The sequence below is a fragment of the Myotis nattereri genome (genome assembly GCF_964212035.1).
Source record: "Myotis nattereri genome assembly, chromosome: X".
Lineage (NCBI taxonomy): Eukaryota > Metazoa > Chordata > Mammalia > Chiroptera > Vespertilionidae > Myotis > Myotis nattereri.
The window spans coordinates 108,756,255-108,900,433 of record NC_138078.1 but is presented as its reverse complement, the minus strand read 5'-3'; the positions used below and the strand labels follow the sequence as shown (position 1 = coordinate 108,900,433).

General features: G+C 39.8%; 1 protein-coding gene and 1 pseudogene across 2 annotated transcripts; both read right to left on the bottom strand.

Moving 5' to 3' along the window:
• Positions 1 to 31,310: 31,310 nt before the first annotated feature.
• On the bottom strand, positions 31,311 to 135,299 carry WDR44 (WD repeat domain 44). The gene is made up of 20 exons (XM_081081524.1): positions 134,806 to 135,299; positions 100,698 to 100,731; positions 92,999 to 93,064; positions 80,040 to 80,676; positions 79,123 to 79,250; positions 77,894 to 77,989; positions 76,471 to 76,607; positions 74,846 to 74,929; positions 69,063 to 69,169; positions 68,389 to 68,540; positions 65,777 to 65,915; positions 64,425 to 64,489; positions 47,123 to 47,236; positions 42,897 to 43,019; positions 38,602 to 38,793; positions 37,973 to 38,074; positions 37,652 to 37,767; positions 35,328 to 35,455; positions 34,807 to 34,929; positions 31,311 to 32,508 (listed from the first exon to the last, which is right to left on the bottom strand). The coding sequence occupies exons 1-20, from the start codon at positions 134,880 to 134,882 to the stop codon at positions 32,414 to 32,416; spliced, it is 2,715 nt and encodes a 904-aa protein (XP_080937650.1). The 5' UTR covers positions 134,883 to 135,299; the 3' UTR covers positions 31,311 to 32,413.
• LOC308511483 (large ribosomal subunit protein uL30-like) lies at positions 106,309 to 107,048 on the bottom strand (annotated as a pseudogene). Its single transcript has one exon. The product of its transcript is annotated as a large ribosomal subunit protein uL30-like (transcript).
• Positions 135,300 to 144,179: the final 8,880 nt, after the last annotated feature.

The window sequence follows — 144,179 nt, the reverse complement described above, 5'->3', positions numbered from 1 at the left end:
TTAGAAAGGTGAAAAATTGATGCCGAAACCGGTTTGGCTCAGTGGATAGAGCGTCGGCCTGCGGACTGAAGGGTCCCGGGTTCGATTCCGGTCAAGGGCATGTACCTGGGTTGCGGGCATATCCCCAGTGGGGGATGTGCAGGAGGCAGCTGATCGATGTTTCTCTCTCATCGATGTTTCTAGCTCTCTATCTCTCTCCCTTCCTCTGTAAAAAAATCAATAAAATATATTTAAAAAAAAAAAGAAAGGTGAAAAATTGGAAACAATCTAAACCTCTAACATTAAGAGTAAATTATGGCACACCTTGATACCAGGAGAATGTACTATCATTAGACAATATTATTAGAGGAATATTTAAGGACATGGGAAAATGTTAGATTAAAGAGATGAAGTCAAGATAAAAGTGTACATATGTGGTATGATCTCTATTATGTGTTTTTAAAAGGCCAGAAGAAAAGCTGAAATAAAACATGCCAAAAGTGGCCCGGCCAGTGTGGTTCAGTAGTTGAGCATCAACCCATGAACCAAGAAGTCACAGGTTTGATTCCGGGTTTCAGGTTTGATCCTCAGTAGGGGTTTGCAGGAGGGGTTTGATCCTCAGTAGGGGTTGGCTGCCTCAGTAGGGGCAGCCAATCAATGTTTCTCTCTCCCTCTCCCTTTCTCTCTCTCTCAAATCAGTAAGAACATATTTTTAAAAAAATATGCTAAAATGGGGTTGCTCTGGGTCATTAGCTTTTTTCCTCCCTGTCATTTTACCCTTTCTAGTTTGTTACACAATGAATATGAATTACTCTTGTAATCACAAAAAGACACCTCTTCTCTAATATTGTGGATAGCCTACACCCCACCAGGCAGACACATTTCCATTGTGCAAATAAGATTGGGTGATTTCTGTCGCGGTGGGGATTTGAGGCATGGAATTTTAGAGTAACATCCCAAATTAGGATATAGGGGAAGAATAGCCAATCACTTCATTTCATACCAATCACAACAGAGATCCTGGAGAAATTCCCCCAAGACCCTTGAAGTAATATTTCCCTTTTGTTGATTCTGATTGTTTGGTTTTCACTTGCTTAGGAGACCCTCCACTTCCTTCTGACATCCCTTTTAAGAATTCCCTCCTGTATGAAGTGGCAAAGTCTCACCAAGCAGATCTAAACATTATAATCTGGTTAACAGCTTTAGCACAAGGATCAAAAAGTTTGTTTCTCAAAGATAAGTGAGCCTAGGGTAGGATGGATGGAGAAGGGGCCATATGTAAAGAAACAAAGAGCATCTTCCTGGAGTGTCCATTTTACTAGATGATGTGTACTTTTAAATGGTATTTTTATATTACAACCAATTTGGACATATTATGGTATAAAAAGCAATATTTGCATGGATTTTTGAAGGAAAATCTAAGGATTCAGCTTCACTGGTGTGGCTCAGGGTTGGGCGTAGACTTACAAACCAGGAGGTCAAGATTTCATTCCCCATCAGGGCATGTGCCCCCATTGTGGGCTCAATCCCCAGTCGGGGGTGTGCAGGAGGCAGTGGATCAATGATTCTCATCATTGATGTCTCTATCTCTCTCTCCCTCTCCCTTCCTCTCTCAATAAATATATATATTTTTTAAATTTAAGGCTTCAATGGAATGTTATGCTTATAGCATTCATTCGCTTCTGTTTTAGGATATTTCTGTGGAAAAATGCGCTAAGTATAGAAAGGTATATTTTTGCTCCGCTGTAAGGTAGGCAATTGATTACTCCCTGTATCTGAACAATTAGGTTCGTCACAGAACATCTAAATCAGACTACACAAGGAGCCTTCAAGGGGTTAACTGAGAATAAGAATAAGGCCCATTTTATTTAACAACTCAAGATTTATTGAACATGATTAAGTAAATGAGCAGTAATGATTTCTCTTTTCCCCTCAAAGCTTGTGAAAGGAGTTTTTCTCATCTGCCTACTTGGTTTACATCCTGGAGATTTTGTGAAAGACTGGATAATGTGTTATCTCTACACAGCTTTGCTAGATAAATGCCAGAAATCAAGTGTCATCACAGAGCCCTCTCATCAAGGCTTTCAGATGCATTCTGTAATTGCAGAGTCAGACTTAATTCCAGCTTGTAGATTCCACTTCTAGAATCTCTTGAATAAACTTTGTCCTTTTGTAATATTTGTTTTTTCAAATACTAAAGTGACCTCTGTTCTCTGAAATGATTACAAGGTGACTTCTCTGACTTAACTGTGAAACACTCTGAGATTCTACAAAGAAAGGTGGGGCATGCAAAAACTCTAATGGAACATAGAGATCCTTATTTATTTATTTATTTATTTATTCATTCATTCATTATACATGGATTTTGATTTTTTTTAAAATCCTCACCCGAGGATATTTTTCCCATTGATTTTTAGAGAGAGTGGAAGAGAGAGGGAAAGACAGAAATATCAATGTGAGAGAAACACACCGATTGGTTACCTCCTGCACGTGCCCCAACCAGGGCCCAAGCCTGGGAGGAGCCTGCAACCGAGGAGGTACATGCCCTTAACTGGAAACGAATTCGGGACCCTTTGGTCTGCAGGCCAACACTCTATCCACTGAGTCAAACTGGTTGGGGCCAGAGATGCTCATTTATTCATCCATTATTTCAGTGATATTTGTTAAGCATCTACTACTGTTCTAGGCACTGTTCTACCCGCTGGGGGTTCAATTATGAGCCAAACCTGACACCATTTCAGCCCTCAAGGACTCTTACCCAGAGCAAGAGATATGTTTTAGTTAAATAAGCCACAAATGAATGAATAATTATAATCAGAATAGCATAAACAGGTCTTCTCGGCCACCTGTACTCTGCTCTGGTGTATGGACAAGAGTGTCTGTAATGTTGGATTATTATTCTCATCTCTACCTTCTCTGTACAATAGAATTATACATATGCATGCATGCATTGCTGTGCAACTTTGTAGTTCATCCATCTAGTAGAGTAGGTGGAGTATATTTCCCCATTCTATCAACTTTGGGCTTGTTCATGTGAACTGTTTTGAGCAATGATTCCAGTTGGCTAATATTCATGAGCCCAAATGATAGTATATCAATTCTGAACAGAGGCTTTTGTATTTTGTATTTTTTGCTTCCTTCTTATACTCCTGCCTCCCATTAAAAGATGAGTATGCAACAGGTAGCTGCTTCTCTTTGGTGTGGTGCCTAAAGTGAGGAGCAGACCTGAACCCAAGCCTAAAAAGCCAGGCTCCCTGAGCCTTGTAGACCCACAGCCAGCCCACAGAACCACAAGCAACAAGCAAGAAAGATTTGTTGTTGTATCTGAGATCTTGGGGGTTGTTACTGCAACAAAAGTTGACAGTCCATCAGTTTATGAATACTCACTGAGTACCTACTGTGCATGTCAGGCACTGGGTTAGGGGCTGGGATTAAGCAGTTAGCAAAAGCAGACACAGCTCCCGTGAAAATCACAGACTACTGCTTACTTTTGTTTGGCTGGTATGTTTTTCTCATTTTTCTTTTTATTTCCCCCTTAAAGTGGGGCCAGAATGATGTACTAAGAACATGCCTGAGATCTCATTGTTGTTTGGTCTGGTCTTCAGTTTCCATCTCCCACCAATCCCTCAACATTTTTTAGCCTCTTTGGGCCCCTAGAATAGAGATATTACTATCACACTTTCATTTCTAACAACATGGAAAATCTGTCTCTCTTGGGAAAAGAAGGGTTTCCTTGCCAGTGTCCAGGAGTTAAAAAAGATTAGAAACTATCTATATTTTAAAATTGTATCTTGTTATGAAAAAGCTTCCAGTAATTTAGTAGCTTTAAGGAGTTTCACAGATGCAAGCAGAATATCCCTTATGGCCTGGCTGTCTTTTGATCACAAGCCCACAAGGTAGAGGCCTCTCCACCTTTGTTATCTGAGGAGAAGAGATTTGTCACTCCCAAATCTTTGAGAGAACTGATAGGGACTCTGCTTAAAAGTTACAAACTTGTTCAAAAGTCAAGGCAAAGGATATAAATGTGTTATTTATACATCATCTAGTTTAATCCTCTCAACATTTCTAAGGCGTTACTATTCATTAAAAACATTATCCACCCTGGCCAGTGTGTGTCAGTGGTTAGAGCATTGGCCCGAGCACCGAAGGGTCGCAGGTTCAATTCCCAGTCAATGGCACATACCTGGTTGCAGGTTTGGTCCCTGGCCCAGGTCAGGGCGTGTGCAGGAGGCAATCAATCGATATATCTCTCTCACATCGATGCTTCTCTCTCCCCCACCTCCCTCCCTCCCTCTCTCCCTCCCTCCCTCCCTCCCTCCCTCTCTCCCTCTCTAAAAATCAATGGGAAAAAATATCCTCGGGTGAGGATTAACAAAAAACAAAGCAAAACAGAACAACCTTCCCCCGCAAATCCAACATTACTAAGTACCTACTAGGTGCCAGATATTATTCCAGATGCCTGGGAATCTATCATTAAACAAACTAAACAAAGACCTCTGCCCCTGTGGGCAGTCGGGGGAAGACAGAAATTATTAACAATGTTAAATAAATTAGCTAAATAATATTTTAGAATATAATGATTGCTTTGTAAAAAGAGAAAAAGTATGATTATTATCTTCTTTGGAAATAGGGTATTAGTATCAGGCCTGGGTTCAAATTTCAACACTGCCACATAATAACTAGATGATGTTGGGCAAGTTACCGAACTCCTCTGAACCTGTTTCATCTATACAACTAGGATAAAATCTCTCTTCAAGTATTGTGTTGAAGATTGTGATGATGCAGGTAAAATGCTTTCCACAGTGCCTGATCCATGGTAAGTGCTCTGTGATTGTTAACTGCCTCTGCTGTGAAGTCATATATGGTGCCCGTGGTTGTAGAGATCTTAGTGGCCTGGTCAGGATTTGCAACCACATATATTTTTTAAAGCTTTTACATTTAGAAATAAGTTTTTAAAAGTTGGAATAAGAATGGTACAGAGACTACCTATTATTACCCTTATAACTCACTTGCCCACGTGTTCTCTCTCAGCATACATATTCATATTTTTTGGAACCATTTGAGAATAAGTTACATAATTTATGACCCAATACTTCAGTGTATATTTCATAAGAATAGGGGTATTCCTCTCTACATGATTGCAGCACAGTTATCAACTTGAGTAAATTTAATGTTTACATAATTTTATGTAATCTACCATTGTATGCTAATTTTGTCAATTGACCCAATGATGTCCTTTATCACATTATCCCCCTTCCTGTACAGGATCCAGTCTAGGATCAGGTATGCATTTAGTTGTCATGTCTCTTTAATTTCCTTTAATCTGCGAACATTTCCACAGTTTTCCTTTGTCTTTTATGACACTGATATTTTTGAAGAATACAGTTTTCAGCCCCTTTTTTTCATTCAACAGATGGTGTCTTAGTTGCGGTTTGTTTGATGTTTCCTCATGATTAGATTCAAGTGATACATTCTCAGCTGAAATATTACAAAGGTGATGCTGGGTTCTTCTTAGGGTCTCACATTTAGATACTCACTTTGTCTACCTGCATCTCACTGGTTATGTTAATTTGATCACTTCGTCAAGGTGTTGTCCAATGTTTTCACTGTACAGTTGTTTTACTATTTAATTAATAAGCAATGCAAGACCATGCAAATACCTTACTCCTAATCAAAAGTCAATGATTCTTATCTGACCAATATTTAACACGATGGTTGCAAAATGCTGATTTTCCAACTGAAGTACTTCCTTCACCTTCAGCAGTTGCACTCTACTCTCTACTGTAAACAAGATCCCCTCCCGTTGCCTCCATTTTATTTATTTAGTTATTTATCTGTTTATTATTGGTTTGGACTCATGGCTTTTGCTGTACTTCGGTTCTCAATTTGTCACTGATTTGGCCTACTGCCCTTTCAAGCTGGTTCCTGTCCTTGTGACAACCCTTATCCTTATGACATAACCCATCATTTACTTTGAGTACTTGCTTAATTTCTGGCATAATATGTTGTAGGCTCATGTTGTGCCTACCTTGCCTAGCCCTGAAATCAGCCATTTCTCCAAAGAGTTCTGTGCAATAGGATCTTTTGACTCCAGCTTGTGGCTCTTTCTAATAAACCACAGCTGGATCAGCCTGGCAAACACCAAGGCTATGTCTGGGGGATTTTTATGGAAAGGTGCATCTCTGGGGTACAGGATAACTCATGGGGAGTAATGGGAAACGAACTCGATTAGAAAGTTGTCCAGAGAGCGGGAATATTTTGTAGTAAGTAAATGGATATTAGTGAAGTCTCCTGATCAAAATTCTCGATACTATTAGAAATGCCAGTAAAAAGAATGGGAAAGGGGTGGGTTGAAGATTGATTCAGTAAAGATTAAATTTCTTAGCTGGGGATAGACAGTCTGTATATACTTGATCTCCTTATACTAAATAAAAAGAAAATTATGTAAAACACCTCTCATATTTTTTTTGTGTATATAGGAGCACAATAGCTAAGACAAATGAAACTAACAGAAATCTAAATTTTATTTTTGCCATGTAATATCAATTCCTTCCGGCATTTTTTTTTTTTTTTTTTTTTGTGGTCAGGACTGGCTACAAAAAATACAACTATACAACTGTTTTGAGGCTCATCTCCTTTCTCTAGCTACCCTCTAGTGGAGAGAACTGAAATTACTAAGTGTACCAGTTAATAAGCCGATTTTTTTTCAATAGGTGGAGTTACACATATGTTGATATATATACGATTTGATATGTATGCTATTTTGCTGTATTGACAACAAGCTTCAAAACTTCATATGTCAAATTTTCTGAAGGTATTAACATCATAGGTATTTTTACGCTTAAAAATGTCGAATTTCGTGCCACAAAAAGAGCATTTGCAGGAAGTTTTAATTCATTACTTTATCTTGAAGACAAATGCTTCTGAAAGTTATCGTATACTTCCGGAAGCTTATGGTGAACATGCTCCATCTCAAGATACTTGTGAACGCTGGTTTAAACGCTTTAAAAGTGATGATTTCGATGTGAAAGACAAAGAGCATCCAGGTCAACCGAAAAAGTTTGAAGACCAACAATTACAAGCATTATTGGATGAAGATGTGTGACAAACTCAAAAACAACTTGCAAAGGATTAAACATTGCTCAGCAAACAATTTCTGATCATTTACAAGCAAACGGGAAAGATTTTAAAGGAAGGAAAATGGGTGCCACATCAATTGAACGAAAGACAAATGGAAAACTGAAAAGTCATCAGTAAAATGTTGCTTCAACGGCACAAAAGAAAGTCTTTTTTGCATCGAATTGTGACTGGAGATGAAAAGTGGATTTATTTTGAGGATCCCAAACGCATAAAATCACGGGTTGATCCAGGTCAACCATCAACATCGACTGCAAGGACAAATCACTTTGGAAAGAAGACAATGCTCTGCGTTTGGTGGGGTCAGGAAGGTGTGGTGTATTATGAGCTTCTAAAACCAGTTAATGATTAAAAAATAAAAATAAAAAAAAATAAAACCAGGTGAAACTGTTAATACTTATCGCTACCGACAACAAATAATCAATTTGAACCACGCTTTGATCATGAAATAACCAGAATGGGCCAGAAGACACAGCAAGGTAATTTTGCTTCATGATGACACACCATCACACACTTCAAAACCAGTTAAAGACACATTAAAAGATCTTGCCTGGGAAGTATTAACCCACCTGCTGTATTCACCAGACCTTGCTCCTTCAGATGACCACTTGTTCCTATTGATGGCACACGCACTTTCTGAGCAGCACTTCAAAACGTACGAAGAAGTGGAAAATTGGGTCTCTGAATGGTTTGCCTCAAAACAAGAAAAGTTCCATTGGGACAGTATCCACAAATTACCTGAAAGATGGGGGAAATGTGTAGCTAGCGATGGACATTACTTTGAATAAAGCACTTTTGATGTTTCTCTTGAAATTATCGTGTTTTCTTTGGACTACAAAATCCGCATTATTAACCAGTCAATAATTAATCCACACTATTAACTGGTTAATAGTTAATCCGCACCGTTAACCGGTTAATGGTTGATCCGCACTATTAACCGGTTAATGATTAATCTGCACTAGTAACTGGTTAGTGATTAATCCGCATCATTAACCGGTTAATGATTAATCTGCATTATTAAACAGTTGATTAATTCTCATTATTAACCAGTTAATCCCGCATTATTAATCAGTTAATGATTAATCCACATTATTAACCAGTTATTAGTTAATCTGCATTATTAACCATTAATAGTTAATCTGCATTATTAATTGGTTAATGATTAAACCACATTCTTAACTGGTTAATAGTTAATCTGCATTACTAACCAGTTAATAATTAATCCACATTATTAACTAGTTAGTGATTAATTCACATTTTTACCAGGTTAAAAATTAATCCATATTATTAACTAGTTAATGATTAATCCGCATTTTTACCAGGTTAAAAATTAACCCATATTATTAACCAGTTAATGATTAATCCGCATTAACCGTAATAATGCGGATTTTGTAATAAAATAAAACACGATAATTTCAAGAGAAACATCAAAAGTGCCTTATTCAAAGTAATGTCCATCACTAGCTACACATTTCCCCTATCTTTCAGGTAATTTGTGGATACCGTCCCAATTGAACTTTTCTTGTTTTGAGGCAGACCATTCAGAGACCCAATTTTCTACTTCTTAATACGTTTTGAAGTGCTCCTCAGAAAGTGCCTATGCCATAGAACAGAACAAGTGGTGATCTGAAGGAGTAATACAATAAAATGGCATACATTTCAAATCACATATATATCAACACTACAGACCTGGTGCACAAAAATTTGTGCACTCAGTGGGGGGGGGGATCCCTCAGCCCAGTCTGTGCCCTCTCACAGTCTGGGACCCCTCGGGGGATGACCACCTGCTGCCTTAGGCCCGCACCCTGGGGGATTAGGCCTAAGCTGGCAGTCAGACATCCCTCTGGCAGCTTGGGAGCCCTCGGGGGATGTCCACTTGCCAGCAGGGAGCAGGCCTCAGCTGCAGTTGGACATCCTTAGCGCTGCTGAGGAGGTGGGAGAGGCTCCCTCCACCACCACTGTACTGGCAGCCTTCAGCCTGGCTTGTGGCTGAGCAGAGCTCCCCCTGTGGGAGTGCACTGACCACCAGGGGGCAGCTCCTGCATTGAGTATCTTCCCCCTGGTGGTCAGTGACCAGTCATTCCCAGTCTTTCTGCTGATAGGGTCAGTTTGCATATTACCTTTTTACTACATAGGATAGAGGCCTGATGCATGGGTGGGGGTCAGCTGGTTTGCCCTGAAGGGTGTCCCGAATCAGGGTGGGGGTCCCACTAGGGTGCCTGGCCAGCCTGGGTGAGGGGCTGATGTCTGTTTGCAGGCTGGCCACACCCCCCAGACACCCAAGCTCAAACTGGAGGCTGTCTGGAAGGAGGTATCTTGGATTTATTAATCTTCTACAATAGAAAATTTATTGCCTTGAGTGGAGGTCACAGCTGGCTCAGGGCAGGCGGGAAGCTTGGCTTCCTCCATCGCCAGGGCAACCAAGCCTCCTGCTTGCTCCAGCTCTGTGGCTGCTGGCCGCCATCTTGGTTGGGTTAATTTGCATATAGTCGCTCTGATTGGCTGGTGGGTGTGGCTTGAGGCATAGCAGAGGTGCAGTCAATTTGCATCTTTCTCTTTCTTTTTTTAAATTGTTTTATTGCTTAAAGTATTACAAAGAGTATTATATATGTCTCCTTTTTTTCTCTCTGCTTGACCCTCCCCTAACCTCCCATGATGCCCAGTGTCTTGTGTCCATTGGTTATGCTCATATGCATGCATACAAGTCCTTTGGTTGATCTCTTACCCCCCTCCCATCCCCCAACACTCCCCAGGCTTCCTGCTGCAGTTTGACAGTCTGTTTGATGTTGCTCTGCCTCTGTATCTGTTTTGCTCATCAGTTTATAATAGTCTTAATTATCCATAAATGAATGAGATCATGTGGTATTTTTCCTTCATTAACTGGCTTATTTCACTTAGCATAATGTTCTCCAGTTCCATCCATGCAAATGGTAAGAATTCCTTCTTTTTTGAAACAGGGTAGTATTCCATCGTGCAGATGTACCACAGTTTTCTAATCCATTCATCTGCTGATGGGCACTTAGGCTGTTTCCAGATCTTAGCTATGGTGAATTGTGCTGCTATGAACATAGGGGTGCATATATCCTTTCTGATTGGTGTTTCTGGCTTCTTGGGATATATTCCTAGAAGTGAGATCACTGGGTCAAATGGGAGTTCAATTTTTAATTTTTTGAGAAAAGTTCATACTGTCTTTCATAGTGGATGCACCAGTCTGCATTCCCACCAGCAGTGCACAAGTGTTCCTTTTTCTCCCAATCGTCTCTAGCACTTGTCCTTTGTTGATTTGTTGATGATAGCCATTCTGACTGGTGTGAGATGGTACCTCATTGTTGTTTTGATTTTCATCTCTCGGATGATTAGTGACTTTGAGCATGTTTTCATATGTCTCTTGGCTTTCTGAATGTCCTCTTTTGAAAAGTGTCTATTTAGGTCCTTTGCCCATTTTTTGATTGGATGGTTTATCTTCCTTTTGGTAAGTTGTATGAGTCCCTATAAATGCTGGAGATTAAACCCTTATCGGTGATAACATTGGCAAATATGTTCTCCCATGCAGTACGCTTTCTTGTTTTTATGTTGATGGTTTCTTTTGCTGTGCAGAAACTTTTAATTTTGATGTAGTCCCATTTGTTTATTTTCTCTTTAGTTTCCAATGCCCTAGGAGATGTATCAGTGAAGAAATTGCTTCGGCATATGTCTGAGATTTTGTTGCCTTTGGATTCCTCTACTATTTTTATGGTTTCCCATCTTACATTTAAGTCCTTTATCCATTTTGAGTTTATTTTTGTGTATGGTGTAAGTTGGTGGTCTAGTCTTATTTTTTTGCATGTATCTGTCCAATTTTCCCAACACCATTTATTGAAGAGACTGTCTTGACCCCATTGTATGTTCTTGCCTCCTTTGTCAAATATTAATTGAGCATATTGGTTCGGGTCAATTTCTGGGCTCTCTATTCTATTCCATTGATCTATATGTCTGTTCTTGTGCCAGTACCAGGCCGTTTTGAGAACAGTGGCTTTGTAATACAGCTTGATATCTGGTATTGAGATCCCACCTACTTTGTTCTTCTTTCTCAGGATTGCTGCAGCTATTCGGGGTCTTTTTTATTCCAGATGAATTTTTGGAGAGTTCGTTCTAGGTCTGTGAAATATGTCATTGGTATTTTAATGGGAAGTGCGTATAATTTATAGATTGCTTTGGGTAGTATGGACATTTTAATGATGTTGATTCTACCAATCCAAGAACATGGCATCTTCTTCCATCTCTTTATGTCTTCCTCTATCTCTTTTTTCAGCATCCTGTAGTTTTCTGAGTAGAGGTCTTTTTACCTCTTTAGCTAAGTTTATTCCTAAGTATCTTAATTTTTTTTTGGTGCGATGGTAAATGGGATTGTTTTTTTAGTCTTTCTTTCTGTAAGTTCACTATTGGTGTATAGAAATGCCATAGATTTCTTGGCATTAATTTTGTATACTGCTACATTGCCAAATTCATGTATTAAGTCTAGTAGTTTTTTGATGGAGTCTCTAGGGTTTTGTATGTATAATATCATGTCATCTGCAAATAAAGACAGTTTTACTTCTTCTTTTCCAATTTGGATGCCTTTTATTTCTTCTTCTTGTCTAATTGCAATGGCTAATACTTCCAGTACTATGTTGAACAGGAGTGGTGAGAGTGGGAATCCCTGTCTTGTTCCTGATCTTAAGGGGAATGGTTTTAGTTTTTGTCCATTGAGTATGATGTTGGCTGTGGGTTTGTCATATATGGCTTTTATTATGTTGAGGTATGATCCTTCTACTCCCACCTTGCTGAGAGTTTTTTATCAGAAATGGGTGTTGGATTTTGTCAAATGCTTTTTCTGCATCAATTGATATGACCATGTGGTTTTTTTCTTTCAATTTGTTTATGTGATGTATCACATTTATTGATTTGCGGATATTGTACCATCCTTGCATCCTGGGATAAATCCTACTTGGTCATGGTGTATGATCTTTCTGATGTACTGCTGGATCCGATTTACTAAGATTTTGTTGAGGATTTTGGCATCTATGTTCATGAGGGATATTGGCCTGTAATTCTCTTTCATTGTGTTGTCTTTCCCTGATTTTGGTATTAGGGTGATGCTGGCTTCATAGAATGAGTTTGGAAGTGTTCCTTCGTCTTGAATTTTCTGTAGTAGTCTGAGGAGGATAGGTTTTAGTTCTTCCTTGAATGTTTGGTAAAACTCCCCTGTGAAGCCGTCTGGTCCTGGGCTTTTGTTTGCTGGAAGCTTTTTGATGACTGCTTTAATTTCTTCCATAGTTATTGGCCTATTGAAATTTTTAGATTCTTCCTGATTAAGTTTTGGAATGTTGTATTTTTCTAGGAATATGTCCATTTCCTCCAGGTTGTCTAGTTTGTTGGAGTAGAGCTGTCCATAGTATTTTTTAACAATCATTTGTATCTCTGTGGGATCTGTTGTTATTTCACCTCTATCATTTCTGATTTTGTTTATTTTGGTCCTCTCTCTTTGCTTCTTGGTGAGCCTGGCTAGAGGTTCATCAATCTTGTTTATCCTTTCAAAGAACCAGCTCTTGGTTTCATTGATTTTATGTATTGTTTTTCTTTTGGTCTCTATGCCATTTATTTCTGTTCTAATCTTTATTATCTCCTTCCTTCTGCTCACTCTAGGCTTTTCTTGTTGCTCTCTTTCTAATTCTTTGAGATGTAGAGTTAGATGATTTACTACCATTTTTTCTTGTTTTTTGAAGTAGGCCTATAGGGCTATAACCTTCCCTCTCAGGACTGCTTTCATTGTGTCCCATAGGTTTTGGATTGTTGTGTTTTCATTGTCATTAGTTTCCAGGATGTTTTTAATTTCTTCTTTGATCTCATTGGCAACCCAATCAATACTTAATAACATGCTATTCAGCTTCCAAGTGTTTGAGTATTTTGGGTTGTTTTTATTGTAGTTTATTTCTAATATTATGCCATCGTGGTCTGAGAAGATGCTTGGTATGATTTCATTCTTCTTCAATTTGGGGAGACTTTGCTTGTGACCCAATATGTGGTCTATTTTTGAAAATGCCCCATGTGCACTTGAGAAGAACATATATTCCGTGGCTTTGGGGTGAAATGTTCTGAAGATGTCAATTAAGTCCATCTGATCTAGTGAGTCATTTAGGATTGCTGTTTCTTTGCTGATTTTTTTTGTCTAGAGGATTTATCCAGGGATGTCAGTGGTGTATTAAAGTCCCCTACTATGATTGTATTGTTGTCGATCTCTCCCTTGATATCTTCCAGGAGTTTTTTTTTATGTATTTGGGTGTTCCTGCATTGGGTGCATATATGTTTATCAGGGTTATATCCTCTTATTGTATCGATCCCTTTAGTATTATGAAGTGGCCTTCCTTATCTCTTGTTATGGCCTTCACTTTGATGTCCATTTTGTCTGATATAAGTATTGCTACCTCAGCTTTTTTTTCATTTCCACTTGCCTGAAAGACATTTTTCCATCCCTTCACTTTCAGTCTGTGTGAGTCCCTTATTTTGAAGTGGGTCTCTTGTAGACAGCATCTATATGGGTCATGTTTTTTTATCCATTCAGCCACTCGATGTCTTTTGATTGGAGCATTTAGTCCATTTACGTTTAAAGATATTATTGAAAGGTACTTCTTTGTAGCCATTTCTTTTTTTGTGTGGCTGTTTTCTTTCTGAGCTTTTTATTTCTTCTTTTTACACCAGTCCCTTTAGCATTTCTTGCATTGCTGGCTTGGTGGTGATAAACTCCCTTAACCTTTTTTTGTCTGTGAAGCTTCTTATTTCCCCTTCAATTTTGAATGATAGCCTTGCTCGATAGAGTACTCTTGGATTCAGCCCTTTGCTTTGCATCACTTTGTAAATTTCCATCCATTGTTTTCTGGCCTGATGTGTTTCTGTTGAGAAATCATTTGATAATCTAATGGGAGATCCCTTGTATGTAACTTTCCATCTCGCTCTTGCAGCCTTTAAGATTTTCCTTTTGTCCTGAACATTTGCCATGGTAATTATGATGTGTCTTGGTGTGGGTCTTTTTGGGTTCACCTTGTTTGGGACTCTCTGTGCTTGTGTGACTTTTTTGTTCCCCACCTCAGGGAAGTTTTCTGATATTATTTCTTCCAACAAGGTTTTCTAACCCTTGTTCCTCTTTCTGTTATTCTGGCACCCCTATTATTCATATGCTGTTTCGTTTCATGTTGTCCCATAGCTCCCTTAGGCTCTCCTCCTGTCTTTTAATTTTTTTCTCCAATTGCAGTTCAGTTTGGGTGTGTTTTGTTTCCCTGTCTTCTAATTCTCTAATTCGGTCCTCCGCTTCTCCTAGTCTACTGTTGAAACTTTTGATGGTGTTTTTTATTGCAGCTATATCACTCTTCATTTCTTCTTGCTTCTTACATAAGTTATTGATTTTTTTCATCCATTTCTTTTTGATTCTTACATAAGTTGTTGATTTTTTTCATCTGTTTCTTCTTGATTCTTGCATAAGTTGTTGATTTTTTCCTCCATCTGGTTTATGCACTCTAGGACCCTTAATCTGAATTCTTTTTCAGACATGTTGCATGCCACTGTTTCACTTAGCGGCTTTTCTGGCGAGTCCTCCTCTTCTTTCCTTTCGGGGTTTCTTTGTCTACCCATGTTTGATCTCACTGACAGATCTAGATGTTGAGTTGTTCAGGGGCTGCTCCTTGGGTGGCTGTGGCTCTTCGGGCTGCGGTTGCTCCTCGGGCAGTTGTGGTAGCAGTTGCTCCTCAGTTGACAGCAGCTCCTCTGGTGGGTGCTGTTAACAGCCGTTGTGGCTCCTCTGGCTGGTGGAGGGAGGCTTCTCACACAGCTGCTGTTCCTCAGACAGAGGGTGTGATGATCACGAGGCTGCTCTTCCTTGGATGGGGGCGGGCTACACACGCAGCTGCTATTCCTTGAACTGCGGCGGACTGCTCATGTGGCTGCTGTTCCTTGAATGGGGCCTGGCTGCATGCTGCTGTTGTTCCTCTGATGTGGTTGGCTGCTTGTGTGGCTACTGCTCCTTGGACTTGGATAGGTTGATTGCAAGTCTGCTGCTCCTTGGATGGTGGTGGGCTACTTGCGGGGTTGCTGCTCTTTGGACGGGAGTGAGCTGTACACGTCGCTGCTCCTCCTCTCCAGGTGTCTGGTTATGTGGCTTGCTCTCTGGCACTTTAGCCAGACAGGATAAAATTCACCTTAACAAGACATGACTCAAGGAGAACAAAGCATGAATGTACTCATGACATCGATAACCCCAATGTATGTGACAATCTGAGAAAAGAGAATTAGGGGAGAGAAAAGAGAGTACAAATGATATCTAAGAGAGAGAGAGAGAGAGAGAGAGAGAGAGAGAGAGAGAGAGAGAGGAGAGAGAGAACACCACAGAACCAATAGATAAACCAAACAAATATAAACACCAAACACCCAGTAAAGAGGGTGGGGGCAGAGTCTGTAGAGGCTGAGCTGATATACAGGAAATAAGGTTAAGAATTGGATAAATATGGGGAGAACCTCACTTCAGTATAGCGGGGGTAGAAAAGGGATGAGTGGATAAGAAGAGACAGAAAGGGAACAAAATAATATATTTACAAAAAAATTGATTTTAGCCGAAACCGGTTTGGCTCGGTGGATAGAGTGTCGGCCTGCGGACTGAAATGTCCCAGGTTCGATTCCGGTCAAGGGCATGTACCTGGGTTGCGGGCACATCCCCAGTGGGGGATGTGCAGGAGGCGGCTCATCGATGTTTCTCTCTCATCAATGTTTCTGACTCTCTATCTCTCTCCCTTCCTCTCTGTAAAAAATCAATAAAATATATTTAAAAAATATTGATTTTAAAAAATGGTATAAAAATAGAAAATAACAAGTAAAAATAATATAAAGTTGAATGATGAAAAATTAATGTGAAAAGAAGTAGAAAATAAAGCAACAAACAAAAAAGGAGAACAAAGAAAAAAGCAAAAAAAAGAGCAACAAACCAAAAAGGGAAACAATGAAAAAAGCTAATAAAATAATAATAGAAAAATAAAAATGAAAAATTGAAATGTCATTCCTTTGGCTGGCTTAAGATCCCAGTTTTCTGGAGTGTCTGTGATTTTTAAAAAATATATATTTTATTGATTTTTTACAGAGAAGAAGGGAGAGAGATAGAGAGAGTTAGAAACATCGATCAGCTGCCTCCTGCACATCCCCCACTGGGGATGTGCCCACAACCAAGGCACATGCCCTTGACCGGAATCGAACCTGGGACCTTTCAGTCCGCAGGCCGATGCTCCATCCACTGAGCCAAACCGGTTTCGGTGTGTGATTTTTTTTTGCATGTTTATCTTTTATTAGATTAGATATGTGTAATTCAATCTATCAAAAAAAATTCAGATTATTAACTAGTACAACTAGTATACAATGGCCTAAAAACTGATTGCTGAAGGGAAAATAAAAACCAACTACGCTAATTAGGCAGTGAGATCACCAGTTAGAGGTGGAAGGAATTGAACTATTCTTGTGTCCAATATCTTGTTTTGCATATAGGGAAAAAGAAGTCTAGAAAGGGGAAAGCTACTTGCCCAAAGTTAGAAAGCTAATGGCAGAGCCAGAATACATGCTGCTCTTTTGGATGCCGCATCATTTTAAAAAAATATATATTTTATTTGATTTCAGAGAGAGAGGGAGAGGGAAAGATAGAAACATCAAAGATGAGAGAGAATCATTGATCGGCTGCCTCCTGCACACTCACACTGCGGATCAAGCCTGCAACAAGGCATGTACCCTGACTGGGAATCGAACTGTAATCTCCTGGTTCATAGGTTGATGCTCAACCACTGAGCCATGCTGGCAGGGCATGCCCCATCATTTTAAAGATATCCTTGAAAACTTTGCTATTAAAAATAAATTTAGCCCATTTTCATGCAGAAGAATTGATTTAAATTTTGTAATACTTTGTTATCCAATATATATATTTTTCAGAACTTCACTTTTAGAAATGAATGGGGGGCAGTCAGTAGTTATTCCAAAAACCATATATCCCACCCCATTCCCATTTTTTTTAAATAACTGCTTATATTTCATATACCATAAGATTCATACCATAACTTGACAGCTACCCTCATACCTTTTTTATTTTAAATACATTTATTGATTTCCTACAGAGAGGAGGGGAGAGGGATAGAGAGTTAGAAACATTGATGAGAGAGAAACATTGATTGGCTGCCTCCTGCACACTCCCTACTGGGGATGTGTCTGCAACCAAGGTACATGCCCTTGACTGGAATCGAACCTGGGACCCTTGAGGCCGCAGGCCAACGCTCTATCCATTGAGCCAAACCAGTTACGGTCCTCATACCTTTTATTTATTTACTAGAGGCCCGATGCACAAAAATTTATGCACTTGGGGGTGGAGGTCCCTCAGCCCGGCCTGTACCCTCTCACAGTCTGGGACCCCTTGGGGGATGACCACCTGCTGGCTTAGGCCTGCTCCCCGGGGGATTGGGCCTAAGCTGGCAATCAGACATCCCTCTGGCAGCCCGGAAGCCCTAGGGGATGTCCACTTGCCAGTGGAGAGCAGGCCTAAGTTGCAGTCGGATATCCTTAGTGGTGCTGAGGAGGCAGGAGAGGCTCCCACCACCACCACTGTACTGGCAGCCATCAGCGTGGCTTGTGGCTGAGCAGAGCTCCCCGATATGGGAGCACACCGACCACCAGAGGGCAGCTCCTGCACTGAGCATCTGTCCCCTGGTGGTCAGTGTGTGTCATAGTGACCAGTCATTCCCAGCATTCTGCTGTTAGGGTCAGTTTGCATATTACTCTTTTACTATATAGGATAGAGGCCTGGTGCACAGGTGGGGACCAGCTGGTTTGCCCTGAAGGGTGTCCCGGATCAGGGTGGGGGTCCTGCTTGGGTGCCTTGCCAGCCTGGGTAAGGGGCTGATGGCTGTTTGCAGCTGGTCACACCCCCTTCAGGGTGGGGGTCCCCACTAGGGTGCCTGGCCAGCCTGGATGAGGGGCTGAGGCCCGTTTTCAGGCTGGCCACACCCCCTTTAGGGTGGGGGTCCCCACTGGGGTGCCTGGCCAGTCTGGATGAGGGGCTGAGGGCCGTTATCAGGCTGGCTGGTGACTGAAGCTCCCAGCCTCTCCTTTTCTTCTTCTTTTTTTCATTCTGGGATTTATTTACCTTCTATAATTGAAACTTTGTTGCCGTCACTGGAGCTGAGAGCCAGCTCCTACTCGCTCCAGCTCTGAGGCCACGGCCTGCTAAAAGCAGGTATCTGGGGTTTGTTTAGCTTCTATAATTGAAACTTTGTGGCTTTCGGAGCTCAGAGCCAGGTTGCGGCAGGCGGGGAACCTTGGCTTCCTCCATCACTGGAGCAAGCAAGCCTCCTGCTCGCTTCAGCTGCGTGGCTGCCAGCCGCCATCTTGGTTGGGTTAATTTGCATATCACGCTGATTAGCCCATCAGAGGCATAGTGAAGGTACGGTCAATTACCATGTTTGTCTATTATTAGATAGGATTTTTAACCTTCACCCGAGGACACGTTTTTATTGATTTTACAGAGAGAGGAAGGAACAGGGAGAAAGAGAAACATTGATGTGATAGAGAAATATCCATCAGTTGTCTCCTGTATGTGCTCTGACCAGGAATCAAACCCGTAATCTTTTGGTGTACGGGATAATGCTCCATCCAACTGAGCCACCTAGCCAGGGAAAGTGTACTTATCTTTAACTACAGCTGCTCCAACCCAGGATTCTCAAATTTTAGTTCTTAGCAGAATTGCTTGATAAGTTTGTAAATATGCAAATTCCTGGGCCTGACTTCTTTGATTCTGATTCAGGTCTGAGGTGAGGCCCAAGACTGCATTTAAAGCACACCTGCTCCCCTCACCCCATTTGATGCTAGAGCCATGGTAGGCAAACTGCGGCTCGCGAGCCACATGCGGCTCTTTGGCCCCTTGAGTGTGGCTCTTCCTAAGCCTTAGGAGTACCCTAATTAAGTTAATAACAATGTACCTACCTATATAGTTTAACTTTAAAAAATTTGGCTCTCAAAAGAAATTTCAAGCCGAAACCGGTTTGGCTCAGTGGATAGAGCTTTGGCCTGCGGACTGAAAGGTCCCAGGTTCGATTCCGGTCAAGGGTATGTACCTGGGTTGCAGACACTTCCCCAGTGGGGGATGTGCAGGAGGCAGCTGATCGATGTTTCTATCTCATCGATGTTTCTAACTATCTCTCTCCCTTCCTCTCTGTAAAAAATCAATAAAATATATTTTTAAAAAAAGAAAAGAAATTTCAATCATTGTACTGTTGCTATTTGGCTCTGTTGATTAATGAGTTTGCTGACCACTGTGAGGACAGTTTGCCTCTGGCCCGCAGGTATACACACATGCCCAACCACCTGTGGCTTTTTTTTCTTATCTCAGGCTGGAGGGCCGGCCTCTAAATGAGGCTAAAGTAGCTGCCTAACAGGTGCTGGGTGGCCAAACAGATTGCTCATGTGTGAAGATTAGTCCACAGGCCAAAGGAGGGTTGTTTCTTTCAAGAATGGTTGCAGGCCAGGTGTGCTGGTACCAGCTTATAACACCTGTGAGGGTCAATCATTAAATTAGCAAGCTATTTGTTAGTCATAATTAAATTAAAAATGATAATAAAGACAAAGATAAAGTATAATAAAGACAACACCACTTCCTAATTATTTCTCTACATTTTACTATTATTTATGATCTTGAGATGATTTATGTCTGTTGTGGTGGCAATGTTACATAACAGTGTACTACTGTGCGTCTCTTCTCAAGCCCACATCAGATGATGTCATACTGGTAGCTTGAAATTGGCTATGGTGAGAGTATTTACAAGATGAAAATAGCAAATGCTAGAAACTGGGGCTCTCCCTTGGAGAGCTGACTGTTAAACATTTACCAGCACACCCATCTCTGGTTGCTGGGCTTTAGCAAATCCATGGCCTTACTTGTCCGCTTTTGCCCAAATGAGTTAGCTGCTTGAACTTCCATCCCTAGCTCAGGGATTTTAAAACTTTAGGATCCAAAACAATCTACTAGAAAGTTTTTAAAAATCAATTATTGGCTCCTCCCCACCCCTCCCAGAGATTCTGATTCAGTGGAACCTGGGAGTCTGCATGTTTAACAAGCTCCCAGGTGCTTCTGAAGAAGGTGGAACAATCAGACCACAAATAGAGAAGTGCTGTTCCATCAGACTGAAGGGAGAGGACCTTGAAAAGGGAGAAACAAAATGTCCTGTTCTTGACATTAATGTATGAGAGCAGAATGCTTTCATGTAATTGTTTACATTTATAAGCTTAAAATAAATATGTTCCCTAGTGGAGATGCATGAAAGCCTGGCTGAGTGAACCCAGCCTCTACATGGTTTATTCCTTTGATTTACTGAATGTCCATGTGAGAGTAAAAATCAAACAAAGGAAGCCACACAATTTCCAATTTCTCTTCTATTACTCCAACCTTTTTCACATTGTACTGTGCACTACAGCAGACTCAGATTGAGCATTTGTTGAGCACCTCATACTTGCAAGGCCCTGTGATCAGCTGTCATACACATTCTATGGGTCAATCCATAATAATCAACAATGAAGTGAAATGAATCTCTTCTGCCTTCTGTATCTATTTCACTTTCACTCTCGGGGGGGGGGGAGGGGGGGAGGCGGATTTGAAGGCTTTCCACCACCTTCCACTATTGCCACCTGTGTCAATCCCAACTGCTACTGTCTCTGCAGTTTGTCAGCGCTCCTCCTTCCTTACACTTTGGGGTTTGTTCTTGCCACACACACCTTCATTAAGAGCAAGTGTGCCTTTATTTTTTGCTTCCCCCCAGACTCACCTTTTAGAAGACTCCTGATTATGGACTCTGACTTACCAAAGCGAGATTTAATTTAAGTTCTCATTGGCCATTATTTTAATAGTTAAATTTTACTCATATTCAACATTTTTAGAAAATAATTCTGATTTGCACTGCTTTAGTAAACACTTGTTTTGTAAATAATTTAGGTTAGTTTTATGGCTCACTAAAATATGTGAAATTTGCCCTAACCGGTTTGGCTCAGTGGATAGAGTGTCGGCCTGGAGACTGAAAGGTCCCAGGTTCGATTCCGGTCAAGGGCATGGACCTTGGTTGCGGGCACATCCCCAGTAGAAGGTGTGCAGGAGGCAGCTGATCGATGTTTCTCTCTCATCGATGTTTCTAACTCTCTATCCCTCTCCCTTCTTCTCTGAAAAAAATCAATAAAATATATTAAAAAATAAAATATGTGAAATTTGTTTGGGGGTTCAGCAGATTAATACAGTTCATTCTTGCTTTTTGGTTCCCCCTCTGGTCTGGTCCCAGGAGAAGCAAAGTACTACCATCTGCTGCAATATTCCTCCCTACTCTCCACAACTAGGGATGGTGAAAATCTAAGGTCTTTGTTCTCCTAGCAAATTTAAGTTAAGCTTTTGCTCTTCTTATCCAGGTAATGAATAAAAGCACTGTAATGATTTAAATGTTGAGTACCACCTAGAGGAGACAATATTTACTGATCCAGCAGATGAATGTATTTGGGGAAAAAACATTAGGGAAAATGCTTCTCAATATTCTGATTTGGGGAAAGGTCAGTTGAAATTAGAAATTCTAAGGGTGGAACTCAGTCACTGACTGTGCCATTCTGATGCCACCGATCAGAAGTTATAATGTCAGCATGAACATAAAGATATTATCAGGACAAAGCCTGATCTGTCCTGGCAGTTGGGTGAGACAAGTGATAGGCCTGGCCCTATTGGGGTTCCTAGTTGCCATGGGCCCAATATAGTCAGCTTCAGGAGCAGGTGACGTTTCTGAAATGTAGCTTAGGGATGCTCTGACTTGGGACCACTAGTGCCTGCCTCTGGTAGTTTTGGTTATTGTTGGAGTTGGCCTGTGAGTTACCAGTTTATTATCATTAACCTTGAACATACTACAGGTAAGTAACCTTGGCATAACCTTTAACAGTGGTATAGCTAGGAATACCCTACACATAAAAGTGAGGTCTGTGGAGTTTGTTTTGGGGTCTTCCTAGCTCCCATATCTGCTTCTCTTTCTTCCTTAATGGCACCTTCCAACATCTTTCCAGTGCCCTATTTTTAAAAAATATACATTTTTATTGATTTCAGGGAGGAAGGGAGAGGGAGAGGGAGAAACATCAATGATGAGAGAGAATCATTGATTGGCTGCCTCCTGCCCCCCATATTGGGGACTGAGCCTGCAACCTGGGCATGTGCCCTTGACTGAAATTGAACCTGGGACCCTTCAGTTCACAGGCTGATGCTCTATCCACTGAGCCAAACCAGCGAGTTTTCTTTATACTCAACTATTAAAATACTAGAGGCCTGGTGTATGAATTTGTGCATGGATGGGGTCCAGCCAGCCTGCCCCAATGGGGGCCCATCAGGCCAGGCTGACAGGGGAGAGGGGCCACGGGTAGTTGGTCGGCTGGCCCTGCCCCCAATCAGGGTTGGGGGGCCAACTGGGGACTGGGCTGGCTAAGGGGAGGGGCTGTGGCAGGTTGGGGGGGGGGGCAATCAGGGCCCCAATCAGGCCGGTTGGCCGCTGTAGTTCATGTCATAGCAACCAGTTGTTCCGGTCACTTGGCTTTTATATATATACTAGAGGCCCAGTGAACAAAAATTTGTGCACTCGGTGGTGGTGGTGGGGGGGGTCCCTTAGCCCAGCCTGTACCCTCTCGCAGTCTGGGACCCCTCAGGGGATGACCACCTGCTGGCTTAGGCCCGCTCCCCGGGGGATTGGGCCTAAGCTGGCAGTCAGACATCCCTCTGGCAGCCTGAGAGCTCTCGGGGGATGTCCACCTGCCAGCGGGGAGCAGGCCTCAGCTGCAGTCGGACATCCTTAGTGCTGCTGAGGAGGTGGGAGAGGCTCCCACCACTACTGCTGTACTGGCAGCTGGCAGCCTGGCTTGTGGCTGAGCAGAGCTCCCCCCTTGGGAGTGCACTGACCACCAAGGGGCAGCTCCTGCATTGAGCATCTGCCTCTGGTGGTCAGTGTGTGTCATAGTGACCAGTCATTCCCAGTTGTTCTGCTGTTAGGGTCAATTTGCATATTACCCTTTTATAATATAGGAGTGCCTGGCCAGCCTGGGTGAGGGGCTGATGGCTGTTTTCAGGCTGGCCACAGCCCCTTCAGGGTGGGGGTCCCCCCTGGTGTGCCTGGCCAGCCTGGGTGAGGGGCTGATGGCTGTTTTCAGGCTGGCCACAGCCACTTCAGGGTGTAGGGTCCTGCTGGGGTGCCTGGCCAGTCTGGATGAGGGGCTGAAGGCCATTTTCAGGCTGGCTAAGCCGCCCAGCGGGGACCCTCACCCAATGAGGGTGTGGCCAGCTTGGGTGAGGGGCTGATGGCTGTTTGCAGGCTGGCCACGGCCCCCAGCCATCCAAGATCCCAGTGGAGGCTGGCTGGAAGCAGGTATCTGGGATTTATTTCTCTTCTATAATTGAAACTTTGTTGCCATGAGCAGAGGCCACAGCCGGCTCAGGGCAGGCGGGAAGCTTGGCTTCCTCCATCGCCAGGGCAACCAAGCCTCCTGCTTGCTCCAGCTCCATGGCTGCCAGTTGCCATCTTGGTTGGGTTAATTTGTGTATAGTCACTCTGATTGGCTGGTGGGCATGGCTTGGGCTGTAGCGAAGGTACGGTCAATTAGCATCTCTTTTATTAGTGTAGATACTAGAGGCCTGGTGCACAAAATTTGTGCATGGTGGGGGGAGGGGTAGGTCCTTCAGCCTTGCTTGCACCCTCTCACAGTTTGGGACGCTTGCCTGCCAGCCTTCCTGACTGCCCATCACCACTCTGCCTGATCACCCCAACTGCTCACCTGCCTGCCTCATCACCCCTAACTGCTCGCCTACCTGCCTGATCGTCCCTGCCTTGACCCCGCCACCACAGCTTCGTCTGGAAGGATGTCTGGAATGATGTACAGAAGGTTGTTTGGCTATCCGGTCAAATTAGCATATTACACTTTTATTATAGTTGCCTTGCTCCAAGCTGTAAGGACCTGCTTTTCATAGAGATAGAAAAGTTTTAATTTTTACTCTTGATTATGGCAATTAACTAACACAGATGGCCACCAAAAAGGTGACTTACCAAAGGGTGTATAGCAAAAGGTGCTGTTAAGTCCTCTTCTGCGAAAACATGCATGTTGTGCATTGTATCTGCCTGGCTACACAAAAGAAGTAAGTTTCTGTCTGTCTTTGCAATCATATGAGCAAATTGTGTGAGACCCCAGCCCAGTCTGGTTTGGTGCTAACAGGATAATAGAGGTCTTTTTTTTTTTCCTTTGCTTCATTGGTGAAGATTTCCTAGAAGTTGCAGGATATCTTCCTTTTAATTTTTCCTCGACCCTCTGACTTTATGTCTCTCATCTATGCTTTCCCTCCATCCCCCACCCGCAATAGTAACTTGCTCCAGGCTCACTTTGCTCCAGTGTCTCTAGGAGATCACACAATACGTCTGCCACCAGAACTATGATTCCCAGCATTCCTGGTGCTCCCCGTGCTCTAGGCTTCCGCTTCTGGTCCTGGGGCTGCAGAAACCAAAAGGGCTCTCCCACTCTGCTCTATGGCCAGGCTTGGCATCCTGTGCTCTCTGGCCAGCTCTGTGGCTCCAGCCAGCACGGCCACCTTTGTCGTGTTAATTTGCATATTCTCTCCTTATTGGCTGTGGGCGCCACCATCTTTATCATGGAGTGATGGTTAATTTGCATATTATTCTTTTATTAGATAGGATAGATGCCAAGTGATAAGGAAAATGAACCAATACCAGTTTAATTAGTCTTTCCCAAGGTGAAAAACTTTCAAGATTCAAACAAATGAAGCTATGGAAGTATAAAAAAGGAAGAGTTGAAACATCTGGGTGTGGTGGTTGGCCTTATAGACATGTGGGGAAAGGTGAGTGATCCAACTCTGTTACTCAAACCCTTTCTCCTGGGAGTCAATTCTATTGCCAGGAATCTCATCTCTGGAAGTGAGCTCCCAGGGTTGACTTCAACAGAGTTCGCATGACTATGACTTTGCAGGAGACATAAACTACGAGTGTTTTGCAAATCACAAGTCCTCTCTTATATTTGTTGAGTGAATAAATGAACAAGAAATCGAGTAAATCCTTAGCTACAATGCCTCTGAAGAAATGCTGACAAGCATATGGACCATTAGAATTAGAAGGAATCTTAATCTAAATTAAACACTTGATGTTTGCAAAGTGAGTGAAACCTCAGTGCAGCAACAGGACAGAACTGTAAAACTGCTGCAGGATAGTGCTAAGCATCTGAAAGCAAGACAGAAAGCTGCCTACTGAAGAATGTCATTGCTTATTTACTAAATAAGTATGGCTATGTACATTATCAAATTCCAATAGATTTTATTAGAAAGATAAGTTAAGTAAATATAATATTAAAAAGGTAATGTGAGTGGGGGAAAAGGCACTGATTTAAGTAATTATGGAAAAGGATTTTGACTGGAAACTATGACACCAAAGACAGAACAGAAACACTGTACTCTAGTTGGCAAAGTTGTTTCTCAGGTAGGTACCAGTTCAATTCTGAAACTGCTGAATATGTTATGCTGGGATTGAACAAATAAATGGATTATAAGTGGTGGGAATCAGGTTTCTACTATTGGATGTTACTGATAAGCAAGAGGAAGCTAGCATGAACCATGTGTTAATGGCTAGAGTTAGTAGCATTAGTACCTCTAATTTAATATATAATTACATAGAAATATTTACAGGTATGTATATACAGAGATTAATATACAGCCCCGGCTGGTGTTTCTAAGTGGCTAGAGCAGCCGTGGGCAAACTACGGCCCGCAGGCTGGATCCAGCCCGTTTGAAATGAAAACTAAAAAAAAAAAGACCGTACCCTTTTATGTAATGATGTTTACTTTGAATTTATATTAGTTCACACAAACACTCCATCCATGCTTTTGTTCCGGCCCTCCGGTCCAGTTTAAGAACCCATTGTGGCCCTTGAGTCAAAAAGTTTGCCCACCCCTGGTAGGGCATCAGCCTGTGAACTGAAGGGTAGAGGGTACGATTCCTGGTCAAGGTCATGTACTTGGGTTTTGTTTGCTTCCAGGCCCTGGTCTGGGCATGTGCACAGGCAACCAATCAAAGTATCTCTCACATCCATGTTTCTCTCTCTCTCCTACTCCCCCGCTTCCACTTTCTCCCAGTGGAAAAAATGTCCTTGGTGAGGATTAACAAAAACAAAACAAAACAAAACAAAATAGAGATTAAAAAATACACATGGATTTTCTTGCTCTATGAGCTAAGAGAGCCAAGGAGAAATGACACCTCAGTAGCAACAAGTACACCTGGTTTCTAGTACCATTCTCCAATAAAGGAACCAGGGCTAAATGGCAGATTCTAGGGCTGGGGCAGTTGAAGTGACAGAGTAAGGAAGTGCTCAAAAAAAAAATGAGGGCATGTCAAAGGGTTATAAAAGAACTCCCAATGGCTATGGCTGGGACAAGTTGAATAACAAAATAAATGCAGTTTTGGATTTATAACTCCAAGTATAAAATAAATACCCTTAAGTCCATGCTGACATAAATGGTTGAATTTATAAATGAGGGAGAAGAGACTTGTCTTCTGTATAAAACAATCCCAAATAATTTATATAGATACTTGCCCTTAAGGTGGTGGGCCTTAACTCTTCCCCACCTCTTGAGTTTTAGTGATTCACTTCCAAAGAGGAGATTTATGTGAAAGGATAAAAAAAGTTATTTTATAGTGGAGAAACCTGGCAAACACTACCTCAGCCAGGTGATGTCAAGTTGATTATGTATCTTTGATGTGATGTAATGAAAAGTGCAATTCGCCTCTGTGGTCTTCCTCCCAAAAGTCCAGAATCCTGGTCTAATGATGAGAAAAATATCAAACTCAAACTGAGGGACATTCAACACAATAACTGACCAGTAATCCTCGAAACTGTCTAGGTTAGTGGTTGGCAAACTGCGGCTCGTGAGCCACATGCGGCTCTTTTGGCCCCTTGAGTGTGGCTCTTCCACAAAATACCGACTTCTGTGCACGGGCCACGAAGTTTCAATCGCACTGTACATGCGCGCCCGCACTTGGTATTTTGTAGAAGAGCCACACTCAAGGGGCCAAAGAGCAGCATGTGGCTCGCGAGCCGCAGTTTGCTGACCACTGGTCTAGGTCATCAAAAGCATGGAAAATCCGAGAAACCGTCATAGCTGAGAGGAGACATGATGAGCACATGTAATGTCATATCCTGGATGGGATCCCAGAACAGAAAAGACATTAGGTACAAACTAGTGAAATCTGAATAAAGTACGGCATTAGGTAATAGTAATGTACCAATGTTAGTTTCTTGATGTGAAAAAGGTACCACATTAATGTTAAAGGTACCACAATAGGGGGAAGTGGTGCTGGTGATGTGAACACTTTGAAAACTTTTGTGAAAATCTAAAATGATTCTAAAATAAAAAATTTATTTAAATTAAGAAAGCATAATCTGGCCGAAACCGGTTTGGCTCAGTGGATAGAGCGTCGGCCTGTGGACTGAAGGGTCCCGGGTTCGATTCCGGTCAAGGGCATGTACCTGGGTTGCGGGCATATCCCCAGTGGGGGATGTGCAGGAGGCAGCTGATCGATGTTTCTCTCTCATCGATGTTTCTAACTTGCTATCTCTCTCCCTTCCTCTCTGTAAAAAATCAATAAAATATATTAAAAAAAAAACTAAGGGAAAAATTAAAGCTTTTTTTTAAAAAAAGAAAGCATAATCTGTAATACTTTCAACAATAAAGATACATTTTAAAAAAGAAAGCATAATGTGCTTACATGCAATATGGGATCCTGGATTGGATCTTAGAACTGAAAAAGGACACTAGTGGAAAAACTGGTGCAATCTGAATAAAGTCTGGAGTTTACTTAGTAGTAATGTACTAGTGTTGGTTTCTTAGTTTGACGAATGTACCATGGTAATGTAAGATATTAACATTAGTGAAAACTGGGTAAAGAGTATGTGGTAATTCTGCATTGTCTTCGCAATTTTTCTGTAAATCTAGTTATTTCAAAATTAAGAAATTTATCTTTATTGTTGAAAGTATTACAACATTGACCCCTTATATCCCGCCCCCACCACCCACCACCCACCCCAGCCTTTCCTCTGAGATTCCGCAGTCTGTTCCATGTTTCAATGTCTCTGGATCTATTTTGTTCATCCGTTTATTTTGTTCTTTAGATTCCACGTAAGTGAGATCATGTGATACTTGTCTTTCTTTGACTGGCTTATTTCACTTAGCATAATGCTCTCCAGGTTTATTTTTAAACATGTAATGGAAGGTAGCTGGATGTACAAGCTGCTTGGACCACCCTAGATAACCTACATGATGGCATTTGATTTGTTTGGGACTCTGTAGTGGCTCTCTCCCCTCATCTTAATCCAACCCCCCATACCTGTTGTATTGATCTGAATGTATTTCATTTGCATGAATCTACACGAGAACAGTGGCTGTGGTTAACAGGGGTTGTCTGGGTTCCCCAGGAGATTAGATTACTCAAATTTAGAGGACAAAATGAAATTTTTCAAGCTTCAGAAATGAAGGGAACAGAGTGCAGTTGGGGAGAAAGAGTCTGTTAAACAAGAGCTCAAAACAGAAGACAGTAAGGATTTTGGAGGAAATAAGACAATGGTTTTAGGCTGGGAGGAGGGCAGGAGACAAGGGGAAATGTTGACAGGGTGGGTGCTCCATTTTCTCTGCCTTACTTATTGCTTACTCATGAACTTTTACCCATATTACCCTTGCTACTTGTAATATTAGATGAACGAAGATTGGATTTAGAATCAAGTGGCTGCCATGAGTTACTAGGAAGGGTAGAGCAGATAGGGGTTAGGGGCAAGAAGGGGCATTTCTAAAGGCCATAGCCACAAGACAGTTCCAAGCTCTCTTATTTCTGTGGCCATCTTCTCCACCAGACTGTAAGCCGCTTCTGGGATAAGGATGTGGCCTTATTCTTCTCTAGTCCCAGCAGTGCTCTGTACATAGTAGGTGTTCAATAAACATCTGCTTAATAAATAAGACAGGATGCTAGAAACCAGTGAAGTTGGAAATGTTTTTCCTTTGAAAACTTACGGGGAAATAGTAAATCCCCAAAATGTCTTTAACTTGAATCCCCACAATAATGAAGGTACTTAAAACTATTCTGATAATTTGATTTTTTCACATCAGTGGGAGAGATCTGGCCTCTCTCAAAAATGGAATTTTGGGGGTGGATATATTAATGTTTAACATATATTTCAAAGAATAAAAAAGTCACTGCCCAGCTGTATAATTTGAGGACCAGAGAAAATGGTATGCAAAATTATGCTGAGTCATTCATACTTCATTTCCAATTGAGGTAAATAAGACAAGAAAAAAACACACCATGATTCTTCACAGAAATTTTAATGAAAATTGGTTTTAAACTTTTTCATCTAGCACAGTGGTTGTCAGCTTTTTACACAAGTCAACGATAAAATTTTAACCAAAGGAGAAATTGGAAAATAAGGTAATATGGTTATTTTTTTCAAAAGCTAGGTTTATTCACTTTAATAAATGATTTTCTTGCTCTAAGATGGTAAGATTGTACTTGACTTTTTATTAGTACTAAAATGTTCTCTCTTTTTTGAAGAAGTGAAAGTAGATGGTGGCAGTTTAGAAACTGTTGAGCTGGCAAAAAATTCAGTGCCCTGTGTCAATCCCTAAAATGCTATTTGTTCATGAAATCCCAATATCTAGAAAGTGCTTACACACACAGACACACACACACACACACACAGACACACACACACCATCTAGTAGGGGACTCAGGGATTCAGAAGAGGCAGTTAAAAATGTATGTTTGTTGAGTACTACAGCCATTGTGTAGGCACTAAACTTTATACATACACAATTTCTCAGTAAATCTTTACAATTTCAGTTAGGTATTCTCATACTACAGTTAAGGAAATGGAAATTAATATAGGATAAATAGCTTGCCCAAGGAATGTGCTAATAGAGGGAATCAAATCAAGTTTATCTGATTCTAGAATCTGCACTCCTTTCTAGAATACCACATCATTTATTAGAGTGAGTCTCTAATATTCATTTTTGGGAAGAATATTGTTCAGTTTTTCTTTGTATACATCTTGATGCTACCTTTCAACTTCACTTTCTGACTTGTAACTTTGTAGTGCATTTATATAGTGATGACAAACACTTTAAGACTCAACTTAAAAGTGTCAGTATTATTCTCTTAAGCTGGCATCCCAATTATTTTTTGCCTTTTTCTTCAAGAAACCACATAAAACCTATCTGGAAATAGTCATCTGGCAACACCCCAGTTATCTGCAGTTGAAATGACCAGCACCACAGTAGACTACAAGTCCTCCTCAGGAAGAAGTCAGTGAAAGTTGAGCTGCCTCAAAGACCTATAGACATCAAGTTCTTTGAAACTCTAGACCAGTGGTTCTCAACCTTCCTAATGCCGCGACCCTTTAATACAGTTCCTCATGTTGTGGTGACCCCCAACCATAAAATTATTTTCATTGGTACTTCATAACTGTAATTTTGCTACTGTTATGAATTATAATGTAAATATTTGATATGCAGGATGTATTTTCATTGTTACAAATTGAACATAATTAAAGCATAGTGATTAATCACAAAAACAACATGTAATTATATATGTATTTTCTGATGGTCTTAGGCGACCCCTGTGAAAGAGTTGTTCAACCCCCAAAGGGGTCGCGACCCACAGGTTGAGAACCGCTGCTCTAGACCAATCCAGACCATGAGACCAAAAAAAAAAAAAAAAAAGACTGGTCAGAAAGTCAATGGCATTACTACTCTATCTGTTGGGTAAAATACAGAAGAGTGAGCAGACAGAGATGAGAACAGGGGAGTAAGGAGAGCAGAGAGGAGGGGGAAAGAGAGTACAGCATTGATAAGAGGAAGAAATCAGCACAGGGGTAAAACCTAGGCAAACAATATTCAATTTGTAACTAGAAAATCCAGACCACTCCAAGACCATGCTGATTAACAAGGATATGATCATGGCTCTCCAGCTTCTTGCTTACATACTGAAAACAAATGTAGTAAAAACATTTAAGCATACAGATAAACTCAGCAATGTTCATTTTAGAACCAGAATTAAATTTTCTTTTTTTCTCAGAGGTATGTAGCTAATGCACTATAATTTAGGGGTTTAAAATCTGGCCTTCTGCTTGCTAAAAATAAAATTATAAAACAAGACTTTGTCTTGCATTTCTCAAATTATCAATGTCATCTGAAAATAAAGTCACATTTTTAGCAGGTGTTGGTGACCAACTTTTAATAAACTACTTAATTTTCAGAAACATATGCTAATCATCAATGACATGATCAGGGTACCATTGCCCTAGATGTTATTTCATTGGTACATTATATCAATATTTACAAAGGCTTTCAAGTTCAATAACACAAAACAAAACAGCTTAGTTTTTAAAACTACAATGTTTTAAAAAAATGTAAACAGTTCAATTTTACATTATTGTAAAAAAGAAGACTCACTCCTTAATGCGGCTTAATTTTTTTTAAGTGAGCAAAGCCTGGTGCTCATGGATAAAGAATGAAAAAAAATCTTTACATAGAAACATTGTGCTCCAGTGTGGCAAAAAAATTATATATATATACATACAAAGAAAAGAATCGTTAAGTCCACAATTTAGACCACAAACAAAATCTTGTCTCCAAATTGAGAAATTTATAAAAACCATTTACACATGGTTGTTGACCTACTGAAAACCTATATAACATTTTTAAAACAATAACTCAGTCAAAAGATACCACTTTTCTTAAAAATGAAATTTTGTGCAAAAGAAATTGTTTAAGCTAGAAATAAGACTCCTTTCCCAGTAAGAGGCCAAGAGTCATTGAAATAATTTAACTTTGTTAAGATTTAGTGCATGTAACCAAAAGGCACACACATGGGATTAATATATTAATATATTTTCATGCAAAAACCTGTGCATGTTCACAATTATATAACAAAAACACAAATATAACAAATGTAAAGCCTAATATTTGGCAATGTTATTCTAGCCACATTCCTTTCTAGTCTATCAGTCCAGGGTTTACTAGATCATTAACACTGCCTCTCAAAAAATATATTATATTTGAACATCTTCCCACAAAAATTAAAAAAAGGATGTTAGCCTAAAACACTATAATTTTTTTCAATTCTGATACATATAGAAAGTTACTGATGTATTTATTTAAATGGCATTTCAAATTAAGATACATTTTTCCTTTTGTTAATAAATACTTTGATTGCTCCAGTGAAGTCAGCAGAGAGAAGAACTTCTGTATTATCTGTCTTCATAATACCTTAAAAACATAAAAAAATATTTTTAGTTGATTTAAAAGGATTATTAAGTCTGCTGTTAACAACTGTCACATGCCCATGACCTTTGGGGTAGAAGATCCTCTCTCTGCCTCTTCTATCTCTTTCCTGGCTCAATCTTGTAATCCTTTCTTCCTCCTGTGCCTCTCCTCTCTGAGGTTCACTTCCACTTACCTGGTCTTTCCCTGACTTGTAGATTACAGTCCCTTGGGACCTGGAGGCCTGTATTTACTCCCAGGTAGCCTAGGCCTCTAAGTTGTCTAATGTGTCATTTTGTGGCAGGAGACTAGAGTGCTGGCTGGGCAAGCCTATTGCTAACAGGGTTCTCTAATGAGGCCAATGGCAAGGTTTATTACACAGAACACACTGCCATGAAATGAAGTACATATGATCGATTTGTGAATGCTGACAGTGCCTTTTCCCTTTACAGTCCACACTGAAGAGCTATGTAACTAGCAATGGTGAATGGGAAAAATGCTTACCTCTTGTACTACCTGTTATATTTAACAAAATTCAGTGTAAACTACTTCTATTATGCATAGACAACATTTGTGGATTTAAGGACTGAATAGTAAGGAAGAAAATAATACAAACTTTAACTGGAAAGCTGTGTACAGGATGAGTTATACAAAATGGTTTCACTTAGATTTGCTAAGAACATATCCTAAGCCTTTGAACATTCCTTCCTATCCTCGAGGCATATCTCAAAGTAGTGCTATGCAGCAGGAGCAGCAGCAAAGGACTTAGGGATATGAGAAAGGCTAGAGAAAAAAATAATTCATCATATATGATAATAATGAAGATGATAATGGTAATGCTGACTACATGCCAGGCTTTTGGTAGGCACTTTATATATGTTATTTTCAACTCTTATCACAACTTTGTAAACTGGGTATTTTCACCATTTTACACATGAGGAAAATTGAAGCTTACATTGCCAATTATATTGGGAATAAAGAGAGAGCAATCAGATATAATTTATCATATCATATCCTGGGTTTAAGAATTTATTCTTAGAATATACATTTATAGGTAAAAAACCAAACACAAATCTAACCATGATCCATTAAAAGTTGTGTCTCTTTATAAAGAAGTTCAAAGAATAGTACTTTTCATTTTTCTTCAAATTGTTTTAAAAGCTAGAATTTTCTGGGAAATGTGTAGGGGACAAGTATAGATTGTTAAAAGATAACTGGGGGAAAAGAAAAGGAAAAAAACCCCCAATGACTTAAGTTAGATTTAGAAAAAAATAAAATGAAAAGAAGTATTTCCAAACAGGCACTTAGTAAAGGTTTAATAATTCTGTCATTTTATTTTTAGATCCTGTAATTTAAAAAAGTGCTAAACTGAAGTTCAGCTTTGCTATCAAAATTTTTCTTAACAGACAGAAAAAATAGCATATTTAGTATAGTGTGCAGGGCAAATAACACCATAGGGGAAATAACTTTTAAGCATTCCAATACTTTTAGAAGCACCTTTTGTACACTGTATTGCTGTGGCTTTACAACTTTCTAAAAGGCCTGGTTGTAGTCTCTAAAGTGAGAAAACACATTTACTGAACTCTTCTGCAAGTGATTTTAATCATACAAACTTGTTTTCATTAACAACTGGCCCAAATTTACATGGTTTTATACTCTTAAGGACCATTTTTTACATAATTGGCACTCAGTATTACATGGTGGCTTCTTTTCACTTCCTAATCTGAGCATTTTATAGAGCTAGAATTAGTACTTGTTCTGAAAGCATATGCTACAAATGGCAAGAAATTACAGGCTTGTAAATAGCTACCTAAGAGAAACTATAAATTAGTGGCAAGTAGAAAAAAGCACTGCTTTCATTTTGGTTTAATTCATTTATTCAGCAAATGTTTATTAAGCAGCTACTATATACAGGCAAGCACTGTGTTAGGCACTGGTACTACAACAAATAAGACATAAGACATATAAACTCTGTCCTCACAGAAATTAGTCTAGTAGAAGAAAACATAATAAAATTTGTATTTATATGTTTTTGTTTACGTTTCTCCAAGGAAAATAGCTGCCCACAGAAGAAATTAAGAACTTTCAAATTTTTCATTTTTAATTCCCAAGTGAATTTAAAAAGAAGTAAAACTTGCAAGAACTATGTTACTGAAATGTTCAGAAATCGGTATCTTACAATCATGTTGTAAACAAAAATATTCTTCACAGTTATGAAAACCTCACAATACCCAATATTAGGTCAATTAGGTTACAAAATGCTGACTAGATAAAAAGTAGAACAAATACAATATGAGTACCTACCAGAGGGTATAGTATCTAAAACTTCAGCATCTTCACTTTCTGACTTTTCAGATTGCACATCCAAAGACAACATCAAACTTGGGTTAGGGGCAAAGATGGCTGATGTAACAACTGCATTATGTGCTGGGGAGAAAAATTTACTTCAGGATAACTAATAAATCCAATTCTAAACATCAAGACAGAGAGTAAAATATGCAAAAATACAATAGTGTATGTTACATGCAAATATCTTTTAAAACTAACATATAAGTAACTATGAACTATTTAAAACCCAAATATATTTTCTAAAGAAAATACCATATACAAGTTCTGAGATCCCATGCTTCTCAAATTTTACACAAGTATAAGTTCTTCCTTGGCATGGAAATATCCAACAAAGCCAAACACAAAGCAAAAGCACATATATCAGCCCCTTTGAAATAATGTCTATACAAATTTGCTTCTAGTACATTGTACTTTAAATTTATTCATTTTAACTTTATTCACTTATAAAAGACACATAAGAGTAGGCATTTACTTACCTTTAATACCTTCCCAAAAGTCATTACGATCTCTCCTGACTGAAGTAAACTTGCTTAGGTCATGGTAAGTACTCCAGATATAAACATATTTATCTTCTGAGCCACTAACGAGGTAACTAAAATCATGGCTAAAATTTGGAGAAGAAAAACAAACACCTCAGTAATTTTTTTAGGTCTCCCTCTATCAGAACTTCCTACTTTAAAACACATAAGAAAACACCCAGAAGAATTTTGTTGAACTATAGACTCCTATTCTCACTCTAGAGGTGATGACAGTGTAGGTTTGATATGGGGGCCAGAAGCATTAGTATTTTCATCAAAGCTCTAGGTTACTGTGCTACTGGCTAACCCACACTAGGAGGAAAGCCTCAAGAGATGAAAGAGAACCAGAGTATTTTACCAATTAACTTACTGGGTAATTACAATAGTCCCCCTTTTCCACAGAGGATATATTCCAAGACCGTCTGTGGTTGCCTGAAACAACACATAGTACCAAACCCTATATATCCTATGTTTTTCCTATACATATGGTCATGCACCAAATAACAATGCTTTGGTCAATGATGGGCCTCATATACCATGGTGGCCCTTTAGATTATAATGGAGTGGAAGATTTCCTATCACCTAGTGACATCATAGCTATTGCAGTGCCTTCATGCAATACATTACTCATGTGTTTGTGATGTTAGTATAGAGAAACCAACTGTCCTGCCAGACATATAAAAGTATAGCACATACAACTATGTAGAGTTCCTAATACTTGATAGTGATGATAAACAACATCACTGAGTTATTATTTACTATACTATACATTATAACATAATTTTAGAGTGTACTCTTTCTATTTAAAATAAAAAGTTTGCTGTGAAACAGTATGCCATTTTACACTGGTAGCAGCTTCTTATATCTTGAGTTTATGGAGTTTCTTGATTGCATCATTTTCTTGTGGGCTTGATTTAATATCAAGTTTTATAAATTTAGTGCAGCCTAAGTGTGCAGTGTTTGTAAAGTCTACAGTAATGTCCTAGGCCTTCACATTCACTTACAACTCACTCACTGACTTACCCAGAGCAACTTTCAGTCCTGCAAGCTCCATTCATGGTAAGTGCCTATATAGGTATAGCATTTTTTAATCTTTTATACCATATTTTTACTGTACCATTTCTATGTTTAGATACACAAATACTTACCACTGTGTTATAATTGCTTACATTCCAGTATAGTAACATGCTGTAAAGGTTTGTGACCCAGGGGCAATAGGTTATACCATATGGCCTAGTTGTGTAGTGGCTATATCATCTAGGTTTGCGTAAGTGAACTCAACGATGTTCCACAAGAAAATTGTCTAACAACGCATTTCTTAGAATGTATCCCTATTGTTAAGCAGTGCATGACTACAGATACCTATGATAAAGTTTAGTTTATAAATTAGGCATAGTAAAAGATAAACAACAATAGTAAAACAGAACAATTATAACAACGTACTGTAATAAGTTATGTGAATGTGATCTCTCTCTCTCTCTCTCTCTCTCTCTCTCTCTCTCTCTCTCTCGAAATGTTATTGTGTATACACAGCATGGATATGCTGAGCAAAGAAATGATTCATGTTTTTGGTGGGAAGGCACACGATTTTATCATGTTACCCTCAATGATTCACTATTTAAAACTTATTATTTCTGTAACTTTTAATATTTTTGGATCATGGTTCACCATGGGTACCTGAAACTGCAGAAAGCAAAACCATGGATAAAGGGGGGACTACTGTAGCTGGTAATTACAGAAGAAATAAGAACTTCTAAGAAAAGGAATAAAGGAAAGAGGGTTAAAAAGAGGCAGGTAATTCAAGAGAGCTTCCAGAGCCCTAAGAGTTCAAATGATAATGATATGTAAAGGTATAAATATAGAACACTGTATTTCTGGCTGTTAAAAGCTTTATTAGCTTCTGTACCTAAAAGGATCAAGATCATGAGTGGGGTGGGTGGTAAACTACCTCTAAAAAAACCCTCACATAAAAGTACAAAAGCACAAATTCTAGAGCTGGGAGTCTTCTAATTCTGGCTCTGCACTGACTAGTGCCAACTTTAGGCAAATTACTTAATTTACTGGGTTTTGGTTTCTTCGTCTGCAGATTAGGGGCAATTCTAACTCTAAATACCATGCAGGTGGATTGTAAGTATTGTATGGGGACAGCATGAGATACCAGTTATAAAAGTGCAAAGAAACTAAAAACATAATATAGACATAAGGCCTAGTAGATCAATGGAAAACGGGAATGCGGGAGAAATATTCTGATCTCTTTTGGGAATTTCTCATTGCCAATTTACCTGAAACTTGCTTTGATCTGGCTGCTGCTGTTGACATAACCCTTATACTTCATGGAAAGTGACAAATCTCTAAGATCATATAGTCTGATTCTGGAGTCATTTGAGGTTACCAGTATCTAAAAATAAATCAAGGGAAAAGTTAAATATATAATCTTTTAATCTAAGTTAAGCTATAATTTATAAAAAGGGTATATACACATACACAACTAGAAAAAGCAGTATCCCACAAGAAAGGGAATATATTCGTAGCCAAGATATTAAGAACTAACTTTCAGGAACCTATACATAGTATGGAGAGAGATGGTTTTGAATACTTAGTACCTTATTTTCTCCTGGTAAAGGCTCAATGCCGGTAATTTTTCTTCCAACCTTGTTGCGTCCTCTAGTAGATCGTACATGTATTTGTGTGTGGTATTTCAAATGCTAAAAAGAAATCACATATTTAAAAGATCAGAAATAGAAGGAACCTCAAAGGTCATCTGAAAACTCACAGACATGGTAATATGTGCCCCAATCCTATATAATAAAACCCTAATATGCAAATCGAGTGAATGGTCACTATGATGCACACTGACCACCAGGGGGCTGATGGTCAACGCAGGAGCTGCCCCTTGGTGGTCAGTGCGCTCCCACAGAAGCCAGGCTCACAGCTGGCGAGCACAGTGGTGGTGGCAAGAGCCTCTCCTGCCTCCATGGCAGTGCTAAGGACCTCTGGGGGGATGTCTGCCTGCTGGCTTAGGCCCAGGGAGACGTCCCAGACTGTGAGAGGGCAAGGGCTGGGCTGAAAGACTCCCCTCACCCCCACCCCCAATGCACAAATGTTGTGTACCAGGCCTCTAGTTTACAGATAAGGCAGTTAAAGTGCAGAGGGGATACAACAACTTATTCAAAACCACAAAAGTGTTTTACTAATTATTCAATTACATAATTTATAGAAGATAGTCATTTACCTCTGTATCATAGAAAATGCACCTGCCATCATATGTCCCAATCACTGCATATTTGCCATTCTGACAGAAATTTGCAGCTGTGATCAATTTTGTTTGACCATCTACTTCATTCCACAAAGCCACTTTTTTGTCAGGTATGTTCCAAAGGCGGAGCTTTCCATCCAATGAACCACTCAGAAAATACCTGTCATCCTAAAAATGTGACAAAATTTTAGAAAGCTTCATTCTACCACATCAAGAAAACTCATTAAATCATTTCATTAACTCTATTAGAAACGTTTAAAATATGTAGATCTCATTTTAAAAGTATTATTCAAGTACACATTACTTTATTCACTAAAAATCACAACAATTAGGCCCGGCTGGCATGGCTCAGTGATTGAGCATCAACCTATGGACCAGGAGGTTGTGGTTTGATTCCCAGTTGGGGCACATGCCTAGGTTGTGGGCTTGACCCCCAGTGTGGGATGTGCAGGAGGCAGTTAATCAATGATTCTCTCTCATCATTGATGTTTCTCTCTCTTTCCCTCTTCCTTCCTCTCTGAAATCAATAAGAATATATTAAAAAAAACAATGAGAAAACACAGTATTTTCCTGGACAGTGTGGCTCAGTTGGTTGGAGCAACACCAAAAGGTTGCAGGTTTGATTCCTTGTTGAGGTGTGTAGGGGAGGTAACCGATCAATGTTTCTCTCTCACATTGATGTTTCTCTCTCTCTCTCTCTATCTCTCTCTGTCTCTCTCTCTCTCTCAAGAAAAAAAAGGAAGAAAAAAGAAAACACAGTATTTCATTTTAGAGCAGTGGTTCTCAACCTTGGCTGCACATTAGAATCACCTGGGAATCTTTTTTAAAATCCTGATGTCTGGGCCTCATCTGGAAATTCTGTTTCTTTGTTATGGGGTGGGGCCACAACATTAGTAACAAAGAAACAGAATTTCCGGAGGATGAGGCCCAGACATCAGGATTTTAAAAAGATTCCCAGGTGATTCTAATGTGCAGCCAAGGCTGAGAACCACTGTTTTAGAGAAATGACATTGTGATCACTTTATCATATCCTTAAACTGCTTTTCTCAAAGTATGGATATTCATAGATAATATGTTGAAATGTATAGTGTGTAGGAGAAGGGTTCTATGATGAAATTTGAAAAACTCCGGGTTACAGAAAATTAAACAAGATTCTTAGTTCCCAAAAGGGGATAAAGTAGATAGCATTTTCCAGCTTATTTAACCATGGACTTTTTTGTGGAGAGTTGGTATAGGGTCAGGATAGGAACATTTAGCAGGGCTATTACCTTCAAGAAACAAGCTTTGGGAAAAACCATCCTATAATGATACATTTGTCCATAGCCTTCTCTGGGACACATGTTAACAATTGGACAAAAGAGTAATGCCAGTTAGCCCACAGAACCAGCAAATTTTTGGTGCTCTGACACCATGTCACCAGCGAATCACTTCACTAATCAAATTTTCAATCAAATTCTCAGTTTTAAACCAGGGGTTCTCAATTGGGGGCAATATGGCCCCATAGGGAACATATAGCAGTGTCTTAAAACATTCTTTAAACATATTTTTTATTGATTCCAGAGAGAGAGAGAGGAAGGGGGACGAAGAGGGGAAGGGACATAGAGAAACATCAATCAGTGCCTCCTTCACGCACCCTGAGAGGGGATTAAGTCCACAAACGGTGCACATGCCCTAACTGGGAATTGAGCCAGTGACCCTTCAGTGCATGGGATGACACTCAATCCACTGAGCCATACCGACCAGGGTTGAAGACACTTTTGATGGTCACAACTTAGGGGTGGGTGGGTGGGGTGCTACTGACATCTAGTTGGTAGAGGCCAGCAATGCTGCTAAACATCCTAGAATGCACAAAATAGCCTTCCCTCCATCTAAAACAAAGAATTATCCAGCTCAAAATGTAAACAGTGCCAAGGTTGAAAAATCCTGCTCTAAAATAAAACCAGGCATATTATTAAGCTGGCCTAATTTTTGGTAACATAAGAATTAAAGATAGCCCTAGCCTATGTGTGGTTCAGTTGGTTGGAGGGTCATCATGTACACCAAAAGGTGGCAGGTTCAGGTCCTGGTCAGGGCACCGGGTGGGAGGCAACCAATCAATCTTTCTCTCTTACATCTATGTTTCTCTCTCTCTCTCTCTCCCTCCTTCCTCCTTCCTTCCCTCCCTCCCTCCCTCTCTCTAAAATCAGATAAAACAATTGGGATGCCAAAACAAAAAAACAGATTCTCTTCTCCCCTCAAGATGATTCTTCTTACCCAACTCTGAAGCCTGTCAAGGATAATCTACACAGGTTGGTTATTTTATGGCTATGGTATAATAGGCTTGACTCAATGTCTACCAGTAGAAAAGCTTGGCCTTACAATTCAGAATTTTATTTACATCCATCCATCCATCCATCCATCCATCCGTATATATGTGCATATGTACCTCCATTTTGCTATTTCTTTTACAACTCCACTATCTTCCTTCCAGATAACATTTAATAGAGTTATACTTCCTAAGAAAATGTCAATATCACCCCATTCTTCCCTAGAGTCTCCTAAAAACTCTTTAGGTCAGTAGACTTTTTAGAAATAGGGCTTTTCAGTTTCTAAAATAAAAGAAATAAAAGTATAGAAAAATTACTGATTAAAGAGAAACCTTAATAATAATGTACTACATAGATAAGTTCTCTCTTTCCGCTGATACATTATAGTTAGAGGTACAGGAAAGGATTTTGCTCACAGTTGCTGAGAGGGGTAAATCCATCCTTTTATTGTACTATTGGGTGACAGGTGAGGGTGTTATTCGAAAGAAGCCTCAACACGCTTGATGGTTATAACTGATAAGGTATTTACATAGATTTAACATTTTTAATTTTCAAAAGTTCTTAACTAAGTCTTTTAAAGGTTCAGAATTACTACTGCCTATGTTATAAGCTTGCCCAGGGAGGGAAATTATATTGAGGGAAACAAAAATAGTCACTCTTCTCTCTTAATCTGGGGAAAAAGAGGAAGAAATGTGAATATAATTGAAACATTGCATTAAAAAGACAACAGTGTGATCCTGGAAGGTGTGGCTCAGTTGGTTAGAGCATCGTCCTGAGCACCAAAGGGTTGTGGGTTTGATTCTTGGTCAGGGCACATAGACGGGTTGTGGGTTTGATCCATGGTGGGGGTGTGTATGAAATGCAACAGACTGATGTTTCTTTCTCTCCCTCTCCCTTCCTCTCTCTCTAGAATCAAGAAAAAACATATCCTTAGGTGAGGATTAGAAAAAAGAAAGGCAACAGAGTGGTGATGGCCAGAGGGAGGGAGGGCTGGTTGGGCAAAAGGGGGGGAATGAGGGACATCTGTAATAATGTCAACAATAAAAATACAGTAAAAAACGACAAAGGATGCTTAACATCCTATATAATAAAAGCCTAATATGCTAAATGTCCAGTTGTCCGTTCAACCAATCAAAGCGTAATATGCTAATGATATGCTAAGGCCACTCAACTACTTGCTATGACGTGCACTGACCACTAGGGGGCAGATGCTCCGACTGGTAGGTTAGCTTGCTGCTGGGGTCCGGCTGATAGGGACTGAGTGAGACTGGCTGGACAAGCCCTGGAGCCCTCCCGTGGTCCCTCCCCGGCTGGCCAACTTCCCGTCCCTCCCTGGCCCCGATTGTGCACTGGTGGGGTCCCTTGGCCTCGCTTGCGCCCTCTCACAATCTGGGACCCCTCGGGGGATGTCAGAGAGCCGGTTTTGGCCCGATCCCACAGGCCAGGCTGAGGGACCCCACTGGTGCACAAATTCATGCCCCGGGCCTCTAGTATAGAGATAAGGACATGATTGAAAATTTAATCATACATCAACAAAGGAGAGGGAAAGTAATCATACATCAACTAGGGTCAGCTTAAGGACTCCATCTTTTTCACCTAGCTAGTGAAGCAGAATCAACATGTGACTTCCTTATGCTTATAGAATACAAAGAACTAAAACTAATTTAGTTTTATGTATGTGATGGCTCTATCCTATATGGGTAATCTGCAATTCCATGTTAGTAGACTTTTCTCCTTTAGTTGAAATCATATGAATTACTTTCTTTCCAGAGGAAAGATAGTAAAGGATTTTCTACATTGAAAATGATGCCAATTAAATTACTACTACAACCACACAAGACTGGCTAATACATTATTTGATTGATCAGTCAAGCAGATTGACTAATACACTAATTACCCTCCAGAGAAGCCTGGTTCCCTCACCTTCCTTATAGTATAACAAAACATGTATAAAGAATTACTTACTCTTGGATGAAAAGCTATGGCAGTAACAAAATCTATATGCTGAAAACAGCAAAGGCATTCTCTTCTGGAAATGTGCCATAACCTGACTGTTTTATCCATCGAAGAAGAGAGCAGAAAGTAGTTCTACGGAAAAATTGCCATTGATTATTTTATCACCATATGAGAAAAACTACGTATACAATAAAAATGAACTTTTAGTTTTTATGTATCACAATAGTTTTTTTAGTATTGTTATATACAGCATCAGAAATAACAAAAGATTATCTAATTCATTTGGGAGATCCCATTTTTTGGAAATTATATTTCTTAGATTCTAAGACTTTTTCACATTACGTATTCTGGAATTATATTGGAACTTAGCTATGAATATAAGGCATTTACTCATTTAATTGTCACTTCAGTTCAGTTACTTTCACATTGACAATACAGATGAATTTTAACTCACATGGATTCCCTGTCATTTAAAATGCCTTAAAAATATTACCCTATAATGCAGCATGAAATGAAAAGTTATTGTGTACCTGTCACACTGTAGGCAAGAAAATTAGAGAACAGAAATTGTCAAATGTTTCAGAATAGATCACAGAATTTTCAAAGCTAGAAGAGGCTAACATAATTGATTTAGGCATTGTGAAGGCCCATCATCCAGGAACCAAACATCTATCTGTCAAAGGCTTCCAGCTATCAGAGCTCATTAATTTCTAAACACAATCTATTTAAGAGGAAATCAACAAGTCACACTGAATGTGAAAACCCCACTGAGATCCTAATATTCTTTGGTATGCATAAATGTGCTAAACAAATTGAAATAATGATGACAGTTAATGAGTACTTACAATGTGCTAAACATTGTTCTTAGCACTATAATGCAACCCTACAAAGTAGTTATTATTCTCTTTTACAAATGAGAACACTGAGGCAAAGAGGTTAAATAATTTGTATACACAACATGTCAGTGGCAGAGTGGGTAGTCTGGCTCTAGGTCTGGGCTCTGACCACTACACTATTCGGTAGAGTGCTTGAGTAGAACACATGTTATGGAAAACAACCAGATGCTTTGTCACTTATTTAAAGCAATGAAATAATCTTACATCTTTAAATGTAGAAAGAGTAAGCATAAATATTGATTTGGATATGTAAATGTATTGATACATATATGCTATTTGGGCTAGTTTATAAGGTATACATTTTATGTGGTTTACCTAGTTTCATATAGACGGTGTATATTGACATTAAAAAACAGAATTTTGCAAAAGAAAAAAAAAAAACCTTTAAAAATATATATAAAAAACAGAAAACAATAGAAAAAACCCCAGAATTTTGAAAGATTTATAATAATTTTAAAACATATAATAACAGTCCCAGCTGGTGTGGTTCAGTTGGCTGGGCATTGTCCCATGCACTGAAAGGTTGCTGGTACCATTCCTAGTCAGGGCACATGACTGGGATGTGGGCTCCATCCCTGGTGGAGGGCAGGCAGGAGGCAGTGGATTGATGTTTTGTTCTCACATCCATTTCTTTCTCTCTTTCTTTCTCTCTCTCTCTCAAATCAACTTAAAAAGTCTTAAAAAATCTAATAACAATTATTTTTATTTTCAATATCTACTTAGTTCCAGGAAAGTTTTGAAGAGTATGTGCAGTTTAAATTATATTTCCTGTTAATAACAACTATATAAAAACTGAACTTATTAGCCCTAGCTGGTTTTCTCAGTGGTTAGCATCAGCCCGAGGACTGAAGGATCTTGGGTTCGATTCTGGTCAAGGGCACATACTGAGGTTGCAGGCTTGATCCCCGGCTCTGTTTGGGGTATGTGCAGGAGGCAACCCAACTGATGTCTCTTTCTCACATTGATGTTTCTCTCTGTCTCTCTCCTCCCTTCTACTCTCTCTAAAAATCAATGGGAAAAATATCCCAGGGCGAGGATCAACAACAACAAAACAATAAAAGCAAAAACAAAACAACAAAAAAACGATGGTCTGTTGTTCACTAAAACTAACTTTATTCGCCCTAGCTGGTTTGGCTTAGTGGTTAGAACATCAGCCTGGGGACTGAAGAGTCCCAGGTTCGATTCTAGTCAAGGGCATACGATTGGGTTTCGAGCTTGATCCCCAGCAGGGGGTGTGCAGGAGGCAGCTGATGAATGATTCTCTCTCATCATTGATGTTTCTCTCTCTCCCTCCCCCTTCCTCTCTGAAATCAATAAAAATGTATTTTTTTTAAAAGATTGACCCTTTAAAAAAAAAACACTAACTTTAGTCAATGCTTGCAATAGTCCATTGCTTGAAGTATATGAAAACATGAAGATAACCCTAGAAGTGAAGATGCTGAAGACATGTTAAGATTAGCTCTAATATGCCAAGAGATTTCTGTTCAATAAATACTTACTGAATAAGTAAAGTTAAATAATTTTATTAAACTAAGTATAGTTTTGGGAGTAAAAGAAATTAGATTCAAATCTAAGTTCTAACCACAACTAATTTTGTGATCTTGGATAGGCCAGAGGCCCAGTCTTCTAATCTACAAAATGAACTACTGTCTACCTCACAGTTACACTAATAAGGTGCCAAGACCGGTTTGGCTCAGTGGATAGAGCGTCGGCCTGCGGACTGAAGGGTCCCAGGTTCGATTCCGGTCAAGGGCATGTACCTTGGTTGCGGGCACATCCCCAGTGGGGAGTGTGCAGGAGGTGGCTGGTCGATGTTTCTCTCTCATTGATGTTTCTAACTCTCTATCTCTCTCCTTTCCTCTCTGTAAAAACTCAATAAAATATATTTAAAAAAAAAAGAACTAATAAGGTAATTCTTGTTACCTAGTACAAAATAAGTCTTCAAAAAAAGAAAACTCGCTGTAAACACCAATTATGCTAGATACTGAAGAAAAACAATAGTAAAATAAGATCTGGTTCCTACTCTTGAGGGACTTAGAATCTAGTTAAGTGAAAAAGAAAGTTTACTCGCCTCCCCCAACAATTGTGTGAGCCAGTTCCTTAAAATAAACCTCCTTATGTATGCACGTGCTCTTGGTTGTATTACTCTGGAGAACCCTGACTGATACAGTGGTCAGTGCGGAACTAATATCTTCCAGTTAGTGTGACATTTCAGAAAAAATATTTGTTTGCTTTAATGAAGTAAAATGAGTGCAAGATTCCCAGTTATGTGCTTTGTATTTTTTGCTCCAGATGAATATGATTATCAGATTAAGAACATTTTAAATTTCCATCTTCTGACAACTCGGTCAGATTTCACACAGGGTAGGAAAGGAGTACAAAGACACAATTAGGGCCCAGTTTAAAACCAGACGACAAGGTGAGGCCCAACCTTGTTCCAGGAGGTTAGAGAAAGACATTACAACTGATGGGTTATGAAAAGCATCCAGACATCTAAACAAGTATGACAGGGACAGCAATTCATAAATGGTGTGTTTCGAAGCTGGAGCTCAGAGAAAACCTGACTAGCCAATATATATTACTAATATCTGTGTGGGACATGAGGTTCTCTTGACATATTTAAAATATATAGGCATCAATGGTATCCCTCGCAGCATTTTGTTAACTCAGTTGACTTTTCTTAATTTAAGGCTTTTAAATATTATTCCCCCTGAATTCTTAATGTATTTTCGATTCTGATTACTGACAAATTCAATACAGATTAAATCAAAGGTACCATGCAAAACTCAAAGACTGTTTCCTGCTTCAAAGAACTTAAATCAAATTTAAAATCTCCCTTTAAATTTTCACAAAACTGCAAAAATATTTGATAAGTGGCAAAACAGAACTTCTACTTCTGGAATAATTTTGTTCTAAGGGGGAAAATCACATAATTAAGATGTATCATTGATTCATAGAATATAATTGTTAAGCCTAAATTAATAATTTCACAAATGTAGTATATTAGCCCCAAAGCAGGCTTGATTAGATAGATCAGACTTCACCTTTATAATTGAAGTCATATCCATTTTGCTGAGGATACTTTGCAAAATTATAAGAGGAAAAAGATACAGTATATAAACAGATCCAAACAGAAGTTGTCAAGTAATATAAACATTTTCTTATGAGCCTAATGTGACATCTTTTTTAACTTTAATTAATTTGTACATAGAGCCCATAAAATATATATGAACATTTAAATACTTGATAGTGTGACAATCATAGAAATAAAGCATTTGTTTTTATCCTATAGTCATAGTTACACAGAATTAACATACAATCCAAATAAAAATTTCCTACTTTAGACCATGAAAGATCAAGGAGATCAGCAGTATGTCCTTTATATTTGCAAAATGGCCGTTGTCGAAATGGTGCATTTTTATCATCAGTGTCTTCATCAGTTCCACTGCATACCTATTTAGACAAAGACAAATGTTAAAACTAGCAAAAGGAAAGCTTCCCACTCTTCCCACTCTGTCTGTTCTCTCATCATTTTGTATGATGCTTGATTGAAATCTTGATCCAGCAAAAGCAAACCACCATTTATGCTGAATCTGTTATTTATCACCTCTTTACCTCCTTGACCTAACAAATAACAAACCAGGATCATTAACTGAAGAACATCATGCTATCATAATCTTTTCCCTCCCTAACAGAGTCCGTACTTTGTCCTTTTCTGAGCATCTGTTACTACATGGGAGGTAGGAGCCAGCACCAGAGGGTGATCATGATCAGTCTAAGGTAATCAAGACAAACTCATTCCCTTTCCCAGTGATGACTGGTTTAGGAATGGGCACATGCTACAATTTTCATCCTTAGACATAAGGGAAAGTTTTTTGTGGGAGGGAGTAGGAGGGGGCTCTAAAATGATTTCCTCATTCTTAAAAAGGGCATATTAAGAGGGACCTTCCTTTTCCCTGCCTCCAAACATTGTTGTTTGCATAGGACACCTGAGACTGTAGTAACCATTAGAAGACTATGAGGGAAACCAACCAGAGAGAACAGATAAAGAATAGCAAAGCAGGAAAATGGAAGGGCCCTGTGACCCTGATGATACTACTGAGCTGCTGAATTAGCCACCCCTGGAACTGCCTTACCTCCAGACTTGCTTCCTCATTGTTTAAGCCATTTTCAGTTGGATTTCTGTTATTTGAAGTCAAAAGCATCCTGACAGAGGTAGGTGAATAATAATGCCATTCTTTTGTGCAGTGAATTTAGTTTACAACATGCTTTTGTATTCATTATCTGATGAATCCTAACAAGTCTAAGAGTTGGGTATTAAAATTTTGAAGATAGAGAGATTGAGATAAAAAAAAATCAAGGCTCAAAGAGGTTAAAATAACATATTAAAGGTAACATGGCCACATGCAAACAGCAGAACCAAAGCAGAAATATAAGTGATTTAACATCAAGTTCAGAGGTTGTTCCTTAAATGTTTTAAAGCAGCACTCGCCAACCGGGTGGTCCGCAGACCACTGGTGGCCCGCGAGGTCTGAAAGGCTGGCGACCACTGTTTTAGAGGATGTTAGCATGAGCAAAAAATATGGAGTGTTAGCTAAGCCTTGAATATTTAGGAAAGGATAGGTAGGATGATGAGGATAGAGAAAAAAAATATATGGAGATATAGTAGGAGATTAGGGTAGAAAGGTACTTTGAGACCAGATCATAAAGGGCCTTAAATTTGTGACTTAGAAGGTCAGGCATTCTTTTTTTTAATTTTTAAAAATTAATTAGAGAGGGGGGAGGGAGGGAGGAAGGGGAAGGGAGAAGGGGAGAGGGGGAGAGAGGGAGAGGGGGAGGGGGGGAAGAGAGGGAGAGAGAGAGAGAGAGAGAGAGAGAGAGAGAGAGAGAGAGAGAGATCGAGATCGAGATCTATTTGTTATTCCACCCATTCAACATTCATTGGTGTATTCTTGCATGTGCCTACAACCTTGGCATATCAGGATGATGCTCTAACCAACTGAGCTACCTGGCTAGGGTAAAAGTTTAGACATTCTAATGCAGTGATGGTGAACCTTTTGAGCTCGGTGTGTCAGCATTTTTAAAAACCCTAACTTAACTCTGGTGCCGTGTCACATATAGAAATTTTTTGATATTTGCAACCATAGTAAAACAAAGACTTATATTTTTGATATTTATTTTATATATTTAAATGCCATTTAACAAAGAAAAATCAACCAAAAAAATGAGTTTGCGTGTCACCTCTGACACGTGTGTCATAGGTTCGCCATCACTGTTCTAATGCAATGGAGAGCAGACACAAGGTTCTGGAAATAAAAACTAACATGTTCTGACTGGTGCTATCAAAAGAGAATGCTACTGTGTAAAAGATCATTTGAAGAAAGAAAATGGAGGCAAGAAGAGCAGTCAGTAAGTTTAAGTAAGAATAATGAGGGCTTGAACTAGGACAGTGGGCATGGGGATAGATTAAAAACTACCGGTATTATTTGTCTAGAACTTTACAGTTAATAAAAAATCTTCAGCACTAGCTGGTTTCCCTCAGTGGCTAGAGCATCAGCCTGTGGACTGAAGGGTCCCGGGTTCGATTCCAGTCAAGGGCACATGCCCTGGTTGCAGGCTCGATCCCCAGTAGGGGGGATGCAGGAGGCAGCCAATCAATGATTCTCTCTCACCATTGATGTTTCTCTCTCTCTCTCCCTCTCCCTTCCTCTCTGAAATCAATAAAAATATATTTTTTAAAATCTTCACATCCACTGTGGAGATAGACCAGCAACAAAAATGTCTGACCTTTTGCCAAATACTACTAATCCTAGAAAACTACAGCTACTTCTCCTAATTTTGCTGCTAGCCCAGGGAGCACTGCTGGAAGACATAAAACTAAACAGGCTTGCTTAATTACATCAAATTCAGCCTTTGCTTTAATAATAATTTACATTTCATTAACTCCTTAACATATTTCCTCTAGCAGTGATTCCAGATACTTTTTTTCCTCCTTAAATATCCATTTTTCTCCCAATAGCAGCGGTTCTCAACCTGTGGGTCGCGACCCCTTTGGGGGTTGAACGACTCTTTCACAGGGGTCGCCTAAGACCATCGGAAAACACATATATAATTACATATTGTTTTTGTGATTAATCACTATGTTTTAATTATGTTCAATTTGTAACAATGAAAATACATCCTGCATATCAGATATTTACATTATGATTCATAACAGTAGTAAAATTACAGTTATGAAGTAGCAACGAAAATAATTTTATGGTTGGGGGTCACCACAACATGAGGAACTGTATTAAAGGGTTGCGGCATTAGGAAGGTTGAGAACCACTGCCCTATACTCTACCTTTTTTTCAAGATACTTAATGTTTTTCAGATTATAAATACATGCTCAGTATAGACAATTCAGAAAAAAAAGCCAGAAAGTAGGAAAATTAAAACCACCTATGATCTGCTAACATTTTGATATTTTCAGTCTTCCTTTTTACTATACATGAGTGTTTTCTGTATTCCACTCTTTCAAAACATGTATTAGCTGCATATGAATGCACCATAACTTAATCGTTCTCCAATATGTTGGTCATTCAGATATTTCCTTTTTTTTTTTACTAATATAAACAGCAATTCACTGAATAATCTGGAACATGAATCTTTATCTCTCTTTGATTAAAAAAAACCCCTAATATACATGGTCAAAAGGTTTAAACTGGAGACTTTTATTTATAGTATCTTCTGTTGTTTGTTTTAATAAAAGCAGGTAAGCTTAAATTTTTAGAAATATAGAAGTATAATGTATCAAATAAAAGTGACTGAAAACCCTACCACCTAGAGATAACTGCGAGTAATAATTTAGTGAGTTTCCTTTAAGCTTTTTAATCTATACTCATAGATATTTTAGCCAAAATTGGGGTATTATTGTATCCAATTTTTCATTCTGCTTTTTTCATTTTACATTTTAACTAGAATGTTTTTAATATCATTACATAGACGGACAACCAAGATGGCAGCCTAGGTAAACACCTGAACTTGCTGCTGCGCACAACCACATTAAAACTACAACTAAAAGACAAAACGAATATCATCCAGAACCATGGGAAGGCTGGCTGAGTGGAAATTCTATAACTAGAAGGAAAGAGAAAAGCGCATTCAGTCCGGTAGGAGGTGCAGAGGTGTGGAAGTGCAGAGGTACAGAGGCACGCGAAAGGGGCTGGCAGCTGGGTACGCTGTTGTCTTGGGGACCCAGACTCATATGGGAAGAAACTGGACTGTCTGGTATCGGGCCGGAACGTGAGGGCAGCTTTCTCACAGAGGTGCTTGCAGTGGTCATTGTTCCTGCAAGGGGCTGCGGGACACAGAGACCTGAGGTCTTCTCCAGGGCAGGGCTGACTGGCAGCCATTGCTGTTTGCTTTGGTGATTCCGAGGCCCCGCCCCCCCAAATTACAACTCCACCTAAGCTGTGTGCAGAGGCTTTTGCATACGAATGGCCAGGCCTTTCTCCGCCTAAAAACCTGTCAAACTGCAGCTGGGTCAGAGAACCCCAGAGTGTCCAAAAGAAGGCCTAAGGCTCTCAGCAGCAGCAGCCGGCCTTGCTTCACAGCTGTGCCTCATCTGGGCACCTCCAAACCCCAAACAAAGAGGAGGAATCTGCAGATCTCTCTGTAGCTCCTACTGGGTGGTCTCAGGCAGTGGCTGACCTTGCACCTCCTTGGAGATCCAAGAGCCAGTGTACCCAGTGGTCAGAGTGAGACCATCCAGATTACATCTCTTCACATCCGTAAGAGACACACTCAGGGGGCAGACTCAGTGAGCGACAAAACCCCACTGAAGCCAAGTCCTGCTCCATAAGGGTGTCTCCAGCACAGAAGTTCTCCCATTGTAGAGACAACTGGTACAGCCAACTGGTCTGGAGGTCAATTCCTCTCAGTGATACAAACAGCAATCAAGGCTTAACTACAACAAGACTGTGCACACAACCCAGAAAAGGGTGCACCAAGAGTGTCCACCTCAGGTAATTAGGGAGGCTGAGTCACTGGGCCCTATAGGACACCTAGCACAGAAAGCCACTCTATCAACATAGGGAAGCAGCCAAAATGTGGAGACAAAGAAACAGGTCACAAATGAAAGAAATGGAGGAAAGCAAATGACTGGATAGAGTTCAAAACCACAGTTATAAGGTTACTCAAGAATCTTCTAGAAACCTCCGAGAAATTCAGTGAGACCCTCAAGGATATGAAAAAGGACCAATTATAAATTAAGCATACACTGACTGAAATAAAGAATAATATACAGAGATCCAACAGCAGACTAGAGGATCGCAAGAATCAAGTCAAAGATTTGAAATACGAAGAAGCAAAATACACCCAACTGAAAAAGCAAAAGGAAAATGGAACACAAAAATATGAAGATAGTGCAAGGAGCCTCTGGGACAAGTTCAAGTGTACCAACATCCGAATTATAGGGGTACCAGAAGAAGAGAGAGAGCAAGATATTGAAAACCTATTTGAAGAAATAATGACAAAAAACTTCCCCGACCTGGTGAACGAAATAGACCTACAAGTCCAGGAAGTGCAGAGAACCCCAAACAAAAGGAATCCAAAGAGGACCACACCAAGACACATCATAATTAAAATGCCAAGAGCAAAAGACAAAGAGAGAATCTTAAAAGCAGCAAGAGAAAGACAGTCAGTTACCTACAAGGGAATACCCATATGACTGTCAGCTGATTTCTCAACAGAAACTATGCAGGCCAGAAGAGAGTGGCAAGAAATATTCAAAGTGATGAATACCAAGAACCTATAACCAAGATTAGTCTACCCAGCAAAGCTATCATTATAATTGAAGGTCAGATAAAGAGCTTCACAGACAAGAAAAAGCTAAAGGAGTTCATCACCACCAAACCAGTATTATATGAAATGCTGAAGTGTATTCTTTGAGAAGAGGAAGAAGAAGAAAAAGGTAAAGATAAAAATTATGAACAAATATATATCTATCAACAAGTGAATCTAAAAATCAAGCGAATAAATAATCTGATGAAGAGAATAAACTGGTGAATATAATAGAATCAGGGGCATAGAAAGGGAGTGGACTGACAATTCTCGGGGGGAAGGGAGTGTGGGGGGTACGGGAAGAGACTAGACAAAAATTGTACACCTATGGACAAGGACAGTGGGGGGGGGGTCAGGGCCTGGGATGGGTTGGGAACCGGGTGGAGGGGAGCTATGGGGGGAAAAAGAGGAACAATTGTAATCATCTGAACAATAAAGATTTATTTAATAAAATATCATTACATAGTCTTTGAAAAAAATTTAAGGACAGAATAATATTCTACTTGTGGGCTATCACATAGCTTTAATTTTCCAACTGTTAAAAATTTAGCTTGTTCATATTTTAGCTTTTGTGAGAACACTAAGATGAAAATCATTTTACTTACATCTTTGGACATATTTGATTTTTCCTTTTTTTTAAAAAAATATTTTTATTGATTTCAGAGAGGAAGGGAGAGGGAGAGAGAGATAGAAACATCAATGATCATAGAGAATCATCGATCAGCTGACTCCTGCATGCCCCACACTGGAGATCAAGCCCGCATCCCAGGCATGTGTCCTGACTGGGAATCGAACCGTGACCTTCTGTTTCATAGGTCGATGCTCAACTACTGAGCCATGCCAGCTGGGTTGGTTATTTCTTTATAATAGATTTTTAAAGGTAGAATTATTAAAGATAGAGAGAGAGTGTGTGTGTGTGTGTACATATATATATATATACACTAGGGGACTGGTGCACGAAATTCGTGCACTGGGTGGGGGGGGGGGGGAGAGTGTCCCTCAGCCCAGCCTGCCCCCTCTCACATACTGGGAGCCCTCAGGCGTTGACCCCCATCACCCTCCGATCGCCTGATCGGCCCCTTGCCCAGGCCTGACGCCTCCGCCAGAGGTGTCAGGCTTGGACAGGGGACCCCCATCTCCCCCTGATCACTGGCTCTGGCCCCCGCCCAGGCCTGAGGCCTCTGGCCCAGGAATCATGCCTGGGCAGGGGACTCCCATCTCCCTCTGATCGCTTGCTCCACCCCCCGCCCAAGCCTGACACCTCTGACTCAGGCTTCAGGCCTGGGCAAGGGGACCATCATATCCCCCCAATCCCCAGCTCCGCCCCCCACCCAGGCCTGATGCCTCAGCCAGAGGAGTTGACCCTCATCACCCTCCGATCACCAATCACCGGATCGGCCCCTTGACCAGGCCTGAGGCCTCCGGCAGAGGTGTCAGGCCTGGGCAGGGGACCCCCAGCTCCCCGCGGTTGCAGGCTCCGCCCCTGCCCAGGCCTAACGCCTTTGGCCTAGGCGTCCGGCCCAGGCAGCGGGGACCTGCAGTGGCAGCGGGGGGCGCCGCGATCGTGGGCTTCGCTTTAGGCCCAGGCAAGGGACCCCTAGCTCCCGGGACTGCCAGCTTCGACCGTGCCCAGCTCCCATCGCTGGCTCCACCCCTACTTCCTGCTATCACTGGCCAGGGCGGCAAAGGCGCCTGATTCTCCGATCATGGCTGGGGGGCAGGGCAAAGGCGGCCCCAGGGCCACCTTTGCCCTGCCCCCCAGCTCTTAGCTCCCCCCTGGGTTTCCGATCACTGTCAGTGGCAGGGGGCTTCTTCCTGCTTTCCCTTTCGCCTCCTTGCATTGTGCCTACGTATGCAAATTAGCCGCCATCTTGTTGGCAGTTAACTGCCAATCTTAGTTGGCAGTTAACTGCCAATCTTAGTTGGCAGTTAATTTGCATATAGCCCTGATTAGCCAATGAAAACAGTATCGCCGTACGCCAATTACCATTTTTCTCTTTTATTAGTGTAGATATAATGCAAATTAGGCCAGGATGCCATAACGGGTCACGGCCCGACAGGAGGAGATTGCGCTTGCATATGAGGCCCGGAGCGGAGATGGAGACAGAGATGAGGGCCTGCCTGAGCTGGCGTGGTAGCTTGGGTGGCCCTGGAGTAGACACAGGCAGGGAGGCCGGGGGACGCTGCGAGTCAGGCGTGGGTCCCGGCCCCCCTGTGGCACCTGTCCGGCCCCCCACGGCACTGGTCTGGCCTGACTCCCACAGCGGCTGGCGCTGTGCGAGTCAGGCGCCGGTCCTGGCCCCCCACGGGGTGCGTCCTCGCACAGCGGGAGGCGGGGCACCTTCTTGCGCCATTTAAATCGCGTGCTGGGCCTCTAGTTACTAAATAAAATATATTTAATCTAATCTATATATCTCTCTAAATAGATATCAATATCTAGGAAGATATTTATATCTCTACATACATATATAGTTACACACATAAATATATATATGTAAAACTGTTATGTACATTTCAAATTTACATAGAAGAGAGAATATAGTAAAAAGTATAATGAAGGGCGGGGAAAAAAAAGGACACATATGTAATACCCTTTGTAATACTTTAAGCAATAAAACAATAAAAAAAAAGAGTTTTAAAAAAAAAAGTATAATGAACCCCTAACATCTATTACCTTCTTTAACAATCATCAACATTTTGTTTTTATCAACCTTCCTATCTTTATGTATTTGCTTACTTTTGCTGGAACATCTAAAGCAAAGCTTAATACCATTTACCTGAATACAGTAAATACTCTATAAGTATTTCTAACTAATAAGCCCTCTTTTATTCATAACTACAATGCCATTATCACACCTAAAAATACAATTTGTATCATCTAATATATTATCCATATTCAAATATCCTGATTATCTAAAAATGTCATTTTAAAGTTGGACTGCTATGAAAACTTGTAAGCCTTTTGATATTTATTAGCGCCTACCAGATAACTGTATTAGTTTCTTGAGATACCAAAATAAATGACATTTATCTTATAACCTATTCTCAGTATTTAAAATGTAGAATGAACCTTTTATCATGTCAGATTATGTCATTCTCTGTTGAAAAATCTATTAGCTTCCATCGTTCTCAACACAATAGCCGAAGTCCTTGCAATGGCCAACATTTTATGACTGCCCCATCCACATCTCTGTGGCTTCATTTTCTATGACTCTTCCCCTGACTCATTGACTCCAGGTACCCAGGCCTTAATGCAGTTTCACTTGCTGTTCACTCTACATGGAATGCTCCCTCATCTCCTTCAGATTTTGCTCAAATGACAACCTCTTGGTGAAACTCTGCTTGCCCACCTTCTTTACCTTCTGTCATCTCTACTTTATCTGCTTTATTTTCTCCATGAAATTTATCATCTTCCAATATATTACAAAATCTGCTTATTTCTCTATCTGCCAGCACTAGAATTTAAACTTCATATGAACAGCTATTTGTGTCATTTTTGTTCACTACTATATCCTTAATTCTGAGAGTAGTGGTTGATAGATAGTATGCACTCAATAAATATTTGTGGACTAACTGAAGACACAGTGTCAGACTTTAAAATGCCAATTAGTGCACCATAATGGTTAAGAACATAAGCTCTAGAGCAGTGGTTCTCAACCTTCCTAATGCCGCACCCTTTAATACAGTTCCTCATGTTGCAGTGACCCCCAATTTCATTGTTACAAATTGAACATAATTAAAGCATAGTGATTAATCACAAAAACAATATGTAATTATATATGTGTTTTCCGATGGTCTTAGGCGACCCCTGTGAAAGGGTCGTTTGACCCCCAAAGGGGTCGCGACCCACAGGTTGAGAACCGCTGCTCCAGAGACTGATCAGGGCTGGGTTCTAATTCTGATGCTATATCTATCATCTGTGTGAAATTGGTGAGTTACTTAAAATCTCGTCAGTCTTTTCTTCATCTAAAAACAGAGTTCTTAATAGTATCTCACAACAGTATCAGGACTGTTGTGAGGTTACAAAAGATAAGACATAAAATGCACTTAGCAAAGTACATGGCACATGGTAAGGACACATAAAATGTTAGCTGTTGTTATATAAATTGATATAGTATTATAAGTGCCTTTAACAGAAATATGGGCAAAATATAATGGGCACAATGAGGGAGCATATAAGTAATTATGCATTAAGTGAAGTAAGGAACACTTCAGCAAGGAGACCTGAGAGTGAAATACATTTACCAGGCAAAGTGGAATAGCATATGTAAATGCATGGAATCCACAAAGGGTCTGACATTTTTGTTGGGGCAACAATGAACAATTGAGTAGCTCAGAACATAAGGTTTGTGAGAGGGAAGGGTGGGAAATAACAATGAGAGCTGAGGTCAGGCTGATTTCTGAAAGGCTGAGTCAAGCTAAGGAATTTGGCCTTGATTCTCGAGAGAAAAAAAGAGCCAAAAAGAGTGCTCAAACAGGACAGTAACATGATCAGATTTGTTTTACAGGAAAGTAATTCTGCTGGCATTGTGGATGAAAGACTGGAATCTGGGAAAAAGCTCTAATGGTCCAGGTAAGAGATAAAGCCTGGATTATAGCAGTGGAAATGAAAGGAATGGCCAGATTCCAAAGACATTTCTGAGATCAAGCAGGCAGGATGTGGTAAATGAGCAGACACTGAAGGGAGGGAAAGAGTAAAAAGTGATCAGAGTCTAACTCAGGAGATGGTATGGGTATTACACAATGAACTGGCATCAAGTACACTGTCAAAGGAGTGGTTTTCTTGGGAAAATGTTATGTACTTAATTCTGATTTGGACATATTATTAATGCCTGTCTTCCTCCGTGTATATAGATCCTTGGCATGCACTGTCCACTGCATCTTTATATTTTCAGTGCCTAACACACTGTTGACTAAACCAATGCATATTTTAAATAAAATGCTGCTTAGAATTTCACAAAAATTATCTCTCATCCCTTTATAGCTAACTGTTCTTCAAGCTTTTGATTCTATTGATCTTGAAGGGGATTAGAATATGTCACCCCTCAAAATACCACTCTTCGCATAAGAATTACTTTGAGCAGAAGGCAACAAGAAAGTCTTTACTCTTCCCTTTTCTACCTGAAAACAGGGCATAAAATTCCCTCTATGAAGGTGTTTTGTCCTCACCTCTCCTTTACCAGGAAGGGGAGAATGAATCTTATCTCTGGAAATAGCTCGAGTCTTCATAAACAGGACTTTACTAAATAACTCTTATCTTCCATTAGTTTCCTCTAATATATTAACCTCCCACAATTTACCTCCCCTAAAAGCCTAACCCCCCTTTTCTTCATCTATTCCTTCTTTACAGACTTTTATTGCCCCTTTAAAAATGAATGATATATAAGCCACTGGGTTTAACTGTTTTGTTTTTTTTTTTTTTTTTTTTTTTGGGGGGGGTCTGTCCTGTTTTTCTATGAAGGCCACAATATGCATACTATTTCTCCTGTTAATCTGTCCTTTGTCAGGATATTTTGTAGATCTCAGCTGCAGAACCAAAGAGGGTAGAGGAATTTTTTTTCCTTCCCTACTACCTACTTTCAAAAATTTTAAGAAGTTAAATGCTATAACACCCACACTGATGTTCCACTAATCAAACCCAGCAAACATAGATTTACCCAAGAAAGGTATTAATTTTAGGTAAACAGCATACTTAACACTTCTATTGTCAAGAAGAAATTTTAAGTCACTAGCATAATGGAGCAAATTATGCATGCCACTCTTCCTTTCTGCCTTACTGAGCTACTTTTGCAAATCAACAAAAATAGAGAGTGCCCTAGCCAGTTTGATTCCGGTCAAGGACACATACTTTGGTTGCAGGTTCCTTCCCAGCCCGGGCCCTGGTTGTGGCTTGTGCCAGAGGCAACCAATTGACATGTTTCTCTCACATCAATGTTTCTCTGTCTTTCCCTCTCTCTTCTACTCTCCCTAAAAATCAATGGAAAAAGATATCCTTGGGTGAGGATTAACAAAAAAAAACAAGATAAAACAGCAATAAAAAAAAAAAAAGAAAACAGAGAGCATAACACCCAGAATCCTAGCCTTGACATGACCAATGAGGAGGTGAGTGATTTTGTGTGTGTCACTGTCATTGTTGGCTTAACTGTACAACAGATACTTTCAGGTATTCTATTTTACGGGGATTCTAAGAAGACAAGACTGAGAATGTAGTGCAAAAGAGAACGTTATCACTATCACAAGAAAAAAGAACACACACATCAGGAAAATAAACTCCATTGTGCTTACTGTGCCTCATGGCAGCTAGCACTAGATCAAAGACAACAAGTGATACCAAACTCCAAAGGTATATGAACTAGAATAGAGGCTTTTTAAAACTGTCCCAATAGAATGATAGAAGTGAAAGAAGCCACAAACAAACTTTTCCTGAAAACAATGGATAGAAATGATACTCGACTATGTCAGGAAAAAAACCCTTAGTACTCCAGGGGGTCATTATATTTTGTGTTAAAGAACTACCATGTTCCTCATTTAAAAGGCATTATGTTCAAACAAAGTTGGGGGTTACATAGGATTTTTTGGGGGGGCCTGGATGGAAGTAGTTAAAAACCTTTAAGTAGGATTGTTGAAATAAGCATAACACAAGATGGCACAAATAGTCCCTGTTTTTTAATAGTAACCAATAACTGGAAACTTTACGGTGAATTAAACTAATAAAAGCAAACCCTTTTCCCTAAAGCAAAGCAGTTAAAAATTTCTCCACTACATTAGTCAATGAAGGTTTTTCTGGAGGAAGTAGGCCTTGAAGAATGGGCAAGCTTGGAAAAGAAAGAAAAGAGATTGCAGGCATTCAGATAAGGGGAATAGGAATAAAGGCACAGAAGCAGGAATTCAACACTGATTCAGGCCTACCACAGTTAGGCATGGGGTTAGGGTCCAAGGATACTAAGATCTGTGAAGCACAGTTCTTTGCTTTAAATCAGCCCAGAGCCTAGCCAGTGATACAAACTGCCAAGAAAGACATGATGATATTAATGTCAAAGTACTTATGATATACTGTTAGAACACAAATGAGAAACAATTCTGCCTGCTTGAATCAGGGAAAACAAAAAGAGGTAATATATTTGAGCTGAATCTTGAAGGATAAGTAGGGTTTTGCCCTATGACTAAAGGGGATAGGAAGGGCATTCCCGGCAAATCAAACAGCATGGACAAAGGTGTAAAAGTGAGTGGTTAAGGGACAGACTTAGATCCAGCAAGGCAAATAGGATACATAAGCACTAGGGAATTAGAACTGAGTTAAAAAGGTAAGATGAGGCAAAATCAGGAAGGACCTTATTCTGTAGGTTACAAGAAGCCATCAGAAGATTTTATACCACACAGTAGCGTAGTTAGATCTGTATTTTGAAAAAATAAAATAAAAAAAACTCGAGGCAATGTAGAAAATGAATTGTGTAGAGACCAGAGGCTACAGCAACAATTAGATGAGTGTCATGGGCCTAGATGATGTGAATGGCAATGGGAAATGAGGAGACAGATTCCATGGGCATTTGTAGATGAGGGAGAGTGGATGGGAATTTGTAGCTACTTTGATATGTAGAGTGTTTCTGACTGAGTTAAAAAGATAACTTATGAATGTTGATGCCATTAAAGAAGGTTCAAAAGAGGGGGGAAAAAAGAGTAACTAATGTAATAATCTGAACAATAAAGATTTAATTAAAAAAAAAGAGAGAGGAGCAGAGTTGTGTGTAGATAATCTACACTAATAAAAGAGAAACATGGTAATTGGTGTACGGCGATACTGTTTTCATGGGCTAATCAGGGCGATATGCAAATTAACTGCCAACTAAGATGGCAGTTAACTGCCAACAAAGATGGCGGTTAATTTGCATATGTAGGCACAATGCAGGGAGGCGAAAGGGAAAGCAGGAAGAAGCCCCCTGCCACTGACAGTGATCGGAAACCCAGGGGGGAGCTAAGAGCCGTGGGGAAGGGCAAAGGCGGCCCTGGGGGCCGCCTTTGCCCTGCCCCCCAGCCATGATCAGAGAATCAGGCGCCTTTGCCGCCCTAGCCAGTGATAGCAGGAAGTAGGGGTGGAGCCAGCGATGGGAGCTGGGCACGGTCGAAGCTGGCAGTCCCGGGAGCTAGGGGTCCCTTGCCTGGGCCTAAAGCGGAGCCCACAATCGCGGGGCCGCTGCAGCTGCGGGTCCCTGCTGCCCGGGCTGGATGCCTCAGCCAGAGGCGTCCTGTGGGGGCAGGGGCGGAGCCCGCGTGATCACGGCGCTGCTGCCGCTGCGGGTCCCCGCTGCCCGGGCCAAACGCCTCGGCCAGAGGCGTTAGGCCTGGGCAGGGGCAGAGCGGGAGATCGCGGGGAGCTGGGAGTCCCCTGCCCAGGCCTAATGCGTTAGGCCTGGGCAGGGGCAGAGCCTGCAACTGCGGGGAGCTGGGGGTGCCCTGCCCAGGCCTGACACCTGTGCTGGAGGCCTCAGGCCTGGGCAAGGGGCCGATCAGGTGATTGGCGATCAGAGGGTGATGAGGGTCAACTCCTCTGGCCGAGGCATCAGGCCTGGGTGGGGGGCAGAGCTGGGGATTGGGGGGATATGATGGTCCCCTTGCCCAGGCCTGAAGCCTGGGTCAGAGACGTCAGGCTTGGGCAGGGGGTGGAGCAAGCGATCAGTGGGAGATGGGGGTCCCCTGCCCAGGCATGATTCCTGGGCCAGAGGCATCAGGCCTGGGCGGGGGTCAGAGCCAGTGATCAGGGGGAGATGGAGGTCCCCTGTCCAAGCCTGACACCTCTGGCGGAGGCATCAGGCCTGGGCAAGGGCGGAGCCGGTGATGGGGGGGAGAGGGGAGGTCCAGTGCCCAGGCCTGAATCCTGGGCCAGAGGCATCAGGCCTGGGCCAGGGGCCGAGCCAGCAATCGGAGGGGTCTGGGGGTCCCCTGCCCAGGCCTGACGCCTGGGCCAGAGGCATCAGGCCTGGGCTGGGGGCAGAACCAGTGATGGGGGGAAATGAGGGTCCCCTGCCCAGGCCTGACACCTCTGGCAGAGGCGTCAGGCCTGGGCAAGGGGCTGATCCTGCGATTGGAGGGTGATGGGGGTCAATACCTGAGGGCTCCCAGTATGTGAGAGGGGGCAGGCTGGGCTGAGGGACACTCCCCCCCCCACCCAGTGCACGAATTTCGTGCACCGGGCCCCTAGTCTTTCTATATAAAAGGTTAATATGCAAAGTGTCCCCTTGGGAGTTTGACCTGGAGACCAGGAGCTCGATCGCTCACTATGACGTGCGCAGACCACCAGGGGGTGGCACGGAATGAAGGAAGGCCGTGGCCGGCAGCTGGCAGCCAGGGAAGGAAGGCCCCAGCCAGCAGCTGGAAGGCCCTGATTGGCCCTGACTGCTGGCCAGGCCTAGGGACCCTACCCATGTGCAAATTTTGTGCACCAGGCCGCTAGTTAAAATATATTGGCGAATGACTATTAACATCTATCCAGTTACACAAGCCTGACACCTGGGAATCATCCTAGGCTACTCACTTATTAGGTAGTCGTCACCACGTCCTAGAGATCCCACTTCTTTTACATCTCTTAAATTCAGCTCATCTTTATGGTTTCTAGGTCCACTGCTATCATAATCTATCATAACTGAAGTTCCCATTTCTCTCTTGGGTTAATAGCCTCTTAAGTGGTCTCCCTATACTGCAACCCCCATCTAATCTATCCTTTATAGTACTACCACAATTTTCTTTCTAAAACAAAAATCTGAACATTTTAATTAAACTCCTAATTGAAAACCCTCAAAGTGTCTTTCTCCCCCAGTAGCTTGCAGGACACAGCTGAAATGTCTTGGTTTAACATAAAAGGCCATTTAAAATTCCAATCCCGCCTACTTCTCCTACAACTCTCACCATGTACCCTTTGCTTCTGCCACATGGAATTTCTTGAAGTACTTTTAACATGCCCTGCTGTTTCAGTCTCCATGCCTTTACACTTGCTACCTGCTCTGAAATGCTCCTTCCTTCCTTCACTCATAGTTAACACCTAGTTCAAACATCAAAGCCTCCAGGAAGCTTGTCCTGACACCCTGATTCACAGGCTAAATTCCTATACGTGGGTAGTACCTTCTATAGCATATTACCGTCCAATACTGTAACTGTGGCTATATCTATTTCACTGATCAGCAAGGTCCTTTCGGCCACAGAATATGTCTCACTTAATCTTGCAGAATCTTTTTTCCCCCTGTTTGTTAATTCTCACCTGAGGATATTTTTTCATTGATTTTTAGAAAGAGTGGAAGGGAGGGGGAGAGAAAGAGAGAAATGTTGATGTGAGAGACACATTGATTGGTTGCCTCCCAGCACGTGCCTGACCAGGGCTGGGGATTGAGCCTGCAACCCAATTATGTGCCTTTGACTGAAATCAAACCTGGGACTCTTCAGTCCACAGGCTGACGTTCTATTCACTGAGCCAAACCGGCTGGGGTGATTTTGCAGAATCTATTAGTGGTGTCTGGCACAGGGACCAAGCACTCAGAAAACATTTGTTGAGGGAGTTGTTTTAGACCTATTAACTGATGTGCTTGAAGAAAAAAAATATATATATATATATTGTTATGTGAAAGGGGCAGCATGCACAATAAGATTTAATTCTTTTGTTGTTGTTGTTAATCCTCACCTGAGGGTACTTTTCCACTGATTTTTTGAGAGAGTAGAAGAGGGGTGGGGAGGGGGGGAGAGAGGGAGGGAGAGAGAGAGACAGAGAGAGAGAGAGAGAGAGAGAGAGAGAGAGAGAGGAGAGAGATACATCAATTGCTTCCCCCATGCACCCCAACCAGGGCTGGGGACTAAGCCTGCAACGAAGGTATGTGCCTTTGACTGGAATCGAACCCAGGACCCTTAAGTCTATAGGCTGACACTCTATCCAGTGAGCCAAACCCGCTAGAGTAAGATCTAATTCTTGTTTTAAAAACATAAAGCTATTAAAAGGAAATGAGAATTATGGAGCTAAAGCCAGTTCAGGATTGGAGGCAGTGAATGAGTAAGTCAATTGAGAATGGCCAAGGACAGAACCCTGAGAAACAGCAGGGATTGAAGAGGAAGAGACAGCAGGGATATAGGAAGAGAACAAGGAAAAATAGAACCACTGAAAGCTGAGAACTATATGTTTAAAGTAGGAAAACATTCATGTCAAATGCTACAGAGCCAGTGAAACCCCAGGAGAATACGGTTGAGAAGGTGAACATTTTAGGTTCTCTTTGTTTATATCACATTTGCCTAGATCAATACACAAGAAGCACAGGGGACAGCTTAGAATAATAATTAATGTTTTAGGTTTAAAATTGGTTATATTTAATCTTACAGCTGAGACAAAATAAAAATCTTTTAGATATTTTACACTACCTAAAACTATGATAAAGCATTTGTTAAGCCAAGAAGATGGAAAAATTAAAATATTTTAGTATCTTTTTTCTTTCCTTAATTACCTCTTATTCAAGTATCCATTATTATTTCTTAAAACACCTAACATGGATTACAGGGGATGGGATTTTGTTTTTTTTCAAGTTTACATTAGTAGTTTGGTAGCTTGAGTTAATATTCACTGTCTGACAATCTTTAAACATCACACTTTTTCATTTACCAATTCTAACAGAAGAAACTCTGCTAACACATCTTAATTTTAATTAAGTGCTTTCATGCAATTGTAATTTCTGATAAATAAGAAGGTACTTAAAAAACAAAAAAGGCGAAAGAAAACAATAAGGTACTTTATGGAAAACAAATCAAACAATAGTATTTAAAAATAGTAAGTATAAAATAACAAGCATACCCCTGTATCTGTATCAGATTTTGATGAATTTAGACTTTCCTGAGAAGGTGATGGGGACACACGTCCTAAAAAACAACATAATTATAAAAAGGCATGTACATACACACGTACACATGCACGTACGCACGCACGCGCGCACACACACACAATCAGAAATAATGACACAGAAACACCTAATTAATGGTCATAGAATGTAACATTCTAGAAAACTACATGCGAAGCATTCACTCTTTGGGCACCACAATATTTGTTTTGATTATTTTTCCATAAAATCTTTATGAAATAGATGAACCATTTCCCCAATTTAATAAAGTACTGTTAAATTCTCCTTATTCATAGTGAATACATTCTTGTCAATCATAACAAGCAATAAAATGAACAATTAAGGGGCAGAAAGGGTCTAGGCTGAGGTAAGTTTGAAGGGCCACTGAAAATAGTCATTTTGTTCCAGGCAGGGCAATAAAAGAAATATATAGGAAACATTATTTACTATATTGTCAACTCATTATCATCTTCAATTATGTATTATGTATTATAACATAAATCATAATTGAGAGAATAGAAAGGAGGGCATATACACAGGGCTCCTAAAGTATACAGGGCCTTGCTTGCCAGTTTAGTGCATCTTCCTAGATATCAATGTTCTTCAAATTGCTGATTCCACTATATTTTCCTATCTCCCATCCCTTAACTTCTTGTTTTCCAGCTTTGGGATGGGAAGGTGGTGTAGGGAGGGAGGGGTTTGTGGAGAAAATTTATTGCAGTTAAATAATTATAAGAAAAGAATCCCCAAAATTCAAAGCTCCTATTTATATCAACCTTATATACTTTCCTGATAACGTACCATGATATATAAATATTGTAATCATTGTGTACATACGCCATGTTCTGAGGTTTCTTTACCATTTAACTTTTTTTCACATACCCTTTGATGAACTGACAAATCACATTTACTTTCTATGTTTCCTTAATCATTCTTTATTTACTGGATGTATATATTATTCTAATTCTCCTAGATAAATCAGAATTTCACTTTAACCTTGGATAAAAATGAAGATTGCTAAGGGAAACCAAATGACTTTGTTCTCATTAGTTGATGAAGTTACACCTGAAAGTCAAATGCTTCGTGGTAGCTTTTTTCACTGAGTTTAGATGTTTTTTTGTTTGTTTGTTTTCTTTCTTTCTTTTTTTTTTTTTTTTTTGCTGTTGACTTCTGTTTTACTTTTAGGTTTGTGGCTGAAAGTAGTGGTTGCTGCAAATGATTACCAGATAAACAGGCATTATTGTGCCTAAAATGTGAAAATGCCAGGTGTCTTTGGATTTTTTAAAGCCCACAAATAAGTGAAAAATACCTTCAGTATTGTATTTCATTCGCATATTGTTGAAATAGTCAAAAGCATTTTTTAAAGCCCATATTCTCACTACATTGTCTTGTCCAGCTGAGGCAAGTAATCGGCCACAGTGAGAAAATTTCATGGTCCAAACAGCTCCCTATGAAAACAACGGAAGGTTTAAAGTTATTTTAAAAACTGAAACATTAAAAAATCACGCCAAATTATATATAATACATTAGTAACACCACTTAAATCCAACAGTCCAACGATGCTACAATACCACAAAGAGGGACTTTTCAAAGAAAGGCAAGATAACATAGTTATAGTTTGCCATAATGTAAACTAACAATTTCAAGATCCCAAATCATGTCCATATATTAATGGAAATGGGAGTTCTGCGGTGGCTGGAAATCTTCAATGTTGAGCACGAATCTTAGCTTTGGATCTCAGTTTCCTAGCTGACCATAAGGGGGAGTAGGTTAGGAGGAGGCAGGGCCTTTAGCATAGCACCAACTCCTAACTAAGGCTGAGAGAAGAATATGCCCACCTTAGCAGTGACCCTCATTGTATTGGGCATTTGAAGAAATGTTGGAATGGTGTGGTTTCTTCCTGTTTTTCTCCCAAGAAATAAGGTTTTGCAGTATATGGCTAGAATTTCCCAGCAGATAAAACAGTGTGTGTGTGTGTGTGTGTGTGTGTGTGACAGAGAGAGAGAGAGTGTGTGTGTGTGTGTGTGTGTGTGTGTGTGTGTGTGTTGGGGGAGGGTTAAAGAAAGTAAGCCCTTAAATTGGAAAGGCTAAAACCTACTACAACAAATACTGTTATAACTACTACTAGAGGCCCAGTGCATGGATTCATGCACTGGAGGTGTCTTTTGGCCTGGCCTGGGGGGTTCAGGTCAAAACTGGCTCTCCGTCATCCCCCAAGGGGTCCCTCCCATATTGCGAGAGGGTGCAGGCCAGGCTGAGGGACCCCACCAGTGAACGATCAGGGCTGGGGAGGACTGTGGGAGGGCTCCAGAGCATGTCTGGCCCAACTCGCCCAGTCACGATAAGCCAGACCCCAGCAGCAAGCTAACCTACCAGTTAGAGCATCTGACCTCTGGTGGTCAGTGTGCATCATAGCCACTGATGAAATGGTCAAATGGTCAGAGGGTCACTTAGCATATTAGGCTTTTATATATATATAGATAGATTACAACACACATCTATGCAGATCTAAAAGATTATCCAAGTTAGAGGCAACAGCTCATTTACTGGAATAATACTCATTTCCACAAAATTCAAGTATGTTAAGAAATTTGTTATTTGGAGCTTACTCCTATGAGATTTTACTTAAAACTATAAATACAGTACAAGGAAATTCATCAGATGCCTTAAGGAAGTTTCTATAATCAACTTCCAAATATTTTATAACTAGATTATGAACATCAAAGTTTAAATTCCAATCTGGCTGCCATCTGATATATGTTTGTGGTTGCTTCCTTCCAGTTAGGACAACTTTTATATTTAAAATCTAAATAGATCTGGAGATTATTATGCTAAGTGAAATGAGCCAGTTGGTGAAAGACAAATATCTGATCTCATTTATACGTGGAATCTAATGAACCAAATAAACCGATGAACAAATCAGAAACAGAGGCATGGATACATGGAACAGACTGAGAGCTGTCAGAGGGGAGGAGGGAGGAGCCTTGATGAAAGAAGGTGAAGGGATTAGTCAAAGAACATAAATGCATAACCCATTGACACAGACAACATTGTGGTGATAGTCAGAGGGAAGGGGGGGGTCAAGGTGGGCAAAGGGGTGGATGGAGACATCTGTAACAGGGTAAACAATAAAAACGAAGTAAAAAAATCTAAATAGATAAATGCATTCCCTGATCAAGGACCCACAGTATCATTTACCTAGTTTTCAGTTCATTACTTCCTTCTCTATATTCCTAGCATTTTCAGAGGCAATATAATTTGTATACTTTATATCTACTTTGGTACATTTTAACTCTGATAGAGAATTTGTATCGCTACCTCCATGTTTTAGCTGTCACACTACAAAATATATGGAGATTTAGAAATAGTTGTGTAAGTTATTCAAATATAATGGGGAACATTTTAAACATTTTTCAAAGTGATAGACTATCCTCTAATTTAACTGTTTTAAAGTTTGGTACTTTTATATAGCTTTCTTAATAATATAGGTCTAGTGTCTATTTAATTCAATATCTCACTTCTTTTTTTAAAAAAATATATTTTATTGATTTTTTACAGAGAGGAAGGGAGAGAGATAGAGAGTTATAAGCTTCGATGAGAGAGAAACATCGATCAGCTGCCTCCCGCACATCTCCTACTGGGGATGTGCCCGCAACCCAGGTACATGCCCTTGACCGGAATCGAACCTGGGACCTTTCAGTCCGCAGGCCGATGCTCTATCCACTGAGCCAAACCGGTTTCGGCAATAACTCACTTCTTGAAAAATAATTCAGAGATAGACTCTATTAAATTGTATTAATATCATTTCACTCTTCTTGAGTAAAGATAGCAAATTACATACATAAAAATAGATCTGCTTTATAGATGCTCAAGTATTTCCATGAAAACGGAATCAATAATGAAAAATAAAAAGTTGCTTACCATATGTTCACCACTAAGATCTTGTACCACTTTTATCTGATCAAAATCATAAGGTCCTTTGAAACCATGTGCTGCTTTGAATTTGACTGGTCTTGTGTATGGCATTCCTTCATCATCACTTGATGAAGGATCATCTTGATCAGTATGAAACACTAAATAGAAAAGTAACAGAAATCATCACTAGCTATGTAGATATAACTATTATATTTCATATCCACTGCTTACTGAGAAAATTCATTAAATGGAGAAGCTAAATCTGTCTATTACTAAATAGCATATTGCCTAAGAGCATACATGGAGTCTAGTGCCAGATTGCCTGGGTCCAAATCCAACTCTGTCAATTATTATCTGTGTGACCTTAGGCAAGGTACCCAACTTTTCTATGCTTCAGTATTCTCATCTATAAAATGGGGAGGCTAGTGGTACTTACCTCAAAGGGTTTTGAAGAGGATTAAATGTGCTAATACAGGTGAAAGTGCTCAGAACAGTGTCTGGCACAGAATAAGTGTTTATTATACAAAACAAATGAGTAAAATTATGAGAAGGGCATAGGAAATTAAGATCTGCACAAAATTAGAAAATTTACGCAAATTTGAGAATGTTTATAAAAACTACTCTTACATAACTAATTTACAACTGATTCCTGAAATGTTGAAATGTTCTATTTCACTTACCTTCATCTCTAACACTTTTAACTTTATTTACAGCACGTTCACCATATTCCTCAGCAAGGTGCTTTGCTCTCTTCACTGATTTTCCTAGGAACTTCTTCAGTTGAGTCCTTACCAAAACAATAGCAAAAAACAAAAAACAAAAACAAAAACAAAAAGAAAAAAACCCCACCAAAATTATTTTTTATAAAATTCAGCCAATTATAAAAATTCAATAATTCACTGATAATCTCATTAGCTGTGACTAGTAAAGCATATTATTTTGAAGGAACTCTTTTTTTTACATAAATAGGTCTTTGAGTTCCTAAATCCTTTGTTGTATAGAATACAGGGTGGGGCAAAAGTAGGTTTAAAGTTGTTCTTATGGAAAGCAATATAATAATCTACATACAATAGGTCCTCGGGTTACAATGGAGATCCATTCCTACAGCAGAAGTAATGTGGTTTTCACCATAAGTCAGAACCTACCTATATAAGCACCTATGTCACTCACATGGAGTACATACACAACAGTAATGAAGTGAAACCGTAAAAAAAATTTGAAGGAAAGATAACAATTCCTGACCTTTACTTGTGGTAAATAAATAAAAAACATAAAGCACATATGTACATACGTCGAAATGATGGAACTTTAAAAAAAAAATACTGTAAATGGGAAATGGTGATGTAACCACGAAACGGAAACGACCTACGAGTCCGATGTAACCTGAGGACTGCCTGTATATAAAAGCCTAAGCGACCAAATGACCAAACAACCGGTTGACCGGTCGCTATGATGTGCACTGACCACCAGGGGGCAGACGCTCATGCAGGAGTTGCCTCCTGGTGGTCAGTGCACTCCCACAGTCAACCTCCCACAGTTGGCCAACCTCCCGCAGCCCCTCCCCACCATGGCCCCTCACCCCACCACCCTCTTGTGGCCCTGATCAGCCCCCATCGCCAGCCAGGCTGAGGGATCCCACCTGTGCACGAATTCATGCACCAGGCCTCTAGTAAATAAATAATACAAGAATAAACTTTGTTTCCTGTACTCACAAGTATAAAACTACTTTTGCCCCACCCTGTTTATTCAAGTCAATATAGCTACAAAGGAAATATAGGCACTTCTCCCAATATACAATACTAGTGGCCTGGTGCATGAAATTTGTGCAGGGGGGGGTATGTCCCTCAACTTGGTCTGCACCCTCTCCAATCTGGGACCGCTCACAATCTGGGACTGCTGGCTCCTAACTGCTCACCTACCTGCCTGCCTGATCGCCCCTAAAAACTCTGCCTGTTGGCCTGCTCACCCCCAACTGCCCCCCCCAACAGGCCTCATGGCCCCCAACTGCCCTCCCCGGCAAGCCTGATCGCCCCCAACTGCTCTACCCTGCCAGCCTCATGGCCCCCAACTGCCCTCCCCTGCCAGCCTCATGGCCCCCAACTACCCCCCCTGCCAGTCTACTCGCCCCCAACTTCCCCCCAGCCGATTTGATCATCCCCAACTGCCCCCCTACTGGCCTACTCACCCCCAACTGCCCTCCCCCAGCCTGCTCATCCCTAACTGCCCCTGCTGCCAGGCTGATCGCCCTCAACTGCCCCCCCAGCCTGCTCGCCCACAACTGCTTCCCTCGCCAGCCTGCTCGCCCCCAACTGCCCCATCCGCTGCTCTGTTCACCCCCAACTGGCCCCCCCTGCCGGCCTGTTCTCCCCCAACTTTCCTGCCCGATCCCCAGCCTGATCACCCCCAACTGCCCTACCCGCCTGGCTTAATCACCCCTAACTGCCTCTGCCTTGGATCCGCTACCATGGCTTTGTCCGGAAGGATGTCCGGAAGGTCACCCGGTCTAATTAGCATATTAGCCTTTTATTAGTATAGATTGTATACTCTAAAGCAAGGGTGAGGAACCTTTTTTCTGCCAAGGACTATTTGGATATTTATGACATCATAGAGGGCCATACAAAATTATCAACTTAAAAATTAGCTTGCTATATTTGATCAAACATTTAATTAACTCACCCTTAATGCCTCAGCAGGGCCAGACCAAATGATTTTGGGGGCCTTATATGGCCCTTGGGCTGGGGTTCCCCACCTCTGCTCTAAAGCAGAGGTTTTCAATGGTGAATTATAATAAGTTGGTGAATATGGGGGTGTTTAAAGCACAGACACATGTTCCCCATCTCCAGATAATCTGATTTGGAGGGTACAGGGTGAGGCCATGAATCTGCAATGAGAATTGCTCTGAGAAGATTGCCTTAGAGAGCCATCTTGAAAAACACACTTTACCTGAAAAAGAAACTAAAGATGTATTTACTTACAAAACAGAATGCTTTGGTAGCTTAAGATGGCCTCTTGTCCCTTCTCTTTCAGTTTGGGTATTTGCATATAATCCAGTTAGGCAGAGCTTTCCCAGTAAGGTACTCCCAAACAGTGTAATATAAGTATGCATCTCAAGCTTCCATAAATAGGACTTACTTATTGTTTTTTAATTATCTACATCTCAAATTTCATATATTAAGATTATAAAAAACAACAAAATAAAGCTCATAGTTACAACCAAACCACAATTTATAAATCTGGGGTTAATTTTTACCAATTCATGGGAGCTCATGATACTAAGGATAGAATTTTAAAAACTTGCTAAGCTATCTATACAAAGATGTTCACTACAGCATTGTTTAGAATAGGTGAAAAAGTAGAGTTAAACTGAATTCTCAACAGAGGAATGAATAAATAAGTGATTGTATATCCTTACAATGGAATGCAATAAAATAAATGAGGCAATCCTCAGTTCTTTAAATGTACTGAGCTTAGTCACCTCAGAGCCTTTGCATGTGTGGTTATTTCTGCCTAGAACACCCCTCCCCTAGCTAATTTTTACTCTTCTTTAAGTTTCAGATCAAATAGCTCTCTCTCAAAGAAGCTCTCCCTGATGCTTTAGAACAGGTTTTCCTATTATATAGTCCTACAGTACCCCTTACATTTCTTTTATAGCAATTACTATAGATTTATCTGTGTAATTACATGTTCACTGTCTGTTTCTCCTATTGAACCTGGAAGGCATATGAGGGCAGTGATTAAGATTGTCTTCTTTCTTAAAATATATATATATATATTGATTGTTTTACAGAGAGGAAGGGAAAGGTTTAGAGAGATAGAAACATAGATGAGAGAGAAACATTAATCAGCTGCCTCCTGCACACTCCCTACTGGGCATGCGCCCGCAACCAAGGTACATGCCCTTGACCTGAATCGAACCTGGGACCCTTGAGTCCGCAGGCTGACGTTCTATCCACTGAGCCAAACCGGTTAGGGCAAGATTGTCTTCTTAACTGTGATATCTGCAGCACCAACCCCCCATATCTGGCTGATAGAAAGATTATAATATTATTTACTATTGGTATTTATATGAAAAGATGTCCATTATATACTATATTTTTAAAAAACAAAAAGCAAGTTCTTTTGACCAAGCAATCCCACTTCTGGGAATATATTCAAAGAATCCTGAAATACCAATCAAAAAAGAGTATATGTGCCCCTATGTTTACAGCAGCATTATTTAGAATAGCCAAGTGTGGAAATAGCCCAAGTGCCCATCAATAGATGAGTGGATAAAAAAAGCTATGGTACATTTACACAATGGAATACTACCCAGCTTAAAAAAAAAGGAACTTTTACCTTTTACAACAGCATGAATGGACCTTGAGAGTATTATGCTAAGTGAAATAAGCCAGTCAGAAAAAGACAAATACCATATGATTTAATTAATATGTAGAATTTAATGAACAAAATAAACTAATGAACAAAATGGGGAAAAAAGCAGGTTGATAAACTATAGGGACAATATAATCCCACTTTTGTGAGAAAAATAATTCTATGGAGAATACACCTAATTATTAATACTGAGAATTTCTGGGGTGAGCATGAGAAACTTTAATTTTCTATATTACAGATTTTTGTATTACTTTTGATAATCAGAAAACACACATAATAAATATTTTTATTGCTTTTAATACTCATCCAAGGATATGTTTCCTTTGATTTTTTTAGAGAAAGTAGAAGGAAGGGAAGGAAGGAAAGAGGGAGGGGGGGAGACGCACACACACACACACACACACACACATCAGTTGGTTGCCTCCTGTACATGCCCCAGCTGGAGCAGGGATCAAACCTGCAACCTACGTATGCACCCTGACAGGGAATTGAATCCAAGACCCTTTGGTGCCCGTGCTGATGCTCTAACCACTTAGTAACACCGACCAGGGTGATGATAAATCATTTTTAAAATCATTATAGGGTCTATGGTCCTATAATTCTGAAGTCATATTTTCTGCATAACTATAGGTTTATTACTCCTTTAAGCAAGCAAACAGATAATTTAAACATTTTGGTGAGAACATCTCTAAAATATATACTTTTGTACCTTCTTCAATGGAATTTAATGTTCCATATGCTTCTTTCCTTAATAAATAGACTCAGTTACCATCATTACTGTTCTTTAATATGTTTAGGGCTTTTTAAATGGTTTGCAAGTGGGCCATAATATTAGTTTCAAACCTTGAAGACAACAGGGCAGAGTATAGGGAAGCCAGACTCTTCTGAACATCAGTTTACTCTAGCATTCAGTGCAAATATTACCAGGTTGTATGAGTACAATAACATGAGAAAAAGTTGAAACACTGTCATATGAAATGTTTGTGTTATGTAAGAGTGCTTTTATTATTTTTCTGATTCCTCTCTTGTAACCAGAATATTATCTGACATCCTTATGTACTGAATTAAGGTTGTCATAATTTGGTGCTTCTATTTTGTTGTAAACTCAGATACCAGATTTTTAGAAATTATGTAAGAAGTATAATGGCTTTAAAAATGAGAGGTTTTTCTTTTAGAAAAATGATGAGCTTTAATGCATGGAATAAAAAATACCTTTCCTAGATATTTATTTATCTCCTGAATAATTCCTAATTCTCCAGTTCCTCATAGTTGTCATTGCAAGATAGCCATGGTCCAGATATCTGAAGGTGTTATCATAGACCTGCATTGTGGGTACAAACTTTTTCCAAAAATTCTCACAGCTTTCTTTGCTACACTTTCCACATTAGGAAAAGATGAGATTCGAGTGGAGAATTTGCTTTGGGACTGAATTATTTTATATTTACATTTATTTTATATTTTAGACTGAATTACTGCCAATTATGTGACTTATGTATAATCAAGCAAAATCTATATGCCCACAATTGTGTTAGGTTTCTGTAGGGGAAACAAGAATGGCATGATCACAACCCTTTTGTAACATATGGTTTAGCTGTGTAATATCTATTTACCTTGTTGTTTTTTAAATCAGAAAACGGTTTAAGGTAATATAAAATAAAGGGCAAACATAAGTTATAGAGACTATAGTATCACTGAAATTGAGAAAAGGAAGCAATTTTCTACAAACTGAAGGAAGTTGGGAAAAATCTCATGTAGTTGGGTTTAGAAAGACAAAGAGGATTTGCACAGATAAAGAGAAAGGGAAAAGACAACTTCAAGGATAATCAAGTTCTATTAACACTTCTGGTATCTACTGTCAGAAAAATTAATAGAGGCATGATGCAAAATTTATTGATCATTTACTACATATTGGATATTCTATGACCAACATAGCCTCAAATACCTCATAATCTATTGGCTGGCAGCAGGGAGTGGTGGTGGTAGATGGACTTATAAATTAGATAGAGCACAGATTTAAAACAGTATAGTAGTTCTCATATTTTTTTTAAAAAATAAAGCTTAAAATGAAGCAAAGGGATGTACTATAACTCACGTTTTCTGCTTTAACCTTCCACCATCAGTATCTGTTGGATGAGACTGTAGTTTATCTTCATCATCTGACTGTGCGGCATCATTACTACGAGGGGAAGAAGTAATTTTAAAAGAAGCCATTTCCCTAACATGTCTCAAAAATCTATATATACTTACTGTAGAATTAGCTAATCAGAGTAAAAATAAACTTTGTTAAAATGCTTTATATAAACTTAATTTAAATGATGACTGTGAGAATTTAAAGACTTGAAAGATCAAAGAAGAATCTTTAAGCAAGGTGCAATGTACAAAATGCAAATTAATGCAATTTAGGAACTTAAGAAAAACCCATGGCAAATAAGGCTTTCTGCTGGGCAAAACATGCTACCCAGAAATGACAAATTAACTTGTAAATATCTTCCTCCTCACTCACCAGGCACATCATGTATTGTACTTTAAAATTTAAAAGGCTTTGCTTTCACTGAAATGATTCTTTAGATCAGTAGTGGGGAACCTTTTTTCTGTGAAGGGCCATTTGGATATTTATGACATTATTAGCAGGCCATATAAAATTATCCATTTAAAAATCAGCCTGCTATATATGGTCAAACATTTAATTAACTTACCCTTAATGCTTTCACAGGCCAGATCAAATGATTCTGCAGGCCTTATATGGCCAGTAGGCCGTAAGTTCCCAACCCCCAACTTAGATCTACATATAACCCACAGTAAAGCCAATCACCATACTCTAAAGCCATTTTCTGACTCTCTAAAATCCTATCTAATAATAGACAAACAGGGTAATTGACCATACCTTCGCTACGCCTCCCATTGGTTAATCAGCACAATATGCAAATTAATCGCCAACAAAGATGGCAGTTAATTTGCATATGTAGGCTCCAAGCGGCTGAGTGAAGACTGAAGGTGAGCCAGAACCGCGAAGACGGAAGGCGGCTCTGGCTGGAGCTAAGGCCTGGGTCCCGGGAGCCGGAGGAAAACCGGTGCCGGCAGCCAGGAGAAGGGAAGACCTATTGCACGAATCTTTTCGTGCAACAGGCCTCTAGTTTTATATATAAAATCTCTGATCCTTAAGCAAGGTTTCAGAAGAACAGCATGACTGTTTAGCCTCAATATGTTTTAATACTATCTTCAGTATAATATAAATAATTTTAAAAGAAGAGAAATCAAATATTACGGAATTGAAGATATATAATATTTTCTTCTAATAATTGTGCAGTCCTAAGAGAGAACAAAATTTAAGAATATATACATTAACTATTTAATTCCAAATTAAAAAAAGGCTGGCCCTAACCGGTTTGGCTCAGTGGATAGAGCGTCAGCCTGTGGATTCAAGGGTCCCAGGTTCGATTCCGGTCAAGGGCATGTACCTTGGTTGCGGGCACATCCCCAGTAGGGGGTGTGCAAGAGGCAGCTGATCAATGTTTCTCTCTCATCGATGTTTCTAACTCTCTATCCCTCTCCCTTCCTCTCTGTAAAAAATCAATAAAATATATATTTTAAAAAAATAATAAAAAAATAAAAAAAGGCTGAATGAAACCAAATTAGGGACTATCATAGTTCATAAACAGAGAAATCTTCACCACTCTGAATGAAATACTACAAATAATAAATAACTTTAGATCATACCTTACATATTCCTTAGTCCTTCTCATGATGTGTAGAGTGAGAGGATTAATACCTGTTGGCAGTTTCTCTTCTGCAAGACTCAAAGGTATTTCTTCTCCAGTATCCAGGTTCTTAATCATTACACTGGCTAAAATTTCCTGAGGTAAAATATAGCACCAAGAGAACTTATAATTTATGTATCTTTTTGAGTCTACAAAGTCCTCAAAATTTTAGGCTAAGAACTTTCTAAATACATTCAGTACTGTGTACAATAATTTTTAACATTTTTAGTGAGATACAATTCATACATTGTAAAATTCACTTATTTAAACCATACATTATTAAATGATTTTGAGTATATTCAAAGAGTTGTGCAACCATCACCATTATCTAAGTTCAGAACATTTCTACTACCCCCAAAAGAAATCCCATATCCATTTGCTGTCATATCTTATTCCCCCTCTCTTTACAATCCCTGGCAATCACTAATCTACTTTTTGTGTCTATGGATTTGCTTATGCTGGACATTTCAAATAAATTTAATCATACAGTATGTGGTCTTTTGTGACTGGCTTCTTTTACCTTAGCACTATGGTTTCAAGGTTCATCCATGCTGTAACCATGTATCAGAACGTAATTCCTTTTAACTGCTGAAAAATAGTCCATGTGAATAGATATATCACATTTTATTTACCCCATTCATCAGTGATGGGCGTTTATGAACTTTGGCTATTATGAACACTTGTGCATATTTTTTACGCAGACATGTGTTTTCATTTCTCTTTGGTGTATATATAGGAGTAAAATTTCTACATCATGGTAACTTGATGTTTAATTTTTTGAAAAACTGCCAAACTATTTTCCAAAGTACAATAATTTTTTAAAATGTTGTTTACAAGAAACAAAAAACTAAGATTTTGCTTTAAAACTTCATTCTGAATAAATTGGCCAATAGATACATAGTAAATTTTAGTGGTAAAAAGTATTGTGACTATCTACACTACATCATCTAACAAGCATGAAAACATATACATATCTATAATGTCAAGTTTTTTTTAAGCCCACTTTCTATAAAATATAGGCCTTGCTTTCAATATATTTATTCCACCATAGATTGTATGAAAGGGCAAGTTTAAGTCAGAGTTGCAAACTTCAACATATTAAAAAAAACAAAACCCAAGGTGATCTTCATTTTCATTTTGTTCTTCTACATTATGACTTTTGGCCTAATAACAATAAATAAAAACTTTTAATCATAGTAAAATATACATAATATACAATTTATCATTTTAACAAGTTTTAATTGTATAGTTCAGGGGAATTAAGTATGTTCACATTATGGTGCAACTATCATCACCATCCATCTCCAGAACTTTTTCACCTTCCCATTATGGTTTTTATATTTTATGTTTTTAAGAACAAAAAAATATATATATAATTATACCTCATCAGTAAGCTCTCTCCCAGAGTTGGATCTAGGTCTTTGAGGGCCCATCACTTCACCTGCTATTGTCTGCCCATCAGGTGCTTTTCCATTTTCCTGAAATTATAATTTCATAAACAGAAAGTAGACTGAACCAATTTTTATAAATATTCAATTACTCATTACCACACACATTTCTAAAAAAATTCCATAATTCAGATAATGGAGCCTACTGAAAACTTAAATGGAATACTCCATTTCAGCCCTTTATTACTCTCAGAATTCTGAAAAACATTAGGTACCCAAACTATTGCTGTCCATGCAATAATGTGTTAGTCTTGAAGCAAAGAAATGTTCTATTTGAAGCTGACCCCAAAGTAGTTCTCTACTAGTAGAATGCTAGCACAAAGATTGCCATTGTTCAGGGCTAGATTTATAGATATCTTAATGCTTTCTGTAAAGAGCCAGTTAATAAATATTTTAGGATTTTTTGCTTCACACATATTACCTGTCACATATTCTTTTTCATAAACATCCTTGAAAAAGTAAAGACCATTCTTAACTTGGGGACCCTACAAAACAGGCCACTGCCAATCAATGCTCTAAGGCTATGAAAGGCTATATATTGTCTTATCTCCCAGTTTGCTAAACTTCCCCAATCACAGCTACCACATAAGTAAGCCTTGAGTGCCAGAATTTGGCTATGGTAAAATTCATGTTATCAAGTCCCTTCCATTGCTTCATGTTACCAAGTCCTTTCCATTGCTTCCTATGTATGTATGTATATGTGTGTGTGTATATATATATTGTATGAAGTTTGTTTTCATGATTAGGAAAAAGAAATTATAAAAAATAAAAGTACTCAATTTTATCCACTACAGTTCAGGTAAATGAAGATTGTAGTTGGTGTTTATTAATATCAATAATATTACAAATAGCAGCATGTGTCATTTTTTGAATGCCTGCTACATTGCCAGGTACTTGGTATACTTTATTCATGTCATCCTTGCAAGAAACCTTCAAGGAAGGTTTCCCTTCATTTTATCAATGGGGCATCTGAGACTCAGATGTTAAATAGCTTCCTGGAGTTACCCAACTACTTAGTAGCAGAGCTGGACAAGGGATGTAAGGAGTCCAGGTTTTGGGATAAGAAAATATCTGGCCTGGAGAAGAAAGTTTGATAATCCACAAACCATCAAGTTGAGGAAATCTGACAAAGCCTATATAAAATATAACATGAATTTACCAACCTGGGCAGTAACTATTTTATCTCCACTGGTAGCACTTGCCAAATCAAGAGAAGGCTGAGAATCCTTGACTGTACTCTCTGAAGCCATGCTCGTAGTTAGCATATCAGATGTAATATTGTCTTTGGGAACTGCAACAACAACAACAAAAATAATAATAAATACTTATATAGGACTTTATACATTAATTGAAAAGTGCTTTAACCTTTATTTGTCTGATTCTTATAACAATCCTGTGACAAAAGTGATTTTATTACTCTCATTTTATATATGGGGAAACTAGGATTCAAACAAGTTATTTAAATTCCTCAAGGCTATACAACTTATACATTAAGAGATCCAGTGCTCGCTGAAACCGGTTTGGCTCAGTGGATAGAGCGTCGGCTTGTGGACTGAAGGGTCCCAGGTTCGATTCCGGTCAAGGGCATGTACCTGGGTTGCGGGCACATCCCCAGTAGGAGATGTGCAGGAGGCAGCTGATCGATGTTTCTCTCTCATCGATGTTTCTAACTCTCTATCTCTCTCCCTTCCTCTCTGTAAAAAATCAATAAAATATATTTTTAAAAAAAGGGATCCAGTGCTCAATAAATTTAATTTAGAGATTAACAAGTAAAAAAAAAAAAGAGTGATCTAGGACTTGAATTCAAATCTTAACTCTCAAATACCATGTTCTTTTCACCATATCACACTGGCTCTCCAATGATAACAGATTTGAAAGTTTGAAGTCTGCTGAAATGTTCAATTATAATAATGTAACTAATCTCCAATATAAATGTTTTCACTTTTTATTACTAAAATAATTTTTACAACTTGGTCATCCATGTAGTTTACATAACATAAACTAAAACAAAATAACAAATTTAAACAAGTTCAACTCAAAAATATCCTCACAAAAGTACTTATCTCTCAATAATACTTGCCATCCAGATCGGGTGTTTTAAGAGCCTCAAACTCCAATTCACTTTTCTTTTTTCTTGGTGGTGGAGCAGGTCGAGATGGAGGTGGTGGTCTAGGAGGTGGGAAATTAGTTGGAGGGGGTGGGCGTGCTGGAACAGGCTTTTTTGTACTAGCCACTATGTCAGGTTCTGGAGTAAGCTGTCTTGGGGGTTTGGCAGGAGCCAATTCTTCCACAGTAGCAAAATCTTTAGCAGATGAGGAGCTTGAGGATGCAGATTCTAGAACATCACTTGCTTTGATTTCCACTGCTTCCTTGTTCAATACTTCTGTTTCAGTTTCAGTCACATTAAGCTGCTTAGTTGAACTTATTTCAGTTAACTTAGTGGTTTCATCTACTGGCTTCTCACAGGTGTCATTGGAAGAAAAACATTTTTTGGGTTCTAATTCAGTTTCTTCAGATGTATTCTGACTCTCTGCCCTTTTGGGATATTCCTGTAGAACTTGACCTGTGGCTAACAGTCCAGGTATATTGTTAAGATGTGTTCCAGCCATGAGAGGACTGGCAGTATCCTGATCAGACTGTCCTTTTCCTTTGGAATCCAAAGAGTCATCGTCAAGCTGAAGTACTTTCTGAGTCTCCTCAATAATACTTTCAATAATCTGATGAAAGGTTAAAAAGCAATTTTTAAAAATGAAGCCATTTACGAGAACACAGTAACAGCTACTCATTTATATAGTACTTACTATGTGTCAGACAATGCTTACTATCATCATATACAAATGAGGGAGCTAAGGTAGAGAAGAACCAAATGTTTTGTCCTAGGTCACAAAGCTTGTAAGTGATGAAGCTGGCACAAAACTAGGGAGTTTGGTTCAAGAATCTGCACTCTTAACCATTATAATAGGGAATCTGGGCTAGTACATGTAATCACAAAAGCTTAATCAACACTGTATAATAAAGTTCAAACATAAATTTACATTTAGACTCTTCATGTCATAGTTCATTTACATATTTATGCCAAGTTAGTTGTAGTAACAGCCTGCTGATTTGAGCCTAGTTAACAAAATCAAGAGAAGCAAAACCACCTAGTACAAGAATTCAAATTGTTTAGCTCAAGCCTATGACAGGAAAAGCCAGTAGATACAAGGATATTAATGTTCTAAACAGAACACACCTAATACCCTAATATTTAGAGGGATGCCAGGACCATGAAATAAATTCAAACAGCCTTGGCTGATATGGTTCAGTTGGTTTAGCATCATCCCATGCATTGAGAGGTCACGGGTTCAATTCCCAGTCAGGCCACATACCAGGTCAGGGTGCATACAGGAGGCAACCAATTGATATTTCTCCCTCACATTGATGTCTCACTCTCTCACTCACTTTCTCTCTCCCTCTCCCTCCCTCCCTCTCTCTAAAATCAATAAAAATATTTTAAAAAAGAGTTCAAACAGCCAACTCACTATGCCTTTTCCCCACTTTGTTTCTTTTTTAAAAAACATATTTTTATTGATTTCAGAGAGGAAGTGAGAAAAACATCAGTGATGAAAGAAAATCATTGATCGGCTGCCTACTGCATACCCCTACTGGGGATTGAGCCCTGGCATGTGCCCTGACCAGGAATCGAACCATGACCTCCTGGTTCACAGGTCGACTCTCAACCACTGAGCCACACCAGCTGGGCATCCCCCTTTATTTCCCTTTAACTTGTACACTGACTCTCAATATATAGTTAAATTATTTCTTCATATTGAGACCGCCTCTCTTCCACAAGGAAGAACTGCCATTTTCTCTTTGTTAACTCAGCTACAAACTTACATTCATAAACGAGAAAAGGCTTTCTATATTGGACATATTAGAGCTCATTCCTGCCTACCAGAACCCTTAAGCGAAGGAAATTATCAGGCGGATTTACTAACTCGCCCAGTAGTTTGTACAGCTCTAGAAGAAGCCAGGCGGTCTCATGCCATTCACCATCAAAATGCTTCTGCTCTCCGTCTATATTATCGCATATCTAGAGAAGCTGCTCGAAGTATTGTGCGTGACTGCAGCCATTTTCCTACTCATTTTCCTAGCCCTGCTACTGGAGTTAATCCAAGAGGACTTAGACCCTGTGACTTATGGCAGATGTATATTACTCATGTCCCATCTTTTGGCAAACTTTGCTATGTGCATGTTTGTATTCATACCTTTTCTCATGTTATCCTTGCTTCTGCACATACAGGAGAAGCCTTTAAAGATGTAAGTCAACATCTATTCCAATGCTTTTCCTACCTAGGAATACCAAGGGCACTTAAAACAGACAATGGGCCTGCCTATACCTCTAGAGCTTTTAAAAACTTATGCTCTACATTCGGCATCGCACATACTACAGGAATACCCTACAATCCTCAAGGCCAAGCAATAGTAGAAAGGGCTCACCAAACTTTAAAAACACAAATTAAAAAATTACAAGAAAATGAGTTTAAATATTCCTCTCCTCATCATGTTCTACAACATACTCTATTTGTAATTAATATACTAAATGTAGATTCTGAGGGAAATTCCCCAATGTACAGGCATTGGAACCCTGATTTAACTAAACCTAAAGCCCTCATCAAATGGAGAGACTTGCTTACAGGAGCCTGGAAGGGACCTGATGTACTTTTAACCTGGGGGAGAGGATATGCTTATATATTTCTACAGGACGCAGACTCACCTGTGTGGATTCCAGACCGTCTAGTCCGACCTTATGTCTCATCGCCCGCCATCTCTGCCTCATCATAGCACACCTGACCAGTGCCCGTCTGCAGCAGATGTGCAGCCCTGAGCTGGAACAATCAGTCCATTGGGAGGATCACATGTGCCTCCTTTTTGTCTTTCCACATGTCCCAACTTTGCCCCACATCTCCTTTCCTTTTTCCTTTTTTTAAAAATCTAACTACTTGTTTGCTGGTTCTTTGGCCTTTCTCCTTCTTTCCTGAACACAGCCTCTTCTAGAATCTCCCTACCCTACTGTTCCAGGAAGGGCACCTCCCTTTTATGCCGTGACTAGGGATGCTTGGTATATGCCCCATACATGGAGTTGTCTTGTGCCAAGAGCCTGACATCCTGGGCTGAGAAAGCCCTGTTCCGGGACTCTCCTTTGTCCTGTATTGGCCCCTCTTACCCTTGTGCCAAGAGGGACCCTCTTCTTACAATCCAATTGCCCATAGCTATTGCCTGAGCTCTCTGTTCATGCTGAGGTTGAAGCCTCATGGTGGCTGGTACCATGGATCTGTCTCTCACCCAATAGCGTGAGCTGGGCCCTCCCTGGAGAAGAAACCTGGGTTCCCCAAGATATGTGATCAATGCCAGGGCCCCGCCAGCAGGCAAGGGGATCCCAAGGCAGTTGCTGGGCATGGAGGCCAGAGGGACATAGGCTACCAAGGAGACAGAACTGAACCTCACATCACCCTACTTGGCCCAGAGATGGCTGGTAGTCAAAGATGGGTAAGACCCCACAGGGTGGGGCAACCTAAGACAGGCACAGTCGGGGGGCCAGTAGGAGAAAACTTGGGGTTCAACAGAGGTGGGGCACAGATCCTCACCCCCCAATGGTTCAGGGGCTTGAACACTCGCCCCTTCTAAGGAAGGTCTCCTGTCCCCATGGCTGCTTCCCGCTTCCCATGCCCAGCTCAGATCGGGACCCAGGTAAAGACAGAGACTGGCTGACAGCAGCTGCCCTCTTACTGCAACAGGACTTGTTTTTCATTTCTACCCTGGACCACAGGGAAAGGGGCAGCTGAAGGAAAGGGCTGTGTCAGGATGCTGCCTTCTTCCCTTTCTTCTCCCTCTTTTTTCTAAACACTTCCATGCCTTGTAGTTCTTTTGCTTTCTCTTCTTTTTCTCTCTACTACCCTCCATCTTCCATATCAGCTGACCCAGAGGGCACAGCTTACTCCTCCTCGGACACTGACACCACCATCAACCACGGCCCTGATGGACCCTTTGATGCAGCCCTTCAACTCGCTGACGCTTCGGGAAGCCCGTCGCCAGTGATGCCGCCCACTAGCCAGACCAACAAAGACAATCAAACCAACAACTTGAGGACAGCTGAAATCCCTTGACTGAAGAGGCCGGCACCCTTCTACAGGAATGGGGCTCCTTGTGTGCTCCATCCACTATGTTTATAGTTATGCTCACTGTCATTGCTTGCCAGTCTTCTTCCAAGTCTTAAATGGCCAATCTGAGAGGTGGCCACTGATTTGCATGCGCTATCATTTAAAAAATAAAAAAGGGGGAATTTGCCGGAAGCCGGTCCATCCTTGCTGCTTGACACAGTCGCTGCAGGAAAGAAACATCTGCACAGCATATGTTTCAAGGGACCTGGCATATATAACATACTGTTCTTAATATGTTTGCTCCCCTTAGCGCTGTGTGTTTTAACCAAGGTCACCTCTCCGAGAAAGGTTGTTTCCCCAGGTAGGGATTTTTCCCTGAAGTTAGGGAGGGGATGAAACTCCTTAACTAAGTGCCAGGCGGGTAATTAATCACTTTAACTATGAACAATCATGCTTAAGCTACATAATCTTTACTCCCTGGAATGGAGATAAGAAACGCCCTAACCTTTGGAATAGAGATTGATAGGATTGGAATCAACTGGTATAAATACAGATGTAACAAGACAGAACTTAGAAGACAGAACTTACACAGAACCTAGAGACAGAAGAACTTCGCTGGAGAGAACATGGCAAAAGATCCTGGACTGAACCTGACTACAGAAATTGGCAAGAGAACCTGACTAGAACCTGGTGACTGAACCTGGCTGGAGAACCTAGCGAGGGAACATGGCTACAGAGCCTGGCTGGAGAACCTGGAGAACCTAGCAAGAGAACATGGACACAGAACCTGGCTGGAGATCCTAACCAGAACTTCGCTGGAGATCCAGAGCAGAACCTCTCTGGAGATCCAGACCAGAACTTGGCTGGAGAACCTGGCTGGAGAACCTAGCAAGAGAACATGGACACAGAACTTCGCTGGAGATCCAGACCAGAACTTGGCTGGAGATCCTGGTTAGAGATCCTTGCTAGGCCGCTGATCAACTGAACGCTGTCTCCGTGTCATTCCTTCTTCACCGACTCCGTCTACGCCTTTGGGAAACCCTGGACCTGCTGGGGCAGGACCCCAGCATCTGGCGCCCGAACAGGGACCCTTAGGTAAGCCCCCCATTCCCCTAGGCAAGCGCCCCGCACTCGGGACGGATAGGACTCCACCGTAGGAAGAGGGTGGATAGTCGTCGCCGACTCCGTCCACACCTTTGGGAACTCCTGAAACAGGATTCCCCTAGGTAAGCCCCCCTCCTCATTGAGAACCCCCACACTCGGGACGGATAGGACTCCACCAGGGTGCTACAGACCCCCCTATAGAGGATAAGTAGGGTAAGAAGGTGGATAGAACAGAACTTAGATTGAGAAGATGTGCCATACTGAGTCCAAAGAAAGAAGACTCTGTATTGATCTTTAGATTAAGAAGATGTGCCATACTGAGTCTAAAGAAATAAGACTCTGTATTGATCTTTTAACACATATGCTTGCTAGCAGAGGAATTAAGGTTACTCCCAGTCAGACAGAACGTTTTATACAAGAAGTATGTCCATGCTTTATTGAGGAAGGAAAAGTAAATGTAAAGGCATGGGAGGAGGTAGGCCCAAGGAGCCTTATCCTTAACCCCACTGCATCCTTTCCACCCTGGGAAAGTGCAGGATTGGCAAGCTCTCCCTGGGGTGATAGATCAGGACTCAGGTAATAGCGGAAAGCGCCAATCCTACTCTTAAAATGGATACAAGAGAGCATTTTGGGTTTTTCTTTTTAATGCCCGCTTTTAAAAAAATAAAAAAGGGGGAATTTGCCGGGAGCCGGTCCATGCTTGCTGTTTCAAGGGACCCGGCATATATGGCATACTGTTCTTAATATGTTTTCTCACCTTCTTGGCACTATGTGTTTTAACTAAGGTCTCTGAGAAAGGTTGCTTCCCCAGGTAGGGATTTTCCCCTGAAGTTAGGGAGGGAATAAAACCTCTTCACTAAGTGCCAGGTGGGTAATTAATCACTTTAACTACGAACAATCATGCTTAAGCTACATAATCTTTACTCCCTGGAATGGAGATAAGAAACGCCCTAACCTTTGGAATAGAGATTGATAGGATTGGAATCAACTGGTATAAATACAGATGTAACAACACAGAACTTAGAACACAGAACTTAGAAGACAGAACCAAGAAGACAGAACCTACACAGAACCTAGAGACAGAAGAACTTCGCTGGAGAGAACATGGCAAAAGATCCTGGACAGAAACTGGCCACAGAACCTAGAGACAGAACCTAGCGAGAGAATCTGGCTGAAGAACCTAGAGACTGAACCTGGCTACAGAACCTGGATAGAACATGGCAAGAGGACCTGACTAGAACCTGGTGACTGAACCTGGCTGGAGAGCCTAACCAGAACTTCGCTGGAGATCCAGACCAGAACTTGGCTGGAGATCCTGGCTAGGCTGCTGATCAACTGAACACTGTCTCCGTGTCATTCCTTCTTCACCGACTCCATCTATGCCTTTGGGAACCCCTGGACCTGCTGGGGTTGGACCCCGGCATTTTTCTATAGCTAAAAAGTACAGATAGCCTTTCTATGCATTCTACTAACATTTGGAAGAAAATATATTTTCTACCCAGTCCTGTAATTATTGACATTAAATCTCCCAGCCCACTTATCTATCCACTATGCCCAATCATGGATGGCTTTGGCTTTCTCAATTCCTCGGCTCCAGAAAGCTAACAGAACATGGAACATGCTAACCTGAACTGTATGCTATTGCTATTGAACAATATTCCTGGTTTCTCAGCATCTCCCTTTTTTTCTCAACCTTCAAATGTTTAATACTAGACATCAATCACTTTTACCAGAGAACTATTAACTAGAGTCCACCTAATTTGACAATTAGGTGGTTACTGAGCACTGAGTGACTCAATCTTAACAGAATCTGGATTCCTGTGGGTTTAAGAATGAATAAGAAATGAAGACATAGAGACAGGCCTGCATAGGCTACAGTTTCAAAAACTTGGCTATAAATGGAAGAGGATGCAAGAAAGTGATCCAGCATTTTTATAAACTGTCGGGAAGGATCCAAGGGAAAGAATGGAAACAAAGTTCTGGAGAAGAAAAGAAAGAAGGTCTACTGTGCATTAGATCTAGCACACACATTCTCTATTTAATCATCAAATAAGCTTTGTGAGGCATAGTATCTCCATTCTACAAAAGCAGGTATCTGAGGTAAAGACATTAAGGCCCTGGATGGTTTGGCTCAGTAGATAGAGCGTCAGCCTGCGGACTGAAAAGTCCCAGGTTCGATTCCAGTCAAGGGCATGTACCTTGGTTGCGGGCACATCCCCAGTAGGAGGTGTGCAGGAGGCAGCTGATTGATGTTGCTAACTCTCTATTCTCCCTTCCTCCATGTAAAAAATCAATAAAATATATATTTAAAAAAAAGAATTTTGCTCAAGGTTCTACAGCTAGTAAGCTACAAAGTCAAAACTGAAATCCAGGTTTTTCACAAAAAATCCACGATTCTTTATATCATACTACTATGGACAGGAAAATAAACTAAATTCTCAACAATGACATGAAAAAGAGGTTAAAGATGAAAACAAGCTGACAGGTAAGGGAAGTATGGGATGATGAAAAGGAGTGAATTCAGGTTTCTTAGTCTCTAAAGTAGGGGTCCTCAAACTTTTTAAACAGGGGGCCAGTTCACTGTCCCTCAGACCGTTGGAGGGCTGGACTATAGTTTAAAAAAAAAACTATGAACAAATTCCTATGCACACTGCACATATCTTATTTTGAAGTAAAAAAACAAAACGGGAACAAATACAATATTTGTATTTGCATGTGGCCCGCAGGCTGTAGTTTGAGGACCCCTGCTCTAAAGTCTACATGCAGTAAGAAACAAGGTCATCTGCTGAAAGTGAGTGGGATATTACTGGGCACAGTGAGAATGAGGTGAATGTAAATATTTGAAATAATCACTATGCATAATGGAAAGACCCATGCTATTAGAGGGGTCCAAATGAGGTTGAAAATCATAAGACATTCCTAATCTGTTATCTGAGAACAATCTCTCCCTTCTCTGAACTCCCATCATTCTGTTTATTACAGTATGAGCTATAATATAAATACAAGGTAGTATATGGGCTAGCTCTGTACAAATACTTACTCCACACTGGATAATTAGTTTTTGGGAAGCAAGGCCCATGCTTTCTAACTCTCCATATGCCCCCATAATACCATTTTATAGTGTCAACCTTGTATTTTTCCTCTGTGTTTTAGAAGGTAGCAAACAGGAAAAGAGTAAGAGAATGGTGAGAATCAAAACTAAGATGGAGATCATGATGCTAAAGCAACTGCTTCTTCACATTACCTCTCTGCTTCAAAGAACTAATTGCTTTCCCAGTAATTATAAAATAAAACCCAGATGTTTCAGTATGACATAAGGCATTCCCATAATCTGGCCTTAACTGTGGTCTCCAGACTTGTCCTCAAACATTTTGCACATTCATCTTCTCTGTGCCTTTCTTTGGTTATTCCTTTCCTCTCCTATCTCTGCCTGCCCAAATCTTACCCATTCATCAACATATTTGCCAGTGTTATCTCCGATAAGGGTTTAATCTCCAATATTTACAGGGAACTCATACAGCTTAACAAAAGGAAGATAAACAACCCAATTAAAAAATGGGCAATGGACCTAAATAGATACTTTTCAAAAGAGGACATAAGGAAGGCCAAGAGACATATGAAAACATGCTCAAAGTCACTAATCAACCCGAGAGATACAAATCAAAACGACAATGAAACAGCCTAAGTGTCCATCAGCAGATGAGTGGATTAAAAAACTGTGGTACATCTATACAATGGAATACTATGCTGCGGTAAAAAAGAAGGAATTCTCACCATTTGCAACAGCATGGATGGAACTGGAAAGCATTATGCTAAGTGAAATAAGCCAGTCAGAGAAAGATAAATATCACATGATCTCACTCATTTATGGAATATAATAAACAACATAAACTGATGAACAAAAACAGATCCAGAGACACAGAAGCATAGATCAGATGCTCAAAACTTAGAGGGAAGGTAGGGGAGGATGAGGGTAAGGGGGAGAGATCAACCAAAGGACTTATATGCAAGCATATAGGCCTAACCAATGGACACAGACAACAGGGGGGTGAGGGCATGAGTGGGGAAGATGGGGGGTAATGTGGGATAAAGACACATATGTAATAACTTAATCAATAAAAAATTTAAAAAAGAAACAAGCCCTAACCGGTTTGGGTCAGTGGATAGAGCGTCAGCCTTCAGACTCAAGGGTCCCAGGTTCGATTCCGGTCAAGGGCATGTACCTTGGTTGCAGGCACATCCCCAGTGGGGGATGTGCGGGGGGTGGCTGATCAGTGTTTCTCTCTCATCGATGTTTCTAACTCTCTATACCTCTTCCTTCCTCTCTGTAAAAAATCAATAAAATATATTTTTTTTAAAAAAGAAAGAAACAAAAAAAACCCCGAAAATGAGGTACCATCTCACACCTGTCAGAATGACTATCATCAACAAATCAACAAATGACAAGTGCTGGAGAGGATGTGGACAAAAAGGAACCCTCATGCACTGCTGGTGGGAATGCAGACTGGTGCAGCTACTGTGGAGAACAGTATGGAGTTTCCTCAAAAAACTAAAAATGGAGCTCCCATTTGACCCAGTGATTTTACTTCTAGGAATACATCCCAAGACACTAGAAACACCAATCAGAAAGGATATATGCACTCCTATGTTCATAGCAGCACAATTTACAATAGCTAAGATTTGGAAGCAGCCTAAGTGCCCATCAGCAGATGAGTGGATTAAAAAACTGTGGTATATCTACACAATGGAATACAATGCTGCTGTAAAAAGGAAGGGACTCCTACCATTTGCAATAGGATGGAGCTGGAGAGCATTATGCTAAGTGAAATAAGTCAGTCAGAGAAAGATAAATATCACATGATCTCACTCATTTGTGGAATATAATGAACAACATAAACTGATGAACAAAAACAGATCCAGAGGCAGAGAAGCATCGATCAGATCGTCAAACCTCAGAGGGAAGGTAGGGAAGGTAGGGGAGGGAGGGAAGGTAGGGGAGGGAGAGATCAACCGAAGGACTTGTATGCATGCATATAAGCATAACACATGGACACAATCACCAGGGGTGTGAGGGCATTAGCGGGTGGAGGGGTGGGGGAGCAAAAGGGGGCATAAGGGCACATGTAATACCTTAATCAATAAAGAAAAAAAGAACCCAGCTCAGATGCTACTTCCTCCCTTAAGTCTTCCTCATTCCTATCCCAAAGCAGTCTCCTTTTGTGTTCTTATAATAGTTTCTAAGTTTACTTGAACACTTATTATATTACATTCAGTTTTGTGTTTATTCAGTTTCCTCTACTAAAATGTAAGCTACTGAGAGCATGGATTGTGTTCTGGTCTAGGGCAGTGACAGCGAACCTATGACACGCGTGTCAGAGTTGACACGCGAACTCATTTTTTTGGTTGATTTTTCTTTGTTAAATGGCATTTAAATATATAAAATAAATATCAAAAATATAAGTCTTTGTTTTACTATGCTTGCAAATATCAAAAAATTTCTATATGTGACACGGCACCAGATTTAAGTTAGGGTTTTTCAAAATGTTGACACGCTGAGCTCAAAAGGTTCGCCATCACTGATCTAGGGTATATCCCACAGCCTTTATTATTAATGTATGATACTTAATTCAACTGAAAAAGCTGGAACTTAAAAGTGATACCTAGTCTTAAGCCTCACTCTCTGCCCCATGGTGTTTACTCACTTTTTCAGCTTCTATAATCTACTTAAAAAATCACAATTTTTCTTATACTAACTATAGTTACCCATCTGTAATTTACCCTAAGAAAAAAATTCTCTTTTAAAGGTGATCTCCTGGTTCGTGGGTCAACACCCAACCACTGTGCCACACTGGCCAGGCAAGAAAAAAATTATTAAAAGGGGGAAAGAAAAGCTCTAGTGGAAAAAGTAGAAACATTTCAAGCTTTCAACAATAAAAACAGGCTAGACACATGTGAAAGACATTGGCCTGATGGAAACTGATAATATGTCAAATGAAAACTGAGTATTGAAATATGATGAAAATCTAAAAAATGGTGAAAGACGAAGGTAGAACACAAAATTCTATCTATACTACAATTAGGAAAAAGAATATGCAAATAGGTGAGAACCAGAAGGAAATGCTGAAAATCAAGATTGCTGTTTGTTACAGTGAATAATTTCAGATTTTAAAAAAAAGGTACCACTCGAGGATATGTTATTATTGATTTGAGAGAGAGGGAGGAATGGAGAGAGAAACAACAACGTGAGAGAGAAACATTGATAGGTTGCCTCCTGTATGTGCCCCAATTGGGAAGCAAACTCACAATCTAGGTATATGCCCAAATTAAACCGCAAACTTTTGGTGTACAGGACGATGCTCCAACCACTGAACCACCTGGCCAGGGGGGTGGCACCATTCATTTTTTATGTTGATACATAGTACCACAATTTCTCCCCAAAAGAAAAAAAAGTCCTTTTAAAAGAAATAGTATGATCAATATTTAAATATGCAGTCCATTAGATTTTTAAATTCCATAAAGGTAGAACAATGGATCTCCATTGGGGGTGAGTTTGCTTGACACCCTCCCTAGACATTTGGTGATGTCCGGAGATATTTTTGGTTGTCATGATGGGGTGGGGGAATCTACTGGTATATAATGGTGGGAGCCAGGGAGGCTGCTAAATATCCTACAATGCACAGAACAGTCTCCCCTTCCTTCTACAAAAGAATCAGCCAGCCCCAAATGTCAATAATGTCATTGCTGAAAAACTATAGGGTAGAGAATGTGTCATCTTATTGGTTTCTGGAAACCTACTGGCTAGAACAGTGCCTAGGGTGCAGAAAACACTCAACATATATGAATGAACACACACCATCCTTTCTCCTTGGACTTTATCCTGATACTGTGAACTACCCCACTGTCAAGCTTTTTATTTTGTGCTCAGTCTCATCTAATAAACCAAATTCTGAAGCTTCATAGGATCAATTCTTTATAATGTATCAAAGGCACTATGAGTAATGACTTCTTATAACTTCCAACTTCTAAAGACATCAAAATTTGCTACACTTAGTTTTTAATACCTTTAACACTTGGTAGTTACCCAAAGAGTAGTTATAACTCATTTTAATAAAAATGCAAGCATAAAAATAAAGACACATTATAAAATATTTTTCTAAGTACTGTTTCAAAACAGAGGGGAAGGAGGCTGGGGGGAGGTTGAAGAAGGTAAAGGGAGTCAAATATATGGTGATTGAAGGAGGCTAAACTTTGGGTGATGAACACAGTGTATTATAGAATTATACACTTGAAATTTATATATCTTATTAACCATGTCATTCCAATAAATTTAGTAACACAAATATGGTTTCAAGAATAAATTACCAATTATGAAATGACTTCTAAAAAGCCTGATGATCTTCAATCACAAATTCAATAGATTCAAGGAACATTTCTGAACATCCACCATGTACAGACCACTATACTATACTTAATATAGAAAATTTTCTATTTTAAATATACCATGTAAAAAAATAAAAATAAAATAGTCTGGCTGTTGTGGCTCAGTGGTTGAGCATCAACCTATGAATCAGGAGGTATGGTTAGATTCCTGGTCAGGGCACTGCTTGAGTTGTGGGCTCCATCCCCAGTAGGGGGTGTACAGGAGGCAGCAGATCAATTATTCTCATCATTGATGTTTCTATCTCTCTCTTCCTTTCCCTTTATCTCTGAAATAAAAAAAATATATTAAAAAAAATAAAATCAATAAATACACCACGTAAACAACTACTAAACTAATATTGACATAATATCTTACCACATCTTGTTTCAATTCTTGTACAGGGAACTCATTTCCAACTTTGTGTGCAGTGTTCTCTGTTTCCTATTTTAAAACAAGAGAAACAGAGACCAAATGATAACATCCTTTCTTTAAAACTCTGTTTAAAATGGGTACAAATTAGAAAATACAGCATTAATAAATCAAACACCCAGCCCAGCTGGTGTGGCTCAGTGGATGATCATCGACCTATGAATCAGGAGATCAGGGTTCGATTCCTGGTCAGGGCACATGCCTGGGTTATGGACTTGATTTCCCAGTAGGAGGCTTGCAGGAGGCAGCCAATCATTGATGTTTCTACCTCTTTTTCCTTCTCCCTCTCCCTTCTTCTCTAAAATCAATAAAAGTATATTTAAAAAACAAATAAATAAAAGGCCCATAAAGGGCTCAAATGTTTGTATACTGATAGATGCCCAGAGGTTTTATGCCAACCGGGACAATATGGTTTGTATAAGAAGGTTATCAATCAGCAATTTTAATTTTTCGACTGCAATAGAATATTTTCCTTTAAAAGTGCCTTTTTAACCTTAATAAACTGTGCAGCAGGGATGGGAAACGTCCGGCCTGCATACCATATAAGGCTGGCAAAATCATTTGGTCTGGCCCTGCCAAGCCATTGGGGGTGAGTTAATTAAATGTCTGACCAAATACAGTAGGCTAACTTTTAAGTTGATAATTTTGTATGGCCTGCAAATGATGTTATAAATATCCAAATGGCCCTTGGAAGAAAATAGGTTCCCCATCCCTGCTATACAGGAAGATAAGAACTACTAAGTACCTTTATAGCCTAAAAAGATTAAGGATTTAAGCAAAAATAACAAAGTATTGCTGCATAAATATGCATAAATATAAAAGTATATAATGCAGAAAAGCACATTCAGACAATTGTTTTCTTAAAAACTCTATATTCTTTAGAAAAAAAGGAAGCAAAACTTAACCAGAAATTAAATGAAGTCCTAGAACAATAGGTGAACAAAATTAAACCCACCAAAAATACATATATATCTACGTATACATTCATATACACATACGTACATATATATATATATTTGGGAGGTTAGAGAAGGTAGAAGTAGATACTGCATTTTTCTAGGAAAAATTTTTGGTGAAATAAGATCATGCATTTGTAAAACATAACACCATATTTTTTTCCATCTTAAGTTATCTTTACATTTATAGAATACAGCAATTTGAACACTACTACTAATACTGAGAGGAAAAAAAAAACCTCTTCATAATTCTTGGTGCACACCACAGACTTGTTAAAGAAGGCATTTTTTTTTGTCAGATAAGTGACTTAAGACACACAAGAATGTATGTAAGTATTAAGGTAGCACTTCTACAAAGTATCCAGATGTTATCACAATAGGCTCCATGATATAGTTACTCCAGAGATTATTAGATTCTACTAATTTTAAGTGTTAGATAAAATTCAAAGTCTACCACAGCCCAAGAGGGCCTAACATGATATTGCCCCTGCCTTCATCTTTGACATCTTCTACATTTTCACCCTCCCTCTCCCACCAATACCCCACGATTACACTTGATGGCTCTCTACCATCCTTAGAGTCATAGCTCCAGTGTTATTACATCAGAACAGACTTCCCTTACTACCCTAAAATAGCCTCACCCCCTCAACTTTCAATCACATTATCCTATTTTCTTTTTCTTCTTTGAACTATCATCATCTGAAACTACCTTGTTTACTTATTTTTTTCTCTTCCCTACCCCACTAGAATGTCAGCTCCTTGTTTGTTCTGTCTACCACTACTTAACCAGCACCCTAAAACAATGCCTGGCAAAAGTAATCACTTGTTGAATGAATGTTGAATAATGCATGTTCTGACTTTTCTTCAATTAATACACATATCTTAAGTTTATATATCCTTTAATCAAATACTGGCATTAAACTTATTACAAACACCTATAATCAAAAGCAATTAAAGGTGGGGGAAGAGTTAACTGGAAAAAGGTGGTCAAAAGGTACAAACTTCTAGTTAGAACAGTGGTTCTCAACCTTGGCTGCATATTAGAATCACCTGGGAATCTTTTTAAAATTCTGATTTCTGGGCCTCATCCTCCGGAAATTCTGTTTCTTTGTTATGAGGTGGGGCCACAACATTAGTAACAAAGAAACAGAATTTCCGGAGATGAGGCCCAGAAATCAGGATTTTAAAAAGATTCCCAGGTGATTCTAATGTGCAGCCAAGGTTGACAATCACTGAGCTAGAAGATAAATAGGTACTAGGGATGTAACGTACAACACAATGGCTATAGCTAACACTACAGTTTAATATACAGGAAAGTTGTTGTGAGTAAAGAGTTCTCATTACAAGGAAATTTTCCCCCATTTTTTCTTTCTTTTTATTGTATCTATGTGAGAAGATAGATGTTAGCTAAACCTATTGTGATAATCATTTCCTAATATATGTAAATCAAACCATCATGCTGTACTATTTAAACTTATACAGTGATGTGTGTCAGTTATATCACAATAAAACTTGGAAAAAAGAAACAAAAGCACAGTTAATGCATGTTAGAGAAACACCTTCAACTGCATTACAAATTAAGTATAAGTATCCAATTCTCCTCCAATAACTGTTCATGAGTAAGAAAATCAGAGGCATTGTACAACCTATATCCATGGATAGTTTCCCTAAATTAACCTAAGCAAAATTACACACTAAGAACTCTTGTACCTAATTTTAATTTGTTTGAATTAATTATAAAGATCACAGATTACTGTTGTTACACTGACCAAGACTGCCAAGCAGTGATTAGACTTCTGTTTTATTTGGCTTTAATAAAACTCTTCTGGACTTTGAACTTTTGAAAGCTATCAACTCCTATAAGTTAAACTGCTATTAAGTCATAAGTTTATAAGTTTAAAGGAGTGATATGGCACCTACCAGAAGATACAATCTCTAGAGAAGTAAAATTGAAAGATTTCTTAGTAAAACCTCATTTAGTATATCTACATTTAGTATAGCTATCCTATATAATAAGAGGCTAATATGCAAATAGACCAAACTACAGAATGACTGATTGCTATGATGAGCACTGACCACCAGGGGGCAGACGCTCAAGGCAGGAGCTGCCCCCTGGTGTTCAGTGTGCTCCCACAGGGGGAGCGCTGCTCAGCCAGAAGCAGGGCTCACAGCTGGCGAGCACAGTGGCAGTGGCGGCAGAGCTAAGGAACAGGGAGCCTGGCTTCTGGCTGGTGAGCTAATTGGCAGTGGTGGGAGCCTCTCCCGCCTCTGCAGCAGCACAAAGGACCCCTTGGGGGATGTCCGACTGCCGGCTTAGGGGAGTGGGCCTAAGCCGGCAGTCGGACATCCCCCAAGGGGTCCTGGACTGAGAGAGGGCACAGGCCGGGCTGAGGCCCCCCTGCCCCCAGTACACGAATGTTGTGCAGCGGGCCTCTAGTATCTATATAGATATGCATAGATCCATATATATCTAACATACACAGTGGGACCTTGACTTACGAGTGTCCCGACTAACGAGTTTTTCAAGATACGAGCCGTCTCTCGGCCAATTTTTTGCTTTGAGTTGCGAGCTAAAATTTGGGTTACGAGCCAGCTTCAGATACCCCAGCACTAGTTGGCGCAGCGAACGTCACAGTGAACACCACAACATCAGCCCAGCATCACGTGTCTCACTCGTTCACACCTGATTTGACATACGAGTAATTTGAGTTACGAGCTTTGTCACGGAGAGAATTAAACTCGTAAGTCAAGGCCCCACTGTATTTCATATATAATTCTCTCCCAGTGCTAAGATCCAGGTCCTTTCCCTAGCACCTCAATCAGGCTTTGGGGATAAAGCAATGGAAGCCAAGCATATGCTTGCAGACAACTAATACCAACTTCGCTAGACTTGAGACAGTCTTCATATATTACCCCTTCTGGATTTGGACTGCCCCATTACTGAAGCACAGTATCTACTAAATCCCACCTTCCCACCATCAAGCCATTTCTCTAACCCCTATCTATCACAACCTCAGAAACACACTTCCTTTAAAAAGTGTGGTAGATCATTCAATTGCTAGCAGTTCACACCACCTCTCTTTGTGTGGGATATCAGAGCTCTGCTTGTATGCTCCTTACATTATTGAGTTATAACACTTGAGCTTTTAAATTTTAACAAGCATATCCAATGAAAGACTAACTCAGTTTCACAAATGGTTTGTACAAAAGTGATCTACACTAAAACAAACAAACAGGAAACAATTCTTAAATAGCTGTCATAGTCATCCATCCAATACTATCAACACTGTCTCTTTGTTGCTCTTATGTGTTGACATTCTAACTGCCTCTTAACAACTCTCTCTCTGCATTTAGTCTCTTTCCTCCAAACATTCTTCCACCCTTCTACCATGAATCTTTTGTTAATTCCTCAGCAAAAAACACTGGCGAGCCCTGGCTGGTGTGTTCAGTGGTTAGGGCATCTGCCCATGCACCGCAGGCTTGTGGGTTCGATTCCAAGTCAAAGGCACCTACCTGAGTTGTGGGTTCAACCCCCAGGTCCTGGTCAGGGTGGGTGCGAGAGGCAACCAATCGATGGATGTCTCTCTCCTCCCACCTCCCTTCTAATCTCTCTAAAAATCAATAGAAACATATCCTTGGGTGAGGATTAACAACAACAAAACAAAGAAACAAAATAACAAACAAGAAAACCTTGGAGAGCACAACTGTTTTACATGTAAACATTGATGTCTTAAATGTCTTTTGAAAGATCACATTTAAGGCTCATTAAGTATGGCCCCAATTTTCTTTTTCAGCATTCTATAACTGAAATATTTACATGGGTCAAACAGTCTTTTAATGCTCCCAGCAAATTCTGTCTTTGCACATTCATTAGTTCATACTATTGGCTAACATACAACGCTTTCTCAAATTTTCTCTATCATCTATGCAAATCTCTCTCAATTTTCAAAGCCCAGCACAAGTTTTACCTCCTTCCTAAAACTCTTCTCTGCTATTCCAGGTAACAGTGCTGTCACGGTCACTCTGTCTCTCCCTTCCTCCTCCAAACTCCATGTAGCACTTTGGGTCTATTCTATTTTACAAACATCAATACTTCATATGTCATCTCTTCACATACATGTTCTTCTGTAAGATTATAAAATAATAAAATATCGATACTAATCAAATTTTTCTTGGTTTGCTTAAGCCAGTGATGGCGAACCTTTTGAGCTCGGCGTGTTAGCATTTTGAAAAACCCTAACTTAACTCTGGTGCCATGTCACATACAGAAATTTTTTGATATTTGCAACCATAGTAAAACAAAGACTTATATTTTTGATATTTATTTTATATATTTAAATGCCATTTAACAAAGAAAAATCAACCAAAAAAATGAGTTCGCGTGTCACCTCTCACACGCCTGTCATAGGTTCGCCATCACTGGCTTAAGCTATCAATCAATATGCCATGTATACATAATATGTACTCAATAGTCTTGAGTACATCCATGCCATAGAATACTACTTTACAGTAAAAGAGAACAAACCATTGATACATGCAACAACTTGGATAGATCTCAATCCTTTCAGCCAATCTCAAAAGGTCACACATGCCGGGCCATGTGGATCAGTCAGTGGTTGAGCATTAACCCAGGAACCAGGAAGTTACTGGTTTGATTCCCAGTTAGGGCACATGTCTGGGTTGCAGGCTTGATCCTGGATGGGGGGGGCATGCAGGAAGCAGGTGATTGATGATGTTTCTCTTATCAATGTTTCTCTCTCTCCCCCCGCTTCCCCTCTCAAAAAAAAATCAATACAAACATAGACATATATTTTAAAAAGTCACACACTATATGATTCCATTTACAGGACATTCTCAAATGACAAAATTATAGAGATGGAAAACAGATTAGTGGCTGCCTAGTGTCATGGATGATGTGGGGGAGGTGACAGGTGTGACTTTATAAAGGGATAGCACAGGGAGATCTTTGTGGTGATGAAGCTGATCTACATCTGAAGTATGGTGGCGGTTACACACATATACACATGTAATAAACTGACATAGAACTACATACTCACACTGTCCAATTCTGGCTTTGATATAGAGCTCTAAATAAAATATAAGCACTGGGGAAATGGGTTAAGCATACACAGGATTTTCTCTGTACTGTCTTTGCAGTTTCCTGCAACTCTACAATTATTTCAAAATGAAAAGTAAAAAATAACAATATCCAACTTCATATTTAGCTACTAAATATGTACATTGTCTATCTAATTTTACTGAAGTTAAGGACAATCTATAATTACTGAGATAAAGTAAATTCCCAAAACCTATTTCACCTAAAAATATCTCGGAGCTAAGTGGCTTTTAAAACCTAACTATAATAATAAAAGCATAATATGCTAATTAGACTGGACAGCCTTCCAGACAAAGCTGGGGCTGTGAGGGCCTAGCCCCTTGCACAAAATTTGTGCATCAGGCCTCTGGTAAGCATAATAAAGAGCAATGATCTCTGGATATGGGGATTGAGAACATGAGTGATGGGAGGGGAGTTATATTTTCAATTATCTACTTTTGCACCAAGCAAATTTTAACCATGTCTGTATACTACTTTATTATTTTTATTAAATAGAATATAAAAGGATTTTTATAAAATATAAGGAATAAAGAATTATGATATAACCTTTCTTAAGAACTCAATTTAAGAAAAAGAACATTGTTACTATTAGTTTTCAAGTCTCTTGTATATCCTTTTTCATTTCCATTACATTTGTTGCCTCTTAGAGATGACCAATATCCTAAACTTTGTGTTTATCATTCTCCTGCTATTCTTTATAGTTTGATTATGCTTGCAATTCTAAATAATATATTATTTAATTTTGCATGCTTTTAAACTGAATATAAATGGACTCTTACTGCATATATTTTTCTGTGAATTGTTTCCACCCCACCGCCCACTTAACACTATGGTACTGAAATTCATCCATGTTATTGTATATAACTAATTCATATCCATTGCTATAGAATATTCTATATAAATATACCACAATTTATCAAAGAGACCAATATCCAATGTGTATAAAAAGAAGAAAAGAAGGTAGGGATACTGGAAGTGGAAAAAATAAAGCATGTCTGAGATTATAGATACTTATGTCTAGACATACACAACACACACAAACATATACAAACAAACACATACAGTATATATCCCATTTGATATAAAATATCAAAATCAAAGAATATCTATTTGGTGATATTCCTGTACTTAAAATGACTCTAAGTGATATAATGTCTTTATACCAAACTTTTTGCTTATATATAAGGCTGGGATTGATTTTTATGTATGGTAATGATGATAATATAGGTGCCCATAAGAAGTATACAAGTGTTTTGGTTACTCCACATTTCTGCCATGCAAGTATTACTTTTGCAGTTAAAACACACACACACACACATAAATACAAGTATTTTATAGTGTTTTATTCTAATAAGTATAAACCAAATAAAATTAGAACTCTAAAAAAAATTATAGTCCTTCCATATAGTACAATATATAATTATTTTACTATCTAATCACAAATACAATATTACTTAGCAAAAAATATAAACAGAAAGCAAAAGCAAGAAAATGAAGAATTACATAAAAGAGAAAAATGAATGGAAAGTGTACATTATTTGTAGAAACATAACTTTCAGAAAGCACAACTTACCTCTAATGTTGAAATTCCAACCTTTTCTGAAGACCTGTTCAGAAATAAAAGCAAGGTGGCATTGAATAGTGCAGGTGAGAAGGAAAATACTTCTCTACACAAAAAAGTCTACATTTTAAAAAACATGTATTTATTCTGTGACTGAAAAAAGTCCCTGTGCATATAGAAAATGTAGTAAACACATAAAGAGAAGAAAATTAAACTGACCCATAATCTTACCACATAGAGATGTATTTTTTTGTCTTCCCAGATATATACAGGGCGGGGGCAAATGTAGGTTTACAGTTGTTCATATGGAAAATAATACAATCTATAATAATAAAAGCATAATATGCTAATTAGACCAGAGAGGCAAACGATCTTCCGGATGTCCTTCTAGATGTTGCCGCGGCAGCGGGGGCCAAGGCAGAGGCAGTTAGGGGCGATCAGGCAGGCGAGCAGTTAGGGGTGATCAGGCAGGCAAAGTGGTTAGGGGCGATCAGGCAAGCAGGTAGAGTGGTTAGGGGCGATGAGGCAGGCACCCAAGCAGTTAGGGGTGATCAAGCAGGCAGAGTGGTTATGGGCGATGAGGCAGGCAGGTGAGCAGTTAGGGGCATCAGGCAGGCAGGCAGAATGGTTAGGGGCAATCAGGCAGCCAGACAGAGGCAGTTAGGGGTGATTAGGCAGGCAGGTGAGAAGTTAGGGGCAATCAGGCAGGCAGGCAGAGGGGTTAGGGGTGGTCAGGTAGGCAGGTAGTGTGGTTAGGGGCAATCAGGTAGGCAGGCAGGTGAGTGGTTAGGAGCCAGCAGTCCCAGATTGTGAGGGGAATGTCCAACTGCCGGGGGATTGGACCTAAACCGGCAGTTGGACATCCCCAGAAGGGTCCTGGATTGCGAGAGGGTGCAGGCTGGGCTGAGGGACTCCCCCTGCTCCGTGCACAAATTTCGTGCACTGGGCCTCTAGTAATTAATAAATACTAATGCAAGAATAAACTCTGTTTCATGTACGCACAATTGTAAACCTACTTTCGCTCCACAGTATATCTCTGATAATAAAAGAGTACTATGCTAATTAGACCAGAGTTCATTCTGGATGTCCTTCTGGACTAAGTTGGGGCTGGAGGGAAGTCCGGGTCCCGGGTGCCAGAGGGAAGCCGGTGCCAGCAGCCGGGGGAAGGAAGGCCTACTCTTGCACAAATTTCATGCATCGGGCCTCTAGTATGACAATAATAAGCATTTCTGTTAACAAAATTTTGTACTCTTCCATGATAAATTTCTTTAAGATAAACTACACTTGAGGTAGAACTGCAGGCCAAAGGTTCAGCATTTTGAGACTTTCAGATTACCCTCTGAACAGTTGTACCAATTTACACTCCTACGTTTCTGAGTGCATGTTTCTTAGTATCCCTGCTAAAAATGAGTTTTTTAAAATTTCACAAATTTGATAGACAAAAGTATATCTCATTGTTGTCTTGACTTGTAGTGTGTATGAAGTTATTTTACACATTAGACCTGTACAGTGCTTCTGAAGAGAGTAGACCAGTTTTGTTCCCAGCTCATTTTACTACTGTATCAATACTCTATTCTTAAACAGACTATTCCAGGAATAAAAATTTTTAAAAGTAAATTTCCACACACCCCTGCCACATTTTTCTTCAAATAGAAACAGTTTGATATCCACTACAAAGCATACCCTTATAGCTATTTAGTATATTTTAGGGTTATGCAATAAGGAACACTTTTAAATGAGTAATATTACTATGCCATTCCTAATTTTCTTTTGTTAAAATGCAATGATCACAAATGATACAACTTTATGTTGAATGGCACCTTCAAGATCATCTAACCATACAGCTTCTGCTTACAGTTAAAAACTGAGGTGCTAAGAGATTAAGTGACTAGCCCCAAAGTCACATATTTAGGGGCAGAACAAAGAAAAGCATTGAGTCCTACTACCATGCTCTTCACATGCCACACTGAGTAATCCATGTTTAGCAGAGGAATCCTTGACCTTTAATCAAAACATAAGTGTGATAAAAATTACTTTTGCCATTTAACAGAAAATCAACCCCTATATTCAACGAACATTTATGGAATACCTATTGTGTACCAGGGACTGGAGATATGAAAGTGAATAAGACACAATTCTAGTTTAGGGGGGTTTAAGGCTTGTTTTACAAGGGTAGCTGTATAAAATGGTGCCTGCCCATTTAATTGCTGTGCCTGGACAATATAATTTAATATCAACAAAGGACAATTTCCAGAAATGATAATTATTATATCCCTAGTTATTTGGCTTCTCTGGAAAACCTATACTACTATGTAACAAAATCATGTTTATCCAGATGATTAGGACCAAGTACTCAGATTTTTAAAAAAATCCACACAAAAGATAGCTACAATAATACAAGTACAATGAAAACCACAAAAATAAGAAAAACAGAAATCTTGAAGGGGGCTCACATTTCCATGTGGCACATATTCTAAATGCCAATCAGGGGGAAAAAAATCACCTGCTAAGATTTTTAAAAACTTAAGCCCCATGTGAAGTAGAGAAGGGAAGAAAAAAATTCTGCCTTATCCATATCCCTTATTTTGAAAAATCTGACCAGATTTTTAGATGCCTGTCTAAAGAAACAAAAACAAATAAACAGAATAGGGAGCCACATTTATCTTCTGTATGTAACTGGTTCCATAAAGAGCACTTTCTGGCTGTTGATTCATAGGATTTAAGTTATGGGCCAATTGTTGACACACATAGAAATATTCTAGATTGCTTCTGGTGGGGCTTTACATATGGCAGTGTACAAACTACAAAGAGTAATTTATTACAGTCAAACCTCAGTTCTCAAACATCCCCCATCTCGAACAATTCGCCTCTCAACCTGACAACCCTTTTATGCTGATACTTGTATGAGCATTCCCATGTCTCTTGGGCGACAAAGGAGAGTCTGAGTCAGTTTACCACTAAATCTCACGCTGTTAACATCCCAGGAAAGTATGCTGTGAATATTTTCGTGTTTTTATGCTTCTGTTGCTGCTTATTATGAAATTTTAATTTTTTACTGTACATTTTTTATTGAATTTTCATTTACATTTCATGTCCTTTTTGTTTTTAAAGTGTTTATTTATAGATTAAACAGTCTATTAGACATGTACTGTATATAAGAAAGGCTAGCCCTCGCTGGATTGGCTCAGTGGATAGAGTGTTGGCTTATGGACCGAAGGGTCCTGGGTTCGATTCTGGTCAAGGGCACATGCCTGGGTTATGGGCTTGAGCCCCAGGAGGGGGTGTGCAGGAGGCAGATGATCAATGATTCTCTCTCATCATTGATGTTTCTATCTCTTTCTCCCTCTCACTTCCTCTCTGAAATAAATTAAATATTTTTTAAAAGGCTAAAACAAGGAATCATTTGGGGGGGGGGTCTAGAACGGATTAATTCAATTCAGATTACTTCTAATGGTAAATAATGATTTGGTTCTTGAACAGCCTTCCAGAATGAATTAAGTTTGAGAACCGAGGTTCCACTGTACTTCCTTTTGAGAGACAAGGGGACATAGTGAAAAGAGTATGGATTTTTGAGCAGATGAACCTGTTGAATATTGTTTCTACCATTTACCCTATGTGAGATCTTGACCAAATTAATTTCTCCAGGCCTCAGTCTCCTCCTCTGTAAAAGGGAGTAAAACCACCTACTTCACAGGAATACTACAAGGGTTGAGAGAATACATGGGGCACACATAATAGTAGTTTCTTCAGCAGCTTTGAATTGCTCCATTGAAAATCAAATGATGAACTTCACTAAGTTTCTCCAAGGCACTTTGGCAGTCTGTCAGTAGTGGGGAGCCTGAGGTCAATTTCTGGAACACAGAAAAGATACCCGAAAGCCTGTCAAGCTCCAGCCCACTTAACAGAGAAAGTGAAAAACAAAACAAAACACAAAAACCAAACAAACAAAACAGATTATATTGAGCTGATGATTAATATGGGATCCTGCTTGCATTTGATGAGGTCATTAAACAAAAAACTAATTACAAAAGACACTCATGTTCAAAATATATTTCAAATGTTACTGAATGATTAAGCACTTGTTAGGTAGGTAAAACACTTCAGACTATTATACTTTTTCCAGTCTAAATAAGCCTAAAATTGTCTCTAACACGGTAGTCTGTAAGAGCAGAATTCTGTTATGAGGTATTTTTGATCCATCTATAGAGCATTAGCATCTAGTAAAAAGTAAAAGCATGTTTATAACATTGAAGGTTGGCTAAAATGATTTGTATCATGTGCAAAGATGAGAAAAGAACAATTCACTTCACAGTAAGAAACAGTAAATCGTTATTTAGTATTCCCACAGAAAGCATTCCTAATAGGGCCCTTGTATAAAGCAAGGTTTGAAAAACTATGCTAAGACTTGACTTGCTTTAGCTTTAGTCCTCATAACTTTCCTATGAGATAGTTATATTGCCTTCACTATTTTACACAATGAAAAACCGAGGCATAGGTCAGATTAAGTAATTTAAATTGTACTGCTAGTAAATATTAGGACCAGAATTTGACCTTAGGCAGCCTGACTCTAGGGCCCACTCTCTCAAATACCTTGCAATATTGCTTCCTTTCTAGGTATTAAAAGATGGTGGTTATAAAAATATTCTAAGTGCTGCTATGAATGAGCACTAAAGTAAAGGCAATTAGTGCTGCTTGGGTTGGACTAAACTAATTAAGTCAAAGGCTCTGAATCTTGATCTGCCTTTAACAACTACAATTAATGCCTAATTGATTTGGCACTACTAGGGAATAGGACACTAAAATGTTCCATAAATAAAATTTCCAGAAATGAAACTTCTCTTTGAGTGCCAAACTTCTTAAAGTATTTTAAATTCCAAATTTCAATAACAGCTAAGCCTTGCTGTTCAGTAATTTTTTCCTTGAAATTACTTTCTTAAACAAAGGATATACAATTGCCCCTTTCTTATTGACCCAGAGTAGTTATCATGCTCAAATATAACACTATATTTTAATATTCTAATGACCTCCAGGGACCCTAAGGTGTAGAGGACTTAATTGTCTTCACACTACAGGACCCTAGGCTACTAAGCTTGGAATGTCTGTGTTTTGCATCTTCTTCCTCTATTTGTGCTCACTTCTTACAACTGGCCATGCGCCCACTTTTAAGCTTTACACGCCCCTCCATTTCTAATTTTTGCTTCTGATCTGCACTGAGCTAGGAAACCAGGTTTTTAAAAATGGAATTGCGAAGGAGACTAGACTGTGGGTGGTGAACACACAATAGAACATATAGATAATGTACTATAGAAGTGTATACTTGAAACCTATTTAATTAACCAATGTAACCCCGATAAAGTCAATAAAATATTTTAAAATAAAGAAATAAATATATTTCCTTTTTAAGAAAACAAAAATAAAAATGGAATTGCATGGTAAAGAATTCAGAGATTCTGAGTGAGGGTTTCCCCATGAGAAATTTTGTACATTATTTTATTGTGGACTTTATGGCACTTTTTTTTTATTTTTCAGAGGATGGTTTAAGTGATTACTTCTTTTTTTCCCCAATTTTAAAGGACTCAGTTTATTAACTGACCAGATTACAAAAATAACCATGGTAGATACCTTAGTTCATTCTTCTAATAAGCCTATTGATCTGGTCCCCCTGTTACCAGCATCTCCACCTTCTAGAAAACGGGTGGTCTTTTTCTTCATCCTACCTCGTGGAGAAGACAACTTGAAGGGCCACAGGAAGTTGTTTACTTCTTTGAAGCGCTTTCCAACAGTATAGATCTCATGAATCAGATCTCCCATGCAGATGATTCCATATTTACCAAGAGATTGAGCAATCAGAGTTATCTGTCAGGGCAATTTGTTTTTTGTTGACTTTGCCATAACCACACTTGTAGATCAATTCATTTACTGACTTCAGGTTTGGGTAACCCCATGCAATGTGTGCCTCCACATCCTCAGCTTGTTAACTGAAGCCTTGTTGAGCTTAACAAAGGTGCCTCTGAAGATCTGGAGAAGGCAAAGAAGCTGCAGCATCTTCCAGATCTTTGGGCTCACACCATTGATACTTCTAATCCTGATGACAAATGCTAATTTGGGTTCAGCAGGTACAAAGAAGTTGCCAGCTTCTCTTGTCACCCGAGCCATTCAAATCTCCTTTCTGTACATCTGCTTGTATTCCTTGTGAGAGTGCTTAGCTTTTTCATAGATGAGCTTCCTTCTTGCCTTTTAAAGCATCTTTTGGGCAAACTTCTTTCTCAGGTGCTTGATCTTCAGCTCTGTGAAATTCATTCACTTTTTCTTGAGGGTTTCTGGCACAGCAGGAACTTTCTTCTCTTCTGCACCCTCCATGGCTCCAGCCAGAAAACAGCTTAAGTGATTATTTATTTCCAATTGTATCAGAGGATCATTATTACCAAAGAAGTAGCTGCCAAATAAGTTGAGCTGCCATAGCTCTTAAGTATCCCTACACAATCATTCAACTCCTCTTTGTAACTCAGTTTCTAACTTCAAAGTAGTGATAATAACATTATTCAGACTGCTGCCTAAAGAAAACTACATTTATATACTGCATAACTATGTTTCCATCAATGTTCTTAATATAGGATGATGGTCCCATCTATAGATATAAAGAGCCAGGGGCTGTCACATCCGAAACAACTGAATGGATGACCGAACTGGCTAAGTGGGGCGACAAGGCTGCAGGGGGGTTAATGAGGGATGACCAAATGACTGAAGAGCAGGCTGTGTGGGGAGACCAGGCTGAAGGGGGGGGGGCAGTGAGGGGCAACCAAACAGCAGGCTGTGTGGGGTGACCAGGCCAGCAGGGGGGGGGCAGTGAGGGGTGACCAGGCTGGTGGGGGGGGGCACATGGGGGCAACCAGGTTGGCAGGGGGGCAGTTAGGGGCAACCAGGCTGGCAGAGGAGGGCAGTTGCGGGCGACCAGGCTGTCAGGGGGCAGTTGGGGGCGACTATGCTGGCAGGGGGGACAGTGAGGGGCAACCAGGCTGGTAGGGGGGCAGTTGGGGGCAACCAGGCCGGCAAGGGGGGCTGTTAGGGGCAATCAGGTTGGCAGGCAGTGATAGTAAGGGGTGATCAGGCTGGCAGGGAGTCCAGTTAGGGGCGATCAGGCAGGCAGGCAGGTGAGCAGTTAGGAGCCAGTGGTCCTGGATTGTGAGAGGGATGTCCAAATGCCGGTTTAGGCCCGATTCCCCGAGGGGTCCGGATTGGAGAGGGTGCAGGCTGGGCTGAGGGGATCCGCCCTCCTCCCCCAGGCACAAATTTCATGCACCGGCCACTAGTAAGATTATAACAGAGCTGAAAATTTCCTATCATAAAGACCTACCTAGCACAGTGCATTACTCACATTTGTGGTGATGCTAGTGTAAACAAACCTACTACACTGCCAGTCATATAAAAGCAGAGCAGATACAATTATGTACAGTACATAATCCTTGATAATGAGAATGACTACATTACTGATTTATGTTAGTTACTATACTATAATTTTATCATTGTTTTAGAGTGTACTCTTTCTACTTGCAAAAAACCGTTTGCTGCAAAACAGTATGCCTTATTATGCTGGCATCAGCCTCTTACATCTTGTGTTTATTACCGCATCTCTTGATTGCTTCATTTTATCTTCTGTTTGAGTCTCACGTTGTTTTGTACAATGACATGCTGCATAGGCTTGTAGCCTAGGAACAATAGGCTATACCACCTAGATTTGTATAAGTGTATTCTATGATGTTCCCACAATGATACAGTTGCCTGACAATGCATTTCTCAGAACATATCCTTTAGGTAAGTGGGGCATCACTATATTCATGTTCAAGTTTGGGGACAGAAGATATAGGAGACCAGAGGTCAAGAAAATTAAGTTCTATTTGTGGCTTTCCCAACCAAGTAGCTAGCTGCAAGACCTGTAGGCAAGTCTCTTTACAGTTCCTGTAATTTTAGAAAATTTAATTTTAAGACCCTTGATTAGTTTGGGAGTAAAGATGTAATTTATACCATAATTAATGACCTAAATTTTATACCCTTCGATTTCCCCTAAAAATATGGACATAATCTAACACATACACACACACACACACACACACACTCATAAATGTCCAGTGATGCTTTGATACATCTAGTTAACTAGAAGAATATTCCTTCAAAATATTCTGTAGATACTAAATTGAGCAAATTAAACTCTTCCTTTTTACATGTTAAGGTGAGTAATTTTCCCATGAAAAAGTCCAAATGCCTACTTAAAATAACTTTTAGTACATCCCACACAAGTGAGAAATCTAAGTATTGGTGGTATTCCTTACTATAAATTAGGGGTGGGGAACCTTTTTTCTGCCAAGGGTCATTTGGATATTTATAACATCATTCGCAGTCCATACAAAGTTATCAACTTAAAAATTAGCTTGCTATATATTTGGTCAAACATTTAATTAACTCTCCCCTAATGGCTTGGCAGCCAGACCAAATGATTTCATGGGTCTTATATGGCCCAGGGGCTGGATGTACTCCACTGTGCTTTAAATAAAACCTAACAAACCAAAATAACTTCAAATGTTCATTTTTCCATTTCAAAATTTTCAACATATAGAATATTTTCAGAACTAATATTTTGACACATTTGAATATCTGAGAAACATAAAGTTTAATTTAAACAATAAATGTGCTTCTTAGAAGGTTTAACGTTTACTTATTTATCTATTTAAATCTTTATTGTTGAAATTATTACATAGGTTCCCCCTCCCCAGGCCCTCACCACCCCATTGTTTGTGTCCATGGGTTATGCTTATATGCACAAAAGTTCATTGGTTGATCTCTTCCTACCCACCCTCCCCTCCCTTCCCTCTTCCTACCCACCCTCCCCTCCCTTCCCTCTTCCTACCCACCCTCCCCTCCCTTCCCTCTTCCTACCCACCCTCCCCTCCCTTCCCTCGGAGGTTCAACAGTCTGTTCATGCTTCTGTGATTCTGCGTCTATTTTTGATCATCAGTTTATTTGGCTCATTAAATTCCACATATGAGTGATAACATTTGATACTTATCTTTCTCTGACTGGCTTATTTTGCTCAGCATAATACTCTCCAGGTCCATCCATGCTATTGAAAAAGGTAAGAGTTCCTTAAAGGGCTAATCCTCCACCCTGGCAGGTGTGGCTCAGTTGGTTGGAACATCATCCAGGACACTGAAAGGTTATGGCTTCAATTCCCAGTCAGGACACATGCTCAAGTTGGGGTTTGATCCCCGGTCTGGGCCATATTGGGAGCAATCAATTGATGTTTCTCTCTCTCCCTTTCTTGTTCCCTTCTTTTAAAAAAATCTTTATTGTTGAGATTACAGATGTCCCTTTTTTCCTCCCATAGCTCCCCTCCACCCGGTTCCCGCCCCACCCCAGGCCCTTGCCACCCTATTGTCTGTGTCCATAGGTACTGCATACCTACATGAAAGATCTTTGTCTAATCTCTTCCCGCACCCCCACACCCCCTTCCCTCTGAGAATTGTCAGTCTGTTCAATTTCCATGCCCCCAATTCTACTCCATTTACCAGTTTATTCTGTTCATCAGATTATTTATTCATTTGATTTTTAGATTCACTTGATAGATATGTATTTGCTGTTACTTTGTTGTTCATAATTTTTATCTATACCTTTTTCTTCTTCCTCTTCTTAAAGAATATCCTTCAGCATTTCATATAATACTGGTTTGGTGGTAATGAACTCCTTTAGCTTTTTCTTGTCTGTGAAGCTCTTTATCTGACCTTCACTTCTAAATGATAGCTTTGCTGGGTAGAGTAATCTTGGTTATAGGTTCTTGCTATTCATCACTTTAAATATTTCTTGCCACTCCCTTCTGGCCTGCATAGTTTCTGTTGAGAAACCAGCTGACAGTTGTATGGTACTCCCTTGTAGGTAACTTTTTTTCTTGCTGCTTTTAAGATTCTGTCTTTTGCGCTTGGCATTTTAATTATGATGTGTCTTGGTGTGGTCCTCTTTGGATTCCTTTTGTTTGGGGTTCTCTGCGCTTCTTGGAACTGTAAGTCTATTTCTTTCACCAGATAGGGGAAGTTTTCTGTCATTATTTCTTTTCTTTTTTTTTTCAGTTTTCAATATTTCTTTTTTTTCCCTTTTCTTTTTTATTTTTTAAATATATTTTTTATTGATTAAGAAATTACATGTGTCCTTATCCCCACATTACCCCCTACCCCCCCCTGCCCTCCCCGCTCATACCCTCACCGCCCCCCATTGTCCGTGTCCATTGGTTAGGCCTATATGCTTGCATATAAGTCCTTTGGTTGATCTTTCCCCCTTACCCCCACCCTCCAATACCTTCCCTCCAAGGCCCGACAGTCCAATCAATGCCTCTCTGTCTCTGGATCAGTCCTTGTTCATCAGTTTATGTTGTTCATTATATTCCACAAATGAGTGAGATCATGTGGTATTTATCCGCTCTCCAGTTCCATCCATGCTGTGGCAAATGGTAAGAATTCCTTTTTCTTCTTCTTCTTCTTAAAGAATACCTTTCAGCATTTCATATAATGCTGGTTTGGTGGTAATGAACTCCTTTAGCTTTTTCTTATCTGTGAAGCTCTTTACCTGACCTTCTATTCTGAATGATAGCTTTGCTGGATAAAGTAATCTTGGTTGTAGGCTCTTGCTATTCATCACTTTGAATATTTCTTGCCACCCTCTTCTGGCCTGCATAGTTTCTGTTGAGAAATCAGCTGACAGTCGTATGGGTATTCCCTTGTAGGTAACTGACTGTCTTTCTCTTGCTGCTTTTAAGATTCTCTCTTTGTCTTTTGCTCTTGGCATTTTAATTATGATGTGTCTTGGTGTGGTCCTCTTTGGGTTCCTTTTGTTTGGGGTTCTCTGCGCTTCCTGGACTTGTAAGTCTATTTCTTTCACCAGGTAGGGGAAGTTTTCTGTCATTATTTCTTCAAATAGGTTTTCAATATCTTGCCCTCTCTCTTCTTCTGGTATCCCTATAATTCTGATGTTGGTACCCTTGAAGTTGTCCCAAAGCCTCCTTACACTATCTTCATATTTTTGGAATCTTTTTTCTTTTTTGGTTGGGTATTTTTTGTTTCTTTGCATTTCAAATCTTTGACTTGATTCTTGGGATCCTCTTGTCTGCTGTTGGATCTCTGTATATTATTCTTTATTTCAGTCCGTGTATGCTTAATTTCTAGTTGGTCCTTTTTCATATCCTCGAGGGTCTCACTAGATTTCTTGAGGGTCTCACTAAATTTATCGGCAGTTCCCATAAAATTCTTGAAAAACCTTATAAACGTGGTTTTGAACTCTATATCCAGTCGTTTGCTTTCCTCCATTTCTGTAATTTGTGACCTGTTTCTTTGTCTCCTCATTTTTTATGCTTCCCTGTGTTGGTAGAGTGGTTTTGTGTCCTAGGTGTTCTATAGGGCCCAGTGGCTCAGCCTCCCCCGTTACCTGAGGTGGACACTCTTGGTGCACCCCCCTGTGGGCTTTGTGCACAGTCTTGTTGTAGTTATGCCTTGATTGTTGTAGGATCACTGGGAGGAATTGACCTCCAGGCAAACTGGCAGTGAGAATCAGCAGTGTCTGCAGTGGGAGAACTTCTGTGCTGAAGACACCCTTCTGGGGCAAGACTTGCTTCAGTGGGGCTTTGGTGCTCACTGAGTCTGCCCCCTGGGTGTGTCCCTTATGGATCTGAGGAGTTGTAATCCGGATGGTCCCCCTCTGACCACTGGGTACACTGGCTCTTGGAGGTTACCCAGCAGGAGCTATGTAGAGAACTGCAGATTCCCCTTCCTTTTTTGGAGTTTGGAGGTGCCCTGATGAGGCCCAGCTGTGAAGCAATGCAAGCTGCTGTGGGGCCTTGGGCCTTCTCTTGGAAGTTCTGGGTCTGTGGCCCAGATGCAGTTTGTTAGGTAATTTTCAGGTTGCAAAGGGCCAGGGCATTCATATGCAAAAACCTCTGCCGCAGCCTGGGTGGGGCGGGGTCTCAGGGAATCAAAGGGCGGAGCAAGTAACTATGGCGGATTCTCAGCCCTGCTCTAAGGGGCTGCATGCATCTCAGTGTCCTGATAATTTAATTGCTGCAAGCACCTCTGAGGGAAAGCCGCCCTCGAGTTCCGAGTTCTGCCCGCTGCCAGACAGACCAGTTTCTCCCCGTATGAGTCCTGGGTCCCCAGAGACTTCCCAGAACTGGAGTTCAGAGCAGTCGGGAGCTTGTGACTCCCTCCTGATTCAAAAAGACAGCCGCGTCCTCAGGTACCAGCCCCTTTCTGCGCACTCTCGAGCCTCCGTTCCTTTGCACTTTACTTCCGCAGCTCCTGACCCTCAATGTGCTTTTCTCTTTCCTTCTAGTTGTAGAATTTCCACTCCGCCAGCCTTCCTGTAAGTTCTGGATGATGTCCGTTTTGTCTTTTTATTGTGTTTTGAAATTGTTGTAGGAGGCAGCAATTTCGGTGTTTCCCTAGGCCGCCATCTTAGTTTCTCTCTCCTCTGTCATTATTTCTTCAAATAGGACTTCAATATCTTGCTCTCTCTCTTCTTCTGGCACCCACATAATTCAGATGTTGGTATGCTTGAAGTTGTCCCCTTACACTATCTTCATATTTTTGGATTCGTTTTGCTCTTCTGGTTGGGTGTTTTTTGCTTCTTCGTATTTCAAATCATTGACTTGATTCTTGGGATCTTCTAGTCTACTGTTGAATCCCTGTATATTATTATTCATTTCAGTCAGTGTATGCTTAATTTCTGACTGGTCCTTTTCCTTTTTTTTTTTTTTTGGCATTCCCACTAAGATCCTTGAAGGTCTCTCACTAAGTTCCTCAGAGGTTTCTAAAAGATTCTTGAGTAACCTTATAACTGTGATTTTGAACTCTGTATCCAGTAGTTTGCTTTCTTCCATTTCTGTCATTTGTGACTTGTTTCTTTGTCTCCGCATATTGACTGCTTCCCTGTGTTTGTTTCTATTTATTGGGTAGCTGCAAAGTCTCATTGAGTTAATAGAGTGGCCTTGTGTAATAGGTGTCCAATAGGGCCCAGTGGCTCAGCCTCCCCAATTACCTGAGGTGGACACTCTTGGTGCACCCCTTTGTGGGCTATGTGCACAGTCTTGTTGTAGTTAAGCCTTGATTACTGTTGGTGTCACTGGGAGGAATTGACCTCCAGGCCAATTGCCTGTGGGGACCAGCTGCAACTACAGTGGGAGAGCTGCTGTGCAGGAGACAACCTTATGGGGCAGGACTTGCTTCAGTGGGGCTTTGGTGCTCATTGAGTTTGCCCCTTGAGTGTGTTGCTTATGGATGTGAAGAGTTGTACTCTGTTATGGTCTCACACTGACCACTGGGTACACTGGCTCTTGGATCTCCAAGGAGGTACAAAGTCAGCCACTGCCTGGGGCCACCCAGCAGGAGCTACAGAAAGATTTGCAGATTCCTCCTCTTTGTATTGGGTTTGGAAGTACCCAGACGAGGCCTGCTGTGAAGCAAGGTAGGCTGGTGATGGTGCCGGCCTTGGGCCTTTTATTGATAGCTTTGGGGCTCCCTGACCCAGCTATGGCTTGTTTGACTGGTTTTAGGCTGAGAAAGGACAGGCCATTCATATGCAAAAGCCACTGTGCACAGCTTGGGTGGGGTTGTAAATTGGGTGGGGCAGGGTCTCAGGGAATCTCCAGGATGGAGCGAACAGAAATGTCTGCCAGTCAGCCCTGCACCAGGAAGGTCCCAGCACGGGAACAATGATAGCTGGAAGCACTTCCGTCTGGAAGAAAACCACCCCTGCATTCCTGCCCCGATGCCAGACAGTCCAGTTTCTCCCTGTATCTTTCTGGGTTCCCCAGAGCCTCACCTGGCACTAGAGCTCAGAGCAAGCGGGAACCTGTAAATTTAGTTCATGGTGCCGGCCTTTTAAGAGGAGCAGCTGGGTCTCTAGCAGCCTGTGTGTCACTCATTCCCAATCTGCAATTGTAGTTCTTACTGCCAGTAGGGACTTCTTTCCCCAGCTCTGGAACCCCAGGCTGGGGGTCTGGAGTGGGGCTGGGACTCCTTGCTCCTCCATGTGGCCTCTGCAGAGGTGATCTCCCTTTTTGCACACCTGGGTGCCAGACCAGCCCATTCAGCACCTCTGCACCTTCTACCAGTCTCAATGCGCTTTCTTCTTTACTTCTCTAGTTGTAGTACCTCCACTCAACCAGCTTTCTCGTGGTTCTCGATGATAGTTGTTCTGTATTTTAGTTGTAATTTTGATGTGGTTGTGAGAGGCAGCAAGTACAGGTGTTTACTTATGCTGCCATCTTGGTTCCTCTCATTCCCTTCTTCTCTCTCTCAAATCAATGAAAGTATGCCCTCAGGTAAGGATTAAAAAAATGGCAAGGCTTCCTTGATTACCTAATAGTATATAAGTTTTTTTCTACATATCAATACTGATTAAAAACGCAGTAAATCTTTGATTTTTCAGCATAGTCTAAGAAACTGAAGACAATGTTTATCAATGGTACTATTAAATTTAAACATGAAAAACAAGAGATTTCTGAAACAGTTTTAAAATAAAGTCTACTTTAAGCCCTGGCCAGGTAGTTCAGCTGGTTAGAGTGTAGTCCTGATATGCCAAGGTTGTGGATTCCATCTCCGGTCAGGGCACATACAAAAATCAATCATGAATGCATAAAGAAATGTAATAACAAACCAATGCTTCTCTCTCTCTCTTTCTCTCTAATCAATAAATGAAAATTTATAAAGTGTGTTTTAAACAAATATTGTTTTTTTTAAAAAACAAACCACCGCCCTAACTGGTTTGGCTCAGTGGATAGAGCATTGGCCTGCGGACTGAAAGGTCCCAGGTTCGATTCCGGTCAAGGGCATGTACCTTGGTTGTGGGCACATCCCTGGTGGGAGGTGTGCAGGAGGCAGCTGATCGATGTTTCTCTCTCATTGATGTTTCTAATTCTCTATCCCTCTCCCCTCCTCTCTGTGGAAAATCAATAAAATATATTAAAAAAAACAAAACAAAACAAAAAAACAAACCACCACATGGCTTATAAAATAATTTTTAGTGTCGTTTCCACACAGGTTTTGAATATAAAAGCAATTTTCAGATTAGTACTTCAGCAGCTTTCAATACAGATAGAATATTTCAATTCATTATATCCTGTTTTTATAAGAAAATTATTTTCACACACTCACTATGTTGAGTTTATAGTAAGAAAACTCATGTTTGAATATAAAATAATGTGACAGAGGCTTTCTCCAGTACCTATTTATTTAGCATTTTAAATTATACTTTTCCTTCTGCGGCTAGGGTATTTGTGTTCCATACCAAGTCATTTTAATATTTGCATAATATTCATTATTTTAAAATTTCTACATAGCTTCAAAACGTTGCTTTGGTGATTTTGAAGGATGGTATAGGGATCAATTTTCTTCTATAAACTCTGACCTGATCCAGTGATGACCTTCAGATACCTGAGGCAAAATTTCATCAGAATAATAAAGGCATTACTCACAAAGGCAGGGGCTTAGTCACTGGGATTTGGATATGATGACAATAACTGCAACTTACCCAAAAGTTGCCCACCAAGGTTCCATAGGAAGCAAAATGTCAAATCTTTTATAAACTTACATAATACTACAATCGATACAGTTTCAGTGAAAAGTACAAATATGCCAGGTACACAACATTTTATTAACACTCTTAGATAGTTTGACTTTGGAATTTCCTAAACTTGACACTCTAATAAGGTAATATTGAGAACAGTATTCATTTATTTTTTGGAAACAAAACCAATCCAACAGAAATTGCAAAGCAGTAGGCTATTTTTAAGAGATTTGGATGCAGCATAACTGTGGGTTTTTTGTCACAGGTGTTAGACGTGAGCATGCTACCTATTGATGTTACCTAGCATTAAAGATATCCAGTAATTCTTTTCAAAATTCTAAAAGGATTTTAAAAAATCAGTCAGCAGGAAAGAATATTTTTAGTGTGGAAGGAAACATAAGAATCATTTAGATCAACTATCTCATTTCACATGTGAAGAAAATGAGGCCAAGAAAGGCTAAATTAATCCATTCATTTAACATTTACCTATTGCTTACCATGTACCAGCACAGTGGTTGTAGGCTGTATGTAAAGTAGTGAACAAAGCAGACATGATCTCTGACCTCCTAGATCTTATGTTAACATCAAAGGCAGAGATAGGACTAGGACCCAAGTCTCTTTGATGATTCAATAACCCATGTAGCCTGTTGATTTACCCTAATAATTCTAATATCTCTTTATGGTTTCACATAGATAGGTAACCAGTCAAGTGAAGATGGCCATTTATTAAAGCCCTGAATATCTAAGCGTACCACCACAAATTTCCCAGGGAAGGCTTTAAGGTTCTAGAGACTGAAAGGGCAACTTGACATCCATCTGGAAGCAGAAGGGTTATAAATTTAGCTACATAGTAAAACAACATGAATTGGAATCAGGAAATTGGATTTTTAGTCTTGAATCTGCCCGTAACAATATATATGACCATAAAAATATTTTGGGGTGGTTTTCCCAACTTTTAATTATGGCTATTCCAAACATATACAAAAATAGTAGAATAATATTATGAACCCACATGTACAACATACTGACCATGCTCAATAATAGTCAATATCAATACCTCTCCCTTCACTTCTCTGCCAGATTATTTTGAAACAAATCCCAAGAAATTATTTTATTTTTACCCATAAAATTTCAGTGTGTATCTAAAAATATTTCCCTTTAAGATTTAATCACAGTACATTATCAAATTTAACAAGTCCTTATTATACACAGTCAACATTTTCCTGATTGTTTAACTTTTTTTTTTTTTTACAGTTGGTTCATCTCAATCAATATCTAAATAAGGTCCACACCAGTTGATATGTCTCTTTCAGTCCACAGGTTCCCCTTGATCTTTTATTTCTTACAGTTCATGTGTTGAGGAACTAGGATGTTTAACCTGAAGAAGATTTTTAGGGTAGTGAAACTATTCTGTATGATACTATAATGATGGCTACATGTCATTATATATTTGTCTGAACCCATGCACACCACCAAGAGTGAACCCTAAGGTAAACTATGGACTTTGGGTGACTCTGATATATCAGCATAGGTTCATCACATGTAACAAATGTACCATTCTGGTGGGGGATGTCAATAATGGGGGAGGCTATGCATGTGTGAGGGGGAGGGGGTGTACAAGAAATCTCTGTACCTTCCTTTCAATTTTTTTGTGAACCTAAAACTCTAAAAATAGTCTTAAACAAACAAACAAACAAACAAACACATTAGGTTGTTCATCCTTTAGAATTTCTCATGGTCTGAAATTTGTTGACTGCATCTCCATGGTGACATGCCATAAGAAATATTTTAAATGAAAACATACAGAAGAAATTAGAGGGATGAAATGGACACATATCCAAGAAAAACGGCAAAAAACGTATCAGAACAGTATCAGGAAGACTGGTCTCAGAATGTGCTAGGATTTTAAAAAATGACTAGAGAAAATCTTTAATTTATATTCAGAACAAGAAAAAGGAAGTGTAGATCTGCTTATATGTGAATAAATAGTATAATGTAAAATGTTGCTTCACTTCTTTTTCTTCCAATTAAAGATTACTGATAGTCAAACCATACAGGAAAAACCAAAGTGTAAGAATGAGGAAACTGAATCCCAAAGCATTCAAGGAGATACAAGTACCTCCCTAATCTACATGAGTTCAGTTCTCCTGTGCCAGACAAATTATATCCCAGCATACTCTGGGAATTTACAGAGCTCAATCCCTATGTAAAACCTTTGAAGAATCAGAGAGAATGGAAGAGGACAATAAGTAAAACACTCTAATAATCAACACTGGAAAGCAGGTAGATGCTACAAACTATAAACAGATTTGCTTGATGTCAATTCTAAGCAAAATTCTTTTTAAAAAAACACATGTTTTTATTGATTTTCTTAGAGAGAGAGGGAGAGAAAGAAACATGGATATGAGAGAGAAACATTGATCAGCTGCCTCCTGTATGCACCCCAACTGGTTCATAGGGTGACACTCAACCACCCAGCCACACTGGCCAGGAAACCCTTTCCAATTTTAAACTCAAATCTTCATCACTTAAGTGCTATAGCTTTAGGGTAATCAGGACTAAAAATTATGGTGCAAGTGCTTAAGTCTATTTTTATAAAGACCACTGAATTTCTGGGGTTTTAAAGAGCCAGATCCTATCTCTAGTTTCTCACCTTTAAGCTATAGATAGATACTCTGCCCTTTTGGGCTTGGTATTTCTTTACCTCTTACCTGAGGTTATCTGAAAACAAACAAACAAACACACACACACACACACACACACACACACACACACTCTGTAAGCCTTCTGAGAATAGGGAGGAAGGAGTGGGAGACTAAACCTAACATTTAACATCTGGTTCATAGTCAACAACTAGGAACTCAAAGACCTACCTCCTAAAGTATACAAATAAAATTGAGTGATCTCACACTTAACATTTCCATCTCCTGACTTCTCATTATACTGGTTGAAAAGAATATAACAAAACAATTGGACAACACACAGAAAAATGAACTAACAAGGTCTTCTTTATTTTTCTGTTAGCAAGAAGAGTAATTTTTTTAAGGCTCTGAGGAAGAAAGGTGGCTGGCTCTGAAGAAGCTTCTTGTCAGGCTGCAAAATTCTTGACAGACTCCAAAAGCGGTAAAAAGGGGGGAATATGGAAGGAGGGAATACAGAGTGAGTCAGCTAGAATAAATCTGGTGACTTGGGAAACATTTTTCTTATAGGAAGGTGACTACAAAGAGCTTAACAGAGAATTACCCAGTTGCCTGATTTTGTTTGTAACCCCTTCTTTTTCACCTTTGTCATCAGGAAAATATAAAAGTAACATGAGCTTAAGCAGCACCTCAAGGAACTGAATTAAGCACAGCAAAGAACAGCTTGCCTATACAAAGAAGGTGCTGAGATTCTAAGGCTCTTGAGGTGAAAAGGATATGAGCAGATAAGGCCTTAGCCAGTCATTAAAGTAAGCAGATAATTAAAGGGTTTTGCTTTCTAAAGACCAGCAAGCTAAAATAGCAAGATCTAGTGTCAAACTAAAACCAACACAAAAATGTTAAATCTAAATTAGGAATCAGAAGGGTTTTGGTGCTCAGAAAACACTGACATGAAGATTTTCCCCTTACTTAGGCCAGGCAGATAAACAAAACAAAACAAAACCCCACGTAGAACAAAAAATAAAAACAGTTCAAGTTTGGACAACAAGATACTACTTTATTTTATTTTTCCATTGATTTTTAGAGAAAGTAGAATGGATAGGGATAGACAGAGAGAAACATCGATGCGAGAGACACATTGATTGGTTGCCTCCTGCACGCCAGGGCTGGGGAACCTGCAAGCAAGGTACGTGTCCTTGATGAGAATTGAACCTGGGAACCTTCAGTCTGCGGGCGGACACTCTATCCAAACTGCCTAGGGCAGTGGTCGGCAAACTCATTAGTCAACAGAGCCAAATATCAACAGTACAACGACTGAAATTTCTTTTGAGAGCCAAATTTTTTAAACTTAAACTATATAGGTAGGTACACTGTTATTAACTTAATTAGGGTACTCCTAAGGCTCAGGAAGAGCCACACTCAAGGGGCCAAAGAGCCGCATGTGGCTCACGAGCCGCAGTTTGCCGGACACGGGCTAGGGTGACACTATTTAATTTTAAAAACCTTGCTCTAAGTACATAGTTCTTAAAATTGGAACGGAAATGCATATACTAATTTTATTAATTAGTTAGAATCTCAAGTTTTCTAGACTATATGCTAAGTGAAGACCCCCCCCCCGCATAGAACGTGGGGAGTCAAGCAGCACCTACAATCTAATAACAGTGCGCAAAGAAAATAGATCTAAGAGAAAATCATCTGCTGGCCTTTCAAACTCAAATCATTTGTGACAGTACAGCACCCATTCTCATAGCCATATTTAAGCTGGGATTCTACCAACAGTGACAATCTCAACTGAACCTGAAAAGTCTAGGAAGAGCAGGAAAAATAAGTGCTAGGAAGTCATAAATGAGTCTTATTTTCATAGAACAACCTAAAATGTCATGTTTTAACTGGGCAATCAAAAAAAATAGGAATCATGCCCTGGCTAGGTTGCTCAGTTGGTTGGAGTGTCGTCCCAATGTGTCAGGGTTGTGTATTTGATTCTGGGTCAGGGCACATACAGGAATCAACCAATGAATGCATAGATAGGTGGAACAATAAATTGATGTTTCTTGGGTGGCGAGGGAGAGGTCAATGGGGGAAAAAGGAGACTCATGTAATACTTTAAACAATAAATAATTTAAATTAAAAAATCCATGTTTCTCTCCCTCAAAACATCATTAAAAATAAATAAATAAAAATATAAATATAAATAAATAAATAAATAAATAAAAGGAATCTGGCTGGCCGGTGTGCTCAGTGGTGGAGCATTTACCTATGAACCAGGCACATGCCTGGGTTTCGGGCTCGGTGGGGGTGTGCAGGAGTCAGCCAATCAATGATTCTCTCTCATCATGTTTCGAGTTCTCTCTCCCTCTCCTTTCCGCTCTAAAATCAATAAAAAAAAAAAAAAACTAAAAAATTTAGGAATCACTCAAATTTCCCTAAATATATGGCAATACTGGTTTAGTAACAAGATTAACATAAAGCCAAGAATACAGTTATGGCAATAACCTCAATAGGGAATTAGGTCAAGATGTCACATACCTTTATCATCATTTGAGATGATTTTAAGTTTTAAATACTATGAAAGCCAAGAAGTAGAATGTACCTAAAACACCTAGTAACTATTTTATAGATGATATTAATAGAAATAGATGGTGAGGAAATTTGGCATAATAGCTCTATGTTTTTTGTAAGTAGATATTGTGGCAATATTTTTAAACAATCTTTAATGAAATCAAAGGAAATTTTATGATGAAATATAAATCTAGTCACATATAAAGTAATTACAAACTTAAAGTGGACCTTTAAGCAACTATATCTTATCTAAAATGACAACCCAATTTTTCAAAACTGATTTTCGTAATTCATGCAGTTTTATGCCAAATTCTGAGAAAACAGCTTGATAATCTATTTACTGAAAAAATAACAGAAAAATATATCACCTCCCTGGGCCTACTCGAGAATTCTAAACTAAAAACATTCTACTATGAACGTTTACAACCATTAGAAAAACACCCCTGTTAAAATGGTTACTCCAGCCCTGGCTAATGTGGCTGTTGCTTGAGTGGCACCAAGAGGTTGCTGGTTCCATTCCTGGTCAGGGCACATGCCAGAACTGTGGGCTTGATCCCCAGTAGGGGGTGTGCAGGAGGCAGCCAATAGATGTCTCCTCTCTCCCTCTCCCTCCCTTCCTCTCTCTCTCAAATTTATAAAAACATATTTTTAAAAAACAGTAACTCCAAGGTAGGGCACCTATATCACAATGTCCCAATTTGCCAACATGGGGTAGAAAAGAGTCACATCTATACTAATACTCTAAACTAATAAAAGGGTAATATGCAAATTGGTCATGATGCCCTCACAGTCACAACCAGATATGCTAATTAGTCACAACCAATATGCAAACTGACCATCACTCTAATACACAAGATGGCCACCACAAGATGGACGGCAGGGGAGGGCAGTTGTGGGTGATCAGGCCAGCAGGGGATGGCAGGTGGGGGGTACCAGTCCTGCAGGGGAGGGCAGCTGGGGGGGGACCAGGTCTGCAGGGGAGGGCAGTTGGGGGCGATCAGGACAGCAGGGGAGGGCAGTTGGGGGCGACCGGGCCCGCAGGGGAGGGCAGTTGGGGGCAACCGGGCTGGCAGGGGAGGGCAGTTGGGGGCGATTGGGCCGGCAAGGGAGCAGTTAGGTGTCGATCAGGCTGGCAGGGGAGTGGTTAGGGCAGCCGTGGGCAAACTATGGCATGTTTGAAATGAATAAAACTATTGAAATAAAAGACCATACCCTTTTATGTAATGATGTTTACTTTAAATTTATATTAGTTCACACAAACACTCCATCCATGCTTTTGTTCCGGCCCTCCGATCCAGTTTAAGAACCCATTGTGGCCCTTGAGTCAAAAAGTTTGCCCACGGGTTAGGGGGTGATCAGGCTGGCAGGCAGAAGCGGTTAGGGGCAATCAGGCAGGCAGGCAGGTCAGTGGTTGGGAGACAGCAGTCCCGGATTGTGAGAGGGACATCCGACTGCCCGTTTAGGCCCAATCCAGATTGGAGAGGGTGCAGGCTGGGCTGAAGGACCACCCCCCCCCCCGCCCAGTGTATGAATTCTGTGCACCGAGCCTCTAGTCCAGGGGTCCTCAAACTTTTTAAACAGGGGGCCAGTTCACTGTCCCTCAGACCATTGGAGGGCTGGACTATAGTCTAAAAAACAACTATGAACAAATTCCTATGCACACTGCACATATCTTATTTTGAAGTAAAAAAACAAAACGGGAACAAATACAATATTTGTATTTGCATGTGGCCCGCGGGCCGTAGTTTGAGGACCCCTGCTCTAGTCTATTAATAATTTAAAGTAATTCTAACAGCCCTAGCTCGTTTGGCTCAGTGGATAGAGTGTAGGCCTGTGGACTGAAGGGTCCCAAGTTTGATTCTGGTCCAGGACACATGCCTGGGTTGCTGGCTCAGTCCCCGGTGGGGGGGTGTGTGGGAGGCAGCTGATCAATGATTCTCTCTCATCATTGATGTTTCTATCCCTCCCTCTCCCTTCCTCTCTGAGGCCAGTAAAAATATATTTAAAAATAAAAATAACAATACATAAAATTTAAAAATTCTAATAAAAATTGCAACAGAAACAGACAATTCAATATATGATTGTCTTTAGAAGTCAGTACTAATACAATCATACTAAATCACACTGTCATTTACTTTCAAAAGTAAACAATCAAGTTGTTGAGTTAAAAGCCAATATTACAAAAGCTAATGCGCCAATATGACTTTGTAAGTTATGTAAAACATCCAATGCTGTACTAATTTTTAAAAGTAAATGCTAATAACTTTATATAGGCTACTCTATGTAGAATTTAGAGCTCTAAAGAACCTGTCAAACCCATTTCTTAAAACATTTAAATAAGTCAATTCTTTACTTTTCTTATTCCAAGTTTACTGCTCAGCACGAAAGATGGGCAGAGAAATAAAAATCAAACCAAATCATTTATTTTGTTTCTTAAATTAAAAATATTTTACTGTTATCTGGTGCAAGGTTTGATGGGAAAGGTAGTTTTAAACTAATGACTGAATTGAGGTTTTGGTATAATTGGTTGCTTTTAATTATTTATGTTTTTCATCAATATCATGAATAATAGAAAATTGTAATATTTCAGTGAGATTTAATATTAAGCACTTTCCTGTATAAATTCTATTTACGTGCTTTATGTATTTGAATTTCTACTTCTGCATTCTTTAATAAAATATGTATTAAATATTTGATGATATATTTTTAAATGTTTTTTATTTCAGAGAGAGAAACACTGATGAGAGAGAAACATTGATCAGCTGCGTCCTGCACACCCCCCCTCACTGAGGATTGAGACTGCAACCTGGGCATGGGCCTTGATGGGGAATCGAACCAGAGACCTCCTGATATATGGGAAGACACTCAACTGAGCCACACTGGCCAGGCAGATTTGATAAATATTTTATTTTTATTTTTTTATCTATTTTTTGATAAATATTTTAGAAAAATCTCAAATTACCTAGAATGCTTATATACATAAAACATTCTGTAGGCCAAATTTATTGTTTATTATAAAAAAGATTATTTAATCTTATTTACATGTTAAAGAGTAATTACTGATATAATTTTTCTAATTGTCTACCTAGTAAAAATGCATCTTCCCTATTAATCTGACAGCCAATAGAGGTTTGATTAGGTGGAAAATATTAATAACTACCACATGCATTCATTGTGACTGTTAGAAAATACTTTTGAGGGGAAGAAAAAAGAAAAACACTGTATTTCCAATTAGTGGCTTGTAGCCAAAATATGATTCAGAATTATACCAAAAAAACCCAAAAAACTTCCCCCAAAAATTGAAACACCAAATACTGTGACCTAAGTTAAACAACTGACAACAATCTAAACAACAAGTACAGAAAAAAATCTGTGATTAAGGCTTTTTGATGAGGCACAGAAGCCCAAATCAGCAGTGGCTTACCTCTTGATGGGTTTTCCCTTAGGGACAAACAACATACCTTTAAAATGCAGTTAGCAGTGTCTGGGATTCCAGCTCTTTCAGTAGCAAGGTTACTTTCTGACCCAGCTACCATAACATAATGAATTCTATCAAAGCTTAGAAAGAAGAGCGTAAGAATATTGCTTTCATTATTTTAAACAGTAAATTATATATTCCTAAATGGCAGAAGAGTTAGCCTCATCATTCCAATAATTCATATGTAAAACACAGAATCATAAATGTTTAGTTTACAAAAGGAAAGTAAGAAAGAACCTAATGTTTATATCTCCATTTAAAACCATAATTAGTGAAGTTCTACTTTTGCTGGCTACTCCTTATCTATTTTGAGCTAACTTTTCATATTTGTAAAATTAGGATAATTGTTCTACCTATGTCACAAAAATTGTCCTTCAGAACAGAACTACAGGATGATCAGAAGAGGTAATGTGAGTAAAAGTACTTGGGAAACTAAACACCAACTTTAGTTGACAGTATGGCATTATCATTCTTTACATGTAACAACATGTAGAACTATAATTATCTTTCTTACTGTGAACACATTTATCACTGGGAAAAAAAGTTGGTAACAAGGAATTGATATGACTGCAGGATAACTGGCGACACCTCCCAAGGTTTCACTGTTTTTGTTTTTTTTAAATTAAATTTATTGGGTGAAATTGGTTAATGCAAGGCTTAACTGTTAACATTTAATATTTGCTGAGTACAGGATGTCTCCAAGTTACAAAGGTCCCATAAATATAAATCCAAACTACTGTCCTTGCCTCAGCCCCTCCCCATTTCTTCTCTCTTCACTTTGATAGGAACTGGTGTGTGTGTGTAAGAGAGAGAACCAGGAAGTTCCAAAGTAGAAGCATGAAGAGTAGTGAACGCCACAGAGCAAGGATGGGAATGTTTGGCCTGTGAGCCGTATAAGGTCCATGAAATCATTTGCCCCTGCCAAGCTATTAGGGATGAGTTAATTAAATGTTTGACCAAATATAGCAGGCTAATTTTAAGTTGATAATTTTGTATGGCTTAAGAATGATGTTATAAATATTCAAATGGCCCTTGCCAGAAAAAGGGTTCCCCACCCCTGCCATAGAGTCTGCTTGCCTATGCACCATTCCTATCACCACTTAAATCTTTTTTTCTGCTACTGAAACCCTTTATCACTATTACACATCAACTGTGGACATCTTTATGCTGGGAAATAAGGAAAAGGTTAAAAGTCAACAGTTAAGAGCTATGTCCTGGGACAAACAGGGATAGTAAAGTTCACTTACAGAAAAAAAGACTGATCTCAGTCATTAGCCTTAATCTCTAAAGCCAATCCAATAAAGATAAAACACCAATTCCAAATATTGACAAACCTACTCACTTTCACTCAACAAAGGTGCTAGTTTTATCAATTCATTCTGCTTACCTATCTTCCACTAACCCAGGGGTCCTCAAACTACGGCCCGCGGGCCACATGCAAATACAAATATTGTATTTGTTCCCGTTTTGGTTTTTTACTTCAAAATAAGATATGTGCAGTGTGCATAGGAATTTGTTCATAGGTTTTTTTTAGACTATAGTCCGGCCCTCCAACGGTCTGAGGGACAGTGAACTGGCCCCCTGTTTAAAAAGTTTGAGGACCCCTGCACTAACCCAATAACCTACCCCTTCCTGTGATGCTAACCAATCCCACTTACTAATGCATGCACTATATCCAATATAATGGATCTTTCCCTTACTCTCCCAAAGACCCACACATTATATTTATTTATTGATTGGTTGATTTAAAAAAATGTTTTTATTGATTTCAGAGAGAGGAAGGGCGAGAGATAGAAACATCAATGATGAGAGAGAATCATTGATCAGCTGCCTCCTACACGCCCCCTACTGGAGATGGCGCTTGCATCTAGCAAGTGTCCTAACCAGGAATTGAACTGTGACCTCTGGGTTCATAGATTGACGTTGAACCATTGGGCAACACTGGCCGGGCCTACCCATTATATTCAACCGAGGCGTGGGGAACATCCAGACCACAGACAGTATTAGGCTTGTGAAATCATTTAGTCTGGCCCTCCCAAGGCATTAGGAATGAGTTCATTAAATGTTTGATCAAATATAGCAGGCTAATTTTTAAGTTGATAATTTTGTATGGCCTGTGAATGATGTTAAAATACCCAAATGGCCTTGGCAGAAAAAAGGTTCCCTGCTCCTGATTTAAACCATCACTGTTACTTCTCAGATGTAAGGGACAATAAGTTATGTTAGAAAAAAATCTCTGTACTAATGACATTGATTAAATAGGAAGGAGAAAGCTGGAGGTGAATGGGGTGGAAATGGGGCTGGGGAAAATGTTCAAACCATCTGCCATATCAATTTGATATGGATAGATAAGCATATTTTAAAATAGAGTTTTTTAAAACACATCCAAATTGCTAATGCTACTGCTAATAACCAGAAAGATGATTCCTTCAGTCTTTCAATTTAAATAAAAAACTTTCAGGAACAAATTTAAAAGAGGACTATGGATATTAAGTCATCCATGGATAGTCTTTCCAATTCAAAAGCAATGACAGAAAGAGCACTCCCACCCCTTCTCTTTGCCTACTTAGTAAACAGGATGTCTACTTCTGAGAAAGTGAGTTTGAATAAAGCTCTACATTCTATTTATTGGTTCTTGAGAAAGCTTGACCTGTGGTTCATAAAAATGTCCGTGGTTCAATGTGTTGGTACTGGAATAATCTATTACGATTAGTAGTGGTCAAGTAGGTCTTATACAGGAATGGCTTGCACTGTTACAGGATGCCTATTGGAAAATATTGTTAAAGTTTTCTGTTAGAAGGTACCAAAAATTTTATGCTTCACTCTTGGCCTTTCTTTTCTTAAACAGTTTATCGCCTCCTCCCTCCCCCCCCGCCCCCCGCCTCCGCTTCCTCTTTAAAATTTTAAGGATTAGGGCCCTGTGGAAAAAGTAAAACTTTTTCTGCTTTTAAGACTATTTGTGCAATTAAAATAAAGTTCTCATTGGGGCATTATCAGAATTTAACCACTGTCTTGAATAGGATACACTGGTCTTACAATGAAACTATTCAAGTCACAATTTCAATACAAATCCAAGGCAGGAATTTAATTTAATCATTTATGAAGTTACAAGCTTACCACATACTCTTCTAATTCAGAAATATAAACACTTTTTGAAAAGCACACACAATGTCTTAAGACTAAAATTCTGATTAAAAAAATTACTTATTGTTATGTAAGAATATGGATAATGAAATCTACTAAATTATTAACAGATTAACCACCTCCAATTCAGTTAAACCAAGAGATTAACTGTGCATATTTACAAGTTATTGCTACAACATATAATATTAGCAAGCATGCGCATCCAAAACAAACACTAACACAAACACTGATATATAAACTAATATATCATTTCTTCAATAGCCTTAGTTTTAGGAAGACAACTAAATACTTATAATTTAAAACTAATTTAATTATATGAATTCTGAAGTTTTGATAAAATATGTATTTGTTAATTAAATAGAAAGACTTATAATAAAGACCTATATAACTATTCAGTCTTTATTTTTCTTTTCCTGTTTATTCAAAGGCTACAAAAGAAAGATAACCTTTCCTCTTCAATTTCTAAAGTTTTCCCAAATTCAAATGAATAAATCTAAAGGCCAAACATTCTTTCTATAACCTACAGAAATTATTTTTGTTAGAAACCATATTACTTATTAGGTGGTTGTTGATGAATCAAGGTGCTTTTAAGTCACTTCAGGTAGTTAGTGATGATCTGGAGTCTAAATCACATCTGCACATGTATTTCTTAAATGGTCTCTCTTTGATCTTTAAATTTATTCTCGTTGATATTACAAAGGGGCAGCCATTGAATCCGAGTGATGCAATGCATTCAATCTTCAAGACAACGACTAACAATGGAACTGAGAAAATTAGTATGAGGAAATTGTTGCCTAAATGTGTCCTTGTTAAATTATGTATGTTTAAAATGTTTGGAGACAAAAAGGGTTTGTGGACCTAAAACCAACTGACCCTGATGGAATGCCAAACTGTAAATTGCCAGACAGCTGTAGCTGGCAATAAAATGCTAAGACCTGAAGAGCTGTAGCAGAACCTGATTATATGGTAATCCTAATATCTGAGAGAAGGCAAAAGAGCTAGAAGAATAACTGATAGGCTGGTAGCTATAGTAACCAAGATAAATTTGTATACTGACTGGGGAAAAACATTAGGGTTGCCATCAGGTATGAGGCCCACATTATGTCTTACGTGCTTTTTCCTCAAATTTGAATCATGAAATGACAGACTAACACAAAGACTGTTCAATTTGAATTAAGAAAATGAATAGGGCTCTGCTCTGAAGAGTAAGGAAAGCACCCAATTAAAGGTTTAGCTGGTTAACAGAATAACATCCAACATCTAGAGGGGAACAGACCTTAAGAATGTTGGTAGAAATTAGCTTAGCTCTGGGTAGAAAATAGAAATGTAAGTTAATTATCAATTCCAGTTAAACATCAGAAAGACATCATAAAGTACCTGCAGTTTTTATTACTTTAAATTTTGTTTGAAGTATTTCATTGGGCTATTAATTATTAATCTCTTATAGAAAGGTTTATTTAATTCACTGTGTAGCTACATATCTAAAATAGTACTAAATGGTGTTATTTGCCATATTTCAGTTATCAATGCCCCAGGGAGCAGCCTTATAACCTGCTCTCTACACAGTCTGTAGGGCTACCTTCACCACCTTCACCTCCATCCATCACCACCACCCTTAAGATCACCTACTTCCTCCACCCATACTAACCCAGGAAGTAATTAGTAGAATTGCAGGCAGAGTATGAGGAAGCAAACAGCCTCATCAAGGGGCTTCCCTGGCAAATTCACCTGATTTTGTCAAAGTTAAAACAATGGACTGAAGAGAACACACAGTTTTGTGTAATGTATATGTTACAAAATAAGCCTCAAATACCAACAACTGGAAATTATTTTCTGTTCTGTAGGATCACTACTGAACTGTAGATATCCTAAATCTATCTAGGTTTTTAACATTTTAAATATCAAATTTTATCTACCCCACTTTATGCAGTAGATTATCACAAGAACAGAATAAAGTTTTCAGTTTATAGAAGTTTGTACAGATTCAAAGTTAGCCCCCAAACTACAATACTACTACCATTGTCCTATCTCTATCAGTGGCCAATTGACAATTGGAGACCACTAAATTAGAACTTGAATTTACTAATTAACATGTAGGTTTTCTCACTTCAATATGATGTTACCTGGGTGTGATAAAACAGCATTTACAAATATATTCCCATCAATCCACATAGCCAACAGCAATAAAATATAATCTGATTAAATACCAACTCATGAACAGCCATTTTTTAAGGAATCTTTCCACAAATAACCCTTATCCACAAATATTTTTTATTAAAACTTGTATCAATTTTCAACTCAGAGAGAAATGTTTATGATGCCCAAGTAAAGTGAGAAGCTGTTTTCATCAAAGGAAGCTGTGCAACTTTTTGTTTTTTAGGATAAATTCTTCAGGACAGTTTGATCTCAGTTCTTATGGTTTGAAAATCAAGATTTCACTATTACTCTAATCTACAAAGATAGACTGCAGTTGACACTAACTAGATTGCTAAAAATAAAACAAAATAAGTAACCACCACTGTTCCTAGATCAGCTATTCTGTAATCTTTGTTCATCCTGGAGAAAATTAGTGGGCAAAATTCAAGATCCTAGAACAATGTCTTCTGACAGCAAGATATGAAAAAACATAATCTCAGTAGATGAGAGTAAACCATCTCAAGAGCCCTGCTAATAGGGTAAATGCCAAAAACCTACAGCAGGGATACTCAGCAAGCAATACTTTCCCTCCTTCCACAGACAAGGCAACATGGAATAAATGAGCAACCAGGAGACTGGAGTTCTAGTTCCCAGTCCGCCACTAATCAGCAATGTGTCACTTCCCTTCTCTGAGCCTAGATTTCTTCCAGTTAAATGGGAGGCCTGGATTAAATGATCTCCCAGTCTCCCTACTCTGAAAATGTTACCATTCTATCATTCCTTCCAACACCTCAAAATATTTTGGTTGCCATGAAAAAAGAATTTTAAATAAAGAATGCTCAAAATGTCACATTTATTTTTATAACATGTTCTCAGTGCCAGCCTTTAGTATGCATATGTATAATCCACAAATTAGCAGGAACATTCATCTCATATAGAATTTACCCAGTAAATCTTTAATTTGAAATCTACAGGTTTTGCATCATATCCCAATAGCATCAAGTTTGTTCACTTAAAAACTAAAATAAAATCATAGAAAGATTTCCTAAGAACAAAAGTTTATCAATAAAAGCACACTATTAAACCTCAATATGACAGACTTTTACAGTTGGGAGGGTTCTCAGAATCTCCTCAATTTAAAGATGAGGAAATGAAATGACTCATAGTCCAGGGCTTTTTTCTACTATACCACACTTCCTCCTCCCCTTCCTGCTTTATCAAAAGACAGAATGGTAGCAGAAAAAACAATACTAGACTGAAACTAATCGAAACTAATCTGGATTATAGTCCTAACTCTGTTACTGATTTGCTGTGGCACCTTGGACAAGTCACTTTCCCTCTCTGAGCTTTGGTTTTCATAACATTTTATATGGGGTTTAACTAGATGTCCCTTCTAGCTGTAGCACACCATGATCTTATAAAATTCCTATCTGAAAAAACAAAAACAAAATACACATTCCTGAAAGAGAAAGTGGGAACCGCTAGTCAAGAGAACTGAAAAGTTTGGGCTGCTGGTTTTAAATAGATGCATCAGTTCAATTCAGCAAGTAGGTCCTAAAGCATTTTACTTCAGACACACACACACACACACACACACAGTGTGAGGCTGCTATGATGCATTGGAAAAAATATACTAAAGTAGGAGTCTGGAGAATTGGTTTTTAATTCCAGCTCTGTCACAAGTGTTGCCTCCTAGGCCAATTCATTAACTTCTTTGAGCCTAAGGTTCCTCATATATAAAAATGGAGATAAGAATAAGAAAACCTGACCTAAAGTATCAACCAAAATAAAGCATTATAAATGTGGTATATATTGCAAAGCTGATCAAGTGGAGATGATCTGCCACTGTGGAAAAGTAGGCTGCATTGGAATAAAAAGTCTGCCTATAAAAAACTGATTTTTAACTTATTAAATTTGCTTTCAAAGTGTAGAATAAAGCTGAAAATACCACTGGAGGGGAATAGAAAAAAAACAGTATTAGGAAATGGATTATGTATTTGGATTCCACTAATTAACAAAAATGAAATAACTCTCAACTGCCCACTCAGTTTACTACAAATTTGGTGAAATGGTCTGTGTACTCTAGAACATACAATAGCAAGAAGCATATATTTTCTACTTTTTAAAATCCTCACCTGAGGATATGTTTTTCTTGAATTAGAGAGGAAGAGAGAGGTAGAAACGTCAATGTGAGAGAGAAACATTGATAGGTTGCCTTGCATATGCACACCAGGACAGGGGATTGAACCCCCAACCTGGTAGGTGCCCTGACCAGGAATCGAACCCCTGACCTTTCGGTGTACAGGGCAATGCTCAAACAACAAGCCACACTGGCCAGGGTGCAAGAAACATTTTTTCAAGTGCCCAAACTCAGTCTGTTAACCTCTTAGTTTGTATGTTGTGCTACTTTGGTTCACATCAAAGGACAGAAGATATTCTGATGACCAGGTATCTAGTGACCTCATCTGTTTTCACAGATCAAGATTTCTCACTGCATTTCTAGGTCTCCTCACAGTACCTTATGCAAATGACAAAACTTGTCACAAAGGATAGAGGATATGTTAATTATGCCAACCTTTGCTATCCTGGCAGTACTGTTAGTTCTTTTCAGATGCAGTTCTCCAGGTGAGTCTAATTCTCTTCCAAATCCCCTGACTATTACAGGATGAAGCCATGAAATTGAGACTGACATAGTAGTTTTATCCATAGGGCTCAACAGGCTAAACATTTGGGCAGGTTAGAGTTAAAATTAGAACACTGGGTCCCAAGAGATAAGTTTTTACTTTTCACCTAGTATCAAAGGATCAAAGAGCTTGAGAAGCTATATTGTCCCATGAGGGAAGAAATGACTCTATCAATTCTATCAAAATGACTCATCAGTTTAGACAAGTTAAATAGCTCCAAGTTTTGCATACTTCCTCCCAAAGTAAGCACTGTATGATGTTAATTTTGCTAATTCCAAGAAAGGAAGGAGCAGGGAATAAACATTTGAGTTCTTTCTCTGTGCCAGGTGCTAGACTTGGCAGTTTACACAGCTGCTGATATGACTGTCCTTCGAAATTAAATGTTTTATTCATTAGAAAAGAACCACTATTCACACAGTTCTAAATTGATTACAATCCTATACATCAATTGTTATTTCCCTCCCCACTCCACACATACATAAGTACTAAAGAATTAGGTTTCATTTAAACTGAACTGAAAGTTCATTACTTTGAGGGGGAAACCACAAAAATAAAATTTAACTTCAAGGGGACCCAATGTATTTGGAAATCCAAATGTATTTTCTATACTCTATCATTTAGCTATCAACTTGTTTCAGATACTGAATTTGAAGGAGATTCAGTGAAATCTCAAGATTGGCCATTCCTACCCCCCAAATCCCCTCGTAGTGATATGAAGAAGGTATGAAGAAGGTTGTTGGAAACACACACATCAGGATTTATCTATGTACATTCTTTGACTTTATTGCTGTAATTTTTTTGGTAATACATTATATATTAGGTTTTAAAACGACTTCTAGAATGTAAGGATAACTTTGCTTGCATCAAACAAGGTCTTTCTTCCAAGGAGTAAGCTTGAAAATTGATGGCAGTTGACTGTGTTAGTGCCTTACATTAACATACCAATTTTACTAATTCTCAAGTTCTTACACCATGAACATATATATTTTACTGCCTCTAGTCCCACACGAGTCCATAGAAGAGTGTGGCAAAATCTCTATAAATATTATTCCAACTTGGAATAGTGGAGGAGTGGGTAAATAAAAGTCCTAGTCAAGGGAAGCATTCCAACTACTGTATTTCCTACTCAGAATCTCCCATATTAATCACCACTAAAGCATCTTGCAGAATTAGATAAAAAGCACAAAGCTGTGGGTCTCCTTTCAACCACCAGATTACTCAGCACTTGTTTGTATCTCTGTAGTCGGTTGTTATACATTTATGTGCGGCTACCTTTTAAGACTGCATTCTCCCTAATGGTAAAGGACCTTCAATTTCCTTTGCCTCACGGTAAGGTGGCATTTTAATAAAACACTGTTGATCTAGAGTACATCAGCTAGAGGACTTTCCTAAGTAAACACCCAACCCTTTTCGCCACTCATTTTCTTTCTGTGCAAGGAAAAGAGGATGGTAAATCAGGCGAGTTACGGCTACCTCTAAAATAGGTAAGGTAGCGGCAAAAGAAAGAAAAAAAAAGGGAAATGTAATTTCTTCTGTTATTGATTCTTTTATCTATGGAAATCCAAGGCCAGACGGATGTTTCAAATGTAAGCTCTGAACCTCACAAAAACAAATCGCCGGCTTTCCGGCTTTCAGGCACGTGAGCTGTCCCACCTCGCAGAAAGCTGGGGAAGACGAAAAAGGGGTTCTCTTGGAGCCCCAGAGGCCTCTAACCAGGGAAAGGGGTTTGCCCGAGGTGGGCGATCCCCCATCCTAGACTCACTGAAGTGCTGGAGACAGGAGCAGCGGTGGCGGACACAGCGGGACCAGCGAGGGGTGAAGGGGGACGGCACAGGGGAAGCCGGGTGACCGTGACGCCCGGCTCCTGGGCCATAGCTACTTACCCTACAGGGTAGCCACCCCCTAGGTGCACATCTTCTGGGGCATCAAAGAATTCTTCGGTGTCGCTTTCCGACGCCATTTATAGGACACACCCGCGGGTGAGGGGGCCGACGCCGCCTAGGAGGGTGACTCTCGTCTCCTCGTCTTCCTCCACCTCGGCAAGACCGTGGGAGGTGAGTCCCGCGCGAGGATGAGGAGTGAAAGGACGTTCTTAAGTGAGGAACCGGTTAGGAGCAGGGGGGCGCCGTCAGAAGCGGGGCTGCGGGAATGACCGGCAAAGCGGCCGTCTGAAGAGATGAGACGGCGTTGGGTCCAAGGACTGTTGCAGCCGCCGCTCCCCGCAATAGGTGTATAACCAGAGCAAGAGGCGGTGTCTCTCGTCAAAGGGGGAGGGCGGGCGCGCGGACTACAGCCGCTCCGGTTTCTCCCGCAGCAGCAATTACAGCAGCTGTGAGAGCTAGTTGTCCGCAAAATACGGACGCGCACCTACCCTCGCGAGATTTCGGGCGGGGGCCGGTAACGCGTGGGCGGGGCGAAGAGGGGGCGGGGGCGGTTCCAGAGGGGCAGTGCTCGGATTTCTTCAGCCCCAGAAGCCTATCAAAACGGCGCAAGCGCGTTGAGGGCGTTCAGTGAGGGCCGGAAGTAGCCTAGAAGGGTGGGGCAGAGCTCCAAAGGGAGGAGTCTAGAACCTGCGCAGGAGCGGCGTGGTACCCCGGCTTTGAGGGAGCGCTCCCCGACGTATGTGGTGGTTCGGAGAACCTTTTACCCACTAACTCTACAGTTCCTGAGTGAGGCATTTTCAGAGGGGTGATTTTATTTTTTTCTTAAGAGAAAATAGGAAACGTTGGCATTGTGGTTTGCATTTGCATTTACATCGTCTTAATTTATCCAAACCCTGAATAGCCCACCCTAGGGCATAGGCAGGTCCACCGCCTCCAGCGTTACTAGGATGGCGTGCCCTATTTACTTACAATATCTCTAATTGAGATCCCTAGATATGGTCCTGTGGGCCACAGGGTGGGGTCCATTAGAAATGTGGGGAGTGTACCAGTTCCATGGAGTAATGATGGATTTGTTGTTGGAGCTGAGCCAGTTATGGCCTCCGGTTATTTTTTTCTCCATAAATATCTGTTGCTGCCCACACCTAATGTGAAGGAAATTCTTATATACTGTCCAAGATGTGCATCAGTCAAATGGTAAATGCTATATACTGAGCAGATATCCTTGCAAGGCTAAGAGCAAGTAACTATATTCTGATTCTCGACTTCCCAATATCAAGTGATGAAAATAAGTACTTTATAAAAGACTAATATGTTCTTTCTTAAACAACAGATCATTGACAATCAAAGTGATTACATTAACTTTCTATATGATCGTGAAGTACATTTATTTTTATTTTTCCCATTGGCATGGCAGGAGAGCTCTCTGAGCTGTTTGGGCAGCCTCAAGTATTGCTAAGGATGGCTGCAGAAAAGATTGGCTTAGGACAGGGGCATGGCCACAGAACAGCCCAAATAGGACTGTAGATTCCTCCTTGTAAAGCAACCAGGAAAAGATCTGGCATTGTCTGGCAGACTTGTGTAAAACCAAATGCCAGGTATTGTGTACTGTAAGACGCCAGGGAGTTCAGGGAAAACACTGCATATTTAAATATGGTAATATTTCTTGCAGCAAACCATACAATTATTCATACTGGGTAAATAAATACCAGTAAATAGCCTCATTCAGTTTAGGTCAGATACTGCCAAATAAGTGTAGGTTAGATCAATTTGACTGTCAAATAAGTTACTAAAAAAATACAAAATAAAAATTTTTGGTTTCCAGAGCTTTTTGTATTTCAGAATTGTAGGAAAGGGATTTCTAAACCATTGTAAGGAAATGACTTTGGTCACACTCCAGTAATTGTTAGTTTTTAAACAGGTTAATTTCCCAGGTACAACAATGTATCTTAAAAGTACTAACTTATTATTTTGTTGCTCACTGGAAAAGATGATTTTTTCTTATGAATTATGGAGAGAGATAAATAAATAACCTACCTGAATTTATTATCTTCCTAGTTATCTAGTATGAAATTTATATTTGCTTTAAACTTTAAAGTTTGTAATCATGTACTGTTCTAGGTGCTGAGGACAATTCAACAATGAAGAAGACAACTTAATTCTTGTCTCCAGGAGCTCACAATCTAGGAATGAAGACAAACCTGGAGTCCTAATCTGGTGCTTTTTTCACTATACCATAACACCTCTCTTGGACCTCTTAAGGTACCTTAAACACTGTACTTAGAAAAAAGTCAAAACAGAATAGAAATAATAAGCTGATAATATTTTTAGAGCTATTAAAGTTGTTTATTAAATTTTTTTTAGTGGTATGAGGAAGTGAATTTTTCTGGGAACGTTAAAACCTATACGTACCACCTATCATCCTTTTTTTAAAAAAATTAAATTTATTGGGATAACAGTGGTTAATAACATGATTATCATCTTTTTTAAAGGTCTGAAAAGATGTGTTTGTTTTGCTTGCGAAATCTGTTCTTGAGTGTTTAAAGCAGAAGGTATTAGGTTTAGTCCAAGGCAGTGGTTTTGAAACTTTTCTCCGTTTTAGAAATGAAACCCTTTAGTCAAACCTATTTCATGCAAAAGTCCATATGTCATAAAAATAAAAACTTCTCTAGTTGAAGCAGTGATAGTTCAGATCACTGCCTGCTTGGCCATCTCTAAGCCTCCATAGACTACTCCCAAGGCTTTATTAATAAAAAAGAAAGTGAAAACTATTGGTCCAAAGAAGGGGTTGGCAAATTATGGAACGCTGGACAAATCTTTAGTGCTGTCTGTTTTTATAAAGTTTTATTGGAACACAGCAAGGCCTATTTGTTTATGTGTGCCCCACGAAGCCTAAAATAATTTCTCTCTAGCTCTTTACAGAAGAATATTGCCAACCCTTGGTCCGTAGGATAGTATTTTCTAGGGTACCCCAGAACTGAAAGTACTCATTATTTGAATCAGTTTCAAAACAGAATCATACTTACAGATAATAATGAGGATAATGCCTTTTCCTACCTGGCTAGTTCACAATGATTTAAAAAACTACACAGGTCTAAGACTAAGGTGGGTTTGAGGAAACTTTATATACTTCCTTATCTGCATAGCATAAACTCTCCTTAGGAGTTCCAAAAGCTGGAGTATGGAACAACTTTGTGGTATGTTTGCTCTCTCCTATTGGAAAGAATACAAACTGGCAGTATCCTTGCGGCCAGTTTTGTTCCAACGCATGGGTAATCACTCAGAACATCACTGACAACACTGTAATGCATGTGGGCTTTTAATGTATGGGGTTAGGTGATCTGAGATACAATATTGACATGAAAAGATTTAATATTGAAATCTCTGTGAGGGTTTTTATGGATTTTGAAGTATCATAATTAATGAAAAAATCATTTTGAAACTGGCCAAAGTTTGCCAGAGCCCAGAAAAATGTCTACAATCATCAACCATCAAAACGATTTGAAAGGTCAGCTATGTTACGGATTATGATAGTAAATCATTTCTGTTTGGCTTTGGAATCTTCACATCTTTTTCAAATGAACCTCACCTTCTTAATGATGGTTTGTTTATGTTAATATTGAAATGAAATTTTAATTTCTGAGCACACAAGAACTGAAAGTTAGAGAAAGATAGTCTACATATGTGTTAAGGGACACAGAAAGGCCACCCTGGAATTTTAAATGTGTTACTCTTGTGTGATGGAATATTAAGTAGCCATATATTACTGTTCAGGACTCTGGAAGAAAGCCAACTGGAATTATCTTAAACAATTAAAAGGGGAATTTATTCACTTGCATAATCAAATACACACTGATATAACATTTGCCTGTTCCTTTTGTGATTAAAATATTAGAGAAAAATTTGAGAATGAGGTTAATTTTACATTTGTTTATGTGCAATTTTGTTAGTCAGGAACACTAAGTGAAAGCAGAAAATTACACCCAGCTGAATTAAGTCATTTAGGAATACACAAAATACGCACGCCCCTCCCGACGTCTATATATCAAACATCTAGCTACCTCAGTTCTTTCCCTCTGATTTCAGATAACCTTTCTTTTTTTTCTTTTTTTTAAATTTTTTTTCTTTTTTTTTTTAATATATTTTATTGATTTTTTACAGAGAGGAAGGGAGAGGGACAGAGAGTTAGAAACATCGATGAGAGAGAAACATCGATCAGCTGCCTCCTGCACACCCCCTACTGGGGATATGCCCGCAACCCAGGTACATGCCCTAGACCTGAATCGAACCTGGGACCTTTCAGTCCGCAGACCAACGCTCTATCCACTGAGCCAAACCGGTTTCGGCCAGATAACCTTTCTTACATCGCTTTGCAATAACTCACAAGCATAACCCACTCTGATACCCATTTCTACAAGCAACTTTCAGGGTTTTTTTCAAAATAGAGTGCTGTATCTATTGTAGTCTTTATATATTGCTTAACCATTTAACATGCGTAAGACTCTGCTACCATTTTTATTAGGTTTATATCTTTGTGTGTGTGTATCACAAAGTTTTTAGATGTACTATTAGTCCCATTTCCCCATAAACCGAGTGAGTTTTTATTTTATTTTATTTTTTAATGCTGACCTGAGGATATTTTTCCATTGGTTTTTAGAGAGATTGGAAGAGAGAGGGAAAGACAGAGAGAATCATTGATGTGAGAGAAACACATTGATTGGTTGCCTCCGGCATGAGCCCCATGAGGGCCCAGGTCGATGCTCTATCTATTGAACCAAACTGGCTAGGGCCCAGTGGGTTTTATTGAGCAAATCAGTGCAGTGATATCTTTTTGTTTTTGTTTTTTAATTAAATCTTTATTGTTCAGATTATTACAGTTGTTCCCTTTTTTCCCCCCCCATAGTTCCCCTCCACCTGGTTCCCACCCCAACCTCTGCCCTTAACCCCCACTGTCCTCATCCATAGGTGTACGATCTTTTTCCAGTCTCTTCCCGCACCCCCCACACCCCTTTTCCCCTGAGAATTGTCAGTCCACTCCCTTTCTAAGCCACTGATTCTATTATATTCAACAGTTTATTCTGTTCATTAGATTATTTATTCACTTGATTTTTAGATTCACTTGCTGATATGTATTTGTTGTTCATAATTTTTATCTTTACCTTTTTCTTCTTCCTCTTCTTAAAGGATACCTTTCAGCATTTCATATAATACGGGTTTGGTGGTGATAAACTCCTTTAGCTTTTTCTTATCTGTGAAGCTCTTTATCTGACCTTCATTTCTGAATGATAGCTTTGCTGGGTAAAGTAATCTTGGTTGTAAGTTCTTGCTATTCATCACTTTGAATATTTCTTGCCACTCCCTTCTGGCCTGCATAGTTTCTGTTTAGAAATCAGCTGACAGTCATATGTGTATTCCCTTGTAGGTAACTAACTGTTTTTCTCTTGCTGCTTTTAAGATTCTCTCTTTGTCTTTTGGCCTTGGCATATTAATTATGATGTGTCTTGGTGTGGTCCTCTTTGGATTCCTTTTGTTTGGGGTTCTCTGCGCTTCCTGGACTTGTAAGTCTATTTCTTTCACCAGGTAGGGAAAGTATTCTGTCATTATTTCTTCAAATAGATTTTCAATATCTTGCTCTCTCTCTTCTTCTGGCACCCCCATAATTCAGATGTTGGTATGCTTGAAGTTGTCTCAGAGGCTCCTTACACTATCTTCATATTTTTGGATTCTTTTTTCTTTTTGATTTCCCGGTTGGGTATTTTTTGCTTCTTCGTATTTCAAATCTTTGACTTGATTCTTGCGATCCTCTAGTCTGCTGTTGGGTCTCTATATATTATTCTTTTTTAAAAAATATATTTTATTAATTTTTTTTTGTTTTTTACAGAGAGGAAGGGAGAGGGATAGAGAGCTAAAAACATTGATGAGAGAGAAACATCGATCAGCTGCCTCCTATACATTCCCTACTGGGGATGTGCCCGCAACCAAGGTACATGCCCTTGACCAGAATCAAACCTGGGACCTTTCAGTCCGCAGGCCAACACTCTATCCACTGACCAAACAGGTTACGACTATATTATTCTTTATTTCAGTCAGTGTATGCTTAATTTCTAGTTGGTCCTTTTTCATATCCTCGAGGGTCTCACTAGATTTATTGAGGGTCTCACTACATTTATCGGCGGTTTCTAGAAAATTCTTGAAAAACCTTATAACCGTGGTTTTGAACTCTATATCCAGTAGTTTGCTTTCCTCCATTTCTGTCATTTGTGACCTGTTTCTTTGTCTCCGCATTTTTTATGCTTCCCTGTGTTGATACAGTAGCTTTCTGTGCTAGGTGTCCTATAAGGCCCAGTGACTCAGCCTCCCCAATTACCTGAGGTGGACACTCTTGGTGCACCCCTTTGTGGGCAGTGTGCACAGTCTTGTTGTAGTTAAGCCTTGATTGTTGTTGTTATCACTGGGAGGAATTGACCTCCAGGCCAATAGGCTGTGAGAATCAGCTGTGTCTATGGTGGGAGAACTTCTGTGCTGGAGATACCTTATGGGGCAAGACTTGCTTCAGTGGGGCTTTGGTGCTTACTGAGTCTGCCCCCTGAGTTTGTCCCTTATGGATCTGAGGAATTAAATCTGGATGGTCCCATCTGACCACTGGGTGCACTGGCTCTGGGATCTCTAAGGAGGTGCTAATTTAGCCTCTTCCTGAGGCTACCCAGCAGGAGCTATGGAGAGATCTGCAGATTCCTCTTCTTTGTATGGGATTTGGAAGTGCCCAGATGAGGCCTAGCTGTGTAGCAATGGAAGCTGCTGTGGGGCCTTGGGCCTTCTTTTGGATGTTCTGGGTCTCTCTGACCCAGCTGCAGTTTGTTAGGTAATTTTAGATTGCAAAGGGCCAGGCCATTCATATGCAAAAACCTCTGTGCACAGCTTGGGTGGGGTGGGGTCTCAGGGAATCAACATGGAGGAGCAAACAGCTATGGCTCATCCTCAGCCCCACCCTAAGAGGCCCCGGGTCTCAGTGTCCTGCGGTAATCACTGCAAGCACCTCTGAGAGAAAGCCGCCCTTGAGTTCTGACCGCTGCCAGACAGTCCAGTTTCTCCCCTTATGAGTCTGGGTCACCAGAAACTCGCCTGGAACTGGAGTTCAGAGCAGTCAGGAGCTTGAGACTCCCTCCCGATTGAAAAAGACAACCGCGTCCTCAGGTGCCAGCCCTTTTCTCGTGCACCTCCGTACCTCTGCACTTTACTTCCGCACCTTCTCTGAGTCTCAGTGTGCTTTTCTCTTTCCTTCTAGTTGTAGAATTTCCACTCAGCCAGCCTTCCTGTGGTTCTGGATGATGTCTGTTTTGTCTTTTAGTTGTATTTTTGAAGTGGTTGTGCGAGGCCGCAATTTCAGGTGTTTACCTATGCTGCCATCTTGGTTTCTCCCTAGTGCAGTGATTTTTAAGAAAGCATATTTTGCCTTATAGTAGCACTGACTATATAGTCTAATGCTGAATCTAGGGTACAAGATATATCAATACTCTCTCCTCCTTTTTATTTATTGATTGATTTTAGAGAGAGAAGAAGGAAAAGAGAAGCATTGATTTGTTGTTCCACTTTATGTATTCTTTGGTTGATTCTTGTATTTTCCCTGAACTGGGATTGAACCCGCAACCTTAGCATATCAGGACAACACTCTAACCAACTGATCTACCTGGCTAGTGCCAATACTCTCTCTTCTTGTCCACCTCTTATTTTTGCTTATCTCTGCTTCTTTTTGTACTTTGGCTTCAATTTTCCTATCCCAGACAGCTTCTTTCTTGTAGTCAGCAAAGATGGCAATAAGCAACTTTATTTTATAATATCTTAATAAATCTTAGCCCCAAAGGATGTGAGACTTTCTCTCAGTGTTCATATATTAAATCTCAGGGACGATTAATGTTGATTGTTTTTAGGCAATCCCTCTAGCTGAGAGCATAGGGAACTCTTATTTGTCAGGCCTGAGTCAGCTAATTTCCTGCCACACACCATTTGGGGAGCTACTACTGTGATTGTCTTCCTCACTAGGACCACATGGAGTATGTAATGGATTTTTTTTTCCCCTAAGAAAGAGTTACTAGCAGACAAGACCAATGTGCTAACCGCAAGTTATTAAGGGTTCAGTCTCTATATTCATTGACATGACAAGAACTAATGATATGTTAAATGAAAAGTTATAAAATACTGCATATGGAATAATCCCATTAATATAAAATTATTTATGTACATGTGTATATAAACATAGAGAATGGATAAATGTTTACAAATCATTGATGGTGATTGTCTTTAGTTGCTGATTAAAATAATAGTAAGAGATTTGTACCTTTATATAATGATTGAATTTTCTACTGGGAATATGTATTACTTTGTAAAGAAGGGGAAAATAGTAAAAGGAAATGTCTAACCAATCGCATATAAGGTAGACTTACATTAAATTAAGACCTGAGATTGGTTCCCGATATAGTGCATGACTATGAATCCTGGTCCTATTGCTTAACTTCTGGAACTTAACTTAGCTTCTTAGCTTCTGGAACATAGTTTAGCTTCTGGAACAGTTTAGTAAGTGCCACTATGAAGCTAAACTTGAAAAAAAATACCCACAAAGCAAATCTTGCAATGTAATTAGTCTACCAAATAAGACGTCATATTTTCGGCACTGTAGGCCTAATACACAAAGAGAATCCTATATAATAAAAGCCTAATATGCAAATTGTCCCCTCCACCGGGAATTCTAGATGGGGGTGGTGGTGGTGCGGCTGGCCAACCGTGGTGAAGGGAGGCCCCAGCCAGCAACCAGCAGCCACTAGGGACCCTATGTATTGCACGCACTGGGCTCTAGTCCTATCTAATAATAGACAAACATGGTAATTGACCGTACCTTCGCTACGCATCCCATTGGCTAATCAGCATGATATGCAAATTAACCGCCAACAAAAGATGGAGGCTAATTTGAATACTGCAGGCAAGGCGGGACAGCGCCATCCCACCTGCCCTGCTGCCATCTGGGCCTGCTATCTGCGACCCGGGGTGGCGGGCGTCCGTGTGCGACCCGACCCGGGGCGGCTGGGTGGTTCAGCGGCGATCATCCAACCCGCCTGGCCTCCATCCGGGCATCCCATGTGCGACCTGACCCGGGGTGGTTGGGCAGGGCAGCAGCGATCTGCAGGCCCGCCTGGGTGACCCGTGTGCAACCCGACTTGGGGTGGCCAGGTGGGGCACCAGTGATTTACCAGCTCTCCCGGGCGTCCCGTGTGCGACCCAACCCGGGGCGGCACCCCAACTCCTGGATCGACCCTGCCGTGTGCGCGACACGGGGAGGCAGGGCAGGCACCGAAGGATCGGGTCTGCCATATGCCACCTGGGGA

Excerpts from the sequence above, each read along its gene's own strand:
- WDR44 (XM_081081524.1), bottom strand. The coding sequence starts at position 134,882 with ATGGCGTCGGAAAGCGACACCGAAGAATTCTTTGATGCCCCAGAAGAT. Across the intron at positions 79,251-80,039 it reads TAAAACACCCGATCTGGATG|TTCCCAAAGACAATATTACA; the intron begins GCAAGTATTATT and ends TTGTTGTTGCAG. Across the intron at positions 32,509-34,806 it reads TTTAGATACTATACCCTCTG|GTATTATGAAGACAGATAAT; the intron begins GTAGGTACTCAT and ends TATGTTTTTAAG.